Here is a 144,179-nt window from a genome sequence, read left to right as displayed (position 1 = left end):
TTATGTTTGGGACAGAATCAACAGAAGTTTCAGAACCCATTTCAAGAAAGATCAAGAAGCACAATCTTGGAGTTTGTAATGCAGAAAAATCACTACAAATTCTTGAGAAATCTGTAATGCAGAGAAGAAAAATCACTACAAATTCTTGAGGAATCTGTAATGCAGAGAACAAAGTGTAATGAAAAGAGAAGAAAGAAGGTGGATCGAATCCCAGAAGAGAAAAGTGCGGAATTTCTAATCTGATACCATGATAAGAACTCGATCAAGTGAGGGAGGAACTTGAAAAACAGAGAAAAAGAAGAGAATACGAAATTTTATTAATGAAAAGAAGTACATTACAAGTCTGATATGGTACTCTATTTATAGCAAAATAACAGATTTAACTAACTATATTGTATTGACTATTTTAGCCTTTTCTACTTTGGATTTTAACTCCATATTATCAATATGTGATGCAATACTCCAACAGTTACAAATACAGAAGCAACACAAATTTCCAGATTGGTGGTATCTTTAACGTACAGCGCAAGTCCATCCTTCCTATTCTCCATAAAACTTAATCATATTGGTTCCTTGATTTGCAGGCCAAAGAGAGAGGAACAACGAAGATCATGTGTTATTCAAATCGACTTTTATTGCTCGGCATCGTTCTCTTCCATTTTGTTACTCCCACGGCTCAGTGGTACTGTTATGAAACTGGTAACTACACTAGCAACAGTACCTACAGGGAAAACCTCGTTGGCCTTCATGTCTTCCAACACGAAGATCGATTACGGATTTTATAATTTCACCGCCGGAGAAAATGCCGACAAAGTGAACGCGATTGCATTTTGTAGAGGAGACGTTACGCTGGATGTGTGTCGTAGTTGTATAAATTCGACAAGTCAATATCTCTTACAGTCTTGCCCCAACCAGAAGGAGGCAATCAACTGGCCCGATAAATGTTCTGTACGATACTCAAACAGATCTATATTTGGCGTTATGGAAACGCAGCCTATGTTTGTTTTTATAACGTACGAAACGCATCCGACATAGATGGGTTCAAAAATGTGCTAAGACCCCTGCTAGATAGGCTAAGAAAAAGCGCCGCACTTGGAAATTCTACTCGCAAGTTCGCTCTGGGAAGTGAGGCAACCCCAGACTTCCAAAACAATCTATGCGCTTTTGGAGTGTACTCCTGATTGGAACTCGCTGGACTGCACCAGCTGCCTGGAGCAGTTGGTTGGATATATGTCATATTGTTGTAATGGCCTAAAGGTGGGAGGAAAATTCGTAACACCCAGTTGTGATTTAAGGTACGAGATATACAGTTTCTATAACCCTACAGCTGAGTCACCACCTCCGTCGCCTCCGCCACCTCCTATAGCGCAGCCAGTTCCACCCCCCCTCCCCCAAACCACCACAACTGCTTCCACCCACACATGGTACGTACGTATGGTAAGCGACCTTTTAGTTCTGTTTTGGTTCTACAAGGTATATAAATCCTACTGTGCCAACGTTTTATCATTTATGGACCGTAAAAGGGATTTTGAGAGAAGAATATTACATCTAAATTAGAATTTCGATAGGCGATTAGACAATCTTTCTTGTAATAGTAGGTGTATATATATATATATCTTTAACTACCATATTCACCTCCCGAAATGAGCTGTCTTTATGCAACACTGTATTTCTTGTCTAAATGAACCTTATTCCACAAAGAGAGAGAGGCATATTTCTGGGTGACGTCCATGCACTCGCAAACGAATGGTCCCCTGAGCGGTGCCGTCTCGGCGTCTACCCAGCTGAAATGTTGAAACAACCATTCAAGTCTGTACCCTCTAAATGCGTTAGGAAATAAATCCCTGAAGTGATCTCTTATAAAGTGCCTCTGGTATGCAGAGATGTCGTGTGGTCCATATATATATTTTTAGAATATATATAAAATCATATAATTCATCGCTTTTGCAAGTCTCAAATGAAAAAATCTCTTTTTTAAGGGTAATTAGTCTTTTTTTTTTTTTTTAGCAATGCTATGTACCGTCTCTATTTGGGGACTGCAATGTAAATCTAGATAATTTTATTTTTAAAATTACAAAAATATTTCTCATAAAATGATATTTTTTCTCATTTAATAAATGACCTACACAAATGGGAACTGCAAATAATTATATATATATATATATATATATAGGATTTGCACGAAACATGAACACCTTAAACCTATATTTAACATTATTATTTAAAGTAAGTGAAAAAGCTGTGGTTCTGCCAATCACTACACCTAAAGGGGGGTGAATAGGTGTAATCTAATTTTGATAATCTTTTCAAAATTAGTCAAACATACAGTTATTAAAAAAAATCAAATAACACAAATAATCAACACAGTGATTTTGATCATGAAATAAAAACTCATTTGAAGAACATCTTCAAAATCTAAAACCACTCCAAGTGTAATACACAACCTCAAATCCACTATAGAAACTTTAGTTCATTGCAACCAATTTAGAGACACTCACAAAACTTTTGTGGTAGCTAAACTTGGCTTGCAACACTATGAGTGACCCACTCGATCTCTACATGGATGTAATGTGGGAACTTCGACCTTTCAATAGCTTCCCACGAGAACCTCTCGATCTCTACATCAACAGCAGCTCCAAACTCTTCCTGCCAATGAACACGTCCACTTCAATGGACTGATATAAAGTTTGATCTTGAGTGTGGTGTGGTGGAGATGTGTTTATCCAAGAGAGAATCAACCATGTGGGGTTGAGGTTGATCTAAAAAGCTCTTGGAAGCACTTAGGGTTTTTGCTCTGATTCTCCACACCAAAGAACACAAGTGAGCTGTTCTATTTATAGTCCTAAGTGAGAGGGGCGCTCAAAACCCTAAATTTTAAGTTGTCTTGAATATTGGCTCAAGCGAGTGTCGAGCGAGAGTCGAGCGCATGCTGTCCTTCAGAAGTCGCTCGAGCGCCACATCGAGCAACCCACTCTAGATGGGTCTCGCTCGAGCTCCACGTCGAGCACCAGTTGAGTGACCCACTTTGGATGGGTGTTGCTCGCCCACGTCGAGCGCCAGTCAAGCAACCCACTTTGGATGGATCTCGCTTAAGCAATATTCGAGCAAACTCTGTTTTGAGCTCTGCTTGACCCATGTTGAGCACACTTCAATCATTTTCATGTTACACTGCTTCAACACTTGTTACAACATTATTTTACACAGATTTTTACAAGAATATGCAAATCAACTTTCCCTCAACAATAAGTATTCAACACATTGAATTAATAAATTAAATCAGACTTTGATCAAAAAGTGAGAAAATTGTTAAAATATTAATTAAATAATTAAGCTTCTTTTCCCACCAACTCAATTATTAATTACATTTATTTAATTTCAATTAAAACCATCAATAATAATACGAAGTACTTAGAGAAATGAAATGCAAGAATCCATAGTTGTTTTTGGTCCTCAACTACTTGCATTGGTAGTTTAAAAATTAGCTAGGGTGGTGTCAAAACTATGAAGGGTGAATACCCTCTCTCGTCTATAGTCAGATCGTGCAAATCGCTAATATCTTTTAGTCGAATTTGGGAAAAGAAAAAAACTAACTCGATCATACAATTTTATTTATACCTAACATCAGATATCTGATTCAAAATCAGTCTCTTTTAAATGAATTTTTAGTTTCATTTTGATAAAAGCATAACTCTGGTGTCTACAGGGAAGGAAAGTAATTCATCAAGAACTGCAATAGCTATAGGAAAATAGCAAATTGCATTACCTTTATTCTCGCGATGCATGAATCTAATTCAGATGTATAACATGTTCTTACGTCAAGGCGTGGATGAAATTAGTAGTGCCGATTCCTTGCAATTTGACATCGGGACAATTAAAATTGCAACGGACAACTTTTCTGATACAAACGAGCTTGGAAAAGGTGGATTTGGTATTGTTTACAAGGTAATGAGACCCAATCGAGTCGTAAATTATGTCATTTTACTTGTCGTAATTAGTTAAATCTAATATCATGAATGTTGAGGTTATATATATGATAGATTTTGGTATATTCATATCTTTCAGGGTGAGCTTCCAAATAGACAAGAAATAGCTGTGGAGCGGTTGTCCAAGACTTCTCAACAAGGAGATCTAGAATTTAAGGATGAGGTCAAGTTAGTGGCTACTCTTCAACATAGGAATTTGGTAAGGCTCCTAGGATTTTGTTTGGAAGGAAAGGAAAGACTTCTAATTTATGAGTTTGTACCTAATGCAAGCGTTGAAAAGTTCATATTTGGTATGTTTGTCGTTCCTCTCAAATCCCAAATTCTATTTATAGTAATTACATCTTAATGGAATTGTCCTATCTTCCACATATATTGCTTCAACATGATCACAGTACATTTGCATGAAGATGCAGATCCAAACAAGAGTGCACTATTGAATTGGGAAATGCGTCACAAACTTATAGAAGGCATCGCTCGAGGTCTTCTTTACCTCCATGAAGATTCGCGACTTCGTATTATTCACCGTGATCTACAGGCTAGCAACATCTTGTTAGATGCAAATATGAATCCAAAGATTTTAGATTTCGGCATGGCAAGATTATTTGTATCAGATCAAACCCAAGGCAAAACGAGCAGAATTGTGGGGACCTAGTAAGTATATCCACATAATCTATAGCTAGTAACTAAGATGTAGCATGCTATATACAAGTAGAGCCTACAGTTTGTGCGAAAGAAACAAACAACATGGGAGGTCTTTTATACCATCTTCAATAAAGAAGATGCAATTAAGTTCATAAAAAAGTACAAGTACCAAGAGCTATGACGTCATTCAAATCAAACTAATATTTCTCATAATTTTCACCTGCAGCGGATACATGCCTCCAGAATATGTAATGTGCAGACAATTTTCAGTAAAATCTGATGTGTTTAGTTTTGGCGTGTTAGTTCTGGAGATAGTGAGTGGTAAAAATATTAACTCTAGTTTTGAGGGAGAGAATGAAGCTGGCGGCCTTCTAAGTTATGTAAGTGCAAAATTTTTCTCTTTTTTATATGCATTTCCTTTTTATCTCAAAGTCCGACAAGATGGTTAAGTCCTATGATGTTGAAAAAATAAATGAATGTTCTGCTTATTGTGGTGTCTCCCAATGTAACCATCATGCAGGTATGGAAAAATTGGAGGGAGGGGACAACCTCAAATACTGTAGATGCCACATTAAAGGCCAGGTCAACAAGTCAAACAATGAGATGCATCCACATTGGATTATTATGTGTTCAAGAAAATGTGGCTGTCAGACCAACCATGGCTACAGTCGTCCTCATGTTTAATAGCCACTCTATTACTCTACCAGTACCCTCAAGACCTGCATTTCTTATGCACAACACTAGATCAGATGTGTCGTCCCAATCAAAGAACGGTGTTGGGGTAACAACACCAAATAGGCGTGGAAGTTGCATTGTCCAAGCCTCAATAAATGAAGCTTCAATATCTGAGCTAGATGGTCGCTAACTTTAATGGAAGCTAGTGGGAATGCAATTCTACAGGTTCAAGATTCCCATCCCCCACCCCCTGTTTTTCAATTTCTTAAGCAACATCTCTATAAATGAAGATGGTGCATTGGTGTGTAGTTAGGCAGCAAAAATATATATGGTGTCATTTTCTTCATCCCAAATGTTTAGACGTGATTAAACTTTAAAGTTTCCCTGCATTAAATGTTGTGATTAATTCTCTCCCCCGATCAAGGAAGGTCATTTTTTTCCCTTATTTTTTGTTTGTCTAATTTTTGTGATAATTTTCTTAATTTTCTTTTTCTAGTAAATTTTTTAATTAAGAAATTTGTTAGTTTTTCTTAAAATTCCATATAAAGCATGTCAAATTACACATTTCGAATGATTATTGGAGCTGACAAGACGTTTCTAGTGGTTTATTGACATTAATGTAACGACAAATAGAATAATTTTGATAAATGGTGAAAAATTCAGAGATTAGAAGGTTCAAATTTTAGAGTGAAGAGACATACAATATGGACATTACATACTTGTGAGGGTATTTAAATTAGATTTTTTATATTAATTTAATTAGATTTTTTATATTAATTTACCATTTTTTGACATCAAAGCACGCTATATATTTTTGCTTGCTTCGTGCTTCAAACAGACATACAGTGGGTGCTTTTGACGCCGAGCAGAATTACATTAATTTGTTAATCATGACATTACGCGTGTTGTGCTAGCTAGTGCATATATACTCCAAGACCATCTTTTAATCTAATTTACAGACTCGAGATTTCAGCATCCTGGACTTCAGTGCTTGAATTCTTTTAAGACTCTGAATTTTAAGTATCATGAATTTTCAAAATTACAGAGAAGCAACGCCAGTACATCCTTCCTATTCTCCTTAAAAACTACGGGAATCACATATATATATGAGTTTAAACTGTTCCTTCATTGGAATCTTTCAATTTGTAGACTAGAGATGGGAACAACCAATATGTGTTGGAAAATACTTTTCTTCTCCGTACCTGTTGCTACCACGGCTTAGCATTGTTATCAAACTTTAACTACGCCAGCAACATGAGTACTTTTATTGAGCCATCCACGTTGGATTCCAAATCACAAATTAAATGGCAAACATCCAACGCAGCAACAACTGATCTAGAACCTTTAGGAATTAATTAGGAAGCTTGGTGTGTGCACTCTGGCATTTGTTGTAACCGTTTGGCGGAGGAATATAATGTGCTGTGCATATTGCATTGTATTTTTGGCAGTGCACACTAACTGTCTGTAAATATGCTTAGGAAAGATTCCTCTTGTATCTCTATAAATTGAGCCCCGTACATCTCTGTTTTATTATCAAATGAAATACAACAATACTTGTTTTCTCTCATACTCTGTCAACTTTCAGGGCGAACCTCGTTGGCCTTCTGTCCTCCATGTATTCAAATTCCAACACAGAGGTCGATAACGGGTTTTACAATTTCCTGAAAATATCAACAAAGTCAACGCGATTTCCCTTTCATGTAGAGAGGAAACATTCTGCAGGAGTCATATCATAAATATATCAATTCAACAATCCAGACTTGTTAAAAGTCTTGTCTCAATCTGAAGGAGGCTCTTAATTCGTGTTTTGTAGCCACCAACTACGACGATATTGCGAAGGAGGAAGAGTGGTGGTTGGGTGTGGCCGTGTCATTTCCGATGTCAAATTAAATTATATCCAGACGAAGCAGGGGAAGAAGGAAGTAAAGAATCTATGGGGAGAGTGATCGGCGGGTGAGTAAACTGTTTTGTCTTGGCCCCCTTTCCCCCATTTCATAGGGGTCCTTGTCCACTCGGACTGCCACACTACCAGATTCAATGTGGCAGCCTCTTGTCGACAACAGGATCTTTTGTCGTGATTCCCCACTTGCATTCTATGCCAGCACCCAGTTGTGATTTAAGATTCAAGATAGCCCTTTTCTACGACCTTGACACTGAGGAATCATGGCAACCGCCGCTAGTGCTGCCAGCATCTCTCAGGGCCAGCTCAATGGTGAGGCCATTGCCTAGGCCCACCTAGCTAAAGCCTCCAAAATTAAAAATAAAGTATTTTTTTAATTTTTTAAAAAATAAAAAATAAAAATCATTTTATTAAATAAAATTTCAAATAAATTTTATATTTTTCAAAGTGTGCAAGTCTCATAATACTAAATTTAATATTTAATACAATGAATTATTTATATTTAAATAATATTTTTAGATCTTGCTAAATTGAGGTACAAAATTTACATTGAGATCTTATTTTAAATTGTTGTATTAAATATGAACTCAAAAAAAATTATTTAAAGATTTTAAATAAAATTTCATTTTATTGAAAATTTTAAAAATATTCCATATAATAATTTATATTTTATTATATTATAATTACAAATGACTAATTTAAATTTTGTCTTAGACTTCAATTTATATTGAGCTGCGCCACTCCCCCCCCCCAACCACTGCCGCTTCCCTCTACTGAAGGTATGCTTCTTGATGCTTCATGCCCCGGAAGTTCAAGATCTCTTATTGGTCTGTTTTTTTTTTAAACAACTTATTCTTTATGCCAACAAATATTATAAACTGTTTATGAATATACACATCAACAAGCGTAAATGTATAATAATTAAAGATGGTCAAGAAATTTCTTTCATTAACAGAAAACAATAATTAAAGACACTCACCTTCTCAAAACCATCTACATCTTTACTATCTAGGGCTGTGCAAAAAAACCACAGATCCGATCCATCCGAATGGCCCGACCCGACTTGGCTGCTAAATACGATTTAAACTAATGTTCAGGTCGAACCCGTGAAATGCCGATTTCAACCCTCCCAATCCGCCTAAAGTCATCTTCTCATTTCTACGAGGAAGAGATCAAAGATGGCGGCCTCCTTCGTGTCTGCAGAGACGGACAGGTATAGCAACATGTTTTCGCACAAAGAAGCGTGGGTGTAGACCATTCTCTTCGTCATCACCATCGCCTCCCATCCCCATTCTCTGAAACCTCACCTTTTCAAGTGAAGCTCAGAGCTAGCATGGACATGAAGACGAAGAGACAATTACTCCTGTTAGGCGCTCCTGTTATGCAAGAAAATCAAATGGCAGATGGGTATCCTCGTCATCAGTGTGTTCATCAACTGTAATTGAGAATCAAACAAAGAAAAAATCTCTCTCTGCCTCCATGGTTTCTTCTCCTTCTTCTTCAATATCGTCTTCATCTGCCCATGGCGGCATGGCTCTCATAAAGTGTTTCTTGTCTGTAAGCATTTATCTATCTATCTAATTCTTCCATATTTTGAAGCTGAATACGAAATTGGGTCTGATTCTTTCTCATTTCTTTAGGGCTCGGATTCTGGTTTCTTGGGGTTTCCCTTTTCACTAACGAGAGTAGAAGACAGTGGCGGCCATAACGACCGTAGACGTCACTGCAATGGTTAGTCCAACATTGGAAGCCACTTCTGGCACTGCTACCTTCAATGAACACGATCCACCTGCTAGTAACAGAGTTGCCACCAGAGGAGAGAAACAACATCTGATGGGCATTTTGGGGGAAATGTCCGGTTGACCCGATCCGAAATGGTCAGTGTCGGATGATTGTTTCTTGTTGATGGGTGGGATCGGATCGGGCCCAAACCCAGCTCGGATTGATCGGGTTGCAACCCTATTACTATCTATTCATTCTCTCTGTTGAACCTAAGATTTCAAGTTTTGTATAATTATATATCTACACATGGATTTTGATGATAACAAATGAATTCAAAGAATAAAAGAGTCTCAATCTCAAGTTGTCTACGCAATGGAGTCAAGCACATCAAGGAAACAAGCATGAGCAAGAAGGGAACAAGTTCACATTAAAGTCATAGAGTAATGTTGTAAATCTCTTAAAAATTTGAAATTAAGATTAAGGCTCAAAATTAATATTTTATCATAAAGCATTAAAATACATTTTTCATATGTGCATGAATATTTTGAAAATTAAATTTGAAAATTTTGAAAGATGATTGATTGTCATCTTTCACATGTGCATACCTTGATTAAAGGGTTAAATTTTGAAAATATTAAAGATGATTGATTGTCATCTTTCACATATGCATGTTTTATTTGAATATTTTCAAAAGTGATTGATGCTTTTTTTGACATATGCAAAAAGTAAAAGATTAGGTTTGAATTTTTTGAAAAGTAAAGTGCGCTCCTTTTGTCATATGCAAAAAGTAAAAAATTAGGTTTGAATTTTTTGAAAAGTAAAGTGTGCTCATTTTCTCATATGCCAAAAGTAAAAGATTAGGTTTGAAATTTTTGAAAAATGAATGATGTTGTCTTTGACAATTGAAAAAGAAGAACCTTTTATTTGAATTTTTTGAAAAAGTGAATGATGTTATTTTTGACATGTGAATCTTTTTAAATTTGAATATGAAGTCTCATATGCCTATAAATAGATCATTTGAGAGCTTCACATTTACAACACCAAGAGCATATAACATTCATTCAAAACTTTCATTCTCTCTTCTCTAAGCATTGAGTCTTAATTCTTGTTCATTTTGAGAGATATAGTTTGCGCTGTATTGTTCTTATTTCACTCATTGAGGAGTGTTTTCTGATAACCTACCCACTGTCAGCTCTTGTATCAGTAAAAGAGTGTGTATAACCCTTGTGCGTGTAAAAAGTGTTCTACACAGGAAATAGTTGAATCACCACGTGTAAGGTGATTGCAAGTGTAGAGGGTGTTCTACACGGATCCTTTGTAGCGGTGTTGTTCAAAGGTATAATAGGTTTATATCTCCACCTAAAGGAGGTTGAATAGTGAATTTGGGAATCCTCAAGGGGTAGCTTGAGGCGAGGACGTAGGCAGTGGGGCCGAACCTCATTAACATACTGAGTTTGCTTCTCTCTTACCCTTACTCTTTATATTTATTGCTATTTTTTTATTTTGTTTATATTTTATATTGTATATTTGATTTATAATTATTATTTTTTTAATACAACTCAATTCACCCCCCCTTTTGTATTAGTCATCTGGGCAACAATTGGTATCAGAGCTAAGAGTTCTATTATAAGATTAACTATCTTTTGAGTTAAGATCTTATGGCTAACATTGCAGCTTCATTTGGTGAAGGTCAATCTAGCAGTCGGGCTCGACTCTTTTGTGGAGATAATTACTCATTCTGGAAAGTTAGAATGAGAATAGTCATTCAGGCTCAAGGTCGAAAAATCTGGAAATGCATTGTAAATGGACCTTATATTCCAACAAAAGTGGTTGATGTTGTAAAGGTCAAAAAGGAAGAAGAAGAGTTTGATCGTGAAGACGATAGACTTTATACTTTGAATTTAACTGCTATGAATTTATTATTTAATGCTCTCAATGGAAATGAGTTTAATAGAATAATGACTTTTGCTATGGCAAAAGAAATTTGAGATAACTTGAAAGTTACTTATGAAGGAACTTCGCAAGTCAAGGAATCAAAAATTTATATTCTTACTCATGAATATGAAATGTTTAAGATGAATGATGATGAATCTATTTGTAGTATGCACACTCGTTTTACTAACATCATAAACAGCTTGACAGCTCTTGGCAAAATTTATTCCAAAGTGGGGATAATAAGAAAAATTCTCAACTCTCTACCAAAACGCTGGGAATCAAAACTGACAGCGATTCTTGAAGCTAGAGACCTCAAGAAGCTCGAAGTGAATGAACTCATCGGATCACTTATCACCCATGAGTACATATTGAGAAGAGGAGAAGAAGAAGGAAAGTCAAAGAAGAGCTTGGCACTTAAAGCTGTTCCTCATGAAAGTGAAAGTGATGAAGATGAGGAAAATGAAGACAAAGATGAAGAAGTTGCGATGATAACAAGAAGAATTCAGAGGTTCTTAAAGAAAAATAAAACTCCTCCAAGGAAATCCTTCAAAAAGTTTTCCAAGAAAGATTCAGGTAAAAATGATACTTTAATTTGTTATAAATGCAATAAGCCTGGTCATATCAAGCCAGATTATCCTTTGCTAAAGAAAGATTGAAACAAGGGCAAGAAAGCAATGAAAGCTACATGGGATGACGATTCAAGTAGCTCAGATAGTGAAGCAAGCAATGGAAAATCAGCAAATCTTTGTCTTATGGCTAAATATGACATTGAGGTAACAAATCTTGATAATATTGAAGATCTTTCATATGAAGAATTGTAAAATATTTTAGAAGAGGTATATGAGGAATTTGAAAAATTGGGTATCAAGTATACTGTTTTGAAAAAGAAAAATTCTTCTTTAACAAACAAAATTGATATTTTAAAAAAAGAAAGTATCATTTTGAAAGATGAAAATCTTGAATTAAATAAGAAGAAAACCAATTTAAAAAATATTGCTGAAAATTTACGAATAGAAAAAGAAATTTTGAAAAACTTCTTGGTAGTCAAAGATGTGTTTTTGACAAGGCAGGCTTGGGATATATGCCAAAAAAAAATACAAACCTTATAAAAATTTATTTAATAATCCTTCTACATCAAAGACCAATATTCAAAATTCTTTTCATAAAAATAATTTTGTCAAAAAAAGATATTATAATCATTCAAGTTCTTCATATATGTCACATGTTATTTGCAATTTCTGTAATAGAAATGGTCATAATTATCATATTTGTCCTATTAGAAGAAATCATACAATGACTATTAGGGCTATATGGGTACCTAAAATTCTTGTTTCTTCTAATACTAATAAATAAAGGACCCAAAGAACTTGGGTACCAAGAAAAATCATTTATAGGTATGCATGAAGTCATCCACAAGCAAAAACAAATGGTTTTTAGATAGTGGATGTTTAAGACAGATGACAGGAGACAAGACTAAATTCTTTGATCTTAGATCTAAAGAAGAAGGATATGTGACATTTGGAGACAACTCGAAAGGGAAGATCGTGGGAATAGGTAAAATTGGTAATGAATCTTCTCTTATAATTGAAGATGTTCTACTCGTTGAAGGTCTAAAATATAATTTTTTGAGCATAAGTCAATTATGTGATAAAGGATTTACAATTACTTTCAAAATGGATAAGTGCATTATTTTAAATGATCATGATTGTAATATTTGTTTTATTACTTTTAGAAGCAATAATGTTTATACAATCAATTTTGAAGAAATTACCTCACAAGATACTATTTGCTTTTCAGTTCAAAATGAAACTAGTTGGCTATGGCATAGAAGATTAGGTTATGCCAACATGGAACTTATTTCCAAACTTTCAAAAAATGATCTTGTAAGAGGTTTACCAAAAACAAATTTTCTTAAAGACAAAATTTGTGATGCATGCCAATTTGGTAAACAAACAAAAACTTCTTTTAAAACTAAGAAACATATTTCCACTACTAGACCATTACAACTGATACACATGGATATTTTTGGACCAAATAGAGTTGCAAGTCTAGGAGGAAAATATTATGCATTTGTTATTGTTGATGATTTCTCTAGATATACTTGAGTCATCTTTCTTGCTCATAAAGATGAGGCACATAATGCCTTTACCAAATTATGTAAGAGAATTCAAATGAAAAGGGCTATACTATTTCAAGTATCCGAAGTGATAAGGGAAAAGAGTTTGTTAATAAAAATATTGAAACATTTTGTGATGAAAATGGTTTTGTACATAATTTTTCTGCTCCTCGAACTCCTCAACAAAATGGGGTAGTAAAGAGGAAAAATAGATCTCTTCAAGAGATGGCAAGAACAATGTTCGATGAGAACAACTTGCCTAGTTATTTTTGAGCCAAAGCGGTAAGTACTGCATGTTATGTTATAAATAGAGTTATGCTAAAGTCTAAATTAGATAAAACCCCCTATGAGCTTTGGAATGAGAAAACGCCCAACATTAGTTACTTTCATGTATTTGGATGCAAATGTTTTATTTTGAATGACAGGAATAATTTAGGCAAGTTTGATGCAAAATTTGATGAAGGTATCTTTCTCGGGTATTCTACTAATAGTAAAGCTTATAGAGTATTCAATAAAAAGACTTTGACTGTACAAGAATCTATGCATATAGTATTTGATGAATCTAATTCTCCACTCTCCAAGAAATCTATTGATGAAGAAACAAGAGGTATAAATAACACGGAAAGTCTCAATCTCAACAAAGAGAACACAATAGAGGAAGTTCAACATGGAGCCATCAGGAAAGATCATCAAAATTTAATACAAGATGCAACCAAACAATGAAAATTTGTGAAAGATCATCCAGTGGAACAAATTTTGGGAGAACCTTCACGAGGTGTAAGTACTCGATCATCTTTTAGAAATATTTGCAATCATATTGCTTTTCTATCTCAGATTGAACCCAAAAATATTGATGAAGCACTTCTTGATAAATCTTGGATTCTGGTTATGCAATAAGAGTTGAATCAATTTGAAAGAAATGATGTTTGGACACTTATTCCTAGATCCAAAAATCATACTATTATTAGAACAAAATTGGTTTTTAGAAACAAGAAAGATGAGTCCGGAATCATTACTAGAAATAAAACTCGACTTGTAGCCCAATGTTTTAATCAAGAAGAATGAATCGATTATGATGAGACATATGCACCAGTCGCAAGATTAGAAGCTATTCGAATGCTACTTGCATATGCTTGTTATAAAGATTTCAAACTTTTTCAAATGGATGTTAAAAGTGCTTTCTTAAATGATTTTATAAATGAAGAGGTATATGTTGAGCAACCTCCAGGTTTTGAAAATCATATTTCCCCAAATCATGTTTTCAAACTCACAAAAGCACTATATGGACTCAAACAAGCTCCTAGAGCTTGGTACGAGAGACTCAGTGGTTTCTTGATTGAAAAAAGTTTTTCAAGAGGAAAAATCGACACAACTCTTTTCATTAAATATGAAAATGATGATATTCTTTTGATTCAGATTTATGTTGATGATATAATATTGGGTGCTACTAATGAAAATATGTGTCAAGTTTTTGCTAAAACTATACAAGAATAATTTGAGATGAGTATAATGGGAGAACTTACTTTCTTTCTCGGATTGCAAATTAAGCAAGTAAAAAAGTGAAACATTCATCAATCAATCAAAATATATATAAAGTAACAGATTTTGCCTTCCGAATTTTTCGAAAGTCTGTTTTTAGGCGATTTGTGGGCGATTGGTTAGGCGATTTTTTTTAGGGTGTGCATGGCAGCCGCCGAGGGCCCCCAGGCCGCTCTGGTGGTTGCTTCCCAGAAAAGAACCTTTGCAGATTTGTTGCTTGATTCTCCACAACCTATTCCAGAGGTGGTGGTTCCTTTTCGTGGTCCGAAAATTGTAGATGGTGAAGTTTGTATTTTATTTTCAAAGGAAGAAATTGAGAACTCGGTGCTCCCTTTCAGATTCTCGATTGTTCTTAAGTTTCTGAGACAAAGGCCTTCGCTTGACTCTATTAGAGTATTTATCCGCTCTAGATGGGGTCTATCTAAACAGTCGGTTGTTTCGTCGATGCTGAAGCCTCGAAATGTTTTTATCAGAATGTCATCTGAGGAAGATTTTATCAAAGCCTTGACGAGGGAGGCGACAGATATTGATGGTGCAATTTATCATGTTTTTCATTGGACTACCGAATTTCAGGAAGACAAAGAACCTGTAAAAGTTCCTGTCTGGATCTCATTGCCAGGACTTCCACCGAATTATTATCAGGACTCTTATTTGCGTAACATCACCGCTCCGATTGGACAGTACCTGAAACGAGATAATCCTACAAAATGTGCAACTCCGACTGAAGGGGCTCGAATTTGTGTTGAAATGGATGTATCCAAATAGCCATTAGCGGCAATCTGGATTGGTATTCCACGACAACCAAACAGTTTTCTACAGGAAATCATTTATGAGACGCTACCCGCATACTGCATGAAATGCCATATGCAAGGCCATAATGCTAAGACTTGTAAGTGGAGTGATCAAAAGAAGAAGAAGGCTGGTGATCATAAAAATGATGGTGGGAAGGCAGAAAAAGAGTGGGTACGTAAATCTCAGGTAAAAAACTCAGAAGAAAAGGAGACAATTCAGGAGCAGAGTATTGTGATTTTTCAAAAGGGAGAAACTAGCCGATCGGCGGAAACTATGGTGATTGCCGAGGAATCCAAAGAATTGAAAAAAATTCAGGTTGATGAAGTTAATGGGTTTACTGAGGGAGTGGAAGTTATTGATGGAGTTGAGCTCCAAGTCATGGAAAATAAGAAGACTGATGAACAGGCTGTGCAGAACATAAACGCTGATGATCAGCCCATGCAAACAGAAAAATCAGATGAGGATCCAAAATTAAATAACACAATTTCCACCATCAGGGAAGAGGTTGAAGCTGTTCAAAATCCTGCCTTGGTTTCGGAGGTCTTCCTTGGGGAAGTAAATTTGGAAAAGCTTGATATGATTATTGGGGAATGCAATGAGGAGATCCGATCGGACTTGAATGTTGTGAATGAATTCGTGCCAAATTCTTCTCTTGAAAGAGAAGAAGGAGAAATTCAAATTTGCTCTGAGTCGGAAATAGAGGAATCCTTACAACATTTGGCAAGAGGAAAGGGATGTCTTTCAGAATCAGATTTGCATGTAGAGACAGAGATTAACAGGAAAAAGGCAGTTAAAATAAGGGGATCCTCTAGGGTGAAAAGCAAACCCTCAAGACTTGATTTATGATGAATTCTTATTTATATTGGAATATAAGGGGTCTAGGTACGTCGAGAAATAGGTTAAAGAAATTGATTGGGAAGTTGAAGCCGAAAGTTCTTATGCTTGCAGAGCCTATGAGTTCAAATAATAAAATTCAGGTTTGGCGAAATCGTCTTAAGTTTGATGATTGTATTTCTAATGAGGTTGTTGGTGGAAAATTGTGGTTGATGTCGACACAAGAAACCAATCTCGTAGTGCAGGATATGGGAGATCAATTTATTACGGTTAGTATGGTGGATAATCTGAAAACAATTTACGTTACTTTGGTATCTGCTAAATGCAATTATCAAGAACGTCGAAGGTTATGGAGTGCTTTAGAAGACACTAATACGAATAACTTGCCCTGGATTGTTGTTGGAGATTTTAATATCATTAGATATGATTATGAACGACGTGGGTGCAGACCTCGAAATGCTATGGCCATGGAAGAATTTAATCATACTATCGATATTTGTGGGATTATGGAAATGCCATTTAGTGGGCCTTCTCTGTCGTGGTGTAATGGCCATTCTAATTACACACGTAGTTGGGCTCGTCTAGATCACATCTTCTTTAATGCTTCGGGTTGTAATCAGTTTCATGAAGCTCATGTCAAATATCTTCCTCGAACATCATCCGATCATGCTCCTATGTTATTCTCTTTGGTTGGCAAGGAGGAACCTTATGGGTTTCCCTCTTTTAAATTTCAGCAAATGTGGACTACTCACGAGCATTTTTTTGATTGTGTCTCAAAGGTTCGGGAAAGAGAAGTGTTGGGTTCACCCTTATCCAGACTTGTTGTGAAACTTAAATCTTTAAAATCTACTCTTTTTTATTTGGAATAAGCAAATTTTTGGGAGGACAGAAGCCAATATTGCGAGATTGGAGTTGCGCATTGAGGAAATTGAAAAAAATCTTCAGCGGAATTATTCTGCGGATGAGGAACATGATCTCTTTGTTTCTCAATTGGAGCTTAAAACTTGGATGGATAGAGAGGAACAAAGGTTGTCGCAACATGCAAAGCAACATTGGCTACCAAAAGGTGAAGCTAATGCTGGGTTCTTCAGAGTAGTTAGTAGGAGGAATTATAGGCAAGTAAGGGAGATGAAAATGCAAGATGGATCCTTTATTACCACTCCAGAACAGGTGCATAATGGAGCTGTGTCCCACTTTCAAAAATTTTTGGAGAATAGGCCGAGAGGTGTATTGCCGAATTTGGATGGTTTGGTTCAAAAGCTAGTGTCTGACAGTAATAATGAAGAGTTATGCCAACTGCCTTCAGAACAGGAAGTGAAAGATGCTATTTTCTCCATTCCAATAGATAGCAGTCCGGGTCCAGATGGGTTTGGTTCGGGCTTTTATCGGTCATGTTGGCATATTATCTCCAAGGAGGTTGTTGAAACGGTGGTTGATTTTTTCAGTGGTGCTATCCTTCCTAGATTTTATTCGGCCTCTTTCCTTGTGCTAATTCCGAAAGTTTCGAGCCCTGATAGCTTTGATAAATTCCGACCTATTAGCTTATGCTCGGTTTTTTATAAGGTTTGTTCTAAGATTTTGGTTAATCGTATGACTCCAATTTTAGCCAAAATTATTTCGCCAGAGCAAGGAGCCTTTATTCAGGGCCGTAGTATTTTTGAAAATATTAGTTTGACTCAAGAAATGATGCATGCTTTAAACAAGACTTCTCGGGGGGGGGGGGGGGGTAATGTTGTGATGAAGATTGATATGGCTAAAGCATATGATAGTATTGACTGGGATTTTCTGTTACATGTGTTATGCTCCCTGGGTTTCTCAGATCCAGTTTGCAATATTATTCGACAATGTATTTCTTCACCGTGGTACTCAGTGGTAATGAATGGAGTTCCTAAAGGCTTCTTTAAGGGTGGTAGAGGGTTGAGACAGGGTGATCCACTATCTCCTTATTTATTTATTCTTGTGGAGGAAATCCTTTCTAGGATGTTAAAGCAACAGGTTGAGTCAGGGAAAATTGCTCCTTTTTATCACCCAAGGGGGGCTCCTATTATATCTCACCTTCTTTATGCAGATGATATAGTTATTTTTGCTAACGGTGGAAAAACCTCGATTAAGAATATCACTAAGATTCTTAAGGTTTATGGAGAATGGTCGGGTCAAGAGGTAAATAAAAGCAAATCTTCGATCCTTTTTTCAAAACAAATGTCTTTATCTCGGCGTAGAATGATTTTGAGAATTACCGGATTTACTGAAGGAGGATTTCCGTTTAATTATTTGGGTGTTCCCATTGTTTCGGGAAGACTTTTGGTGGCACACTTTGAAGGCTTGATTAAAAAAGTAAGAGATCACATAGAGGGTTGGAAGGCCCAATTACTCTCAAATGGCTCTCGGCTATTGCTTTTAAAGCATGTTTTGCAAAGCATTCCTATCCATAGCCTTTCTATTTTACATATTCCGAAAGTAGTATTGGATAAATTGAAGAGACTAATGTGTACTTTCTTTTGGGGTGTTAGAGATGGCAAGCCTAAAAAAAATGGAGGGCTTGGGATGAGCTGTGTAAACCAGTTTCAGAGGGTGGTATTGGGCTCAGAAATTTGCTTGAGGTGCAGAGATCACTTCATATGAAATTAGTTTGGAATTTGCTTCAAGGAAAATCAGTTTGGTCGAAATTTTTGGTTGCTAAATATGTCGGTAATAATCATATCTCCTGTGTGGATTCATCTAAAGGATCGAAATTATGGAAGATGCTTTTGGATAACATGGCTGCTGTAAAAAAATTTTCCAAATGGAGGGTGAAAGAAGGTAACATTTCCTTTTGGCATGACAAATGGTTAGCTGATGGTCCTCTTAGTGAACAACATGAAGTTCGGGAATTTCCGAATCTTTCTATTGCAGAGTGTAAACTTGGAAATGGATGGAATGTGGAACTGTTTGACCGATTAGTTGGCATGGAAAAGTCGGAACAAATCTTAGAAGAATTGGGTAGAGTGAAGCAGGGGAAGGACACTCTTATTTGGTTACCGAATGCCCATGGGAATTTTTCCACTCATTCTGCATGGGAATGTATCAGGTCTAGAGGCCCAAAAGTGCCTTGGCATAAATGGTTGTGGCATCCTGTAATCCCAAAAAAAATGTCTCTAATAATGTGGAAGGCACATAATAATTGTTTGTCGGTGGATGATCGGGTTCATAGAGCAGGGGTTCCGTTGGTTTCTAAATGTGATTGCTGTGACAATGGGGGATATGAGGATCAGAGTCATGTACTAGCACTTGGGACTTTTGCCGAGCGGGTATGGAGCAAATGTTGCCTTACTCTTGCTATACCTCAATTGGATGGCCGGAACTGGAAAGACAAAGTAGAAATATGTTTTAGACGTGCTAAATTTTCAACTCAACCAGGTCAATTAATTGGTCTTCTTCCTAGCATAATCACATGGAAGCTATGGACTCGACGGTGCTTGGCTAGAATGGAAGGAAAACATGAGTCGTTAATTTCGGTGTGGAATTCGATTAAATATTGACTGGGTTTGTTTGGGGAAAATCTGAAGGCTTCTTCCAGCTTATCTAAGCGAGATGAGGAGATATTGTTTATGTTTGATATACCTGTTAAGCAAAAACATATATCTTATTTGCCTTTGAAATGGGTGAAACCGAAGGAAGGTTGGCACAAGCTAAACGTGGATGGCTGTTCGTTGGGGAACCCAGGTTCATCGGGTGCAAGAGGTGCTATTAGAGATTGTAAAGGGAAGTTAATTTCAGGTTTTGCAATAGCTACTGGAAATAAATCAAATAATGTTGCTGAATTTTTGAGCTTGGTTCAGGGCATGAGGATTGTGAGATTTTTGGGCATTCAAAATATAGACATTGAGATGGACTCTAAGATTGTGATTGAGTGGATGAAGAAAAAAAGATGTGGGCTTTGGTATTTAGAAGATTATTGGGAAGAGTTGATGCAGCTATGTGAAGGCTTGAATTATAGAGTCGGGCATGTCTATAGGCAGTGTAACTCGTTGGCTAATGGTTTTGCAAGGTTGGGAGCTTCTGGAATGAATCAGACTTGGAATGAAAGCTCTGCCTTACCTGCAGGAATTAGAGGAATTCTTCGCTTGGATAATAGTGGCTTGCCGAGTTTGCGCAAAATGGCTTGCGTTGTGAGTAGCTTCAAGAGGATTTAATTCTTCTCATGGAAGCTTGGTGACGGAACTTTTCGTATAGATGGGACGGTGGTTTTTTTTTTGTCTTTTATGTATTTAATTTATTGATTGGGTCTGGTTATTCTTTGTATTGATCTTGGGGTTGAAGTGGTGTTTTATTTCTTGGACGCTTGGGCTTTAGTTGTCTTCTCTTCATTTATTTGTAAGTCCTAAGTGTCAGGTTGTAGTTTCGGTTTTTCCTCCACCATAAGTGAGGTTTTTTTAAATAAATTTGGGGAAGAGTCACTCTTGAACATGTGACTCTGACTCTTTCTTAAAAAAAAAAAAAATCAAAATATATTAAGGAATTATTGAAAAAGTTTGGGATGGAAGGTGCTAAGGAAATTGGAACACCAATGAGTCCATCAATTAAACTTGATAAGATGAATCTGGTAAGCCAGTTGATTCAAAGATATATCGAGGTATGATTGGTAGTTATTATATTTAACAGTCAGTAGACCAGATATTATGTTTAGTGAGTGCTTGTGTGCACGCTTTCAATCATCTCCAAAAGAATCACATTTAATTGCAATTAAGCACATTTTTAGATATCTTAGTGGTACAATTAACCTAGGATTATGGTACCCTAAGCACACACATCTTTCGATCTAATCAACTACACAGATGCAGATTATGCTGGCTGTAAAATAGATCGAAAAAGCACTAGTGGAGCATGCCATTTCTTAGGTCATGCACTAGTTTCCTGGTTTAGTAAAAAATAAAATTCTGTTGCACTATCTACTGCTGAGGCAAAATATGTTGCTGCAGGTAGTTGTTGTGCTCAAGTTCTCTACATGAAGCAACAACTCGAAGATTTTAAACTCATGTATAATCACATTCCAATTAAATGTGATAATACAAGTGCTATAAATCTTTCAAAGAACCCAATACAACATTCTAGAACTAAGCATATTGAAATAAGATATCGTTTTCTTCGAGATCATGTGCAAAAAGGCGATATAGTACTAGAATTCACAAACACACACGATCAGTTAGCAGATATTTTCACAAAACCTTTACCAGAAGATAGATTATGTATGATCAGAAGAGAAATAGGTATGATGCATGCTATGAATATCTCTTAAAAGATAGACCAGGGTCAATAAAAATAGAGATAGATTTTTTAAATACTTTTACATAAACTTGAGATTCTTAGCCTCATGTTTGAGACGCTCATTCTCTTCATACAATATCATGTCATTCTTATTCATCTGAACCAACAAGCGGAATGAAGAATCTAATAAAGATTTCAACTGTTTATTCTTCTGCCGAATGATTCCTTCCCTTGTGTGAGACTCTTGAACAATTCGTTGAAGTACAACAATTTGTTCTTTGAGCTTTTCAACTTCATGATTTTTGGCTTGTAGCCGTTGGGAAAAAGCAACAATAGAGGAAGAGTAGCGAGTCCCAAGACTCACCAAGTCATAGATAGCATCAGAATTTGAGTTATTAGCCAAATTATTATTTTCTTGCTGCAACATGGCACCAATGGTAGCTGCAAAAGGGACAGGAGGTTGAGGTGCAGAATGCCTCATGGATGGATCTAAAGAAATGTTAGAAGAATGAGCCATTGAGAAAAGAATAGAAGGCTTAAAACGAGAATGTTAAAGGAATGCAGATGAGTTATAGAGATGAGAAAAAAACTTGATGCGGATTAGATGAACTTTAAAATTGATTTTATAGAGATAGCATAAAGAACTAGACGAGCTATCATCCAAGTCAAAGAGCAATGTGATTTTTTTTCCCGATCGGTGAAAATGACATTTTTTAGAAACTCGGAGCCTTCAATCTCGTTTGTCAACAACATCAGGCGATTTTTTCAAATCTCCAGCTACACTTGTCGGGTCACGGACAGATCCATTTTTTTTTCAACTATCTACAGTGTCTACTAACGCATCGTTTTCTTCTGTCCATTTACTTGTTGCGGATCCTTTTTAATGATGCCAAAAGGGGGAGAAGTGTTAGACTAGAATATTAACATTGTTTGAATTGCTAAATTTGTTATATATGCTTGGAATTATATTCATACTTTTGCTTGAAAAACTAACGCACATTCTCAAGGGGAGCTTAAGTATTAATACAGGCTTCAGGTTCTATCAAGTATTTGTCATCATCAAAAAGGGGGAGATTGTTGAACCCAAGGTTTCAAGTTTTATGTAATTATATATCTATACATGAATTTTGATGATAACAAATGAATTCAAAGAATAAAGGAGTCTCAAACTCAAGTTGTCTACACAATGGAGTCAAGCACATCAAGGAAACAAGCATGAGCAAGAAGGGAACAAATTCACATTAAAGTCATAGAGTAATGTTGTAAATCTCTTAAAAATTTGAAATTAAGATTAAGGTTCAAAATTAATATTTTATCATAAAGCATTAAAATACATTTTCCACATGTGCATGAATATTTTGAAAATTAAATTTGAAAATTTTGAAAGATGATTGATTGTCATATTTCATATGTGCATACCTTGATTAAAGGGTTGAATTTTGAAAATATTAAAGATGATTGATTGTCATCTTTCACATGTGCATGTTTTATTTGAATATTTTTAAAAGTGATTGATGCTTTTTTTGACATATGCAAAAAGTAAAAGATTAGGTTTGAATTTTTTGGAAAGTAAAGTGTGCTCCTTTTGTCATATGCAAAAAGTAAAAGATTAGGTTTGAATTTTTTGAAAAGTAAAGTGTGCTCATTTTTTCATATGCCAAAAGTAAAAGATTAGGTTTGAAGTTTTTGAAAAATGAATGATGTTGTCTTTGACAATTGAAAAAGAAGAACCTTTTATTTGAATTTTTTGAAAAAGTGAATGATGTTGTTCATTTTGAGAGATATAGTTTGCGCTGTATTGTTCTTATTTCACTCATTGAGGAGTGTTTTCTGATAACCTACCCACTATCAGCTATTGTATCAGTAAAAGGGTGTGTATAATCCTTGTACGTGTAGAAAGTGTTCTACACAGGAAATAGTTAAATTACCACGTGTAAGGTGATTGCAAGTGTAGAGGGTGTTTTACACGAATCCTTTGTAGCGGTGTTGTTCAAATGTGTAATAGGTTTCTATCTCCACCTGAAGGAGGTTGAATAGTGAATTTGGGAATCCTCAAAGGGTAGCTTGAGGGGAGGACGTAGGCAGTGGGGCCGAACCTCGTTAACATACTGAGTTTGCTTCTCTCTTACCCTTACTTTTTATATTTATTGTTATTTCTTATTTTGTTTATATTTTATATTGTATATTTGATTTATAATTGTTATTTTTTTAATATAACTCAATTCACCCCCCTCTTGTGTTAGTCATCTGGGCAACACTCTCTTTAATTTAAATAATATTTTGTTATTCTCTCTTCACTATTTTTTTAACTATAATTAAAAAAAAAAAAAACACCGTTGTTCAACAGCATCCAACCATTCTCGACAACCTGCACAACAAGGATTCAATTCCTTGGGATGCACTTTTGTTGTCTAGAAAGAAGTAAACAAATAATGTTATTATGTTTCATACAAAGAGAATATACACGTAAAAAATTAACAACACGGGGAAAGTGGTTCTGATGAAATATTGTGGAACAAACATATGGAAAAATCATAGGGCTAGCTACAACGGAGAAGTCAAAATAGGACCCAACTATTGCAAAACCAAATCTATTGCCCCCACTATGGCAAGCCAGATGTGAAGTGACTTTTTGACAAAGTTCACACATTTTTTACATGAAAAAATCTATGCAGAAGCAACTAATTGGCTGCATTCAAAACTGTTGTGCAAATTGTTTTGTGGACATAAATATTGGCAGCTTGTGTGGTTAAACATGGCTAGATTGTGTATGTACTGTTTGTGGCCAATTGTGTATACCATCCATGTATATAAATGTTGTGGATTGTGTCCAGATGTATGTGTGTGGATGGTTTTGTATCCAGTTGTGCATGAATTGGGTGTATTTTGGGTTGTAGAGACAAAAAACATTGGAGATCATGTATAGATTTTGATTCAAAATCAGGAATTTTAGGTACTTGTTGTAATGTTTACCATGTGTATTTGATTCAAAATTAGGACCTACGAGTACTTGTTGTAATGCTTACCATGTGTAGTTGGTGACAGGCCAGGTAGCTCATGTGAACCAATAAATGTCATTTGACCAAAAAGTAGAACTTATCCCGAGGATTTTATATATATATATATATATATATAATTTAAACTATGCTTTTATTCAAAATTGGCCAAGACAGAGATGAATCAGCAACTCTACTGAACCAATGAAAATCACAACGCACTTGTGGTTTTAACTTATAAGTACTGGATTCTAGCACCTACGATTATTGCTCATGAAAAAAAAATTAAATTCATGTAATTTGTAGGATATAATATAGTCTCAAAGGTCAAATTCTATTCAACCACATCTGTAGAAGTAATCCAAAACATGTACAAGAAAAATTACACCCAAGGGCAGGGCAGACTGCACCACCCAGATTATAAGCCCCCAATTCCAACGTTGAATATTGGCTCAAACTAAACAATACCCGAAAAAACGTCCGGGAAAAAAGCTACCAAATTGAGCTTATATTGTATACATAATTGACTTCTTATTCACAAGCATCAAAAGAGATTCACGGGAAAAGGTCTTTTTGTGAGCCTAGGCTTCTTGCTTTAGGACTCGGAGCTGTGCTAGGAAAGCAGCACAAAGATCCTTTGGAGATCAAGCAGATACTTCTCCTCTCGAGTTTTGTAGAATCTGAAAGAAACAACTGTGAAGTTCGACGTCAAAGGCCTAGGTGGATTCCATCTTCCTCTTTCCCTATCACACTAGAACTAAGAATGCCAATGAGAGTACCAGTCATTGGAAAAAGTATTTGCTTAATGTAAATTGTAATAAAGCATGTCATTGGAAAAAGTAGCGAAGAAGGAGAATATAGCAATAGATTTTGAATGAGCAAGAAAAGGTTGCTTGAAAAATAAAGAATGAGTAGGTTGACACTAGATTCATAGCCCACGAAATCTCTTTCATTAGAATCCTTATAATGAAGGAAAAAACCAAAAATATTCCAAAGAAAGTAGAGGAGACGAGCTTACGATAAAAAGTATAGGTATGAACTCTGTTTCACATTTTTTTTTTTGTTAACAGTGAACTATATTTGCTAAAACATTTCCCCACCATTCATGCAATACACACATAACCATTCATAACCATGCAATAAGGATGACTCACAACTGCACCCATTAAGGAAAGACTAAACTTGCTTACCATCTATACAGACAGACTACTGGTACATGCCAAAAGTAGCCGCCTTTGCCTTCTACTTTTTCCTTCATTCAAAGTTTTTTTAATAGATGTATTTGGTTTTATTTCCTTCATACAAAGTTAAAGGAACCAAAAATAGAAATATGATCAAATCTCATCCATATTATGAATTTAAAGTACACAACTAAATCTACATAGTATTTACTTGGTGGTAAAATGATGTAAAGTGCTTAGCAAGTAGAATTGCAAAGTCCTCCATTGAAATTTGTTCTGAGCATTCCTCTGCTTTCACATATACCTGTATTGCAACTAAGCTAAATTTTTACATGAATGCATGGCTGATGGCAGTAAAATTTCTGGAAATTATAATAGAGAGCATAATGTGATAGATAATGAAAATATAGTTTTCTTTCCTTACCATCTCACTAGCTAATGACAATATTACTGATAAAAAATATGTGATGAGAATGATAAATCATCAAGCTAAATAGATTTCACTTCAAATCGCTTTCACCATTTTCCCATTTTCAAGGGTGCATATCTTGTGCTCCAAACTTTAATACCTAGCTCTGAGTACCACTTTATATTTAAGAACCACATTCATTGATGGACCAGGATTAATTATTAGTGTTTCGGCTACTTCATAGTCTATACCATCAAGTATGTGTATCAATTACCATTACCTGACTGTTCATCCATCCTTCAAATACAAAGATATACCCCATACATAGGATTTGAAGAGATTAAATAGGTTTATTAAACAGCGACGGCACTTCTAACCAGATTTTGTGCAGAGTACTAAGTTCATTTGTGTGAAGTGTTTTGATTTTGGACTCGGACAACATTAACATCTCATTACTTCACAGTTCACACACTCATAAGCAAGTAATCTAAAGTGAGCATACTAGCCCCTAGAGGTGCTAAAAAGCAACGAAGATCAAAATTACTGGATTATAATCATTTCTCACCAAAAAAAGAAAAAACGAACATATTCAGTGAACTGAGCCTAGCACAACTACTTCACCCAGTTTCTCCGTGATCAAACAAGGCTAGAACATCAAAGACTTCTTTTTTACTTCGGCAAGAAACGAATGTCATGTCAGCACAAAGTGAATAGAAACGAAATATAATATCTTCACATATTTGAGGAAATATGATTTTCAAACTTTCTTTTCAGATAACAAGTAGAACAAGAAAGACAAAATGAAATTAAAATTCCTATTTTCTCTTCCTTCTCCTTAGTTCTCTAGACAACCACACAGAACCTGGCAATAAAAAATCCAATGAGTAAGAAAGTGATAGAAGAAGAAAAAAAAAAGTTACGGTGTTCTTTATGGTGTCAGTGGCGACGATGTCGTAGTTGTCATCTAGTAAATAGGCGGGGAGGCAATTGGAGAGGAGGCTGATGCTGACGTTCCACTCCACGAAGAAATAGCAGCCTTCTTTGTTTCTCCAAACCCTACCCACCCTCACTCAATCCTTCCCATGCCTGTGCTCGAACTTGAAATTCTCTATTTCCCTCGCCATACTTGACCTTGCTTGGATTCACCGAGAGCAAAAGGCGTCGAGGATACCAGTCAGCAGCGCAAGCGAACGTGCGACTTAGCAGCTTCGCTTCGCTCTCTCTCTCTCTCTCCCTCTCTCCCTCCCTCCCTCCCTCCCTCCCCTCTACTACCCCGACCCACAACAACTCACGGCACAACAACGGTTCGCCACAAATAAGTTATCCTCGATTCCTTCAACTACCTCCTTAACAGAATGGGTGGCGATGGGCAAAGGCAGGCGACGAGTCGAGGGTGCGAGCGGTGGCGCTGGTGGAAGGAGGGCGACACAGGTGCTAGGTGACGAGTGGTTCCTGTGAACTCTTCCCTCTAGTTCGAAATGGTCTGTGGGGAAAACATGATGGTTGGTGATGGGCAGAGGCAGGCCGACAAGTCGCCTGTGCTAGGCGACTATAGGGACAGCGACCCTCGAGGGTGCTGGGCGACGAGAGGGAGGGAGGAGGACGCAAGAGCAGGATGGGTTCAGAAATGGGCTCTCTGACCTCTGTCTCTGTGTTCAAAATTTCAAATTGTAATTTGAAAAAAAAAAAACAATAAACAAAAAAGGCACTACGTATGTGTAATGTGTGAATTGCTACGGTAGCTGCTATCCAGAAGAGCTCATTTAAAATTTAGAATTTTACGTTACATATTAATCTGCATATCAAGATTTATTTTTTTATATTTAAAATTTAAATTAATACTATTTTTAATAAAATTTATTTTTTGACTAATAACATTAGATTGATATATATATATATATTAGTGCGTCTTTATACTTGCAACTATATTTTTCTTAAAATTTATACCTAACATTACTTTTAATTATTCGTCTTCTTATTAGATATTGGTGCTTTGAGGTTGAAATATTACAATTTACTGTACGTGTAGTGCTAGATATTGAGTGATTTAATTGGATCGCAAAGTCCCAGACTTCCGAACAATCTATTCACTTGTGCAGTGTACTCCTGATTTGAACTCGCTGGACTGCAACAACTGCCTGCTGCGGTTATCTGAATATACTTCATCTTGTTGTAATGCTCAAAAGGTGGGAGGAGTATTCGTAACACCAAGTTGTTATTTAAGGTATGCGAAATACGGTTTAATTTCTATGATCCTGCAGCTGAGTCACCACCTCCGTCGCCTCCGCCACCACCTATAGCGCAGCCAGTTTCTCCCCCACCACTACAATTGCTTCCACCCACACAAGGTACGCATCGTAAGCGACCTTTTCGTTCTCTCTTTTTTATTTTTTATTTTTTATTTTTTTGAGGGATTTTCGTTGTATAACGTATATAAATCCTACTGTGCCAACTTTTTATCTTTTACGGACCGTAAAGGGATTGAGTGAAGAATATTACGTACATATAAATTGGAATTTCGACAGGCCATTAGACAATTATTTTTGAAAGAATGGCTCTGGTTGATTATTTAAGATCGATCCGGGAGATTAGGTACATCATAAATCTACATTAATCTAAAAATGAATTACAAAGAACATAATCCAGATTAGGTACATCATAAATCTACATGAATCTTTCTGCACCACTGTATATATATATATATTTCTTAAATTAACTTTGTTCGACGAAGAGAGAGGCATTCTGGGTGTTCCATCATCTATGCACTCGCAAGTCGCAAAATTCGAGGATGGTTGCAGTTATCTTCCTTTCGTAATTTCAAGTATTTGTAAATAGTAATTAAAAAATAATAATAAAATATTAAATAATAATTAAAAAAATTATAAAATTATAAATAATAATGACATATTTTGATATTATTCTCAGTAGTCCAACTTCTGGAAGTCCATCATGAAGAAAATGAATGGTCCCTGGTCGGTGCCGTCAATCGGGCCAGCTGAACTTTTGAAACTACCTTTCAAGTCTGTACCCAACGCGTTATTCAGTCTGGTCCATGTTTGGTTCACTTTCCGTGCCTCTATTTTTAGAATATATAATTATATAATTCAGTTCGTCGCCTTCAAATGATATTATTCCTATAAGTTGATTTTAAAATTTATTTCTAACTCCACATTTCATTAGTCTAAAATTAAAGAATTATTTCTATAAATTTTTAATTTGCAAGTCTCATGCAAATCTTGTTAAAAATAATAAAATTCTGAACAAAAAACCTATTTTTTATACTAAGTCTTTATTTTAAAAGGGGCACATCTTAAATCTATATCTCACATTACTCTTTAAATTAAGTATAATGCGTTGAATTAATAAATTAATTAAATAATTTATTTTCTTCTTTGCCAACAACTCCGGCTTTAGGACTTTTATAATATAATATATTCAGGACTAGGTGAGTTGTCTGTTAATACTTGAATATAATAAATATATTTCCTATATATTTTTCTTTTGAAGTGACATTTATTTGAGTTGATGTTTATTACTGTCAAATTTACAATTAGTTACTGCATGTTAATTTAAATTGATATTTTTAAAATTTTGAGATAAAATATAAAGTGTTTGAATAGAAAAAATTGTGATACTGATGAAATGAAACTATCTTATACGTACTTGGTATCCAACCCGGGTCAGCTATACATCCGACACTGTTTTGCCTAACATCTCACATTTTTTGTTTTTTTATTTTTCAACTTTATGTCATACTCCACCATCACCTTCAACCTCGATCTCTCTCCCCTCAAATCTCTCTCTCCAACCCCTCTCTCTCTCTTTGGCCTTTCTCTCCCCCCAAACTCTTCTCGGCCTCTCTCTCTCCTCAAGCTCTCCTCGACCTCTCTCTCCGACCTCTCTTTCCTCTCTCCAAGTTTTGTTTTATAACATGTTAAAGGGAAGAAAAGAAAAAATAATAATAAATAAAACCCCCCACGTCAAGAGCGGGTGTGGGATCAACAACAGTTGCTTATCCATGGAGTTTTTCTATTTATTTTCAGTGAAAACCAACAATAATAATATATACAAAGTGCATAAGAAATGAAATGCAAGAACATATAGTTGTTTTTGGTCCCCAACTACATGCATGTTAATCAACAATTTGGTATAGTTTAAAGATTAGCTAGGGTATATATAAAGTGTCGAAACTATGCAAGGTGAATACCCTCTCATCTATATTTTACAAAGAAATCTTATGTGATGCACGCGATGGATAGTCGAATCGTGACAATCGCTAACATCTAATTTGAGAGGAGAAAAGAAAAAGATTGACTCGATCGATCATGCAATTTATTAATTATTTGTACCTAATATCAGATATCTAATTCAAAATCAATCTCTTTTAAACGAATTTATAGTTTCTGAACTTGTCATTATGTTTTAACTTTCTCCGTCTCGACTGGACATAATGCCAGGTCCAAAATTCAGCCTCCAAAAGTTTTGATAAAAGCAGAATTCTAGTGTTTGCAGGGAAGGAAAATAACTCATCAAGAACTACAGTTGTTATAGTGGTGTCGGTTGTTGTTTCTGTTGTACTAATCATCTGCATGTGTTTCTGCCTCTTCTATTTAAGGGTCAAGAAGCCAATGGACAAACTTGAAAGTAAGTTAAGAACTGGTTTATTTTACATTGTTGCTATCATTTCTTTACGTAGCTAGCTAGGAAAATATAGATATCTAGACAAGACCTTGCTGCTTGTGCATGCTTGTGACATGATGCATCTCTTCTCTAAGTACTAAGCAATAGTACTAATGGCCATAAAACTAATTTAAGTTACTACTTTTGAAGGATTTATCTTTGCTTGTATCTTTCTACATAAAACATTGGCTTTAATTTGGGGACTATATTGTATAAAACAAAATTTGCTACCATCAGTTAGACATCAACCCGTTCTAGAAATCAAGGCCAGTACATCAGCAAGTCAAATAATGATCAGCATCACATGATTAAATTATGTAGAACCCGTTGTTGCTTTTTTTGCAAAGAAAATAGCAAATTGCATTACCTTTATTCTCGCGATTCTCTAATCTAATTCAGATGTATAACTTGTTCTTACGTGAAGGTGTGGATGAAATTAGTACTGCTGATTCCTTGCAATTTGACATCGGGACAATTAAAGTTGCTACGGACAACTTTCCTACTGCAAACGAGCTTGGAAAAGGTGGATTTGGTATTGTTTACAAGGTAATGAGACCCAATCGAGCCATAATTTATGTCATTTTACCTGTCATAATTAGTTAAATCTAATATATATATCATGAATGTTGAGGTTATGTATGCTAGATTTTGGTATATTCATATCTTTCAGGGTGAGCTTCAAAATGGACAAGAAATAGCTGTGAAGAGGTTGTCCAAGGCTTCTCAACAAGGAGATCTAGAATTTAAGAATGAGGTCAAGTTAGTGGCTACACTTCAACACAGGAATTTGGTAAGACTCCTAGGATTCTGTGTGGAAGGAAAGGAAAGATTTCTAGTCTATGAGTTTGTACCTAATGCAAGCCTTGAAAAGTTCATATTTGGTATGTTTGCCATTCCTTTCAAATCCCAAATTCTATTTATAGTAATTACATGTTAATGGAATTGTCCTGTCTTCCATGTATATTGCTTCAACATGTTCATACTACATGATTTGCATGAATATGCAGATCCAAACAAGAGTGCACTATTGAACTGGGAAACACGCCACAAAATTATAGAAGGCATCGCTCGAGGACTTCTTTACCTTCATGAAGATTCGCAACGTCGTATTATTCATCGTGATCTCAAGGCTAGCAACATTTTGTTAGATGCAGATATGAATGCAAAGATTTCAGATTTCGGCACGGCAAGATTATTTGTACCAGATCAAACTCAAGGCAGCACGAGCCGAATTGTGGGGACCTAGTAAGTATATCCACATAATCTATAGCTAATAACTAGGATATAGCATGCTAAATACAAGTAACAGCTACAGTTTGTGCCAAAGAAACAAACAACATGGAGGTCCTTTATACCATCTCCAATAAATAAGATGGATTAATGAACTTTATTAAAAACTACATGTACCAAAAGCTATGACATCATTCAAATCAAACTAATATTTCTAATAATGTTCAACTACAGCGGATACATGCCTCTAGAATATGTAATGCGCAGACAATTTTTAGTAAAATCTGATGTGTTTAGTTTTGGCATGTTAGTTCTGGAGATAGTGAGCGGTAAAAAAAATAACTCTAGTTTTCAGGGAGAGAATGAAGCTAGCGACCTTCTAAGTTTTGTATGTACAAATATTTTCTTTTTTATATGCATTTCCTTTTTATCTCAAAGTCCGACCTAATAGAAAGTCATATGATGTTGAAAAAATAAATGAATGTTCTACTTATTGTGGTGTCTCTCAATGTAACCATCCTGTAGGTATGGAAAAATTGGAGGCAGGGGACAACCTCAAATCTTGTAGATGCCACATTAAAGGCCAGGTCAACAACTCAAATAATGAGATGCATCCACATTGGATTATTATGTGTTCAAGAAAGTGTGGCTGACAGACCAACCATGGCTACAATCGTCCTCATGTTTAATAGCCACTCTGTTACTTTACCAGTGCCCACAAGACCTGCATTTCTTATGCATAGCACCAGATCGGATGTGTCGTCCCAATCGGAAAATGGTGTTGGTGTAACAAGATCAGATAGACATCGAAGTAGCTTTGTCCATGCCTCAAGAAATGAAGCTTCAATATCTGAGCTAGATGGCCTATAACTTTTGATGGAATCTAGTGCAGCATTTTGTTTGAAATGCAATTCTACTAGTTCAAGATTCCCATCTCCCACACCCTGTTTTTTTATTAAGCAACTTCTCTACAAATGAAGATGGTCATGTATACTTAAGTAGCAAATGAAGATGGCAAGATGGATTCGGTTCAGATGGTTTGGCATGCTATCAAGTTATGGATTCGTAGAATCATGCAATTGGATCTAAAGTCCTTGAGACTTCCTAGACAGGATGTTGTTATTCTAAATAGGATGGATATTCTAATGTTAGTTCCTAAAGCGAAGAAGGTTTCAGTGGTTAAGTGGAGTCCTCCCTCAAATAATTAGGTGGAGCTTAATATAGATGGCAGCAGCTTGGGTAATCCTAGGCTTGCTGGTGTTGGGGTATCATTCATGATATTGGTGGTCAAATGTGTGCGGCTTATTTTGTTTTTTTAGGCCAAGATTCTAACAACTTTGCTAAATTGAGGGGTTTGATGGAAGGGGTTAGAAGGTGCTGTCAACTTGGTTTTTATCATGTGGATATTGAAACTGATGATCAAATCCTTGTTAATTGGATTAGAAAGGGTGATTTTAATATTTAGTATCTCGAGGATTATTTGGATGAGCTGAAAAGTTGTCTAGATCAAATGGAGTATAGAGTGAGCCATATTTTTCATGAGGGAAATGCGGTTGTAGATTTTCTTGCCAAACAGGGTACGGAGGGTTTAACTACGAATTGGTTGGGTGACCGGGCCCCTTTGATCAGTAAATTAAGTGGTCTTCTTCACACGGACAAATTGGTCTTCCTTATTTGAGGATTTCCTCATGAGGTATGTTTTAATTTGCAGTTGGTTAATCCTTTTTTTATTATATGCATGTGCTGTTATTCTTTCTTGCAGGTTGTCACTTTGGTTTTATTTCTTGCAATCTTTTTGGCAAATTGTACTATGGTCGGGTATCTAAGAAGTTTTGAGTCTTGGGTTTTGGTTCTTTCTGAATATTTGTAATTCCCAAGTTTTGGATTGTAACTACGGTTTTTCTCCACTATAAGTGAAGATTATTAATATAATTAAAATATCGTCCTCTTTGCCAAAAAAAAAAAATGTTTAGACATGATTAAACTTTAAATAATTAAGTAGATGTTGTGGGGGATGAATGAGTAACAATTGATCACACGCGTTGTTAATAAAACTTTTTTTTTTCCTTTTTTGTTTGAAATCTAATTTTTGCAATTTTTATTTTAATTTTCTTTTCTAGTAAATTTGTTAATTAAAAAATCTATTATTGTTTTCAAATTTTCATATAAGGATGTCAAAATAACACTTCTCGAATCATTATTGGTGCTGAGAGGACGTTTCAAGTGGTTTATTGATGTGAATGCAACCATAAATGGAATAATTTGATAAATTGTGAAATATTCAAAGATTAGAATGTTCAAATTTTAGAGTCAAGAGACCGATATATCTACAAAATTAAAATTCGATTTTGACTAATTACTCAAAATTTAAACTCTACATTATATTATTATTATTATTTTTAAACTATTTTTTAATACAATTTTTAATTTATTAAAATACTTTTTAATTTTCATTTTCATAATCTCTAGCAATTATTTTTATTTTCACAATCTATATCATTACTATCATTTTCACAATCCAATAATTTATAAACAAATTTATAATTAATTACAATGTAGTACCAGACATTGCATTAATGCAAAATTTTCCATCAATCAAACTTCAACGGATGCTGTAATGTAGTTGGGAAGACCAAAGAAATGACACAAATACTTGTTGAAACGTACCAACGGAAGAAGAAAGGAGAACGTGATGGACGGATTTGTCAGAAATAATAAAAAATACATATGACTTTGCTACAACTCAAAAGTCATATATGATTGTGGGATAGATTTGAATCACATTAACTAAATTATGACTTCCACATTTGAACAATGCACAACTACAAGGACTAGTACAACTACAAGGAGTACTCCATTACAAGCAACCCTTTCAATTTCTTGGTTAAGATGACCATCTTGTTTGTAGCGAAAAAGTATGGATACTTTTAAGATTCCGACCTGTACCAGATTTGTGATATTGATTTATCATTTTTGGACAACAAAGCACACTGCATATTTTTGCTTGCTTCGTGCTTCAAAGAGACATACAGTGGGCTTTTGATGCTGTACAGAACTATCTTTGTTAATCAGGACATAACTCATGTATGGAAAAATGATATTATGTTTTTTGAGTTTGTCTCTTTAATTTAACTTCTTATGTATTTAATTTTATTTTTTATTTCTTTTATTTAATGGTTAAGAAAGCGATTATTAATATATTAATTTTTTTATATTTTTAAAATGTTTAAACATGTTTAAAAATTATTTAAAATTAAAAATTAAAAAAAAAAGAGAAAATTACAATTTACTGTAGGAAAAAGCTTGTCTGCCGCCCCACTTGTACTGTTACAGTATACCACTGGGCAAAATTGTTTTTACTTAATGATTAAAAAAATAATTTTAATTATATTGGTATATATTTTATTTTAAATATTTAAATAAATTAAAAAATATGAAAAAAAACAACATGCGGTCAAACTAGGGGTGGCAATATGTTATACGACCCCGTTAACCCAACACGAACACGATACGATAATAGCGGGTTAGAGTTGAATCTTAATGGGTTCGGGTTAAAACGGGTTGACCCGTTAAGACATGATTGCTTAACGGGTTGATAACGAGTCAACCCGTTTTGACACGTTATAACCCGTTATGACACGTTAAGAAAGTTAAATTTACAATTATACCATTCTACCTAAAAGTAAAATTGTTAGAATTTTAATTTTGATATTTTTATTGTTTGGATTGTAATTTTAAACTTATAGTTAATTTTATAATTGTTATAGATATTGTGATTTTAACATTTATATAAAATTATGCTAAATTTAATCAAGTCAAACGAGTTAATTTCGGGCATATTCAACCAATTTTACATAAACAGTTTGAAACAGGTCGTATTGTGTCATACTAACCTATTTCATAATACTCAATAATGGGTCAAAACGGGTTGACACGACACGACACGTTATGTTAATGGGTCGTGTTAGGGTTTGAGATTTTGACACGATAAGCTTAATGGGTCGGGTTATGATTTACCTATATAGTATAATATACATACTTTGATACGACACGAACACGACCCGTTAACACGATTTGACACTCCTAGGTCAAACTGAGTAGCATCGATCTTTACGGTAACGACACACCAAATAGACAAAAACTTTAGACAAAATAGCATGATAGCCCTACCTAACAGGCTGATTAAAAGCACGCGTGTTGTGAAAGTCATGTGGAGACCAACGCCATCTTTCAAAGTCCTTGATTTCGGTGCTTGAAATCTTAAGAATAGGGATAGGTTTGGATGGACTCTCACTCATCTATTTCATCTCATTCCGTAATTATAATTTTTACAATTTTTTACATAAAATATAATAAGTAATTCAAAATTTTTAAATGTCAAAGACTCAAAATCATAATCATATTAAAAATTTCTAATTATATTTTATTTAATTTTTAACTTTTAACTTTTATTTCAATTCATCCCAATTCAACTTATTATTCATAACTAACTTGGGAATTTTCAATATCCTGAATTTTGAGAATTACAGAGAAGCAGCGCCAGTCCATCCTTCCTATTCTCCACCGAAATCATATAGAGAAATTCTATAGGCAACTGGCCTGTGACCTCATTGCGACCTCTTGGCTAATGTGACAACCAAATTATTTAAAAAATAAAAAAATAAAAGACAAAAACAAAATGAAAGTAAAGGGAAATGAAATGGGTCAGCTTCATCTTCGCCTGAGCTGTCTTCTCCCAAGCTTCATCTTCTCCTCGTCTTCTACCGAGCTTCGTCTTCTCTCGAGCTTCATCTTCTCCCAGGCATCAAGATTAATCAGTCAACTAAGAGCATGACATATTTGCTGCTGGGTACTGCCCTGCTACATGTCATAGTTTACACTTGAACATGACTACAGATAATCAAAACAATTAAATAGCAAGTGTGACGCCCCCAACTCCCACGAATGGACACGTGGAAATTGAAGTATCACAAGTGGTATCAGAGCGGTTTGACTCTGGGTAAAACTACATGTCCCGTAGGTGCAGTACCAGAAAATTTTAAAGGCTTGATTTGAAATTATTTTATTTTATTTGAATTGTTTTTATTTAATTTGATTCGATTTGAAATTATTTTATTAAATTTGATTTTGATTTACGTAAATTGATTTTAATTTATTTGTTTATTTTATGGTGTGTTATTTTATTTTGTTGGTTTTATTTTATTTTATCTTAAATTGTTGTATTTTAATTTATTTCATTATATCATATTTTAATTGTTTTGAGTTTTAAGTGGGGTTAAGGATTACGCTATGGCAGGAAGATAGTAAGACCAAGAAGGCCAACTGATGAACCTAAGGGTGAATTGCTAAGAGACGATGGGAATTACGCCGTGGCAAGTGCGTTAAATCGAATGACGGAGTTCCTTAGACAGAATTTTCGTCCACCACAAGGAGAATAGAATAGGGTGGTGCAAGTTGGATGCACCTATGAGCACTTTTTAGCACATAGCTAGAACCCCGACTTTCACTGGTGAAGAAGATCCACTTCGGGCTGGAAAGTGGATTAAAGATTTGGAGAGGACGTTTGAAGTTTGTGGATGCACTGAGGCTCAACAAGTATTGTATGTGAGTTACTTGCTGCAAGGTGACGTGACTGATTAGTGGGAGACCAAGAGGGGACTTTTAGTGATGGAGTTGGGATCTTTTGCTGTTGTGTCCTGACAGCGTTTCAAGAAGGAATTTAATGACTATTTCTTTCTCGCTTCTGTGAGACGACAAAAGGCACGAGAATATAGTAGCCTGGTCCAAGGAAATATGACTGTTGAACAATATGCCCGGAGATTTATGGAGCTCAGGCGATTTGCTACTCACCTCATTGCCACGGAAGAGATGTAGGCTAGTTGATTTGGCCACCCTTGCAAAGCGAGAGAATAGTTTGAGAGTAGGCTCCCCTCCAGGTCAGAAGAGGCTGAATGTTGATGGTGAAGGAAGCAATTCTGGGTCACCACAAAAGTTTATACAGAGGGCAGGAATCCAATCACTGGCAGTCTCCGGTGTGCGTATGGGAGGCCGAGTTTCAGTTTGTGGCAGATGTAATAGAGCTCACGGAGGCAAGTGTCGTCTGGGTAGGAACCGATATTTTGAATGCGGTCAGATAGGGCACTTTGCTAGTGAGTGCCCTAGTTGAGTTTAAGGAAGTTATGGAGCTCGTCGTGGTGGTAGAACTCACCAGAGGCAATTAGTTCAGACTCGAGTGTACACAGTGACTCTTGGTAATGTTGGCGGCAAGGTTTCAGAGACTCAGGATGCTGGAGTTATGGCAGGTATGGGTCTAACCTAATCTTGTGTAATGAACACCTTGTGTGGTTTATTCTCGTGTTTTGGAAAAGTTGTGCAAGTTGTACCCATATCTATTGGGTATTGTTGGTCATGTGATTTCCTTAAGCATGTTCTGGGTTGTATATTGTAACTGCCTTAGCGTTATTATTTGACCTTGCAAATTTCGAGGACGAAATTTATTTTTAGGAGGGGGATGTGATATCCTGTTTTTACGTGTATTTTTATTGAATGAGTATTTTAATTTAATTAAAATATTGGTTCTTTTGTTTTAAATTTATTGAATTTTGGTTGGATTTATTTAGTTGTGAAATTTATTTTGAGTTACTTTCTTAATATTAATTATTGTTTTGTGTTTAAATTGCTCTTTAATTTAATTTAGTTTATTTTTGGATTTTAAATGTTGTTGTTAGTTTTTACCAATTATTTATTTTCTTTTAGCTAGATATTGTGTTTAAATTATTTTATTCAATTTATTGCTTTTAAAATTGTTTTCGTTGGATTAATTTCTGGACCCTAGAGGTGAGGACTGGACCTCATTTTTTCTTCATCTTTTCTTTTTCTCCTTTTCTTTTTTCTTATTCCTCTTTCTTTTTTTTCCCTCTTTCTCACCGTAATGTGCACCACCCCCATCATCCTCTTCCCCACCTGCCGGCGCACCTCCCCACCAAATCTCAGCCCCAACCGAGCCATCGTTAAGCTACATGCGCCCCACCAAGCCGCAGCCCAAAATCCTCCCCACGCCGCCGTCGCACTACCTCCAGCCACCACTTCTTCACCACTTCGTCGCCAACCCTTTGCTGACCTAACCCACCCATTTCCAGCTCTGATCCGTCGCTAGAGCAACCACCACGAGCTCAACTCCGTTTGGACCATTTTTTCACTTCCACCGCCGTTTTTGCCGCCACCCACGGCCAACCACCACTTCCACTAGCTTCACTAACACTTTTAAGTCATTCCCTACTAATCACAAGTCATGGTTTGTTCTCATTCAAAAGTGGGTATTTTATGACCCACGGCCACAATGTATTTTATATTGTTATGTTGCCTTTCTGCCACTTTTTGTAGCTTCTTGATCCTTCGATAAATATTTTATAGCGCTATAAGTATTTTCCAAACTTTCTTTAAGATTTAAATATATTTTTGCATTAACAATAATTGTGATTTGGTCGATTGTGCCGGACTGAATCCGAAGAGTCAGCAGTCGGTTGGATTGGAGGACGAAGTTGTGTATATAATTATTTGATGTTGATTGATGTTGGAAATTGTTGTTGTTGGTCATTTTTGGTATCTTGTCATAAGCATTGCATAGTGCATGCATGTTCATGTTTAAAAAGGAAAACTGAGTTTTTGTATAATTGCATGCATGTTCATGTGTTGGAACTTGAAAACTAAGTTTCTAAGCAAGAAATGATTTTGGGTATATTTGAATGCTTGGATTAGCTGGTTTGAGTCTGAGGTACTGTAGGGATGGTGGTAGAGTCCCGCGTGCGATTCTTGCCTACGGTGCATGCGTAGGGATGGTAGTAGAGTCCTGCCTACAGTGCTCTGATGGTTAGTTATTGGGCCATTTTCTGGGAAAATGGCAAGACTTGGATATGTGGGCCATTTTTTGGGAAAATGGCGGTTGTATTATTGGATTGGGTTTTTGGGCCAAAATGAGATTTTGACGTGCGTTGGAAAAATGATTATTTTTTAGAAATGATGATTTTCAGGACATATGCATATGACATCATGTTCATACATTTGGTTATTGCATGAATGTATTTTTATCTTGAGGTTTGTTTGGTTTGTTACTTACTTGCGATACCGTCTTTGGTACCGTAGATTTTGATGTAGAGGATGAGGAGACGGCTTCACTAGAGGAGTGATCGGTGATCACTCTTGGATTGTGATTTATTCCTTGTTTTGTTTATTGTTTTTGATTTGTATTATATGTATGCTGGTTGATTGTAATATTTTTGGTATACTTGTTTTAAGCGAGTTTGTATTTAAACAAAGTTTTGGTATTTAGTTGAAAGACTTTTATTACCTACAACGTTGTTTTGTTGTACACGTGTTGCATGTACACACACTTGGCGATAGAATGTGTGACCCGTGTTGTCATCATCCTGACGTCTCGATTTCCACGTGTCCATACGTGAGAGTTGGGGGTGTCACAGAAAGACCTAGCTAATTGGATGTCTGGACTTCCAACTTCCATAACCAAAGCTACCACCAGAATTAGAAATGAGAAAATTAACACAACCACCACCAACATGAAAACTGAAAGAAACCCACATCAATCAAGTAGCAAAGGCAGTATCAGATAAAGTTTTTGTGATCTTTAAAGATCCAAAGGAGAGAGAATTGCATCGGATATATGAAAAAAGCGAGAAGTGCCCGAAGTTTCATAGGTGAAGAGAGGGAAACCGAAGAGAAGGAAATGAGAAAATTCTAAAATATCTTGTATTACTGAAATGAGAGTACACGAAATATAAAGTAAATGTAACTAAGGTACACTTGAGGTAACTGTGCACGTGAGTACATGTGGACATGTAAAGTAAAAAATAACATTATACAATAACTGGTAATAGTCCCCCTCAAGTTGGAATGTGTAAATTAAGCACACCTAGCTTGCTAAGAAGAGTATGAAATCTATCAGAAGCTAAAGGTTTAGTGAAGAAATTTGCCAATAAATGTTCAGAAGAAACATGAAGAGTTACAACAACACTATGTTGAACCATATCTCTAACTAAATGACAATCTATTTTAATATGCTTAGTTCTTTTTATGGAAAACTGAATTAGCAGCAATATGAATGGTTGCCTAACTATCATAATATAGAACAGATGGAGAAGTAAATGAGATGCCAAAATTAGCAGAGGGAGAGATAAGCCATTTGATTTTACAACAAATAGAAGCCATAGATCGATACTCAACTTTAGTAGATGATTTAGAAACAGTAACTTGCTTCTTGGACTTCCATGAAATTAAAGAATCTCCAAGAAAAAGACAAAAATCAGTAACTGATCTTCTAGAATCAAGGCAAGTGGCCCAATCAGAGTCACAAAATCCTCTAAGCTATAAGGAAGAGCTGCTGGGGAAGAACAATTCATGGTGTGCAGTAGCTTTGATGTATCTAACCACTTTAACAGCTGCATCATAGTGTGACTGTCAAGGCTGATCCAAAAATTGACTCAAAGTAGTAATAGAAAAAGATAAGTCAGGTCAAGTAAGTGTCAACTAAAGAAGATGGCCAATTAATCTTCTGTAAAAGGCAGGATCAGTAAGTAAAGGACCTCCAAATTCTGTTCTAGAGAGTTTTAAGTTTTTATCCATTGGACAACTAGTAGGTTTAGCAGCTAATAAACCAGAGTCAGAACCAATTTCAAGAGCATATTTTCTTTGAGAAAGAGATATACCCTTAGCAGATCTAGCAACTTCTGGCCCCAAAAAACACCTCAAAGCATCAAGATCTTTCAGTTTAAAATGGAGATATAAGAAAGCCTTAAGATCAGCAACAATTTGTGAATGATTTGCGACAATAACAATACCATCCACATATACCAACAGTGTTACAAAAGAATCACCAGAACATTTAGTAAATAAAGAATAATCAAACTTTGACTGAATAAATCCATAAGCAACCAGAGTTGAAGAGAATTTAGAAAACCATTGACGCGAGGCTTGTTTTAAGCCATATAAAGACTTGAGCAGCTTACAAACTCGAGGATCTCCAGGTTTAGCAAAACTAGGAGGAAGTTTCATGTATAACTCCTCATCCAAATTTCCATGAAGATATGCATTGTTGACACCTAATAGATGCAACTCCCAAGTGCGTAAGCAACTAAGGCAAGAAAGCAATTAACAGTGGTCAGTTTTGCAACAGGAGCAAAAATATCAAAGTAATTAATTCCCTCTCATTGAGGATACCCTTTTGCAACCAACCAAGCCTTATACCTTTATAGAGTGCCATCAAATTTCAAGTTGCACTTATAAACCCATTTACAGCCAATAGGCTGCTTGCCAAGAGGTAAATCAATTAGGATCTAAGTTTTATTAGCTTCAAGAGCATTAATTTCAATTACCATTGCATCCCTCCAGTGATGATATGTGATGGCTTGATGAAAGGATTTGGGTTCATATAGGAAATCAATAGAGGAATAGAGATGCTTTTAGGAAGAAGAAAATTTGGAATATGACAAATATGAATAAATAGGACAAAGGGTACCTGCAGCTGAAGAACCATCAAGCAAGATTTCATTGGTGGAGATGGGAAGTTTACATACTTTATTCCTGAAAAACCACACTTCCATTACATGAGTTTGCACTGTCAATCATAGGAATGTAAATTACAAATTACAAAGTATTTACCAATAAAACATTCATAAATGTTCGGCATTCCAAGGGTGTGGCAGCTCATTCCCCCGGAAGTCTCGAAGCTAGCAAGAGAAAGACGGTTGTCAGTGATGACCACGTAGGGGCCTTCCCACTGAGGGTCGAGCTTCCCCTCGTCTCAGGTAGTGGTTCTAGTCTGCTTCAACATGAGGTACCCAACCTTGAACGTACCCAGGCTAACTCTCTTGTTGAAGCATCGCTCTGCCCTTCTTTTATTGACGACTGTTCTTACCTTTACTTTAAGCCTGACTTCTTCTAGCAGATCAATATATATACATAGAAATTATATTCCGAAATAACATATTAAAAATATACATAGGGAGAAACTCAAAAATTAAAAATCCAAAGCTAAATAGAATTGAATAAAGTGTAGAGTGTGCGCATTTGACATACACATTTATTAGACACCCTAACATTATCTTAATGTTATATAGAACAAAATATCAAAAACTTGGATGTAATAGAATGCTGAAGTTTGCACGAAAGGAAAAAAAATGCATAAATGTTAATGAGAACAAATAAAAAGCAAGAGGCATGAATCATGATTGCATTGCTTTAAGGCTAATAAGCCTTTAGCCTTTTGGGGGGATTTTGAGAGATTTAGGATAGTAATCATGTAATTTGTGTTGGGGCAGGGGCCGGGGGGGGGGGGGGGGGGGGGGGGGGGGGGAGAGAGAGAGAGAGAGAGAGAAAGGGGGTAGTTGACCATACAAATACCAATTTGACTCTATTGTTGAGTTGATTTACACAAAAACCATTGATTTCAGTTTATCTCTCTGTTCCTTTCCATTTTGACCGGAATATCAAAATTTAGCCTAAATGGACCAAAACTGGTTGGAATGGCCGAAATTTGATCCGGTATAGAACAATGACCTACCCCAAGCTTGTCACTGTTCCGGTACAAAAAATTCCAACCATTCTGGCCGGAATGGAACGAATTTCAAAACTTTGGTTGTACCCTATAGCTGGGGATCCCAACTTCGCCTAGCATCATTGCCTTATGGCCGTAAGTGAGGGTAACATTGGCATCCTCACCGTGACCCGATATGCCCACAAAATTGCGGGGAGCTCCTCCACCGAAGCACCCTTGTTGTCATTAAGCCTCTCTTGAGTATCCTCATTAGAGCCTTGTTGGTCGCTTCCACCTGCACATTGGACTAGGGGTGCCTTGGAGACGAGTAGTGGAATTTGATTCCTAAGTCCCAACACCAGTCTCGATAGTGATCAGAGTTGAATTGTCTCCCGTTGTATGAGATGATGCTGTGAGGGATGCCAAACCTACAGACTACGGTCTTCCATAGAAAACATGTGATGTTGCTCGTCCTGGTTGTTACCATTGCTTTGACCTCTACCCACTTGGTGAAATAGTCTACTGCGACCACCAGGAACTTCACTCCCCCTTTGCCTGAGGGGAGGAGGCCTACCAAGTCGACTTCCCACTGGGTGAAGGGTGATGGATATCAATTCTTCCAACGAGCGATGGGGCACTCTGGAGTATCCTTGGCACTTTTTGCACTTTCACACATACTCCTCAGCATCCTTAAGGGCACATAGCTAGTAGTACCCCTCCTGCATTATTTTTCTTGCCAGCATCTTTCCTCCGAAGTGGTCACCCCAAATTCCCTCATGTATCTCTACTAACACGTATTGGGCCTTTTCGAACGAGATCCACCTCAGGAGGGGTGTGGAACTCCCCCTCCAATACAGCATGCAATAAGAAATGGTCGCATCGGATTCAATTGGTCTACGTTAGAAACACGGATCAAGGACTATTTATCCAGGTTTCGGGCCGATATCCTATATATCCGGACTAGAAATCGAGTTCCCAATTTGGTCCGGAAGGATTAATCAGGATTATGAGCTGGGCTCGTACCGGGTGAATTCGGGTTTCAAAAACCCGGAAATCCAGTACCGAGTTGTATCTGGTTTTTATTTTTATTTTTATTTTTAATTAAAATCCATACTAACCTGATACTCGAAATCGTCAAATTCCAGCCATCCACGGCCCTCCGTTAATGGAAAACAGGAATTCCTAGCCTTCCGTTGATGGCAGAGACTTGCTCGAGAACGCAGAGATCTTGAGCTTGGGAGATGAGCTCTTCGACAGCTGATTCGTCGGTGTCCAATAGGTAGGAGAAATCGGCCATTCGAAAGGGCAGACAATTTAGGAAGAAGCTCTCACCCACTTGAGTGGAATGAAGTGCGGATTCATCTTTTAGGGAAGTGAAGAAGTTGCGCGGATGTAGGTCTTAACGGCTAAATTGGAATTATTATTCCACGCTCATGCTCTCAGGTTTGAAATTTTCAACGGGTTGGGACCTAAAACATTAATGGCTGATGACAGATGTTAAGAACGTCATGGGAACGGTTGGACGCCACAGTATGTTTTAATTCTTGGCACCTAAGTCGTTTTATTCCTCGCTTTCTGGTGCTCAGCCCACTGTCATTTTCAAGACAGAACAGTATTCACAGCTCGCAGATTCTCCAAGCAAGAGCTTGCCGATGAGGCACTCTACTACGGGATCGAGTCGCACCTCAGGTCTGCCTCTAGCTGCCATCCATCTGCGTTCACTGCCGCCTCCGTTCAAGTGAGGTTGTTTCTCTGCCATTGCAACTGAGAAAATTATCGAAGGAGAAGAATAAGGGCAGCGTTTAGACGACAGACGAGAGAGGCAAAAATAAAGAAGAAAGCGATGAACGAGAGAGATGCAAAATGTTTCTTTTTAAATGGAAATAAACTTGTACCCGAATCGGATAGATCCGAGTTTTACAACCCAGATTACGATCTGGGCCAGAATCCTGTTTTTTAGATTTCATCTGGCTGGATGAACACTGCTATACGGATGTACATAGGCTCATCCCACTGCTTGGAATTTTTAACATCGTGCACTTCGGGGCTTCAAATACTACGTCAATGGTCATGCAGAAATAGGTACGGTACACTTTTCTCATTCGATATCATCTTTCTCTAATCAAAGTTAGATTGAAAAAATAATCAGTGGAGGGACCATTCCAACCGGAGGGCCCTGGTGCATATAAAAAAGCACATAATATATTAAACACCAAGAAGCCCTGAGTATGGGCCCACTATGAGCCTTAAAGTCATGAAGGGATAGTCAAGAGAAATTCAAAAAGAGACATACATGGCACCACCTTTAACAGAATGATAAAAAAGTAAGAAGTGATAGGATTATTCAAAATCCTAAGCCTTGATCTGTTCCGATAAATCCTGGATGAGATATGTACAGCAAACAAGCCTATATATATATACAAGTAATCTTTGAGATCCGAGAATAGAATCTCTTAACTAACTTTAGCATCAGAGTGTTTGCAGGAGGAGCCCCATCGAGTTTCACCAAAGAAGAAGGACTGAGCTGTGAAAGATTGGAAGTGAGACACGTCCCGAACATTTGGCGTTGTCTGTGGGATCTTTGTGGTTCAGCTTGGTTCTCACATGCCAATTGTAACACGCTCAATAGCAAGCCGAACGATGGACGCCGGACCATCATTTGTGGAAGCGCGGCTAGTAGTAGCAGAGGAGAAGTTGAAACAAGCTCTGCAGGCCATGGGAGTTCTGCAAAAAGAAAACAACGACTTGAGACGAAAGAACGCCAATTCTCATAATGACGATGTGCCTGCCCATAGCGAGCAAGGTGAGCAAGAAGCATATTGCAGGGTCGAAAAGGATGCTGAATGCGAAGTGAAAGAAAGGATGCATGATGAGTTAAAAGAGTTAGCAGGAAAATATGAAGAGATGGCGAAGAAGATGGGCGGTTCTTCCTCGGTGGAAAGTCTGCTCCACCAAACAGACCTACCGTACAGTGCACGTATTATGGCTGTACCACTCCCGCCAAAGTTTAAAGTTTTCCAAATAGATATGTATGATGGGTCAAAGGATTCGGTAGGTCATCTGGAAAACTTTAAAGCTCACATCACGCTTCACGGTTTCCAAGGGGAGATTGCATGCCGGGCTTTCTCTTTGACCTTGAAAGGGACCGCTCGATGATGGCTTGGGACCATTAGACCAAGGTCGATAGATAGCTTTGAGGAATTGGCAAAGCAGTTCTTGACTTAGTTCATGCCTAGCCGGAGACGTCGGCGCCCAGCCGCCTACCTGTTAAAGGTTAAGCAAAGGGAAGATGAGAATTTAAAGGCCTACTTGGCCCGTTTCAACAAAGAGCGCTTAACAACGAATGACCAAGATGGGAAGATCACTCTGGCCACCCTCTTAGGAGGGGTATGGCCACGCAGTCCTTTCATGGCAGAGTTGGCCCGGAGGACTCCCTCCACCCTCAGGGAGTTCATGGACAGGGCGGATGATTTTGTCAATGCTGAAGATACTCTACAGGTTTTGGTGGACCCTTGTAAAGAAGATACTCAGGTCAAGCGGAGAAACAATCGGGTTGATAAGAAGGGTAATCCCAGTAGGCGAGAAAGAGCAAGGGAAGGACGATCAGATCACAACCTCAAATTGGTACACAACAATCTGGGCGTACAGGAAGGAGAGAGAAAAAAGGAAAGCCAACGCCCTACCAAAACAGGCAGTCGGTATTGCAAGTACCATCAGACGAGCTCGCATTGGACGGAGGACTGCACGACCATGAGAAAGAGAGTCGTTGAGTTAGCAGGAACTGGCGAATTGGAGCGATCAAAGCCTAAAAGGCGTCAGGAGACTAGGTAAGAAGCAAGGCGAAATTTCAGTCCAGAAAAGAGGCGCCATGTTAATAATCGCCCAGACAGGAGGGCGAGGTCGCCCCCAAGAGGTGATTAGAATAGGGCACTCATAGGGGAAATAAAGACCATAGCGGGAGGTTTCGCTGGGGGTGGTATTTCCACATCCAGCCGAAAGGCGTATGCACGGAAGGCAAGATATGAAGAGGTGTTCATGGCGGATAGGACACACAAGCAACCAAAGCTTAGCAATGAGAAAATGGTGATATCCTTCGAAGAGGCAGATAGGGAAGGAATTATATACCCGTATGATGATGCTCTAGTGATAATCCTCGTGATAGCCAATTATACAACTAGGTGGGTACTAGTAGACAATGGGAGCTCGAATGATATACTGTTCTGGGAGGCGTTTGTCAAAATGGGGATAGATGTTGGGAGACTGAGGCTCTTCCCTACAGGGGATACTATCCAGCCCGTAGGGGTGATCACGCTCCTAGTAACTGCAGGCACAGGGGCGCAGACAGTAACCACGATGACTGACTTCTTAGTAGTAAAAGCTCATTCCTCCTACAATGCCATATTGGGCAGACCAACACTCAACCATTTGAGGGCAGTAACATCCACCTACCACCTCAAGATGAAGTTCCCAATAGATGGCGGCGTGGGAGAGGCGAGAGGCAAGCAAGCCCTTGCTCAAGAATGTTATGTTCAGGAATTAAAGAAAGTCAAGAAGGAAGTCTGCACTGTCGCAGGACAGGATGGGCCTTATCGCCCCTGCCCCCACCTGTAGCGATAACTTACGAGAGAGATATAGAAGTCAGGGATGACCGGCTTTAGCAACATGCAGAAGTCAACGAACCTCTAGAGCTCGTGGCATTATACGCTGACCGCCCCGGGACCACTACCCTATCGGGACGCAAGTCCCACCCATAGATAGAGAAGCCCTGATACAGTTGTTGATAGAACACAAGGATGTCTTCGCATGGAGCCATGAAGAAATGCTTGGTATAGACAACGACATCATTGAGCATTGCTTAGGCGTAGACCCAACGCACAAGGGAGTGAGACAGAAGAGGAGATCGTTCAGCGCAGAGAAGTACGCCGCCATTAATGAAGAAGTTGAGAGGTTGCTCACGGCCGGCTTCATCAAAGAAGCCAACTACCTGGAGTGGTTATCCAACGTCGTCATGGTAAAAAAGGCGAATAGGAAGTGGAGAATGTGCGTAGACTTCACAGATTTAAACAAAACTTGTCCAAAAGATAGCTTCCCTTTACCACGCATCGACGTTATTGTAGATGCAACGGTGGGACATCATATGTTGAGCTTCATGGACGCATATTCGGGTTACAACCAGATACGAATGAATGCGGTGGACGAAGAAAAGACATATTTTATCACAGACCGAGGACCGTATTGCTACCAGGTCATACCCTTTGGACTGAAGAATGTAGGGGTGACTTACCAAAGGCTGGTAAACCGGATGTTCAGGGAACAGATTGGAAAATCTATGGAGGTTTACGTGGATGACCTACTAGTAAAAAGCAAAGAGCTCGCTCAACACCTTGTAGATTTACGAACGGCTTTTGGAGTCTTACGCCGTTACAAAATGAGGTTGAACCCATCTAAATGTGCTTTCGGGGTCCAGTCGAGGAAATTTCTGGGCTTCATCGTGTCTGAAAGAGGAATTGAAGTCTCTCCAGATAAGATAGAGGCCATAACCAATATGAAGCTGCTATAGAATCTGAATGAGAGTCAACGGCTGGCGGGGAGAGTGGCCGCCCTGGGAAGGTTCATAGCCAGGTTAACAGACAAGTGCCTCCCTTTTTTCAAGTGTTGCGGAAAGTACATCATTGGAATGAGTAGTGCAGTGAAGCATTCTAAAGATTAAAACAGTATCTAGCCAGTCCGCCCCTTTTAAAACGACCAGAGAAGGGAGACGTACTCTATGTGTATCTAGCAGTCTCCCCGCACGCTATATCCCCCGTCCTCATAAAGGAAGAAGGAGCCGTGTAACATCCAGTGTATTATGTGAGTCGAGCACTCAGAGGGGTAGAGGCAAGATACTCTCAAATTGAGTTGTTGGCATTTGCCTTGGTAGTGGCAGCTAGGAAACTCCGTCCTTATTTCCAGGCCCACGCAATGAAAGTACTGACAGAGGGTCCATTGGCAAAAATACTGAGGAAGCCAGATTGTATAGAGAGGCTGATAGGCTGGTCAATCGAGCTGAGTGAGTTCGATATAGAATACGAGCCAAGGAAAGCCATTGAAGGGCAAACGATGGCAGATTTTGTAGCAGAATTCTCAGATTTTCCCCTGGAGGAGGTAATAGCACCGTCAAGAAAGCCCTGGGTATTGTTTATACATGGGTCGTCCTGCCGAATAGGTGGAGGCCAGGGGATACATTTACTGAGCCCTGACGGTCGGGAGCGGTATTACATGGTCACACTAGCATTCAAAGTAACCAACAATGAAGTTGAGTATGAAGCGTTGATAGCGGGTTTGTCTGTGGCCACCTTGATAGGGGCAATCGAAGTAGACACCAGGTCAGATTCACAAGTAGTAGTAAATCAAGTTTTGGGCCTGTACATTGCAAAGGGTGAAAAGTTGAAGAAATATCTTGCACGAGTTCGGGAAATACGCGATCTCTTCTCATACTTTGCTATAACTCAGATTCCAAGTGCGGACAACGAGGTCACAAACCGATTGGCACGAGCAGCATCAGGAGGGGAGGAGGTACCCCTACCATGGCCAGTCGAGAGTAGGGTCGTCGAGGTCCCTGCTGTGGGCCTCGAAGTAGGAGTTCTGGGGTCAAGTACCCCAGACTGGGCGAGTAGTATAGTGGAGTACTTGGATGGAGGAAAATTGCCGGAAGCAAGAGAAGATGCAAGAAAGGTAAAGAAAAGGACGGACAGGTTCCTACTCATCGATGAGATCCTTTATAAAAGAGGCTTCTCCGTTCCGTTACTGATATGCATCTCCGTACAAGAAGTACAGTATCTCCTGGCTGAGATACACGAAGGGATATGTGGAAACCACAGTGGGGGAAGAACCTTGGCTAGGAAAGCGGTCCGGGCAGGATATTACTGGCCTAATGCTCTAAGGGATGTGCGGGAGTTCGCCAAGAGGTGTGCAAAATGCCAGACATACGCACCTATACCTCATGCCCATCCGGAGGAACTAGCATTAGTAACAACGCCATGGCCATTCGCCCAGTGGGGGGTAGATCTGGTGGGACCATTCCTGCCAGGAAAATGTGGTATTAAATTCATGATAGCCGTCGTCGACTATTTTACAAAATGGGCGGAAGTAGAGCCGTTAGCAACAATCATAGGCAGAGCCATGACAAAATTCTTGTGGAAGAATGTCGTCTGCAGGTTTGGGATTCTCCAGAGTATTATAACCGATAATGGGCACCAGTTCGACTCAAATCACTACAGAGAATGGTGTGCGGAGTTAAGGATCAAGGTAAAGTACTTTTCCCGGGCCACCCCCAAGCAAATGGTCAAGCTAAGGCAACGAACAAGGCATTACTCTCAATCCTCAAGAAAAAGGTCGTGGAGAAGAAAGGAGATTGGGCAGACGAGCTGCTAGGGGTACTCTGGGCATATAGAACTACAGCAAAAACTCCAACAGGGGAATTTCCGTTTACGCTAGCATACGGATGCGAGGCAGTTACAGCAGTAGAAGTAGGGCTGCCAACCTACAGAATGAGCCATTTCTCGGGTACCTGGAATAACAAAAAGATAGAAGAATACCTCGACTTACTCGAAGAAGAAAGAGAGATAGCCGAGGCTCGAATGCTGTAAGAAAAGAGAAAAGCTGTGCAATACTTCAACAAAAGAGTAAGGCCCAGGAGCTTCAAAGTGGGCGACCTGGTTTTGAAGAAAAGTGGGGTAACTACCCAAGGCGAGGGAAAAATGGGACCCCGATGGGAAGGTCCTTATCTAGTAGTAGCCAACAACTGGCCTGGATTGTACAGATTGAAAGACAGCAAGGGCAAGGAACTACCGCACCCATGGAACGCAGAACATTTGAAGAAATTTTATCAATAATTCTTGTAGTACTTATTGATTTAAACATTCCTTATCTTTATTTTTGTCTAAATGCTTGCGACATTGCTATTTATGAATATATTCCGTTTTGTTCATTAAAAGTTTTGTACAGAGAAAAAGCGTTACCAGGAGAAAGCATGAAAAAAGGGCAAGAAAAATCGAGGACCGCTCAACCCTAAACACCAAAGACAAGCCTTAGCAGCTTGTGGTGCCATGAAAAAAGGGCGCGTAGGTCCTCAGGCCACACCAACCCCAAAACACCTAATACAAGCCATAGTAGCTTGTGGTGCCATGAAAAAAGGGCGAGAAAGGTCGGGGACCGCTAGACCCTAAACACCAAAAACAAGCCTTAGCAGCTTGTGGTGTCATGAAAAAAGGGCGCGTAGGTCCTCAGACCACGTCGACCCTAAACACTAAAGACAAGCCTTAGTAGCTTGTGGTGCCATGAAAAAAGGGCGAGAAAGGTCAGGGACCACTCGACCCTAAACACCAAAGACAAGCCTTAGCAGCTTGTGCTGTCATAAAAAAATGGCGCGTACGTCCTCAGATTGCGCCAACCCTAAACACCAAAGACAAGCTTTAACAGCTTGTGGTGCCATGAAAAGAGGATGAGAAAGGTCAGGGACCGCTCAACCCTAAACACCAAAGACAAGCTCCAGCAGCTTGTGGTGCCATAAAAAATAGGGGGTGCGTAGGTCCTCAGACCATGCCGACCCTAAACACCAAAAACAAGTCTTAGTAGCTTGTGGTGTCACGAAAAAAGGGTGCGTAGGCCCTCAGACCACGCCGACCCCAAAGCACCAAGGGAAAGCCTCAATAACTTGCGATACCATGGAAAAGACAAGAATTGAAAAATCGCAATGGCCAAAATGTTCAATAGAGAAAACCAAAGTCCAATGTTACAAGTGTGTAAAATATACCAAGAAACAATATTATTATCCACAGTCAAATAAAAAAAAATGGGCTTAACAAAAAAGTGGGAGGGGCATTCAAGGGGCATCTTCAGGCGGGAAGGCTCGAGGCACGTTTGCAAAAATATCGGGCATCTGTTTCCGCCCAAACTCATCAACCATGCAGAGAGAAGCTTCCTCAGGGTAGAATAACTCCAAGTCGACAATGCTGAGATTAGTGGCAGGATCATTCGTGAGACAGTCCCTCAGCCTCAAAATGTCGCGGCCATACCCAAAAGCAAAGGCATCATCCCTTGTAGCAGGGACGTGGGCCAACTGGGCACGAAGCCAAGCGACCTCCTCCCGAGCAGCAGTCAACTCTCCCTCCTTCTCAAACAGACTCCGCTGGCTGGCTCCAAGGGCCAAGTTTGCCTCCTGAAGCCTCTCCTCAGACTCCTCGGGGGACCTACAGCTGTCTTGAGAATGGACCAGGTCTCCACGAAGAGAGGAGAGTGCTTCATCACGAGCGGCAAGCTCAGAGTTCAAAAGAGAGCTCTCAGCCTTAAGGCTCTCCTGAGCCTCTGAAAGTTGCATCCTGGCTAAGTCCCTCTTCGAAAGAAGGATGGACGAGGCGAAGTCGACTTTGGCCTTGGCTTCGTTTGCTAGGCGGACTGCATCACGTAGTGCAAGGAGTTCAGCCTCGCGTATCTCCAGATCACCTTGCAAAGAATGGGAGTAACCCTCAGATTGCTCCAGTAGGATCTTCAGCTCCTCCCTATCCTCGGCCAAAGTTGTCAATTCAACTCTGTCAGCCCACCATCTCTCAGAGGCACGTTTGGCTACATAACACAGCTGGCGACACACCCTGACCTCCTACTCAAGACGAGAACGGTCAGCAACAATCCATGCCACCAAGTCGTTGATTCCCTACGAAAAGAAAAACAGGCAACCAACATAAAGAAAGGCAAAGATACGAAATATGTATATACAAGAAAGGACAAAAAGAGTAATACCTCAGAAAGCCAATTTTCCAAACGGTTAGCCATCTGGGCAGTGGCCTCTGCCTAGGAGTGGGCAGCTATTGAAGAACCACCACCACTAGTATCCCCCCTCACGATCTCCCCGGGGGCTGGAAAGTTTTCTCCCTCTGGCCTCACGGACGAAGCCATCATCCTCTCAAATAAATTAACCAAACGCAAAAGGGGCAGAGGAGATGGTGGTTGAGCCAAGTCAGCGTCATGAAGGTGGGCATTTTCCTTGAAATGCGCCCACTCCTCCTCCAGGATGGAGTCAGTATCCCCTCCAAAAGAGGAGGCATGAGTAGGAGGAATGAAAAGTCCAAGCCCGCTGCCGATGGGCGAAGGGGTTTTTTCCCCAGAGAAGGTGTTTGGTAAGCTCTCTGGAGAAGTTGGGCTTAAACCGACCTCGCCACCCGTCTCAGCTGGGCGTGGAGGGACATCCCTTGTGGCACTTTCCGCCCCATCCACAGGTAAGGCGCCTAGTGTTTTCCTATGGCCGCCTGTGGGCAAAACAATGGCCGCCTCTGTAGGGGCAGCAATAGTAGAAGAGGGCGAGCAAACTCCCACCAAAGTGATGGAGTCAAGATTGAGGGCCGCCACCACTTTTGCACCCAGCTCGAACTGACTCGCCCGCCCTGCCAACATAGGGAACTCAAACGTGAGGGCAGGCGTTGGGGTGGGCTATTGTGTCCTAGACACGGCCTGGAGAGAGGAGGCCAGGCCAAAAAGGGCCAGGTCGGCCAAGCTCTCCACATCCCTCAGGCTGCGAGAACGTGGTGGCGACGGGGATGGCAAAGGCAAGGAGGGTTTAGTGATACTGGGCAGGGTAGAATCCTGGCTGTAGCTCTCCTCCGATGATACTACAAGGACCTCCAGTTGGGACAACGGAGGCCCAGTGGCGGCTGGCTGTGAAAGTTCCTGAGAAGGAGTGCCCTCCTGCGGCACCAAGTCTTGGACGCCCCCTGAAGGCGCCGGAATCTCTTGTTGAACAGAAGAAGGTGGAGAGGGATCTCCAGAGTGAGCTTTCTTCTAGCGGCTGCCTAGTTCGTTCTTTTTTTTGGTCCTCTTCTCTCTCTTCTCGGTGGCCACCTCCTTTTCTCCATCATTCTTCTTTTTGCTTTTTTTTTTCTCCTCTTCTCGGCGGCCTCTTCCTCCTCCCCCTCTTCCGAACGTTTCTTCCGCTTAGAGGACTCAGACCTCGAGTTTTCTTGTTGGGCTTCGGCAGGGGGGAGTAATGGTGTTAGTAATCATGAAATCGCGTCCTTGAACAAAAGACCAGTTGGGAGACTTCAAGAACCGATCAATGTGGGCGGTGGTCAGCAAGTTGTCAGTCCAGAGCGCCTCTAGATTAGCTTTGGCCCAAGAATCAACTGACGCGATTCGAGCCAGTTCATGACGCGATATTAGCGGCATCTTAAGCCATAAATTCTTCTCATCAGGAAGAGGGCACCAAATCGTTCTAATTGGGAAGTGAGGGAAAACTTCTTCGATGCCAGGGTATTCCCAACCTTGGCCAGAGACATAAAAGAACCTGGTGGTCCATGCCTTGGCATTGGAGTGGCGAGTCTCGAACCGGGCCAACGTTTGCCCATCATCTTTCCTACGGAAGTTGAGAACGTTGCCTTTGGAAGCTTCCCTCAGGTTATAGAACGCCAAAAATTCCATGGCGGTCAGATCAGGATAAGGGTCCCCAAGAGGTTCCAAAGCCATACGAAACACAATGCAGCCGCAGAGATATGTCCTTAGCGCGTAAGGGTGTAATTGAGAGGGAGCAATATTAAGAAGGTCCAAAAGGTCGCAAACAGGGTGGCAGAAGGGGAGCCTTAACCCGTTCTACAAAAGAGAAACAGTGATAGCCACTCTAGGGGCGAAGCCCTCGCTATCACAAAGTTTGTGTTCAGGGAGGCTTAAGACAACAATCTTAGGAATACGAAAGTCTTCCCGAATCTTGGAAAATGTATCTCTCGAAAACCTGAACGCCATCGGTGCCCAGCGAAGATTGTGCCCTCAGGGATCGCAAAGGGGCTTTTAGAAACCTCGCCTTCAACGTAAGAAGCCATTGAAATCGTTAGGAAAAGAATAGCAAGAAAAGAGCAAGATGAGCAAAGAGCAAAGATAGGAATGAAGAGGCAGAGAGCGTAACAGGGGAAGGAACGAGAGGCAAGGGAAAAATGAAGTTTTGAAGGGTAGTGAAATGCAAAAGGCCAAACGGAAAGAAAGAGTAACTCTGCAAGAAGACTAACCGGCGCAAGTAAACTGTTTGTCTTCTCTGTCACAATAGCGAAAAATGATATCAAATCTACAGTTCTTCATAACCAAATCTTCATAGGGGGAGGAAAGAACATAAAACGGCCAAAGGGCGTAACGAGCCAGAAAACACAAAAAGGCCATGGGTTGTTTGGGCCCATGACCATGTCTACATATTTTCCAAGTACCCAAGCCCATGTAATCACACCCAGCACTGTCACAACAACAAGATTGGTCGAAAAGAAATTTCATCCACCAGAAGGCGAATAGAATTGGCAGAGTAACTGGAGGGACCATTCCAATCGGAGCGCCCTGGAGCATATAAAAAAGGCCCATAATGGCCCAATATGGGCCTAAAAGTCACAAAGGGATAGTCAAGAGAAATTCAAAAAGAGACATACATGGCACCACCTTTAACGGAAGGATAAAAACAACAAGAAGTGATAGGATTATTCAAAATCCTAAGCCTTGATCTGTTCCGATAAATCCTGGATGAGATATGTACAACAAACGAACCTATATATATACAGGTAATCTTTGAGATCCGGGGATAGAATCTCTTAACTGACTTTAGCATCGGAGTATTTGCAGGAGGAGCCCCCCTCGAGTTTCACCAAAGAAGAAGGACTGAGCTGTGGAAGATTGAAAGTGAGACACGTCCCGAACAATCAGATATACGAGATGATCAGTAGATAAAAAGTGAAAGGGATTGTCTTTGGTTTCAGAGATCAGGATCGGAGGAGAAAATATTTTATGTTACTGAGAGCACCAGTAGTACTCATATTGGTATTTTTAACGTACAGCGCGAGTCCATCCTTCATGTTCTCCATAAAACTTAATCATATTGGTTCCTTGATTTGCAGGCCAAAAGATAGAGGAACAACGTAGATCGTGTGTTATTCAAATCGACTTCTATTGCTCGGCATCGTTGTCTTCCATTTTGTTACTCCCACGGCTCAGTGGTACTGTTATGAAACTGGTAACTACACCAGCAACAGTACCTACAGGGCAAACCTCGTTGGCCTCCTGACCTCCATGTCTTTGAACACGAAGATTGATTACGGATTTTATAATTTCACTGCCGGAGAAAATGCTGACAAAGTGAATGCGATTGCATTTTGTAGAGGAGACGTTACGCCAGATGTGTGTCGTAGTTGTATCAATTCGACAAGTCAATATCTCTTAAGAGTCTTGACCCAACCAGAAGGAGGCAATCAATTGGCCCGATAAATGTTTTGTACGATACTCAAACAGATCTATATTTGGCGTTATGGAAATGCAGCCAACGTTTGCTTTTTATAACGCAAATGTACAAAACGCATCCGACATAGAAGGGTTCAACATCGTCCTAAGACGCCTGTTAGATAGGCTAATAAAAAGAGCAGCACTTGGAAATTCTACTCGCAAGTTCGCTCTAGGAAGCAAGGATGCCCCAGACTTCCAAACAATCTATGCACTTTCGGAGTGTACTCCTGATTTGGCCTCGATGGACTGCAACAACTGCCTGCAGGGGTTGGTTGGATCTATTTCACAATGTTGTAATGGAAAGCAGGGAGCAAAAATCGTAACACCCAGTTGTAATTTAAAGTATGATACATTCAGTTTCTATGACCCTGCAGCCGAGTCACCACCTCGGTCGCCTCTGCCACCGCATATAACGCAGCAAGTTCTCCCCCCACCACTACAACTGCTTCCACCCACACAAGGTACGTATGATGGTCAACGACCTTTTCATTCTGTTTTGGTTCTACAAAGTATATAAATCCTACTGTGCCAACGTTTTATCATTTATGGACCGTAAAGGGATTTTGAGAGAAGAATATTATATATAAATTAGAATTTCGATAGGCGATTAGCCAATTTTTTCTTCTAATTAATCATGGGTATATATCTTTAACTTTACCATATTCATCTCCTGAAATGAGCTGTCTTTAATCTTTATCCACAAAGAGAGAAAGGCATTCTAAGTGTTCCATGCACTCGCAAAATTCGAGGAAGGTCGCACTCTTCCTTGAAGTTCTTAGTGGGAGGTCCAAAGAAAACGAATGGTCCACTGGGCGGTGCCGTCTCCCCAGCTGAAATTTTGAAACTAACTTCCAAAACGAATGATAGGCGTACTACTCATTTAGTATTTTTACCGTCTATGAAATTTTTATTTTTTTTAAAGTATTTTTTTAACATTCTTAATTATTAAAAAAAATTAAAAAAATATATACAATTTTACTAATGTTCATTTCCTTAACCATTAAGTAAAAAAAATGAAATTAAAAAAATAAAAAGAATAGTAGAAAAGTGATAAGAGGATAATAAACCTATTATTTTTCAAAAATTTAATCCCTAAATTGCCTCTGGCATGCATGCCATCTGGTCCACGTTTATTTCCGTATCTATATTTTTAGAATATAAAATTATATAGTTCAGTTCATTTCTTTTTATTAATTTATCCTTTCAAATGATATTAACGTATAAATTAATTTTAAAATTAATTTTTAACTCCTCAAATCCACATCTCATCATCCGAATAAAATGAAAAAATTATATATATAAATTTTTAATTTACAAGTCTCATGTAAGCCCTTTAAAAAAGGGTAAAATTCAAATGAAAAAAATCTCTTTTTAATGGTAAGTCTTTTTTTTTAATATATATAGAATTTACATAAAATTTATACATTTTAAAACTATATTTAACATTATTATTTAAAGTAAGTATTCAACCCATTGAGTTAATAAATTAAATAAGAGTTTGATCAAAAAGTGAGAAAAGTGTTAAAATATTAATTAAATAATTAAGCTTCTTTTACTACAACAAATATGGCTTTTAGTGACAGATTATAAATAGTGACGGTTTCCAAACTGTGACTAAAACGTATTTACTGTGACGGTTTGTGAGAACTGTCACTAAATGTTGGGCAAGAATTTCAAAACGTTCGGACGTTTCACATAATACGTTCGCACGTCACAGTAACGTTTAATGTTATGTATATTTACGTGCGAACGCAAAAAAATTAGAGCGAAAGTTCGAACGTTTTAACTAATTACGTGCGAACGTGAATATATTAGCGCCAATGTTCGAACGTTAATGTGATAAAGTTCGAACGTTATATGTTAAATTACATAAATTAACCATAATATATATTTTTTTAATAGTAAGGTTGAGTAATGTTATATTAAAAAAAATTAAGAGTAGAAATTAAGCTACACAATACATACATTAAATATTTGTGTCCATTACATATGTCGAAAATAAAAAACGTTCGAATGATAAATTTTTACAAATCACTTTCAGAATTGCTGGTTTACAAAAGATCGAAACTCCTCAGTCAATGTCTCAACCTTATTGTTTAGCACATCTACATGATGTGCAAGATGTGCGACAGCCTGATCTATATGTGCAATCTGTCTATCGATCTGTCGATCTATATGCGCCTTCATATCTGTCATCATTGTATCAACCCAAGCAGGTCGCACATCCCCAGCAGATGTAACTCCTGGCTGCTGACTAGTACTCGCCGACGGGCGAGCAACATCGGCCCCAAACTCAGTCGGGGGAACAAGATCTGGCGTAGGACCAAACTGACGCCAAGCTGAGCCTCTCCCCTGTCCAATGCTCCGGCGGTGTGTGGTTATGTCGATAGGGCTCATCTGGTTTATCACCATCTCCTCCACCTGGAGTGGCACTCCCCGAGCTAGTAATAAGCGGCTGATATTATCCGTGGTAACAATGCTGGCCTCGTAACGGATCCGCTCAAATATAACAAGGGGCAAGTCAATGGGTTCACCACGTGCCAAGCCAATCAGGAACTGTGCACGAGCCCGACTGAATGTGCTCTTATGTGCCACCGGGTCTACATTTGTTGCAACAAAAATGTGCAACATGCGAAAGAAAGGCAGCAGCTGATTCTAGCTGAAGGAGTTTGGCCTATCGAGCTTTGTGCGGTCCGTACTAGTGAGGATGTAGAAATCCTGGTCCCGCTCATCGTCACCAACCTCAGCAGCAATAGGATTGCCCTCGGGTCGATCTTCTTCATGACTGGGCATAAACTCAACAGGGCCCGAAGATGAAGCAGAAGCGGCTGGATCTGCCTCGAATATGCCCGGGGAAAATGCAGCTACTATGTCACCAGCCTGAGCAGCTGTTGACTCAGGTAGTATACGCGGAATCTGGAGTAAGTTGGCGAGAACATCTGCCGAGAACTGAAATTGTACATCGCGTACACTGAGAGTATGGGATGATGCATCGTTAGGCATGGTGGCCATCCCAATGTAAAACTCTCGAACCATTGTGGAGTAAATCTTTCCCCTCAATGTGCATATGGGGCCCCAGCCTCTGGTGACGAAGACGTCTCTCAGCGTCTTCTGCTCCCAGCTGAGCTCATCAAACTCATTAATGAGGATTTCTCGTTCCCCCATAACAGTTCGTGCCCCCAGCCGAGCAATGTTCGGATTGCCTCCATCCCTCCCTCGCTTCCTTGTCGTCATATACTGAGCCATATCCTGAAAATTAAAAAAAATATATAAGTTATAACATTTAAAAAAAATGATTATAATTACAGATACATACGTATTATGACATATATGGATTATACAGAAAATTAAAATATCATCCTTATAAATTTTGCCAGTAAAACTTTTAAATAATTTCACTTTTTCAATATATAAAATAATAATACTTAAAAGAAACAATATAAAAATATTTTAATAGGAAACGTTCGAATGTTATTGAAAGTACGTTCGCACGTTAAAATAGGTGCGAATTTACAAAGATGATACGTTTGGACGTTCTTATCGAACGTTTCATTCAAACGTTCGATAAAAACGTGCGAATGAGTTCATTACGTCTGAACGTATTATCTAAACGTTCGGACGTAATGAATTTGAACCGTCATACGTTCGGACGTTCTTACTAGCTGAAGAAGACCAACGGTTTACGTTCGAATGTTTTATCCAACGTTCTGTTAAAGCGTTGGATAAAAACGTTCGCACGTAAAAATAATACGTTCGCACGTGTTAAAATATAACGTGCGAACGTAAAGAATACCAAAGGTCACACGTTCGGACGTTGTGTCGTGACGTCCGAACGTTACGACACGGAATCGCTGAGTCGACTCAGCCATTACCGAAGCATGTTTCAAAGCCACAAACAACCAAAATATGCATTTATATATAGTGGGGAATGTTTCTACGGTCCTATTTTATCAATTTACTGCGAATGGTGGCCGGAAATGCAAGTTTTATAACCGGCCTACGGTGGGTTTCAAATTTTTGAAACCCACCGATTAAAAGCAAGGAAATAGAAGAGGGAGAGGGCACATTACCTTTTAGTGACGGTTGCGGTGGCGGATGGCGACGGTTGCAGCAGCGTGCGTGGCAGAGAGGAAGAGAGAGTTTGAGTTTTATAACCGGTTTCGTGCAAGTTATGGCCTGGAAACTGTCGTGCCTGGCCTTATATACAGTTAACGTTCGAACGTTAATTAATTAACGTTCGGACGTTAACTGCACATGCGAACGTTATGTAGATTACGTTCGGACTTAAAATCATACGTGCGAACGTATAACTTGTACGTTCGGACGTTGTGTTAACATGCGAACGTATAACGTATATGTTTGGATGTCAATCAAAACGTCCGAATGTTTTGGTTATAACATTCGAACATTTTTACACTATATATTAAATTATATATATTATATAATATATCATATTATTATAATATATATTATATTACCTATATATTACTATATAATATGATATATTATATAATATATATAATATAATATATAATGTATAATATTATATACGTATAATATACATATATTATATAGTATATAGTGTTAATAGTGTATATAGCGTATACTATATACTGTTATACATGTATATAGTGTATACTATATACTATATAGTGTTATACTATATACTATATAGTGTTATACTATATAGTATATAGTATATTACACTATATACTATATAGTGTATACTATATAGTGTTATTTAGTATGTAGTGTTAATACGTATATAGTGTTATATACGTATTATTGAAACCTATATTATATAGTATATAGTATTATAGTATACTATATTATATATGTATATTATATACGTATTATATACTATATATAGATATAATATATATACGTATGTTATTATATATTATATTATATATACTATATATTATATTATATCTAGTGTATACCTATATAATATTATTGTATATATTATTGTAATAATATTAATATATATTTAATACTATTTAATATGTTAATATATATAGTATATATTTTATAGTAGTATTATATATTTATTTATATATCCAATACTATAGTTAATATACTATAGTATCTATATCATAACTATAGTATGTACTATATAGTAATATATAGTATATAATATATATAGTATATACACATAAAGTATATGTATAGTATACTATATATTACACTATATTTGTAGTATATATACTATATTATATACAAGTAGTATATATAACATAGTACTAGTACTATATTATATCTATAATATATTTACTATATAATATATTATACTATATTATATAGTTATTATATATAGATAACATACTATATAATACTTATACTATATTATAGACTATAATATAGATAATATATTATATAATACTTATACTATATTATCTAATAACTATATTACTTTAATATAGTTATTAGATATACTATATTAAATTATATTATACTAGGATAATATACAATTTTTCCTATATAATATATTATAATATACTTGTTATAACTATAATATATAATATACTTATTATATTATAGTTATAATATAATATATATTTTATATTATTAGTTAATATAAAGTTATAATATATATATAGTACGTTCTTATATAATACTTATGTTATATATATTATAATTGGTTCAAATTATATATTAATTAATATTGTATAATTTATAATTTAATATATAAGCATATTATGAGGAATATACTAAATTCTAATATCTAAATAATAATATTTACGTTCAAACCTTCATGCGAAACGTTTGGACGTTATAATAAATTCGGAGGGAAATTTCCCGCTTGAACCAAATTTGCACAGTACGTTCTAACGTACTATATAGACGTTCGAATGTTACTGACGAATACATAGGATGGACAACTATACGTTCGAACGTACTGTATAATTACTGGGCAGGATTATTTTACGTTCGAACGTTAATGCTTAAACGTTTGCACGTAAAATGAAACAATGAACGTCCGAACGTTAATCGCATAACAAGCAGAAAATAAAACTTTCACGCATGGGAAAGCAGATTTCTGCTTTCCTCCGTGCGTGTTAGAGTGAGAGACAGAGAGAGTTTTAGAGAGAGGGAGCTGGGAAGTGGAAAGATTTGGAGAGACAAAGAGAGTTTTAGAGAGAGGAAGAGAAGAAGTGGAGGGTTATAGTGAGAGAGAGTTTGCAAAGGTATAGTTTTAAGCATTAAGGTAAATAATATTTCTCATTTTTTATTTGTAATTTACATGATAATTATCAATGTTTTATTTCATATATATGTAACTAACTAGTATTGTGTATTTTTTGAAGGATCATTTGTTGTGAATTGTTGAGAAGTTGTGATTTTTGAAGAAGAATTTATTTAAAGCACAAGGTATATATACTAAACTCTATTGTTACATTTTATTGTGGATTTAATTTGTGATATAGATTGTGTTGTTTGGATGAAATAAAAAGAAAAATTATTGTTATTGAATATGTTTATTCTTAATGTGATAATGTTTTAGTATAGTGTATGTTTTTGAATAATAATTATTTGTTAGTTTATGTGTCTATTTTAGTAATTTGTTGTGATAAAAGAATATATATAACAATTTATTTAATAAATAAATAGTGTGATTATTTGTGTAAAAATAAAAATTTTGGTATATAATTTATAATAACGATAATTATAAATTATAATATTACAATTAAAACTATTATCTATATAATTAGTTAAATAACTAATATAATAAATTGTGAAATATTACTAAGTGTCAATTATAAGGCATAACTATATAGTATATATAAAAATTCGTATTACTAAAATTATAATATAAATAAGTATTATAAAATAGTAATTCCTAAAAATCTAATAGCTCAATAATCCTAAATATTTTATCTTATAATTATTAGTATAGTGTTATTAGTATTAATTCATAATAATAATTATCATGTAATGTATAGTATTAAAAAAGGATTAATATTAAATAGATAAGTAATTATAATAATAATTACTTATTTAATAATAAAAATTATTATAATAATTATAATAATTTTGGCAATAATAGTAATAATTATATAATAACTGATAACAATTAAGTGTTATCAATATATAGTATAACTAGTAATTATAATCTAATTTACTATATATTATATTAAATACGAAATAAATAAGTAAAAATTGTTATTTTATACTATATAATAACAAATAAAATATAAGTGTTATCAGTAACTTATAATAGTAATTATAGATATTTTATAGTAGTGTTATATATTATATAGCTGATAAATGACATATAATTTGTTATTAGGAATTATATAAGTCTACAAATAATTTCTAAGTGTTATCAATCATTAATAATATAAATATTATTAGTACATCGGGATAATTCAAATCATGTGCGCTAATTTATTTGTAAACTTTTTTGTTAGATATTGTATAACATTGCATAAATAACCTTAGACCCGTTTGGGAATTAGTGTACATTTAGGTGTACATTAATTCCTGAATTGTCCAGTGTGGACAGTTTGAGATTATATTATCTGTATTGCACATAAACGTTATTCCTACTTTGAACGTTTAGTATGAAGTTTCGGTGTCTTCCTCATTTGTTCTTCGGGTATACTGTTCTTAGGGTCATAATCCCTATATGTGAACATGTATACTTGGAGAACTATGGGGAAGTACTGCTGAAATTTTTACTAACGTTCAAAGTAGTAGAGTAACGGGACTTGTGCAATATGGAGAATATAATCTCGAATGGGATAGGACCAACTACCTTGAGAAAGAGTACTTTGAACATGATGTATCATGACATGCATGTGTATTTAACTTTTCCATATATTACTAAAAAATTAGATGTTTTTAGAAATGGATAAAAGTTGGATGCGTCTAGATAGACTTGGAAAAGATTACATACCCTATGCGCGTGGAGTAAGGGCCTTCATTGATTTTGCAAAGGCCTCTGCTGATAGTCGTAGTTACATTAAGTGTCCATGTCGAGGTTGTAAAAATTTGTGTGCGATAGGATTGGATGAAGCTGAAAGTCATATATTTGTGAACAGTATGGATTTGGGGTATACTCGATGGGTACTGCATGGTGAGCCGTATGCTGAATCAGCGGATGACTTATTCAGTCAGTGGGAAAATTTGCGACACGTGAATGATAATTATGAGCGAGATGAGATGGAGGAGATGTTGAGTGACATTGGAGCTGGGATGTTTATGGATGAGGTTGACGACAATGGCTCAAGTGGGCGACGGAATGATTCAGATAATTTTCCAGAAATGTGGGAAGATGCAAAGCGTGAGCTTTATCTAGGTTGTACAAAACATTCTAAAATGTCGTTTATTGTGCGGTTGCTTCACATAAAATCATTGTGTGGAATGTCAACCAAAGCAATTAACATGGTATTAGACTTATTTAACGAAGTGCTTCCCGAAGGATCTGCATTGTCGAAGAACTTTTATGAAGCGAAACAGTTGAGAAAGGGATTAGGGTTTGAGTATAAGTCCATATATGCGTGCAAGAATGATTGTGTTTTATTTTGGAATGAGAATGAGAAGAAACAAGCATGTCCTGTATGCGGAGAGTCGAGGTGGAAGGATAAGAAAAGCGTGCCGGTTAAAATATTGCGATATTTCCCATTGAAACCCCGGTTGCAAAGATTATACATGTGTAAGAAAATAGCTCACGATATGAAGTGGCACAAAGAGAAAAGAGTTCAAAATGATGGATTTATGAGGCACCTTGCTGACTCACTTGCATGACAATCTTTCGATAATCAGTATCCAGAGTTTGGGATAGAAACAAGGAACGTGCGTCTCGGACTCACAACTGATGGATTCAACCCTTTTGGAAATATGAGTACAAGTTATAGCACTTGGTCTGTAGTGTTGATTCTGTACAATCTTCCACCATGGAGGTGCATGAAGGCACCCAACTTTTTGTTAACTTTGCTTATCCCCGGCCCGAGATCACCTGGGAATGACATTGACGTATATTTGCAGCCGTTGATTGAAGAGTTGAAAGAGTTATGGGAAGCAGGCGTCAGAACTTATGATGCATCCACATCAACAACTTTTCAGATGCATGCTGCGGTAATGTGGACGATAAATGACTTTCTGGCATATGGGAATCTTTCTGGCTGGAGTACTAAAGGAAAGTTAGCGTGTCCGACGTGTAATAAAGAAACTACTAGTGAGTGGTTAAAATATTCTCAAAAGTTATGTTTCATGGGTCATCGACGTTATCTACCAACAAATCATGCATGGAGAACAGAATCTGCTAAGTTTGATGGACGCGTAGAAGATAGAATTACGCCAAATGAGTTGTCTGGGGAAGAGATCCTGGAATAATTGGTACATGTGGCAGCGAACAATTTTGGCAAAGGTCGGGGAAAGAACAAGAGAAAACGAGGCGTAGCAGAATTGAATTGGACAAAGCATAGTATTTTTTTTGAGTTGCCGTATTGGTCATCCTGCATGTTGCGACATAGTTTGGATGTAATGCATATTGAGAAGAATATTTATGATAATATACTGGGTACATTGATGAGCATCAATAAAAAGACGAAAGATACGATTAAGACAAGGAAAGATCTTGAGAGAATGGGAATTAAACATAATTTGCATTTACGAGTGGATGGTGAGAGGGTGGTCATGCCGCATGCATGTTTTACAATGACAAGGGAGGAGAGGATGGACTTCTGCAAATGGTTGCAAGGTGTGAAGTTGCCAGATGGTTATGCTTCAAATATCAGTAGGAACGAGTGCAGATTACGATAATAGTGGAGATGAAGATGACACTCCAAATGTAGAGGCCTACCAGGAAGATGGAGGAGGGGGTATTAACTTATTTGTTGACCTCGGTACACTCGAGTTGCTCCCCTTATGTAGAGATGACATCCCACTCATCCATCTCGACCCGTCTTCATTAAATTATCACTCAATTGAAGAAAGTGAGAAAAGTAAAGAAGAAGAGTCAGAAGAAGAAGACGAACAAGAATCTAGGGGGGAAGTGGATAAGGATGACGAACAAGAGCTTGATGATGACGACAAAGATGTTATACAGAGAGATTCTGAAACAAACATGGAAAATACATCCAAAGATGAAGACTAAAAGTACTAAAAAGTTTATTCATATACAGCCATTATAGAATTTTATAATAAAGATAAATTTATTCTAATAATATTTTTTTGTTATATATAATCATTTCCAAGTATACCGCCAAAAAGACAAAGGAGAAATGTGCCTCCTCCACCGAGTCCAAGTCCTGAATCCATTGAGGACTCCCCACCTGAGGAGTCCGTTCCCAAAGATGAAGTTAACATTACAGAGAACGATGCACAATCGACACCTACCGGTAAGGAATGTTTACGTTAATACTATATATAATCAAGATGTTTGTTTCAATAAATAATATATATAACCTTCAAAATTATACTATCATCTATTAGTTGATGAACAATTGGCTCGTCGCGGTCGTGGCTATACACGCGGCATCTCACTTGAGAAAAATCGAAGGCATGGTAAACTGAAAATCATAATTCCTGATAATTCCACTGGAGGAGTGAATGATAGTGCAGCAACGCTTTCCTCCTATATTGGCACAGTAATTCGAGCTTACACTCCATTTTATGTGCGCTCCTGGAGAGATGTGCCGAATGAGATTAAGGAACACATTCGGAGTCGTGTGCTTGTGAGTTTACTTATTATATCATTTTTTTCACCTACATTAGTTTATCATATTTTTAACGTAATTAATTTATAATTAGGATGAATTTGACCTCGACTTTGGTCGTAGCGAGGATTTGAGAACTGTGAATGAGTTAATGGCTACACTATTCTGACGTCACAAGGGACGATGTCGCGACCATTTCAAGAAATTTGAGACGTTTGAAGAGGCTGCACAGTCCCCTTTCCAGCAGATGAAATTAGACGACTGGATAAAGTGTTGTGATCTTTTTGCCTCTCCAGAATATCAGGTATTCTAGATTTATTTTTTATAATTATTTACATTTATATTTGTTGTTTATATTACATGTATGTACATATATTACAATTAACGGTGAGAATTATTTTTGTAGCACTTAAGTTCTACAAAAGCAAATAATAGATCTATTCTGACTATTCACCATCGTGCTGGTTCAAGATCATTCCATCGTCTTGCTGAAAAAATGGTAATTAATAAACGCAATAATTCATATTTTTTCTTATTATTCTTTTATAGAAGTACTAATACTGCCTTTTTCAAATTGCTAATGTCGTTTTCTTAGAAACGTGATGATCCTGAAAACTTTTCCCTCATTCATGTCTATGCTGCTGCTCACACTAATGAGCATAGTGAGTGAATGGATCCTGTAGCTGCAATTAATTATGTAAGCGGTATTCCTTTTGTTAAATAAATTATGTAACATGTGATTAAATTATTTTTTATTTGTATTTCTTTTAATATGTTACTTATTGTGTGTTTTGATCTTTCAAACTGCAGGGAAAAATGATGGAGATGCAGTCAGCTTCTGGGGATTCCTCTCCTAGTGACTTGGACATTTTTTCACAGGTGCTTGGGCCCAACTCTAGTATGGCAAGAGGTTTGGGACGATCTTTCAAGCATTCCGGTTCATCTTCCTTAACCTCATCGACATCACAAATTAATAATCTTACCAAAGATTTAGAAGCTGCACGACGCGAGAATGAGTATATGAGGTCTAGACAACAAGAGTTGGAGTCCCTCTTAGAGCGACAGTCTCATTTAGAGACACGTTTGCAGGACCAACAAAGTGACCAGGAGGAAAGAATCCGTAGTGAGGTCCAAGAGCAAGTGCAGCGGGAGATGATGCTGCAAATGGAGCGTGTTATGTCATTGCAACAGAATCGTGCTGGGCGAGGAAAGAAAAAGAAATGAATTTTATTTCTGTATTACGTTTTTAACATCTAATTTGAAAACAGTTTCAAACAATATTGGTTGTGAAATATGTACTGTAATATGAAACAATTGATTTGTTTATTAAGTGGATGAGTTTAGCATTTCTGATATATACGTTCGAATGTAAATAAAATATGTTTCAACAGTATTACACGTTCGAAAATACGTTCGAACGTAACCATACAAAATAGTAACAAAACGTTCGAACGTTTAAACCCATGTTAAAAAACGTTCGAATGTAAAAAAAGTTTAACGTTACAAAACTCCGAACGTACACTTTACGTTTGAACTCTACTCTCTTAACATTCGAATTAACATCCGAACGTTATGATACAAACGTTCGGACATTATTTCCTTTTCGTTGGATTCGTGATTCGAACGTAACGTTCGCACATATAAACGTTCGAACGTTTACATTATACGTCCGAACTATAATCAACAAACCTTACCTTTTCTTGGTCGGATGTCAGCTCGTCTTTTTTACGTTCGAACATATAATTTTAAGTTCGAACGTATAATTTTAAGTTCGAACGTTATATTCTGTGACAGATTCTAACCGTCACAGAAAATAATATGTTTGAACATTATTTCAAACGGCACATCCCCAACCGTCACTAAAAATATTTTTAGTGACGCTTGTACAGTAAACTATCACCAAATGTAATCCGTGATACACATTACGTGACAGTGGTGGTGACGGTCAGAAACCGTCACCAAATATATTTCGTGACGTTTTTTCCATTTCTTGTGACAGTTTCATCTGTCACTAAAACCTATTTTTGTTGTAGTGTTTTTTCACCAACTCAAGCTTTTTGGACATTTATCATATATGATTATTTATATGGGACTTTCATATTATATATCTTTCCTTATCTTTCTCCCCTGTATTATACTATTATTAGTGGCATTTATTTATTTTCATTGAAAACCAACAATAACACTACAAGAGTCGCAGGTGTCCCACTGTCCCAGCTTTGACCGTTGTGCCCGCTAGCTCATTTTGAATTTTATATTTTTTAGTTTAATTTTATATTTTTTTAATATATTTAAAAAAAATTAAATAAAAAAATATACCAATACATTAAAAAAAACTTCTTTAATCATTTAATAAAAAATAAAAAAAATACAAAATTTGGTGAGCAATATAGGAGCGGTGCATTAGGTGGGGCAAAGTAATTTTATTAAAAAAAAAACATTTTTTGGGACCCATCATCGGCAGCCAACTCTGGGTGAATCCATAGTTGTTGTAGTTTAAAAATTAGCTAGGGTGGTGTCGAAACCATGCAGGGTGAATAGTAAATACCCTGTTCTTGTCTATATATAGTCGGATCATACGTGCAAATCGCTAATATATTTAAGTCGAATTTGGTAAAAGAAAAAGACTGGCTCGATCATAAAATTTTATTTATACCTAACATCAGATATCTAATTCAAAATCAGTCTCTTTTAAATGAATTTTTAGTTTCATTTTGATAAAAGCAGAACTCTGGTGTCTGCAGGGAAGGTAAGTAATTTATCAAGAACTACAATTGCTATAGTGGTGTCGATTGTTGTTTCTGCTATATTAATCTTCTGCATGTCATGTTTCTACCTCTTCTATTTAAGAGTGAAGAAGCCAAGGGAGAAACTTGAAAGTAAGTTTAGTATTTGTTTATTTTAAATTGTTGCTATCATTACTGTAGCCAAGAAAATATAGATATCTAGACGCCTTGTTGTATGTCTTTGACGTGATGCATCTCTTCTATAAGTACTAAGCAATATTGATTAAACTAATTTTGGGGACTGCTTTTAAGGATTTATCTTTGCTTGCATCTTTCTACATAAAACATTGGCTTTACTTTGGGGACCGTATTATATAAAACAAAATCTGCTACCATCAGTCAGCATTCAATTTGTTCTAGAAATCAAGACCAGTACTTCAGCAACTCAAATAATGATCAGATGCATCACATTAAATTATGTAGAGCCTGTTGTTGCTTTGTATGAAGAAAATAGCAAGTTGCGTTACCTTTATTCTTGCGATGCATTAGTCTAATGCAGATGTATAACCTGTTCTTACGTGATGGCATCGATGAAATTAGTAGTGTCGATTCCTTGCAATTTGACATTGGGACAATTAAAGTTGCTACGGACAACTTTTCCGCCGCAAACGAGATTGGAAAAGGTGGACTTGGTATTGTTTACAAGGTAATGAGACCCAATCGAGTTGTAATTTATGTCATTTTACTCATTATAATTAGTTAAATCTAATATCATGAATGTTGAGATTATATATGCTAGATTTTGGTATATTCATATCTTTCAGGGTGAGCTTCCAAATGAACAAGAAATAGATGTGAAGAGGTTGTCCAAGGCTTCTCAACAAGGAGATCTAGAATTTAAGAATGAGGTTGAGTTAGTGGCTACGCTTCAACATAGGAATTTGGTAAGGCTCCTAGGATTCTGTTTGGAAGGAAAGGAAAGACTTCTAGTCTATGAGTTTGTACATAATGCAAGCCTTGAAAAGTTCATATTTGGTATGTTTGCCATTCCTCTCAAATCCCAAATTCTATTCATAGTAATTACATCTTAGTGGAATTGTCCTGTCTTCCACGTATGTTGCTTCAGCATGTTCACAATACATGATTTGCATGAATATGTAGATCCAAACAAGAGTGCACTAATGAATTGGGAATTGCGTCACAAAATTATTGAAGGCATCGCTCGAGGACTTCTTTACCTTCACGAAGATTCGCGACTTCGTATTATTCATCGTGATCTCAAGGCTAGCAACATTTTGTTAGATGCAAATATGAATCGAAAGATTTCAGATTTTGGGACAGCAAGATTATTTGTACTAGATCAAACTCAAGGCAATGTGAGCAAAATTGTGGGGACCTTGTAAGTATATCCACATAATCTATAGCAAATAAGGATATAGCATGCTAAATACAAGCAACACCTACAGTTTGTGCCATAGAAACAAACAACAAGGAGGTCCTTAAAACCATCTCAAATAAATAAGATGAAGTTAAGTTCATAAAAAAGTAAAAGTACCGAAAGCTATGATGTCATTCAAATCAAACAAATATTTTTGGTAATTTTCACCTGTAGTGGATACATGCCTCCAGAATATGTAATGCATGGCCAATTTTCAATAAAATCTGATATGTTTAGTTTTGGCATGTTAGTTCTGGAGATAGTGAGTGGTACAAAAATCAACTCTAGTTTTGAGGGAGAGAATGAAGCTGTCGGCCTTCTAAGTTATGTAAGTGCAAATATTTTCTTTCTTAGATGCATTTCCTTTTTATCTCAAAGTCCGACAGGATAGAATTCGTATGATGTTGAAAAAATAAATGAATGTTCTGCTTATTGAGGTGTCTCCCAATGTAACCATCCTGTAGGCATGGAAAAAATGGAGGAAGGGAAAACCTCAAATCTTGTAGATGCCAAATTAAAGGCTAGGTCAACAACTTAAATAATGAGATGCATCCACATTGGATTATTATGTGTTCAAGAAAGTGTGGCTGACAGACCAACCATGGCTACAGTCGTCCTTATGTTTAATAGCCACTCTGTTACTCTACCAGTGTCCAAAAGACCTACATTTCTTATGCACAGCACCAGATCATCAGATGTGTCGTCCCAGTTGGAGAACGATGTTGGTGTAAGGAGACCAGATAGGCGTCGAAGTAGCACTATCCAAGCCTCAATAAATGAAGTTTCAATATCTGAGCTAGAAGGCCGATAACTTTTCGTGGAAGCTAGTGCAGCAATTTGATTGAAATGCAATTCTACTGGTTCATGATTCCCATCCCTGATCCCCTGTTTTTTTATTAAGCAACTTCTCTATAAATGAAGATGGTCATGTATATTTAAGTAGCAAAGATATATATTATGTCATTTTGTGCATCCCAAATGTTTAGACGTGATTAACCTTTAAATAATTAAGTAAATCAAGTTGTGGGGGATGAATGAGTAACAATTGATCACAGGCGTTGTTAATAAAATCTATTTTTTTTCATTTTTTATTTCCAGTTTCTTTTAGTAAGAGTTATTTGATTTCTAACGATTCCTTTTTAATAAAAGATTTAAATTATTACAATTTTACAAATGGTAATATTTTCAAAATCTATCATTTTCTATCGATGATCAAGTCACTTACCTATGATAAAAATGTAGCGATAACGATAACAAAAATATAAATAACAATAGAAAAAAAAAAGTACTTTTTAAGAAAAGACAGGTTCAAAACAACGATTATCATATTTGCAGGTAAAAAAAAAAAAGTTTAAAAGAAGCAAAGAAGAAACAAAAAGAGTAATTAAAAAATAATAAAGTAAGGCCTGATTTAGTTACACGGATGAAATTATCACATCTCATTTAACCATTATAATTTTTTCAAATTTCTATGCAAAATATAATAAACAATTCAACTTTTTTAAATTCTAAAATAAAAATAAAAATAATAAATTATATTTTAACAATATTTTATTTAATTTTTAATTTTTATCTCATCACATCTATATAACCAAACGAATAATGAAGTTTAACTTGCTACAGCAGCTTGCCTAAATTTCAGAAGCTACTATATCAAAATAAACTTTCTTTCTAAATACAAAGCCGGATGCAGTAAGGACGTTTTAACAAGTTTTACTTAGTTATTTTTGTTCAGTTGAGGAATCTCAACTCATCTTAAATTAATGATTGTTGGGATTTATTATTTTTTAACTTTTCCTAAATAGTTAGATTTATCTCAACCTACTTCATACATATACATATATATTTCAACCTATTTACATTTAAATACATCTCAAATAGACTCATAAACAATACTAATCACAAATCAATTTAGATCATCTCAGAACATTTCAGTCTCCAAACGTAACTCCAATGCTACTATTTGGCTGCCCAGCGTGTATCATTGGGTGTGCTTCTGCTGCAAATGCTGCAAAATTCCATTTTTTTCAATTATTTTTTAAATATCTTTAACCATTTTTTAAAAAGAATCACAAATTTATTATTAGTCACTCACTTAACTATTAAGTAAAAAATAAAAATAAATATATTAACGGTCAAAATGAGGATGAAAATACGTTGGGACAAGTTAGCCTTGTCCTTTCTTTTAAAATTGGCTAGCCGGATGCGAATGATCTGAAGTAACTTTATGCTTCCATCTGTTTTGAACACCTCAACTTTGCCCCCACGCATTGTCAGATTCCAGAATTTTGATTACGTTAATGCAAATTCCAAAATTCAACACTTTGACAAAAGCAGGGCTTTGGTGCTTGCAGGAAACGCAAGAAACTCAACTAGAATTGCAATTCTTATAGTCATGCCGATTGTCGCTTCCTTTGTTCTAATATGCATCCGCATCTTTTATAGAAGAGTGAGGGAAATCAAGGGAGCGACTTCAAAGTACGTTAAGAGGTATCATTCTACACAAAAGTATGGCATAATTTGGGGATTGTCAACTATCAAACAATTCTAGAAATTAAAATAGCTATATAATTGTACGTAAGATGAGTGTTCGATCTGCCTGACCAGTGACGTCTGCTAAAACAAAATGAACAATGCACTAATCAAATTAAAACTTATTGCTTGATCTTTAGATGGACCCGTATATGAAATTGATAGTGCTGAAGAAAAGCTAAAATTCGAGTATGGGACAATTGAAGTTGCTACAGAGAACTTTTCTGCTCAAAACAAGCTTGGAGAAGGAGGATTTGGTGCAGTTTATAAGGTAATGAAAGATAATTGCGTGCAAGATAAGGTTATACATATTATATACAATATTTTGATAGATAAGTTCATATTTGGTATGGTTGCACTTCTGCTTAAATTTTGAATTCTAGTCATAGTAATTTCCTTTCGATTGGAATGTCTTGTCCTTCAATATATGGCTTTAGCAAAAGCATCAGCTTGCATGAATATGCAGATCCAATCAAACGTGCACAATTGAATTGGGAAGTGCGTGACAACATTATACAAGGCATTGCTGGAGGACTTCTTTACCTTCATCAAGATTCCCGCCTTCGTATTATTCATCGTGATCTCAAAGCTAGCAACATTTTATTAGATGCAGACATGAACCCCAAGATTTCAGATTTTGGGACGGCAAGATTATTTGAAGCAGATCAAAGTCAAGCCAATACACACAAAATTGTGGGGACCTAGTAAGTATATCCACATACGCTATAGCTAATAACTAGAATATAGCATGCCATATACCCTAATGATTACTAATACTTTGGTCCTCCCATGCAGTGGATACATGCCTCCGGAATATACAATACGCAGACACTTTTCAGTAAAATCTGATGTGTTTAGTTTTGGTGTGTTATTTCTGGAGATAGTGAGGGGTAAAAAAATTAATTCAATAATTTCTAATGGAGATAATGAAGGCAGTCTTCTAAGTTATGTAAGTACTAAAATCTCTGTGCACATTTCGATCATTTCTGTGTCAAAGTGTGATCACTAGTAATTCACATAATAAATACAAAATAAATTAATTTTACAGGCATGGAAAAATTGGAGGTAAGGGACAATTTCAAATCTTGCAGATCCCACGATAAGGAACAGTTGTTTAGAAACTCAAATAATGAGATGCATCCACATTGGGTTATTATGTGTTCAGGATAACTTGGCTGACAGACCGAACATGTCTTCAGTTGTTCTCATGCTCAATAGCCAGTCTACCACTTTACCAGTACCCACAAGACCGGCCTTTCTTATGTACAGGAACAATGATAGATCAGATAAAGTACATGGAAGTAACTCTGCCCAACCCTCGATAAATAAGGCTTCAATTTCTGAGCCAAATCCTCGGTAGCATCAGATGGAAATGCCCCTTAATTTAAACCTTTGTGTTTCGAAATGAAATGTTACCTACTCAATATGAAAAATGATAGACTAACTACTGATTTACCATTTGTTTACAACTATATATTAAAATAGTATATATTTTGAAATTTTAGTTTAACTTTTATTTTGATTTGATGGATTTAAATATTAAAAAAATATTATATTATTAAGAATTGTAGATGGATGGTAATTCGGTTGTAAGGGTATCACTTCTCGTTCAATATGCCCTTTCCCCCTTTTTCTTTTTTGTCTCTCTCTCTTTTTTAATTTATTTGAATGGTAAATCTGCAATAACACATTGGTTCATTTCCTTCGTTACAACTGTTTAGACGTAATTGTTTTCCTTGTTGTACAGGTGTTTAATTCCTTTTGCAATTCTTTTATTAGTATATTGGGTCTGAAAGTGATTCCAAATCATTGCAATCCCTATAATTTGAATAAGGGGGATGCTACTTATCATCCCACGCCACAAATTTTATATATTTTAATATTTTTTATTTTTTATTTTATTTTTGTTAAGCTAATTGAGTTGTTCTTTTTGTCATTCATATATCATATATTTATTATAGGAAAAATGAAAATACAAATTGAAATAGATATAATATGTGATATGTGGGAATGATAAGTAGACTTATCAAAGTTTGAACAATTAATTAATCCCCACGCGCGAACACCGGTACCTAACTTGCCACAACGACTTCTATACTCCTAAATTTTCTAACTTACCTCTTTAGACAATGAAAAACCCTCTCTAAATTTGTGGAGAACTTTGCGGGGGTAATTGTGATAGATATCAAAAGGGAGACATACACACATGGAGGTCACTTGGTTGACTTTTCACCATTGTTGGAGTACCAGATGGGTTGATTCGAATTATTATCCATTTTATAACCTGCTTGGCAGATTGCCCGAGCTATCATTTGTCCATTAATATTATCATGCATAGAGACATGCATTTTTAATCCAGATTACACACATTATTCGAGAGTTAATTAGTTGTGACAAACTTTCTTGTATATATGTATTTGATCAAAATAATGTAAAATACAATAAGCTGGTTGATGCAACTTATGACTAGCTGTAGGTTGTAGCTGACCTTGGTAGCCACCCACAAGCAGCATCGAACACATTAAATTAAGGACATCCTTTGCGACTTCTCTTTGATTTATTAGTGTCGATTGAACGCATGTATAGAAAAAATATTATTCCTCATCTTAAAGTATTTCATTTTCCATTTGCACATATTGATGATTGGTATAAAAAAAATTAGTTAAACTCCGCCACGATATGATGTGACTAAGGATAACATCATCAACAATTATATATATGCAGTTGTCATTTGTCACTCAACATTTGTTATACATATTCGTATCCGAGTCTATGTTTTAGTCCAGCCATCTAATTGACTTATCAACTCTTTAATATTTTTCCTTCTCAATTCAGGATAATGTTAAAAAAAAAAAAAAATTGCATCCAATTTTACATATAAATACAAAAACAAAAGGAATATATGTGATGCAAGACAATAACAAAGAAAGTCAAATTTTTGAAATTGTTAACCCGATCACACTAACAAATTATTTGGGTCATCATACCAATAAAATAACAAGAGAAGTCACATCTAGATATGCAGATCCTCTACTATCTTCAACCTGTGCAGCTCCTCTACCACCGTAGACATGTCCCAAAACAAAGCTTTGCATCAACCGAATTCCACCCAATCCACACCACCAAAATCTCCCTCTACCCGCATCGAATGGCTCATCTCCTCCACCACTCAGATTATCATTTTCTCTTCCCTCTCTCTCTCTCTCTCTCTCTCTCTCCCTCCTCCGCTACACTTGGTGAGATCCGGCCTCAAATTGACCAATCATTCCCCGCTCCTTAGCCATACCATCTAGACCAAGATCAACATAGTAGAATATGGGCTGCATCAAACTAGTAAGGATAGAACCCATATCATTTTGAACAATTACTCAAATGCCAATCTTGTCATGTTCATTTTTTATTGCGACATCCCAGTTAACTTTGACCCAATTGGATTGAGGAGCTTTCCAATGAAGTGCAGTAGTCTGATTATGAAATCTGGTCACTGTCTATTGTTGCAGTTCAATTTGAAAATTCTTAAAAGTTTTTGTTGAGGAAAAATGAGCGTGTTGGCATATTCTTGTGAAAACCTGTGTAAAATAGTGTTGTAACTAGTGTTGTTGCGGAAGGCTTGAAGTGGGCTTGAAGTGTGCTCATTATTGGTCAAAAGAAGCGACTTCGCTCGACCCTCGCTCGACAGAGCGCTCGAGCGAACTCAGGCAGATTCAACCGCTCGACCATCGCTCGACATACGGCTCGAGCGAACTCAGGCAGATTCAACCGCTCGACCCTCGCTCGACACTGAGCTCGAGCGAACCCAGGCAGAGTGTGTCGCTCGACCCTCACTCGACACTGAGCTCGAGCGAACTCAGGCAGAGTCGACCGCTCGATACTCGCTCGACATGGCGCTCGAGCGAACTCAGGCAGATTTCGGCGCTCGACCTTCGCTCGACACTTCGCTCGAGCCAATGTTCCAGATCACTTACAATGTAGGGTTTTGGACGCCTCATTTGATGGGAACTATAAATAGAACATGTTAGCTTCTGTTCTATGTGTGGAGAATCAGAGCAAAAACCCTAAGGGCCTCCAAGAACTTCTTAGAGCAACCTCTCCCCCATTTGGTTGATCCTTTCTTGGATAAACACGTCTCCACCACAACATACACAAAATCAACTCTTACTTGAGTCCATTGAAGTGGACATTTTTGTTGGCCGGAAGAGTCCGGAGCTGCCGTTGATGCAGAGATCGAGAAGTTCTCGTGGGAAGCTATAGGAAGGTCGGAGTTCCGACACTACATGCGTGTAGAGATCGAGTGGGTCACTCGTGGTGTTGCAAGCCAAGTTTAGCTACTACAAAGGTTTTGTGAGTGTCTCTAAATTGGTTGTAACAAACTAAAGTTTCTATAGTGGATTTGAGGTGGTGTCTTACACCCGGAGTGGTTTTAGATTTTGAAGATGTTTTTCAAATGAGTTTCCACTCCGTGAACAAAATCATGTGTTGATTATTTGTGTTATTTGATTTATTTATTAACTGCTTGTTTGATTAATTTTCAAAAGGCCATAAAAATTAGATTACACCTATTCACCCCCCCTCTAGGTGTAGTGTTGTGTAGAACCACTGCTTTTTCAGTTTTAACAACTTGCCCATAAAACATGGTTGGTGCTTGAAAAGAGCAATCACGTATGAGAGGATTCCTTCTAAACCATATAAATCTTGATAAAATAGTAAAAAACACCAAATCTTGGCTTGACAGTGTATCTAACAGGCTTAAATATACTAAAATAATCATCTGCCATATTTATTTATTTGAAGATGAGACACCAGGCTAAATCTTATGGACATGTACATCAACAAGGGATGTGTGGTTGCTAGGTTCAAGAGCAATCCAAAAGGCTTGAAGAAGAAATAAAATAAAAAAAGGAAGTCACGTGACTTTGAGTAGTAGATGGGTTGGAATGGGTCATTATCCAAAAAATTAAGTCAATTGGAATGAAGTTAGGTAAAAAGGGTAGTGAAGGGAAACAAAACGCAGTTGAAATCTCGTTCTGCCCAAAACACATCCAAAACATCGCGTGTTCATTAATCTATGTGTTGGTGACGGTGACGTTGGGTCGTGCAAATGGTGCTTGCATTTAGACTTTTTCTCTAGAAGTAAATGCATGGAGATGTCGTGGTACCATTCCCCAACTCTGTCGAAAAATTGTAGTTCAACGCATAAAGTGCTTGTCCTTTTCTGGATGCGGTTGTAGTTGGGAATAGGAGTTCTCCTAATACTTTATAAGGTATTTTTGTCTTATTTTCATCTTATTATATAAAATATTATATTTTTATCATCTTTAAATTATTTCTATTTTTTTAAAAAAACTTAAGATTAAAAGTTGATGGCTAATACCATTAATATATCATTAGTTGGAAGGGTAATGACAAATGATGAACGTGTATGATCAGAGAATTGGAATTTTCCACATCTAATTGCCCGCAGTGCTTATGTTGCAACTACAGAAGCAACACAAATAACAACAGCGACAATTATATATATGCAATTGTCATTTGTCGCTCAACATTTGTTATACATATTCGTATCCGAGCCTATCCATCTAATTGACTAATGAACTCTTTAATATTTTTCCTTCCCAATTCAGGATAATGTTAGAAAAACAAAATTGCCCCAATTTTATATATAAATAGAAAAACAAAATGAATACATGTGATGCAAGACAATAATAAAGAAAGGGACATTGTTGAAATTGTTAACCTGATGTCACTAACAAATTATTTGAGTCATCTTACAAATAAAATAACAAGAGAAGTCACATCTGGATATTAAAAAATAAAATAAATTTAATTTATTTTCTTTAGGCCAGAAATTCCGAGCACTGCTCTTCCATAACTCCAAAATGAACATGTGTTACAAGTCATGTGGTCAAGAGGACGCATAAAAAGGCTTCTCTACCTATTATAATTAAAAAAGAAAAAGAAAAAAAGAAGAAGACCTAAACAAGCATGACGTAACCTTATTCAAATAATTGGGAGGATAAAGTGGGTAAGAAGAAGAAAGATAACGAGATTCTTCTCCTAAACAAGAAGCATGCACTCAGAGAACCGACATACAATTTTCGCTCCAGGGAAACTCTTGCGATAGCCAACTCTCTTGATAGTGAGATGAGTTCATACCTTCTTTACTTCCTTTTCCTTACCACCCTGTTTTAACCCACCCCATCCATCCTTTTTCTTTCACAACTACAATCTTAATGGATATGGACAACCTGATCAATCAAACTGAAGCTCTATCTTGGGAGGATCTTTGTTTCTCACCTGAACAAGAACCTGCAAGTGAAGATAAAGATTTAGCTCTCATTGGAAGAATAGTCGCTACTAGACCTCTAAACAAGATTGCTCTTCATGCATCTTTTAAGGCAGTCTGGAATTTTGTGGGTAAGTTCCATATTGAAGATTTAGATGCAAATCTTTTCCTTTTCACATTCCAAAAGGCTAGTGATATTCAAAGGATTATGAACCAGATGCCGTGAAATTTTAAAGGACACCTTCTTATTCTCAAGAGCTGCCCTGAAGGTTCGTCTTGGCAAGATATTAGCCTTTGTACTTCAACTTTTTTTGTCCAAATTCATGGTCTTATTAGAAAACATATGACAAAAAATTTGGCCTAAAAAATTGGTAGGGCCCTTGGGAATTATATTGGAGTTGATGTGGACCCTCTATTTGGTTTGGCTAGCCAGAAATTTCTACATATTAAAGTGGAGATAGACATCAACAAACCCCTGAAACAAGGAATATGGGAACCTAGAGATTCCAGTGCAAATAGGGTTTCTTTTAAATATGAGCGTCTTTCAGACTTCTGTTATGCATGTGGTAGAATCAGTCACTCTCATATCTTCTGCACTTTTCTAAACATCATCCTAGAGCCCCTGCCATATGGGCCCTGGTTGCGTGCGGATTCTACTATGGTTAAACCGGTCCAAGCTCAGAGTAGTTATTCAAATGTTTCTAGACTAGCATTAGTCAACTTTACGAAAAAGGAAGATCTTGGCAATTCTCTACAAAATTTAGAGCCTGAAGGAAGTAAAGTTTTTGGTGCTCCCTTTTCACTGGATAAAGGGAAAGAGGCTGCAATCCCATTTTCAGAAAAATCCTCCGCCATTGAAAGTTTATTCTCAGGCAATATATGTGAAAATCCATGGCTTCTCAATCAAGCCAATCACTCAACAAATCCGGATGCAAAGTTTGCAAAGAAATACCCAACCAAAGTTTGGTCTCCTCAAGAACTTATCTCTTTTGACGCACTTGAAAATAGTCCAAACTTTCATAAAGATGGGAAATCTAGAAAAGGGAAACTTGAAGATCTTCTTAATGCTCACACAAGCACAGAAACTGAAGTTCAAACAAGCACCGACATTGGGCTTTATGTTAACCAGCAGATGAATCTGGATTTTCAGCTAGCATCGGCGTGCTCACGGGAACTTTTCTTTGCAGGTGCAGAACATAGCAGGCAACCATTCAATCCGATGGCTGATTTTTCTCCAGGTACTGTAGCATACAGTAAAATTGTTGCTTTAAATTCCTCACCCACTTTCGGCTGCAGCAACATTAATATGGGCATTAAATCTCCACCTGCCTTCCAACAAGTCAGTAGTCAAATCTCAAAGAAGGAAAATCATGATATTTACGGCAACCAATGGGATAAGACTCAACAGTAGCAGCAGCAAATATCTCCTTCCTCAGTATTAAACTCGGATTCGTGGCCTTATCGGTGGACCCAATTACAAGCAGCGGGTTTGGGTTTAAGCCCCTCTTGAACCTGACCAAAAGAAGCTCCGCTTCAAAGCCCAAAATATATGCCACCTGAAGGAAAAAATCAATCCGAGAAAAAGCCTATCATCTCAGCTCCAAGGAATGAATCAAGTCAGACCTCACTATCTCAGAAGCGAGAAAGCAAATGGAAAACAGGCCCACCTTTCAATGCCCTCAATCCCACGCTGCAAAAACCAAAAGCAATCATTTTCACTCCATCTATTAATTATTAGCCAGTTCAACTCTTTCCAGAAAGTCAAACCTTAAATTCTCCACCAGGATTTCCTCCAAAGAAAATGGGACCAACCATCAGAAGTAAGACCATTTTCATAGAAGGTCAACCAGCACATGAAGAAGAATCTCATCCATCAAGGAGCATAGTCACTATAGTTCCTCTTTCAGAAACTGAATCCCAGGCGAAAAGAATGATCCCAGAGACTGAAGATATACAAACCCCAAAACAAAAATTTCAAAAAATTTCTGATGGTAAAGGAATAGCAAGAAGCAGCGCTGCAAGCTGCAATGAAGAGAAAGAAGCAACTTTTATGCTCTTATCAATCAATAAATTAGCAATGGGGAAAGCAAAAAAATCAAAAGGAACAGCAAGGGCAACTCCGTACAATAGATCCACTCACAACACATCTTCAACTGAGATATCACCAAAAGCTGACGAGGCGGGCTCAACCATGCCTCCAACACCTCCATTAAGACACTGATATGGAATTGCAGGAGTTTATCCTACCCTAAAGCAATCAGAAATATAAGGGCGTATATATCTAAATATAATCCTGATATAATATTTTTGTCGGAAACTATGGTGTCTAGTGAAAACACCATTACTATTGTAAATAGGCTAGGTTTCCAACTTTTTGTTAATGTCCCCGCCTTAGGAAAAAATGGAGGCCTTTTGTTACTATGGCGACCCGGGTTGGATATCGAACCGGTGCATGTTAATACAAATGCTATTTCTATTTTGGTCTACTCTGATCCTCCTAATCATCATTGGCTGTCTACTTTTGTTTATACTCCAGCTCAATGGCAAAACAAGACAAAATTCTGGACTCATCTGGAAACTACACATCAATCTTTCCCTGGCCCTTGGCTCTGTATTGGTGATTTCAATGATTTACTCAGTCAAACGGATAAAGTGGGGGGACGACTAGTTACATCTACTTCCATTGGAGGATTAAAAAGGTTAATGGATTCTCATGGCTTAATCGACATAGGCTTTTCGGGACCAACTTTCACATGGACCAATAATCGTCAAGGACAAGCAATGATTAGAGAAAGGTTAGATCGCGAAATAGCAAATACACGGTAGAGGATGTTATTCCCAGATGCCACCATTCAACATCTAGTATCTTCAACCTCAGATTACAAGCCTCTATTGCTCAACACAATGAAGATAAGGAAAAATGCTTCTCAGTTTAAATTTGAAGAATTCAGGACTCGAGAACCTCTCAGCAATATAATCATTCAAGAGGTATGGAGCCAACAATTCAATGGAAATCCCGCTTTCATATTGTGTAGCAAGCTCAAGGAAACAAAAAAAGCACTCAAACTCTAGAATAAAAATCATTTTGGGAGAATTCAGTCAAATATTCAGCAAATTGAGATAGAGATTAGTCAACTACAAAGCAACACATCAGACCAAATGACTTTATAGAGAGAAAATTACCTACTCCATCAACTTCAAGATCAACAAAAGAACGAAGAAATTCTTTGGCGGCAAAAGTCGAGAATCAACTGGCTCACAACAGAAGACTTAAATACAAAATTCTATCACCAGTCAACAACAATACACTGACGAAGGAATGGGATCGACTCTGTCAAGCTAAATCCAGGTATTTGGACTATGGACCAAAATGTGATAGAATCTACTTTTATTGATTATTTCAAAACCATATACACGTCCATGGAACCAACTTTCCCAGAAAATCTCAGGAATATATTCCATAACCATATTTCTAGGGAGGAAAACAATCTATTAACTATAGTGCCCCAGGAACTTGAGATTTTTGGAGCTCTCAAACAAATCCCAAACCGCAAAGCTCCAGGTCCGAATGGAATGACTTGCCTTTTTTATAAACATTACTGGTATATTATCAAGAGAGATGTAATTGCCACAGTGCAAAATTTCTTTAGGAGTGGAAAACTCCTGAAACAAATAAACCATACCCACATCGCTCTCATACCAAAAAATGCCAACCCTAGTTTCCCATAGCATTACCGTCCTATCAGCTTGACAAATGTCATTTATAAAATCATCACAAAGATTCTAGCAAATCGATTAAAGAAAACTCTTCTGAGCATCATCTCTCCCTTTCAACCAGCATTTGTGCCAACAAGAAACATAAAAGAAAACTCCATCATTGCCCATGAAATGTTTCACCATCTAAATAATCATAAGGGGAAGAAGGGTCAGATGGCCATAAAGATAGACATGGAAAAAGCTTTCAATTTCATAGAATGGAACTTCCTATTCACAGTTATGAAAGTATTGGGTTTCAACTCTACATGGATCAACCTCATCAAGGAATGTATTACAATAGTCTCGTTCTCTATTCTCATAAATGGATCCCTAAGAGGTTTTTTCAAAGCCCAACGAGGTCTGAGACAAGGTAACCCCATCTCACCTTTCTTTTTTATTATATGCACGGAAGTCCTTTCAAGGCTATTGGCAAGATCGGAAAATACCAGATTTTTGGAAAGGATAAAAATCAGTAGAGAAAGCCCCCTATCTCTCACATTCTTTTTGCAAATGATCTAATAATCTTTGGGCAAGCAAAAGAAAAATAAACAAAGGCTATCAAAAATGCCTTAGCCAAATATCAAGACCGGTCAGGCCAACGAATCAACCAGAGTAAATTCTCACTCTACATAACTCAAAATACCAGCACTGCAGCAAGGAGGAACATATTGGAGAATTTGCCATACAAAGAATCTACATCAAAGATGACATACTTGGGAATTCATACAACGTTCAACCGATCCAAAAAAGAAGACTACAAAGAGATGTTGGAGAAAATAAACAAAAGATTAGAAGGTTGGAAATCAAAGTTGCTATCTCAAGCAGGTAGATCTATGCTCATTAGAACAGTAGCTAGCACCATACATACTTATCAAATGTCAACTCACATGCTTCCAAAGTCTATCTATAAGTCCTTAAATATAAGTTTCAAAAAATTTTGGTGGGGAACTACAAAAGATCAAACGCGCAAGCTATGCTTAAAATCTTGAAAGTCAATTTGTCAACCAAAAAAAGAAGGGGGACTGGGACTACGAAAGATGGAGAGCATGAATGTTGCGTTATTAGCAAAGACAGGCTGGGAAATGAGTCAACCAAATGTGGGTATATGGCACAAGCTCCTTACAAAGAAATATTTGAAATCAACCACCTTCACAAATGTTGCTTCAAAGAATACTGACTCGAGTCTATGGAAAGGAATACTGAAAACAAGACCACTGCTGGAAAAATGTATGTGTTTTAATATCACAAATGGTTCATCAGTGAAAGTCTGGTTTGACTTGTGGATCCCATCTATGAAAAATTTCAAACCTCTCCCTTTAAACCCTCAAATTGATCTTTCGCAAGGCTTAAAGGTTTCAGACCTGATCAATCAGATAAATAGATTATGGGATCTTCAAAAATTACAATTATTTTTCCAACCCACCAGTGTCTTAGAAATTCAAAAAATCCCTTTATCCAGAACAACATAAAGACTAGATCGCTTCATTTGGACAAAAACTCAAAATGGTAGATTTTCTATCAAATCAGCCCATCATATTGCCTCCAACATGACAAGCTCCATCAATACAGTCATCCCGAATATCAGCTGGAAAAAGATATGGAAGTTCAAAATCCATGATCGCCATAAATTTCTATTGTGGAAAATCCTATGGAATATTCTACCAACCAGAGAAAGATTAAAACGGTTCATCTCCAGTATTCCCTCAACAAATTGTCATTTTTGTGATGGTAGCGAAGAAACTCTTCTTCATCTCTTCATAGAATGTCCCCTCTCTAGAATCTTGTGGAGTCAGAGTAATTGGCCTTTAAACCTTGCTCCTTGACTATCAATTCTATGCAAGATTGGTTCCTTTTCATCTTAAACCCAAAACAAAAACTGGGTCTCAATTTCCAAGATGAACAACCATTCAGAATATTTGCAATCTTGATTATGGATTTCATATGGAGACTCTGGAATGACTTAGTTCACAACAACAAAAGCCTCTATCCATAAATAGCTTCGCAACAACTAAACCACTCATATCAAGAAAATCTACATGCTTGGAAAGAATAACATAATTCTTCAGTTCAGAAGTCATGGCAGAAACCTCTCCAAAACCAAATTTGTATATCTTTTGATGCAGTTGTCAGAAATAATTTCTTCGTAGTCTCAACAGTAAGCAGGAACACACAAGGAGAGCCTATAGAAATATGGACAGAGGAGAATCTCACCACGACTTCAATAATAGCTGAATCTTTGGCAACAAGACTAGCACTCCAAATGGCGGAACATATCAACCACCAAAAAATTCTTATGGTAGGGGACTCGCAGTTAGTCATTTCCTCTATCTATAAGGATGTAGCCATCTGGCAAATAGAGCCAATCTTGAAAGACATAGCAAACTCTCTAAAAACTCACAAAGATTGGAGTTTTAAAAAAATCGATACATCTCAAAATCGATTTGCGCATTCAGTGGCGTAATGGGCAGCTACAAACTTGAAGTTTGGTAATATTCTTCTAGTTTGTATTTCAACTTGTATTTTGTATATTGATAGTATGACATACTCTCCTTATGGTTTGTAATTTCTTTTCCTATATATATAAATACAAGTTTGCTTAGAAAAAAAAAAAAAAAATGAAGAAGAAGAAGAAGCAAGATAACATGACAAAATAAGCTGGTGGCTTAGCAATATTATAGGCCGTTTCCATTTGTCTGTGATGAGAGTTTCAACACGTCTAATTAGGTTGACCTGCTGACAGCTAGCACACATGCTATTCAAATTGTTGATGATGTACGAAAGTCTTCAACCCTTTCATTAAAGAAAACGCGTTTGGTCCAAGCTAATACACTGAAATGCATTGACCAGTAAAATAAGTTTTGTGTAGTTTAAATGATATAAAATAAAATAAAATGAGGTGATATATTTTAAATAATAATAAATAAAATATTATTATAAAAAAATTTTAATATTAATTTTATATTAAAATTTAAAAAAATTATTTAATATATTTTATATAAAAATTTAAAAAAATTATAATAAAATGAAATGATGTAAAATGATACGAGAATTTTTAATTTTTGATAACCAGATAAAAGAAAATTAATTGTCAAATCATCTACCTTCCTGAATCGTAGCTTCCCATCGACTACTTCCGTCACAATCAACCTGCTTATTTTTTTAAAAAAGAAATTGATTATCATTCCAAGGCATGGGAAAACGTACCATTTAGTCCGTAGTCCTGCTTTCTTCTCCATTTTAATATATAGGCAAAAGGATTTATAGTTTATAACAATTTCTATGATAGAAAACAGAGTCTGCTGAATGATTCAACCTCTAATAAAGTAAGGATTTATTCATCAAATCCTTACTTTAATTTTTGATAACCAAACAAAAGGAAATTAATCATCAAATCATCCACCTTCCTGAATCGTAGCTTCCCATCGACTACTTCCGTCACAATCAACCTGCTTATTTTTTTGAAAAAGAAATTGATTATCATTCCAAGGCATGGGAAAACGTACCCTTTAGTCAGTAGTCGTACTTTCTTCTCCATTTTAATATATAGGCAAAAGGATTTATAGTTTATAACAGTTTCTATGGTAGAAAACAGAGTCAAAAAAAATAAGCTGATTATCATTCAAGGCATGGGAAGACGTACCCTCTAGTCAGTAGTCCTACTTTCTTCTCCATTTTAATATATAGGCAATAGGCTTTATAGTTTATAACAATTTCTATAGTCAAAAACAGAGTCCATTGAATTATTCAACCTCTAATAAAGCAAGGCACCAACACAAACATAAATTCAGCCAACTAGTTCTCCGTTCTTCATAATTGCCTTCCCAGTCTTCAACGCATAAACTAACCTTGCCATTTTGGGTAACATGGCAATTTCCTCAAGATGGCTGTTCCTCCTCTCTGCCATTGTCATACTAACTGCACAAGCCGTCGCACAGACAAAACCGCTATACCAATTCTGTATAAACAACAAGGGCAACTACACCTCCAACAGTACCTATGACAAAAATCTGAATCACATCCTCTCTTCCCTCTCCTCCGGCGCCAGAATTAACTACGGGTTCTTTAATTCCTCTTATGGCAACAACTCTGACGAAGTACACGCAATCGGACTTTGTAGAGGGGATTCTAACTCGGATGACTGCCGCAGTTGCCTCAACAACGCTGCGTCTGTTCTCAAACAGAACTGTCCCGTTCAGAAGGAGGCAATTTTATGGTACGACCACTGCATGTTTCGCTACTCAAATCGCTCTATTTTTGGCCGCATGGAAACTAGTCCTAGAGTCTATATGTGGAACCAGTATAACGTATCAGCCAATTATTTGGATCAGTTCAATAATGTTCTAAGGACCTTGCTGGAAGGCTTAAGAGATGAAGCTGCAGCTGGGGGTTCTCTTCGAAAGTACGCAGTAAATAACACAATCGGACCCCAATTCATGACGCTATATGCAATTGTGCAGTGCACGCCTGATTTATCTGCGATAGGATGCTACAACTGCTTAACCGGGGCTTTCGGTGATATCCCAAAATGTTGTAGTGGGAAGCAAGGAGGTAGAGTGATTAGACCCAGCTGTAATTTCAGGTTTGAGGTCGGACAATTCTACAACTCTACAGCCGAGCCGTTGCCGCCGACCTCGTCACCAGTTTCTCCTCCTCCTCCATCTTCAAACAATACCAACAGTACTCCGAGTGCAGGTACTCACGATATCATTATCAATCACAACATAACAATGAAAAGAAATATATATCGTATTGTTTATTGGTTTTCCATTTTAGCAATCAGTTTCTTTCGTCGCCAAAAAAAAAAAAATCAGTTTCTTTCGTCTTTGTTTCCTCGATTCGTTTGACAAAAATCTTGGTCCATCTGTCGATTGCAATTATGTACAAAACAAAAATCTAAAATGTAGACAATCGAAAAGAAAAAGCAAAACACAAAAGTTGCAAGAGAAAAAAAGAAATCAACCGTGGATGAGGGCGCGTGCTACGGCATCGCGAATCTACCCTTTCTTTCTGATCAGATATTGAGGTAAACACCGATTCAGAGTGTGCGATCTTCGGTTCTTTACAGTGATTAATCATTTTTTAATCATATATATTTTTTAATAAATCTATTAATGACGTTCCATCGAAATTGATATTTGTGAATATGATTTTTCAATTATAACGCTAGTGTGCCACCTGGACGGTACCGTTTAAGTATACCGTTCGGTGAAAGAGAAATTTATTTTTTTATTTAATAATTATAAGTGATTTTAAGTATATTAATATATATATATATTTTTTAAATATTTAAATATATTAAAAAATATAAAAATAAATAAAGAGCTGGACGGCATATCGCGGTAAGAGATGGCAGCACAGTAGCCCAATCCATTTTTCTATGGAAAAGACCTTCAATGAATGGCCAAAAGCTTCATCCTTCTATTCTCACAAAAAGACAAGCCGGTTGTTGGCGAATTCAAAAACGTCGGTTTTCCTTTTTGATGTTTTTTCTTTGTTTGGGTAGAAAAGAAAATTTGACAGAATATTAATTTATAAAAATAACATTATTTTATTAAAATATATGCATTTTTAAATATGAGTATAAAAAAAATTATACGTTCGTTACTGAAAATGAATGATCTGATTGTGATTGACATGGTGCCTTTGTTTATGTTGCAAGTTTTAAAGTAGTTTAGTAAATTTGAGGACGAACAAGTTTATGATTTGCAGGAAGCAAGAGCAACACATCTCGGACCGTCATCATTATAGTTGTGCCAACTGTTGCTTTTGTGGTACTAATCATCTCCGTCTGCGTTTATTTAAGAGTGAGAAGGCCAAGGGAGAAAGTCGAAAGTAAGTAGCATGACAGTTTGTTATTTTATTCTTCAAAACAGGCTTTGTCTGTGATTAGTCAATGGATACTATAGTCCATATACGCATCATGTGCTTCCATTTGCAGTAGTTGTTATTTTATTTAATCAATTCGAATTGGTACTGCATGTTCATCTATATAGGCGAATATTTGAAATTTTGTTGCTCCTCTTAAAGACTGAACTCAATTGATTTGTTAAATGTTGGCATGTTCCTCATGTACTGAAGGTCATTATGTGGATGAAATTAGAAGCGTTGAATCATTGCTGTTTGATTTTGGCACTATTAGCCTTGCGACAGATAACTTTTCTGAAGCAAATAAGCTCGGACAAGGTGGTTTTGGTGCTGTTTACAAGGTAATTACTTATAATCTTCTAAGGAGGAGTATCAATAATTAGTTAAATTAAGTTAATTATTCATATTTCTAACGGTTCTGTTCATTTCACTCTTTTATATTATCAGGGTAAACTCTCTGATGGACAGGTTATAGCTGTGAAAAGACTATCAAAAAATTCTGGACAAGGAGATTTAGAATTTAAGAATGAGGTCTTATTAGTTGCCAAACTTCAACACCGTAATTTGGTTAGGCTTCTAGGCTTCTGCTTGGAAAGAAAGGAAAGGCTTTTAGTATATGAGTTCGTGGAAAATACAAGCCTTGATCACTTCCTTTTCGGTATATTTGCACTTCTAATTTCATATGATGTTTTATGTATGCATACTATTATTTTGGGGCCACAAGTTTTGTTGAAATTTGTTCCCCCATGTTTTATTTAATTGCTTGAAGCATTTAGAAATTTCTAATTTTCTTGAATATGTAGATCCAACCAAACGTGGACATTTGGATTGGGAAAGACGGTATAAAATCATAGGAGGCATTGCTCGAGGGATTCTATATCTCCATGAAGATTCTCGACTTCGTATTATCCATCGCGATCTTAAAGCCAGCAATATCCTTCTAGATGCATATATGAATCCAAAAATTTCAGACTTTGGCATGGCAAGATTGTTTGTATTAGATGAAACGCAAGGGAACACAAGCAGAATTGTGGGGACCTAGTAAGTATCATGATTGAGGAGAGCTAATTTTTACATTTGTGTCATAGAATTAAGGTTAACATGCTAACTAAGGCTTATTCAGTTTCCAAAATCAAGATAAAGCTGAGAGGTTAGATTATAATTATGGATATATCTATTGTTATTCAAACAAAACTAATAAGTCCTTAATGATGTCAATGTGCAGTGGATATATGGCTCCAGAGTATGCAATGCATGGACAATTTTCAATGAAGTCCGATGCCTATAGTTTTGGTGTGTTAGTATTGGAGATATTGAGCGGACAAAAGAACATTTCCTTCCGAATTGGAGAGAATGTGGAGCATCTCCTAAGCTATGTAAGAATCATTCTTTGTGCATTTTCCTTAATTTTCCAGTAATTGCTATAACATTTGCCTTTGCACAAAAACAAAATACATAAATAGAAGATTCTTTCTCTCTGATATTTTATGTCTGTTTGTATTATATCTACAGGCATGGAGAAATTGGAGGGAGAACGCAGCTTTAAATATTGTAGATCCGACAATGAAGCCTAGCTCAACAAGTGAAGTAATGAGATGCATCCACATCGGATTACTATGTGTTCAAGAAAATGTAGCTGATAGACCAACCATGGCATCAGTCGTTGTCATGCTCAATAGCTACTCCACCACTCTTCCAGTGCCTTCACAACCAGCATTTTTTATGCACACTAACATGGAATCTGGATGGAAGCATAGCGTAGGGACTACAGATAAGTCAGAAGAGAGATCCAAAGGGAGCTCTATCCAGGCCTCACAAAATGAGGTTTCAATTACTGAGCTCTATCCTCGCTAGTGCTTCATACACATATTATGATGGTCCATGATTCGTGTGGTTTGTGGTTATTTGAGTTCAACTTCGTATCTAGAACTTGTGGGTTAGGTTCATTTTCTATGTTTGTTTTGTTTTTCTATTTTTTGTGGAATGAAACTCAATAAGGATTATGCTTTTATTTTATTTTATTTTATTTTTTTGTTTTTAGAGTCAAGGCAACAATCACATCTGTAACATTACTCTTAATTCAATAATGGTATGCTCAGGAACTAAACAAATAATATTGTTGGTATGTGAGATAAAATCATAGCTAAATCTCATCTTATTGCAGAATCTCACGTGTAGGGTGGGTTCAAGGTAATCAAGGAAGTGCACTGCTTCTTGTTGTGTAGCCCTTTAAACCTCGAGCAAAGCAAAAACTACATTGCCTTGTTCAAAGCTTTAACATCATTAGACATCGAGTAAACCAAGAACTATATTGTCTTTGTCATATATATGTATGAATAAAGATGTGTAATTACTTCCATCAAACACTAGCGAGGATATAGATCAGTAACTGAAACCTCGTTTCTTGAAATTTGGAAGAACTGATTAGGAGACATGTCTGATATATATTTTTTTTCTTTAAACAAGGACAGAACCTCCATTTTATTCAATAAATCCTCACTTTAGACAGAGGAAAACCATGATAACAGGGCCCATACTAAGACCACACAAGAAGTACCCATACTAAGATAAAGGACCCCAAACAACAAAATACAAGGATGACAATGGACACGACTATTACTAACGGATGCGTAAATAGGGGAGGTTGAGTTTATCCATTCGGATGAGACTTTGGAGTTTCCTCGATAATTGCATAAGATTATTCCATACATGGTTTTTCCCTTGCGTGCCAATTTTCGCCATGTAATCGGCTGAGGCGTTTCCTTCTTGGAAGATATGTTGAATCGAGTGATCACCTTCTCTAAAAATTTTCAAGACTTATGACTCACTTAAAAATGAGTAGCATAAATGCTATCTTAAGTGCAGAAGGATCTCGTGTAATAATTTAGAATAAAATTCCCAGATCATCTCCTAGGAAAAAGTTGTTTAAATCTAAACTCGTATAAAATAGTAAAAAGTTTTACAAACAAAAATAGTGGTATATACAATGAATAGAAGAGTACAATGAAAATAAAAAGGCACAAGTCATAGACTATATTCATATTTTTAGATTTTTTTGAGTGTCGAAATGAAACGTAAAAGAATAACAAATTGAAATTAACAATTAAAGATTCAACTACGTTAAACACTTTTAATTAATCTGAAAATTAAATAATAAAACTGAATTTATTTAAGTCCTAATTAACTTTTAATCAATCTAAAATGTAATTGTAATGTATATTTAATGGAAACTCAAAGAAACATAAAAAATAAGTAACATAAAATAAAATAAATAGCAAATAAAATGTCCTAACTTTTAAAATAAAAATATCAAGAATACACTATAAATTTCAAATTAAAATTAAATAAAAAGTAAAGAATAAAAAGAGTAAGCCAAATGGATAAAGATAAAGATTGAAAATAATGAAAATGGCTCATGTGTAACAATAATTAGGGCATTGGCAAACCAATGCCAAGTCTAAAATTTAGCTAGAATTCTATCTTTTGACTAGTATATCAATCTTTAGCTAAAGAGCTCCACATTGAACTAGTCATTTAAAATTTATATAATAATATTATATTATATATTTTAATAGATCCTTGCGGAAGGAAGTTTTTCTCACACCAAACCATAGTCATTCATTTATTGAGAAAACTAGCCGTCCATGGTCCAAAATCCATTGGCTCTCAACAAAATATATAATATATATTATATTAATAAGCACTTGCAGGTGGTGTCCCTTTCTCTTTCTTAAACTCTAGCTTTTAGATAGAGGCGATCTTCGAGTTTCATCCATGGCTTCAAAGCAGATCTGGGTTGGAGCTCAAAGATCTCCAGATGAAAGATCCTCCTCCTAACTCTTGCAGTACTGGTATTTTTTTTTCAGAAAAATTCTCTATTATTTTTCCTTTATTTTCACCGTTTTGTTGGTTTGTTTGGTTGTTTTTATTTTATTTTATTTTTTAGTTTTTGGTTTTCTTCCATTTTCATGGTCACCAGTTTCTTTCCAGGCTTGATCTGTGGCTTGATTTGTGATGTTTCTAGTTTTTGAAGATCTGGGTTATGATCCGTGATGGTGTTTGGGGATGAAGAAAGAAAAAATACCAGAGAAAGAGAGACGGGCTATTAGACGAAAAATGATAAAATAGTCTTTTGATCCCTCTACAGGAGCTCGCCAACAATGGCCAGGAAACTAATTTACTGTAATACAAAGTTAAAATAGCGTGAATTTAGCTAGTCTGATGTGGAAGTTTTTTTTGATAATATAGTCAAATTATAGACTTGCATTGGCATTTGGCTAATCCATTGCCAAGTACTCTTAGATCTCTCAAAAAATTCTTCAAGAGTACCACTGCAGCGTAAGTGAGTGTGGAAGAGTAAATATATATGCGGCACTGAATGAATTCGGCTTAACCAAAAAAAAGTGTGCGGCACTGAAACGAATAAAAATGCCCAAGAGAGAAAATTATTTTGCGTGCGGCGCTCTAGGTCCCAGGAGAATAAATGTATCCGTGCAGGTCAAAAGTTCCAATAGAATAATTGTTGCCGCAGGTCAATGTCTCTCCACAAACTATTACGAGCAACGTGTGAAAAGACCAAAAAGCTATAAAGTAATTCTCTTTTTAAAACCCAAAAAGGGGTCCTGTGCGTTAAAGACCCATGTCAAAGTCCCCATGCCAAAAATCCATTTTAATCAAAAATCATTCCATGGGTGCGCCTTGTGCTTCCAAATGAAATATGTGCTGTCGTGGCCTTCTTGAAGTTCATGCATATAAAGATAAATAAAATAAAATATATAAAATATATATATTATGCATATAAAGAAAAATTATTCAATTAAATTATAAATTTTAAAATTAAACATAAATCATGTTATTAATCAATTTAAATTACAACTCAGATTTATTTATCTTAACATTTCTTTTTCATATAAAATCAATAATAATGTAATAAAATAAAGAAAATATATTAGTTCTAAATGTATAAGATATGTAATATTTCAACTTAATCAACTTCATCCCAATAGTCTTCAAGATACCACACTCCGCATTTAGCACCGCAAATCCACTTAAACCACCAGCAGTGAGTCGGTTTCAACCTCCACCCCATCAATCCTCTGTTCTTGACAGATCTTTAGTCAATATAGGATAGCCCTTAATTCAACCGCGTTATTATTACCAACGTAAAAGTCTATGGAGAAAGCAAAAATTAAATTACCGTTGGCATCTTGAAGGAGACCTCCTGCGCCTAAAGCACCACTAGGACTATTGCTCCCATCCGTATTGAGCTTATATCTCCCTTGCTGAGGCTTTATCCACCTGACCACTTGTGCACATTTTGACCTCATTGGTATTACATCAATGTTCAGACCCTTCAACATTTCTTTATCACCACGTACATGCTTTTGAAACCTTGAGGAGTCCTTCATCAACCTAGCCATCCAAAGTCTAACCGCCTGCCACACTTCTTCTATTGAATCCGTATTTTCTCCCATACGTGCCCTACATCTCCTCAACCACAGTCTCCATGTAACAATGGAGGGAGGTACACCCCTGCTTACTCCCATTTGAGATGACCGAGATGCACGCCTAAACCATAGTAACATATTTTCCTTCCATGTTATTTCCTCTAGAAAAGGAATTCCCAAGTGCTGAGTGCATCTCCTCCATATTTGTTAAGCAAAGTCACCAGTATAGAGCACGTGATTAATGTCCTCATATCCACCTGCACGGCAACAGTTACATTTTGATACCATCGGGATCCATATCCTTCTCAATCTATCATCCACACTAACGCTATTGTTCCACGCTTTCCATACCATAATCGAGTTTTTTTTTTTTTTTTTTTTTTTGTAGAAATTCAAGCCAAACCCACGCCGACCATGGAGTTTCCGGGGACTTCACTCGCAGGCACTCCCAAGCATTTCGAACCGTAAACATGCTATCTTTGGATAGAGTCCATATGAGCAAATTGCACCCCTCTTAAGGATTTCCCAAGACTTCGAGCATCTCCTCCATTTTTTCCTCCCCCATCAGATGCTCTATAAGTTGCACATCCCATATATTGTCTGTTCTACATTCACAAATCTTGAGCCTAGAGGACTGTTATTTCTAAAGCATCGACTGGGGTCCATCTCCCATCCAAGAGTCCAACCATAACTTTATGCCACCCCCACGCACTTTCTAGCGTGATTGCTCCAGAACATAAGGTACTTGCTTCATCACCATTCTCCAAAAACGGGTGCCTTTTGTGTTTTCTAGAAGCATTAGATGATTTTCCCTCACATATTTCCCCCGAAAGAAACGAGCCCATAGAGAGTCATCGTTAAGAATATTCTAGGCAAACTTCATGTGTAAAGATTTTTGCTTCTCTTCTATGTCCTAGAGTCCTAATGCCCCCTCGGAAACCGGCTTACAAATTTTATTCCTAGCATACCATTTATTTTTTGGTGTACCATCCATTTGACCCCAAAAAAAGGTGCTAAGTATGCGATTAATGGTGATAAGTACTGACTTAGGCACCTGTAAAATCGAGAGAAGATAGATTGGCATACTCGATAAAACATGCTTTAGAAGAATAAGTTTACCTCCTTTCGAAAGTAATCTCATCTCCCAGCCACTGACTTTTTCCCGGATCTTTTGTATTAATTCTTCCAAGTGCCGACCATTTACCTTGCTGTCTATTATGTTCACCCCTAAGTATTTAAACGGGAAATTACCTTCTCCAAAGCCTGTAAGACCAAGGACTTCTCTTCTTCTAGCTGATGTGATATGCTTGGAGAAAATAATGGTCGACTTCTCCTTATTCACTTGCTACCTAGACCACTTTTCATACAATCCCAGAACTTTAACCAATGCTTTGATAGATCTCTTAGCTCCATTGGTGAAAATTACCATGTCATTTGCATATAACAAATGCGAAATGGAAGGCGTACCTCTTAGCTTGAGAAAAACCTCCAATAGTTCCATTGTCATGTATAGATTGGGCCATTTCTTGGGTCAAGCTGATGTTTTCAAAGACACCCCTCTTGGGGATGAAAGCCCCTTGTTCCGAGGATATCACTCTCAGCAATCGGTGTTTGAACCTTGCTACAATTATTTTTTAACATACTTTGTAAATCACGAAACATAGGCTTATGGGCCTAAATTTATCAAATCTGGTAGGCTGCTGTATTTTGGGGATCAAGGCAACATAAGACGCTGTGTAAAATCGTGGAAGTTGTTTTTCTTCAAAAAAGTCTTTTACAGTGCCCACCACGTCACCTTGTATAAATTCCTAGCAATTTCTATAAAATCCCAAGCCAAATCCGTTTGGTCCCAGGCTACTTTCCACTGGAATACTGAAGAGAGCCAACCAAATTTCTTCTACTGAAGGACACTTAGTGATTTCTTTATTCTCCTCTTCCGTAATAACTTTGTTAATAAATGGGCTCAAATATAGTAACCCCCCTCATATCTATGGCTCAATAATTCTTGGAAGTATTGGACAGCTCCCTCATGGACCACTTCAGGTGACTCAAAAGAAGTTCCATCATCTTTGAGCATTTGATTAACTTGATTTTGCTGCATTCTCTTCCAAACCGAGTGGAAAAATCGGGTGTTATTATCACCTTCTCTTAGCCATTTAACTTTGGCCTTCTGCACAAGCATAGACTCCTATATGTGTTTCCATGTTTCCAACTCAATTTTAGAGATTAATAGATCCTGTTCCACCGCTTCCTCATATTCCTCCTGTAGGTGAGCATCTAATGCTTCAATTCTTTGCTCTAGCTCTCGGATCACTATTTCCACAGCCAAAATTTTCTTTGTTCCATGTTTTGAGAACCTATTTCATGAGCTCCAGTTTAAAGGCCAAATTCTCCAAGCCTTTGCCAATCCCTTCCTCCTCCCAACACTTTTTGGCTAATGGAAAAAAAATTTTGTGCTTTACCCACATTTGTTGGAATGGAAACGAAGATGGCCGGTACCTTTGGAAGTTCTGGACGCAAGAGACAATCATTGGTGAATGATTCGAGGTATTACGCCCCAAGTAAGTCAACAGCGTTTAAGGGAGCAAGTCTAAGAGCTTTGTATTAATAAATCCTCTATCTAGCCGAGCCCATCTCCTTGCTAACCCTTCTTGCATGTTGCACCAAGTTAGCCTTTTTCCTTGGGAGTTGATTTCGAATAACCCGCACCCATTGATCCAATTGTTAAATTCCACCATTGCTATCATAGGACGAGGAGCAACCCCCTTCGTTCGTCATTAGTTCTTATAATATTGAAGTCCCCTAGAATCATCTAAGGTAAATTCATATGCGCCTCCTCTTCCAAGTCCCCCCATAGTTACATTTAGCATAGATAAATGTTATTAAGATCTATGTGCTTGACTCGGTCTCAAAAGTGTTCTTCCAAGTGGAGAAGTGTCAAGTTGTATTAAGGATAAGTTCAGGATCGTATTCCACATGGAAAAAAGGTTATCAAAATATTTGTGACATTTTTGTTGGAAAAGATGTATCGACTATGAGAGATGAAAATAAATGTGAATCTATATTTCTAAAGTTATCAAGAACCAAGAGATTTAAGGAAAATGTGTAGAAGTTGAATTAAACTTGTAAGAAGCAACAAAACAAACATTTGGGATGCAATTTTCACCCATTTCTAATTTGAACTTGGATTTACCTCTAATTTCATCCTCTCAACCATTTTCTCATTTCAAGAGATTATGATCGGTTAATTAAACAATAAGAACACTTTTCAATATAATCAAAGTACTTGATAGATTTTATAATAAGTGTAAAAGTGAAAGAAAGTTATCAAAATCTTGTTACAAATTCAAGCATCAATTGTGCCTTTATGTCTATGACTGATCAAGTTCAAGAACATAGAATTTTAATCCTTCCGATAGGCAAAATGAAATATAATCTATCAAGTTAATAATTCAAAATTCCATAACTTTGAAGAAAATCCAATCCAAAACAGTCATAAGTTACTTATTAAATTTCAAGCTAAAAATCTAGCCTATTATTTTCAAATGGATAATCTCTCTAAATATTTGTGAGTCTATTAAAAACTGAAGTAAAATAAATAAGAGAAAAATAAACTGTCGAAATAACAAATATGCAGAGAAATAAGCAAACCAGCCGACGCAGAGAATTAAATCTACAGAAATAAATATGGCCCAAGTGTGAAAGACGGAAACCAAATAATCCAAATGAAAAGAAGCCGTCTCCCCCAGGTCTGGAACGAAAAGCACTAAGAACAAAACTAAGCAAAATGTGGAAAAAAAAAAAAAAAAAAAAAATGAAAAGCGCAGAGAGAGCTTCACCGACTCAACTAAACGAAAGGTACAAAAAACAGCAAAGGAAGAAAAGGTAAAAGCCGCTCCTCCTTAGGTCTGGAACCTGCAAGACGTGAATACTCAAAACAAGAAAAAAAAAAAAAAAAGGATTTAAAGCGGGAGAGAGAGAGTGTTTCCCTCTGTATGCCACGCCATTTTTACACCCAATAAAACCCAGCCAAATAAAATAGATTCAAAGCCCACCGACCCAAGTAAAGTAAAACTAAAAAACATGAAAATAAAATGCCGAAATGAGATTCTTCACAAATTCCCAATAGCCCCCTCCTTTCCATTTCGATCTGCTGGGCATTGTTGAGGTGTGCGTTTCCAGCTCGTGTTGCTCTGCGTGCCCCTCTTGTCTAGTCCCTGCATCTTACTCTACCACCAATTTATTGGTACATAATTAGATATTTCTAAGAATACCCCTTACCTATTGAGTGAAATATTTGTATTAACATCAAGAAGGGTAAACTTGAGATATTAAAACTGATGTGGCTTATCAGCTGTAATATAAATCCCTTTAAGTGCATAAACATCAAAATTTTGTCAATAAATCAAGTATTAAAAATCACTGTATAATTAAGTACTTAATTTACTTTTGATTAAACAATTTATTTAATTTAGCAGCCTAATCATATAGTTTTCGACACTTTATTAGTGCTCCCCTCCAACATTTTGACCGTAATAAAGTGATCGCTCATGTGCACAACACTCACGTTTACACTTTTATCCCACAACAACCAAAGTTTCCCAGCCTGTACTTGATTAGACCACCCATTATCCAACCATAGAAATTTCATAAGGTTTCCCATCTTCCTCTCATCCATGAATGTCTCTGCTAGCGCTACAACTTTAGGATTAAATTTTTTAACTAGCTTCTTCAACCTTCCCCTTGATGTGCCCAAGCCCCTGATATTCCAATATATTATTGAGTTTGTCATAAATTAAGCTTTGAAGGACGGGTAATGACCCGCTTAGTACTTCTAGTTGTGCTTAAACTAACTTTCCCATCTCTGTTCTTTACTCCACTGTTTCCTTCCTCAGACAAGTAGTCCTTTGCTTTCCCTACTATGACATTTAATCCACCCTTTTCATGGTCAGACAAAGATTGATGCCCTTCTATTGTTTCACCCACTTGTTTCTCTTGTCCCCAGTCATCCACAGGTACATCTTCAATTAATACAACATCCTCCTCCCTATGCACATTACCAAAAATCTAAGCTATCTAGCACAATTTCCTGTGAGTCCATCAAACCATCTCCCTTGTCAACATGAGAGTTCATGCTATCCAGCCCTTGTTCTTGCCTAGCTCGGACATGACCACCCTGCTCGTCATTTTTTCCTTCTGCATGTAGCGTATCGCTATCACCCTTCCCACCTTGTCTTTCCTGCTCTACCCACTGCCCTTCTTCTTGCTCTGTCAACCTAGCATTCTCCTTTCCAGCCCAAACAAGTCCTTCCAATACTTCCACCATACCAGACTCTGTTCCATGTTTTTCCTCCATGTCAATGTTCCCTCCTGCAGCATTTGGTTCCCTTCTTACTTCACAGTACTCCTTAGCAACCTTCTGTTTTCCCTTTTTTTTTTCAAACTCTATTCTATTCTTACATCTCCTACAAGTCTATTTGTTATGGCCCTGCATTTTGCAGGACAAGCAAAATGCCGACGTCTTAAACTTCACCTCTTGTTTAAAACTAGACCCCCGCGCACCAATCCAAAAATAGTCCAAGTGCTGTCAGAAGGCATCCATTTCCAGGCAAACTTGTGCGCCATCCGCTCTTGTCGCACAATGAGTTGAGTTATCAGACTGAATAAAGTTTCTGAGTGATGCTGTTAAGATCCTGAGAATAGAATCATGATAAAAATTTGGTAGTAAACCTGGAATCATTACCCAGTTCGGGACTATTGGAGATTCCTAATCTTCAGTATAACCCGACGCCCAATGGAAAACTCTGTAAGGAACTCCATTTATCTCACTTGCCTCACGAGAGAAGGCCTTATTAAAGTCCTCCTCCGATGTAAGATGTACAAATGCATTTCTATTCTTGCTCATAGAGGAAACAACCACAGTACCCCCTAACCCCCATCTATTATGAATGAACATTCTTATTGCATCAAGAGTTGACCTCTGCCTAAGGAATTTCAGGACCAGAGAATACCTGAAGGGAGCCGCCGAAACTACCATTTCTTCCTTAGAAAACATAAAGCATACCTGCCCGTCAATGATTTTGGAGGGCCTCATCGGAAGGTTTACCTCCGACAAAGGCTGTGGGACAACCAAGACCAAATCAGCGAAAGTCCTGGCTTTTGTTGCTGGCATGGAGCTTCCAAGCTGGGACATGGCTATGGCCATGACGGTGTGAGGTCCCTCGAAAGAGGAGACCTAAAAATCTCTCTTTTGTCTTTTCCTCTGTCTTTTGCTCTCCATACAATTGCATGAACACTTCAGCCAGTTGTTGTTGGGCAACAAGACCAATTTGTTGGCGATATGGGCCTCAAATTCTTAGTCGGGAAAGAAGTTTGCAACGGAGGAAGAGGAGCTTAACAGTTCATAGACATTGTACAACCTGGTGCAATGCACCCTAGATTTGACTGTGTCTGATTGCTATAGTTGTTTACAAAGAGCCATTCTTCCAATATGCTACGGTGGAAATCAAGGTGGAAGGGCTCTGCTACCGAGTTGTAACCTCATATATGAATTCTATCCATTTTACAACATCACGGCAACTGCTTCACCTACACTTCCTCGTCTTGCCCCAGGTACTTCCATTCTCAAATGGCATCGTTAATAAGTTGTAAAACATTGGTTGCTTTCCCAGACATGCTTTTCTAACATTTTTTTTAACTCTTTTTTAAGGAAACGCTAAATATTGAGTAATTCTACTCTTAAGCCTTTTGAACTGCTAGGTACAGTCTTGAATCAGGGCTTATGTGCGGACGAAATGACTTAAAGGTCCCTAAGCTCAAATGATTAGATCTTGCTTTCTTCCTTCCCTCTAGTGCACCTTCCCTCCCTCTAGCGATTCGCCTCATTCGGCCTGAAGAAGTTCTCAACTTATTATTCCATCTTTACTTTCAGGCTTCAATTGAGTTTTCTACGTTGCGGAGAAGATCCAATTTTTTCAATAGTGTACATTGAAGGTAGAGTTGAGCTTTCTTGTGTTTCGCAGCTCATCCAATACAATAGAGATCCTTCATAAGTGAACAACAATTCAAGTAAACTTTAAAAGATACAACTATTTCAAGGAAACAATAAATTGGTAGTTCAGAAAAGATGGAGTCATTACTTTGCAAGATAGAATATTTATTTTCTTTCCTCATACCGAACTCACAAGATCAAAGCCGACTTAGCAAACAAACTGTCTAATAAATGAACAACCAATTGCAAGAAAACTGCGTCAAAACCTCATCATCCGAATATACCATCCAAACCACCAACCCCTTCAAACTAAGTGAAAAATTGTTCAACCCATCAATAAAAAAAAATAAAAAAATAAAATCGTCACCAAACAACAAAATACTAAGTCCAGAAAGCCAAAAAGCAAACGTTTTCCAACAAATAACAAAAGAATGAAATTGAAATGAACGATTACCATTAATACTCATGTTAGAGACTTTGGTTTCCAAAGAGTCCAAGTGGCAGCAAACTGAGGCCCCCTGGCTCTTTACTCGGGCTACCAAAAACCTACCCAAGATTAAGAACCCAGTCGTATCACTGCGGGGTCTTGTGACAAAAGTCCCCAGGAAAAGAGTCCAAGAAGCCATAGCTGGAAATCAAAAAGAGAAATTTTCATCTTCTTCTTTTGTCTTTGCACTAACTAGCATTGAGTGAAATAAGTTTCTATGGAAGGAAACTAAAATTGCACAAGACAACACATTGGAGAGAGAGAGAGAGAGAGAGAGAGAGAGAGAGAGAGAGAGAGAGAGAGAGAGAGACCTAATTTGTGCAGGAGAATTTGGAGAGGGGGGGGGGGGGGGGGGGAGGGAGAGGGACTGAGATAGGGGATGTATTTGGGATGAAACAACTCGTTTCATTTAGATAAAACGAGCTGTTTCATTAATTCGTGCATACCCAGGCCTCGAAATGGAACTGCGTCTATAATTTTTCTTTCATTACCAACACCACACACGGGTGAGGTGGCTTTCTTTAATTATTTTTAAAACGAGCCGTATTCCCCCCCCCCCCCCCCAAAAAAAATCTCGAATCATCCCACCAGAATATCCATTCAAATTTTTTCCCCTCCCCCACCTCCGATCTCCCTCCTCCGCTCAGGCACAGATCGTAGTGTTCAGGTCAGGACACCATGAACTTGCAAGTGCCGCCGACGACTACGACGTTCTCTCTCTCTCATTGTACATCGCTATGTTATTTTTACACTTAATTTACAGTTCTCCTCTTTCGTAGCCCTCACTCCCATCTCTCACCCTCAAGGCTGCACTTCCTTTCCTCCCTCTCCTCACTTCTGTAGCCCTCTTACCCACACTTCTCTCTCACTTCCCTCCTGTAGCCCTCTCTCTCTAACCCCAATTTGTGACTCGAAGACATCTACAACGAGTAATGCGTCTAGATTTTGCTCAACAAAGCCACTATCTTATCATTTCCTCCCACATTCACTTTAGAGAAATGCTATACATCATCCTACACCACACACTTTATATATTAAAATATTATTTTTTATTTTTTTATTTTTTATTTCATTTTATTCTTATTAAACTAATTAAATTATTCTATTTATCATCCACACACTACATATTTATTATAGAAAAAATGAAAAAATAAAATAAAATAAGTGTGGTGTATGAAGTGTGAGGATGACAAGAAGAATTTTCCTTCACTTTATGCCTATTTATTCTCTCTCTCTCTCTCTCTCTCTCTCTCTCTCTCTCTCTCTCTCTCTCTCTCTCTCTCTCTCTCTCTCTCTCTCCAAGTCTAGAAAGAGAAGGAGCTATGGAGAGACACGGTGGAATTGGTTCTATAGGACAAATAGAACCCAGATTAGAACACGCTTTTGCATCTGAAAGGCGATTAGGAAGCGACTATTCAAATTGCCTTATGTATTGTACTGAGACAGAGACGATAGTGTAAGATAGAGGTTCTTAGGACAAACAAAGCCAACATCCGAGGACCCTTTTGTCTCAATTTGATAGTTTTTTTTTTTTTAGGAAAGGGATATTATGGTGGATATTTTCTCAAGATTATCTGTCAGCAGGGCAGGACATCGTCGAACTCAAAGCGCCCTTGTAAGAATACATCTCTCTCCTTAAAAATGATTAGTTTCCTCTTCTTTATTTGCATTCTTGTAATTTGGTCTTTTTTTTTTTTTTTTTCTGGCCGGGCCTAAAAGATTTTCGATGCTAGACTTGTTTATGAACCCAGGGACTTGTAGCTTTTGAAATGTAATTACTACATAATTGTTTGTGCCCAACTTTTGAAATGATTTACTTCATTTTTTATTTTCAATTTTGGAAAATCCTGTTCAGCTATAATGAAGTATCTGTTGGTTTGTTTTGTAATGTTGGACCAAGGTGTAAACATCTCACTTTGTATTTAAAAGCAATTATTCGAGTGTGCTTTCATGTTGGATAAAGGTAATATTGCTGAGGAAGAAATGGGTATTATATAAATCTAAGGTATTATATAAATCTAAGGCTCTATATGTTTCAAACTAGAGAGATTTTCATAAATCGATGATTCATTCATGCATTCATTATATCCGTCAAATACATAGTCCGAACCATCCATTTACGATTAACAAAAACAGATACATCTATATTCCAAACCAATCACAAACTATTACTATCAATAACACCCAGTACATACATAATAATATACATGCACATTTATTCTGGAGGATTCGCTTTCTAATTTTCTCCTCTTGCTTGTGAAGAGCATTCTCTCTCTCAATTAGTTTATCTTTAATTTTTTGAACTTCATACTTGCATAATAATAAATCATCCTCCTTTTTTCGAACTGCATTCTCTCTTGAAACTTGCAAGCATTCAAAAGTACACAATAAATGCTTTTCAAAATTGAAACCTGCAAGCATTCAAATATGCATCAAATTAAGTACACAATAGCACAAAGTCATATATACACCAGAAAATGTTTCTGGCAACAAGAGGCAGTCCTAATAAATCTAGCTACAAAAATATTTAATTGAATAGAAGAGAAGCTGTGTAGTACTAAAGATTATATAAAGTTACCCTAAATGATCACTGAACTCTTTTCTTGGAGAAAGCTGAACTTGTAGGCTATCAATTACTTACTACTTTCGATGTATCCCTTATAAATTAAAGAACTATTTTTGTGATAATTCTACAGCAAGGACAGCTCAAAATGATGTTTACAAATCTCAAAATTATTGATGCTAACTTCATGAAATGCATGCGGCTCCTTGCCAACTTCCAAATTCCAACATAAACTAATGTTCACATTTTTTTTTTGGTCTCCAAGTGATCTAATAGGCCAAACAATGAGGAGCTAACTACTACTTAATAATAATAATAATAATAATAAATTACTACTTGATCTTAAACGTTGACTCATTTAATTTTTTACTTCGACGTTTACTTTGTTTGGAGTAATGCAATGGCTTTTTTACTTTGTTCACTTGCATTTAGGATTCAAACACCTACTTTTTAATGCTTTTTCATGGCATTCAGACATTAGTTGACCACAAAAGAGGATGATATAACAATCCAAAATAATCTCTTCTTCCCATTATCTTCAGTTTCTTTTATTTTTCATCACAGTGGGATTTCAAAACAAAACATAGACATGGACACAGTCACACAATGTGAAACATGCACTAATGGGCACAAAAATGGACACACACACAATGTCCATTTAGCTTAGCAATTCCTTCAAATAGTTGACTGGCACAACCAAAAAAATAGAAACATTTGACCAACGATTTAGAGAGAAAATTTTCCATACAAAAATACTAAACACAATAGAAAACGCAACTGTGATGGGGAATCAAAAGGAAGGGTGGGGCTGAAAACTTACCGTGGATGCAGATCAGGGATCCAGTACTTTCCTCCAGCTCACTATCGACTCACAGATCGAGGACGCAAGCACAGATCTTTGAGTACTACAAAGAAAAAAAAATCAAATCCTTCTATCTCAAACATCAACATTTTAATCCACCTCACTACATTGCAGAGAAAAAAAAAATCAAATCCTTCTATGTAAAGCTACGATTTTGTATATGAGGAAAACCCAAACAATTAAAATCTGCCATGTTCACGATAACATCCCATTTCATTGACGACGTGCGATTGCGATTGAGGAATACATCCCATTCCACACGTACGTGAGATTGCGAATAGGACCCAAAAAAATCCCGTTTCGCAAATATCCCATGAGAGAGAGAGAGAGAGAGAGAGAGAGAGAGAGAGAGAGAGAGAGAGAAATGGAGAGAGAGAGAGAGAGAGTCTCGGAGTCGCTGGTGGCTGAACTCTACGGTGAAGGTGGGCGGAGAAGGGAGAACGTAGGCGGAGGAGGGGAAAAATTTTGAATGGGTATTCTATGCCGTACGCGATTTGGGATCTGTTTTGGGGGGAGGGGGGGTCAGGTAAAACACCGTGCTGTTCAAAACGCACGTTTTGGAAAAAATAAATCAGATAAATCCAGCCCATCTGGTGTGTGGTGTTGGAGTAGGGGTGGCAATATATTACACGACCTGTTAACCCAACATAAACACGACACGATAATAGCAGGTTAGGGTTTAGTCTTAATGTGGTTGGGTCAAAACGGGTTGACCCGTTAAGATACAATTGCTTGACTGGTTGATAGCGGGTAAACCCGTTATGACACGTTATAACCCGTTATGACACATTAAGAAAGTTAAAGTTACAATTATACCCTTATACTTAAAAGTAAATTTGTTAGAATTTCAACTTCAATATTTTTATTGTTTAAATTGTAACTTTAGACTTGTAGTTAACTTTATAATTTTTATAAATATTGTGATTTTAAAATTTATATAAAATTATGCTAAATTTAATCAGGTCAAACTGGTTAATTTCAGGCATATTCAACCAGTTTACATAAACAGTTTAAAACAGATCGTATTGTATCGTGTTAACCTATTTTGTAATATTTATTAATTGGTCAAAACGGGTTGACACGACACGACCCGTTATATTAATGAGTCGTGTTAGAATTTGAGATTTTGACACCATAAGCTTAACAGGTCGGGTTAGGATTGAGCTATATAGTATAATATACATACTTTGACACGACACGAACATGACCCGTTAACACAATTTGACACCCCTATGTTGGAGTAGAGTTATTCCTAAATAATTATTCCCAATTATTTCTAGAAAAGACGTGTCAACTGTTGAGAATTACAGAGACTAGACAATCCTGGAGACCCACAATCACGTGTATCTGTATGACCCTAAAGTCGACGATGGGTCTCGGGGTGGAGATCAATTATTTTTTATACGATGTCTTGTCGCTTTATAAAATGAATGGTGTTAGGGAATTAAGAATTTGAGAAAAAATTAAAAACAATTAATTTTATTGAATGATGCCAAGTTTAGTTGTCAAATGTGATCCAGAAGCATTTTCATAGATGCAATAACTAGTACAGGACATGTATTTTAGTTGTCAAATACACGGAAAATGTATGGGATGTGCGTAAAAAAATTGCACATCCTGCCCATTCCTGGTGTATTTCTCCCCGTGCACAAATAATTTCCCAGATAGAAATCACATCAAATTGTTTCTGAAGACTCAGGAGATCTGGTTCTTCCACCCCACAGTCACTGCCACTCCCACTTGCTCTGATGTATTAAAAGTTTGTGCTAAACCTCTTTCCACTAACCTCATATGTTATGGTCCCGGCATGTAGCTTTTATGGTTGGGCAGCCTCTGATTTGTAGTATGTCTTCTATATCAATATACTTTGATGTTACTTATGTTGTAAAGGAGTAGTTTTCACCCTGAGCTATCTCAATCTGTAATATGTCAATGATGCATGCTGTTGTCGCAGGAGGAAGCAAAATGTCGTCTCTCACAATTCTTGCCATTGTCATCCCAATTGCTGTTGCCGTGGTTCTCTTCTTGGTGGGCTTTTGCTTCTCTCGGAGGAGAGCAATGAAGAAATACAATATGGTGTCCGAAGAAAACGGTCAAAAATAAATGTTTCTCAATCATGGAATCTATTTAAGCTCTGTCTCTGTTGTCTAAAGAACGTTGGACTGTAGTGGGAAATGAAATTAAAACCATAGAGTCCTTGCAATTTGACTGGGATACTATTGAAGCTGCCACAAACAAGTTCTCAGATGATAACAAGACAGGTGAAGGGGGATTTGGCGTGGTTTACAAGGTACATGTTCAATTTATACTAAAGTTCAGTTAGATTTATATGATCTCAGTAGTAAAACTGTTTATACCTTAGTTCAAATGTATTTTCAGGGTACCCTTTTTAATGGACGACAAATCGCTGTGAAGAGACTATCTAAAAGCTCTGGGCAGGGTGCCGTCGAGTTTAAGAATGAGATTTTAGTGGTAGCCAAACTTCAACATAGAAATCTGGTTAGACTATTGGGATTTTGCTTGGAAGGAGAAGACAAGTTACTCGTTTATGAATATGTGACCACAAAAGCCTTGATTACTTTCTATTCGGTTTGGCCCATCTGAACTTAATGTCTAGTTCTTTTTTCCCCCTTAAAAGGGCTACCTCTGGTTTTATGTCCAAAGAGAATGGAGGTACTTAGAAATACTCAAGGAATGGAATTAATAAATTAAATAAGAGTTTGATCAAAAAGTGAGAAAGGTGTTAAAATATTAATTAAATAATTATTGTTTTTGGAGCTCAACTACATGCATATTAATCAACAATTTGCTGTAGTTTGAAAATTAGCTAGGGTGGTGTCGAATTTGGAAAAAGAAATAGACTGACTTGATCATACAATTTCATTTATACCTATATCTAATTCAAAATAGTCTCTTTTAAACGAATTTTTAATTTCATTTTTATATAGAATTTGCACGAAAGTTGTACTCCTTAAACCTATAGTTAACATTATTATTTAAAGCAAACTTTCAACTCATTGAATTAATAAATTAAATAAGAGTTTGATCAAAAAGTGAGAAAAGTGTTAAAATGTTAATTAAACAATTAAACTTCTTTCTTTTCCCACCAACACAAGCATTTAGGACATTTATCATATATGATTACTATATATGGGACTTGGATATCATATATAAGTTTCCTTATCTTACTGGAGTGTATTATTAGTGACATTTATTTATTTTCAGTGAAAACCAATAATAATAATGCAAACTACTTAAGAAATGAAATGCAAGAATCCATAGTTTTTTTAATTTGGTCCTCAATTACTTGCATATATATATATATATATATATATTAATCAACAATTTGGTGTAGTTTAAAAATTAGCTAGGGTGGTGTTTATAGTCAGATCGTGCAAATCGCTAATATCTTTTGTTGAATTTGGAAAAATAAAAAGAAAAATTCTACTCGGGGACTGCTCGCACACGACCAGAAACTAGTCAGTTTATTAAAAGTCTATACGTTGTCGTTTTATTCAAACACTGAAAGACTTTTTCAGTTCTTCCATCCCCTTCCTCAGCAAGGCAAACCATACTTCAGATCTCCTTATCTTCTTCAAATTATCGCCGCCTTCAAATCTTCTGCTCCTCTTCCTCTTCGTGCTTACAAACCAGATGCTTCCATTTCTTATAAATCACTGCCAGTACTCAATTTTAAGTTGTATAGAAACCACAAAAGACATGATTCTTTTCTGTGATAATTCATTTTCTAGAAAAAAAAAACACAAAAATAAAACCAAATTCATATTTCTGTTTAGCAAAATAAATGGAGAGACCTAATTAATTTAAGGCAAAATTAGCTCAGATTATCTTAGCAGAAAAAAAGTCTGTACGAAACCAAACTTCTTAGATCTCAGCATTATAACGACTCCTTTTACGCACAAATAGATTCCTTTCGTGCTCGGCGGCTACCATGGTGGAGGGGAATAGAGAGTCAATGCCAGAAGACAGTGGAGGAGGATGCCGGCGATGTTGATGAGAGAAAAAGACTACCACTCCTTGGACTTCTTTGTAAAGGCGGAGAGAAATATTTTTCAGATTTCCGTTCAGATGGAGACTTCATTCTTGGTTTTAGTTTCAGAAAAAAGGGCAGTATGGTCATTATGTAGAAAGGCACGTGCACATACACGAGACCTGCAAGGGGAGTCCCCGTTTATGACTGTAAAGCAGCACCCTTCTTCAAATTGTTGACTTGGTCGCAGCACGCTTGCTATTCAAATTGTTGCTGTCCGAAAGTCTGCGTCCCTTTCATAAAAGAAAACGCGTTTGGTCCCCAGTTAATATAGTTTCAAATGCTTTAACAGGGAAAAATCGAAGGATCTTGGATCGTAGTTTCTCATCAACTACTTTTATCTCAATCAACCAGTTGCTTATTTATTTAAAAAAGAAATTGATTATCATTCAAGACATGGGAAAACGTCCCCCTTATAACATCCTCATCCGGTTTCTAATCCACATCCTTATAATTTAACTCAAAATCACATTATCTCAAATTTATCTCTAAATTTTATTCATCTTCTAAAAACTTCCTACATCTTATTCCCCATCCATATCTCTATTCTATTAAATAATATTTATCTATTCTTTTTTTATTACTTTTTTTTCTCTCTCTTCCATTTACAATCTTAACTACTAACTCTTTTGTCTTATTATCTTTTTTTCAAATATCACTTTCTACTAAATATTTATATGATTTTGACTATCCAATACAGTATTCTTATTAAAATCGAAATTCGTATTATAAAAATAGTAATTTTTTATTTTTAGTTAGTGCATTTTCTAACGTGATGGGTCATTTTTTTTTTATTTAGTACTCTTTATCAGTTTCGCTAATGGGGATCCGTAGTCACGTATTGATGATAAAATTTTTTGTCATTTTTTTAATGGTAATATTTTTTGTCATTTTTCCAACGGTAACATTTTTTGGCTTTTATCCAACGGTAACTTTTTTTGTCTTATCTCAAACGGTAACATTTGTTGTCTTATATGTAACAGTAACTTTTTCTTCTATAAATATGCATATTGCTAGCATTCATATTCTCACAAACCACAAAGCTCATTTCATCTATAGAACCGAAATTCTATTGTATCCTCTGATCTCCCACTCGTTTTATCAAATGGCTCGTACTTTCTTTCGCAAATTGTTGACATACGTATCCTCTGAAGATGATAGCGATGTTCTTAATGAGGAGGCCGATGGACAGTCATCGAGGCATTGTAGCAATCGCCAACGTCGTAAGTTTATTCGACGTGATCATACTCAGGGGCACGAGCGCCTATTTCGCGATTATTTTGCAGAAAATCTAGTATATCCCTCGAATCTATTTCGAAGGAGATTTCGGATGAGCCATCCCCTATTTCTCTGTATTTTAAATGAGGTAGAGTCTTACGAGCCGTACTTTGTCCAGAGAAGAAATAATGCCGGAAGACTCGGTTTATCTCTTATGCAAAAGATAACTGCAGCACTTAGAATGCTGGCGTATGAGGATGTTCGATGATACGGAACATATGAAGGAAAAATCATCACAAGAAAATCACAGAAACCAAACATTAATTTATGGAAAATTAGCACAGAAATTTCTGCAGCAACCGAACATACGAAGGAAAATCATCAAAGGAAAATCGCAGCAACCAAACATTAGAGGAAGGAAAATTAGCACAGAAATCTCAAGGAGATTTTCACAGCAACCGAACAGAGGAAGGAAAATCATCACAGAAAATCATGTCATTTTTCGGGGTTCCCAAACAGTATATGAAGGAAAAAGGGCAGAAACTCCCTACAAAATTTTCGCAGCAACCAAACGGACGCCGATAGGGAAATCAAAATAGAAAACCCCAACATTTTCATAGCAACCAAACAAAAGCCAATAGGAAAATCAAAACAACAAAATCCCCAACATTTTCGTAGCAACCAAACAGTTTACTCAAGAAAGTAGACACACGAAAAGCATCTATAAACATATTCACAACAATTACACATTAGTGAGAAAATTAAAGGAATACGGATCTCATTTTCGTAACAACCAAACAACGGCTCTAAAATGAGAATGTGAACAGATTTCTCAGTAGCCAAGCAGCAGAAAAAAATTATATCCAATATTAAAAACAGATCCCAAATGCATTCCAAGAATAATCGGATTCACACATACCAAATAATTAAAGGAAGAGGCTTCGCACAAAGAGAGGAAGAGTTACGTACGTTCAGCGGGAGAGGCGATGGACAAGGGCACCAATCGTCGAGAGCAAAGCACGTGGGACAGAGAAACAAAAACAGATTTGGGGATGTACAGTCGGTCTCCAAAGATGGGGATTTTCTGTACACCCCGTAAAGAGGAACCACATTATAGGGAACAGAGAGAGATAAGGGTTTGGAGATGTACAGTCGGTCTCCAAAGGTGAGGGTTTTATCAAAAATCCTATCATTTTTATCAAATTATAGGAAAAATCAGGAGATGCAGAACCGAATGGGGATACTCTTAGTCAATACTCCTACTTTGTTCTCCATTTTAATATAATATATAGGTGTTAATGAAAACCTTCTTTTCGTTCCCCAACTTTCATTTTTCTTGTCTTTAATTTACCAGGACATGACTATTTTAAAACAGAGAGAGATTCAAGGGGATAAGCATATGCTGAAGGTGAAATGCATATTCTTGTGTTTCTTTGAAAAGAAAAGAAAAAAATCTATTTATTATTACTTTTTTATTATCATACTATCAACATTTTTTGATTTAATATTATATAATAGATTAATAAGTAAAATATAATAAATACTCTGATCATAAAGGATTGATGATAAAATATAAAAAGAGTAGCGTAACGCAAGTTTAAATTACTCTTCGAACTAAGACTACAGTACTCCGTCATTTTTTTATTGTTTTTTTTTTTTTGACTAGGTGGTCATTTGACTAATTTCTTTTAGAAATCAGATAATGCTTCCTTTTTTTTTTTTTTTTTTCCTTCTATAGGCAATAGGCTTTATAGTTTATAACAATTTCTATAGTCAAAAACAGAGTCCGTTGATAAATTCAGCCAAATAGTTCTCTATTCTTCATAATTGCCTTCCCAGTCTTCAAGGCATAAACTAACCTTGCCATTTTGTGTAACATGGCAATTTTCGCAACGACTTCTATACTCCTAAATTTTCTAACTTACCTCTTTAGACAATGAAAAACCCTCTCTAAATTTGTGGAGAACTTTGCGGGGGTAATTGTGATGGATATCAAAAGGGAGACAAACACACATGGAGGTCACTTGGTTGACTTTTCACCATTGTTGGAGTACCAGATGGATCGATTCGAATTATTATCCATTTTATAACCTGCTTGGCAGATTGCCCGAGCTATTGTTTGTCCATTAATATTATCATGCATAGAGACATATGCATTTTTAATCCAGATTACACACATTATTCGAGAGTTAATTAGTTGTAATAAACTTTCTTGTACATCCGTATTTGATTAAAATAATGTAAAATACAATAAGCTGGTTGATGCAACTTATGATGAGCTGTAGGCTGTAGCTGACCTTGGCAACCACCCACAAGCAGCATCGAACGCATTAAATTAAGGACATCCTTTGCGACTTCTCTTTGATTTATCAGTGTCGATTGAACGCGTGTATAGAAAAAATATTATTCTTCATCTTAAAGTATTTCATTTTTCATTTGCACATACTGATGATTGGTATAAAAAAAAAATTAGTTAAACTCCGCCACGATAATGATGTGACTCAGGATCGCTAATGTAGAGGAAATTGTGGAGCTCAATAACAAACCAAACCGTAGCTGTCAACTGGAGGAAAATGAGGAGGAGAATTAGGAGAACAACCGATCCATCTTCTGGTATTCTCTAAATTTTTGAAAAGATATTCTATTGATTAGTTTTATCTAGTAATGATCTTCTTGATGTTATTTAAATTTTGTAATATCTAGAAGATAGCTATTCTGTTGTACTAATACTCTATAAAGAGGTATCCGTGTATGATGTTTTATCTCATTGGAAAAATATCAGTTCAGAACTGGAACAATTCCATCATCCTCTGTTCGTATTCCTCTCTACTTCTATCACTCAAGTTATTTTACATGGTATCATTTTGAGCCACAAAAAGACTAGCATCTCATCATGTCTTCCTCTCCTTCTTCATCCACTACTATTACCCCACTCTCCAATATTGTTTCAATCAAATTGAATGCTGAAAGTTATGCCATCTGGAAGGCCCAATTAGTGCCTTATTTCCGTGGCCAGGATTTGTATGGATTCCTTGATGGTACTTCCAAAATTCCTCCCCAAACTATTACTTCTCTGCAACCTTATACGAATACAACCACTCAAACTCCAAATCCTGCGCATTCTCAATGGGTATGATAGGACAATCGCATTTTAAGCATTCTCTTGTCTTCCATGACTGAGGGTGTCTTAGCCCAGGTCGTTTCTCATGCCACCTCTCATGAGGTTTGGCGTGCTCTTGAAACAAATTTCTCTTCGCAGTCCAGAGCTCGTACCATCCAGGTTCGGACTCAACTTGCCAATGCCAAGAAAGGCAGTCAATCTGCCAGCGATTATTTTCTATACATCAAAAAATTAGCTGATGAACTTGCTATGGCTGGTCAACCTCTCAAGTGTGACGACGTCATTTCTTATGTTCTTGCTAGCCTTGGGCACGAATATGACAACTTCGTGTCCTCCGTCTATGCTCGTACTGACCATGTCACACTTGAAGAGGTATATTCTCTGCTCATTGTTACTGAATCTCGTCTCAACCGTCATCATCTTTCTACTCCTACACCACTTGCTAAAGCAAATGTTGTTCAGAGACAATCACCACACTTCATTAATAGGGGGTGATGTAACTCTCGTGGTAGAGGCCGTTATAATAATTCTCGAGGAGGGGTACTTCCTCCTATAATCACAATGACACAAATAATTCTTCTCCAGTTGTATGTCAAGTTTGTGGAAAACCTGGTCACTCCGCTCGCAAGTGCTACCTGTTGTGGCACAGGCCTATCCGAAAATCACACAAAATAAATTTTTAAAGTGGTTCAGCAAATTGCCTACATCCACTGGAGCCTCTTTTATAGAATTTGTACGAGATTTACAAATCACTCTACAAATTTCTATCTCTCTCTCACGTCCCTCTTTCTCTCTATTTTTCTTCTTACCCCCTGCCTATTCTGAAGATCAGAACTCTCCTATTTATAGGAGAAGTTCTCTTGCTGATCAGTTTCGATGCAGCAGTTTGCTGCTGAAATCATGGGATCGGTGCCTAATAGAAACAAAAGCACCGTTCGGTGCAGCAGGCAAATTTCAGCATGTGGGGGAGGCGCCTAATACGCCAAGAGTTTCACACTGCAGGTGGCCTTTTTCAACAATCACCCCCTCCACCCAAGTGTGCCATACTAGGCTGCTTGCAAATTGATTCATTTTTCAAATGAATGCACCTCTTTCTTTGACATGAGAGACTTCTGCTACCGAATATGCTCCAATGCACCCTAGAGTGCTCAGCAGTGTACAATATTGATAAAGTCCAAACAGTGTTGGAACTTGATTCCTGTGACGACCTTCGTCAACATATCTGCTGGATTATCTTCAGTGCCAATCTTCTGAAGTTTGATGTCATCTTCTTCCAATATCTCACGTACGAAGTGAAAACGGACATCTATATGCTTTGTTCGAGAGTGGTATACTTGATTCTTGGCCAAATGGATTGCACTTTGACTGTCACAGTAAACGGTAACCTCTTGCTGCTCAAAGCCAAATCTGTTACCAGTCCCTGTAACCAAATGGCTTCTTTCACGGCTTCTGTTACAGCCATGTATTCAGCCTCAGTTGATGATAGTGCATTTGTCGACTGCAACGTTGATCGCCAACTAACTGGTCCTCCAGCCATAGTGAACACATATCCAGTTGTCGATCGGCGTTTGTCAAGATCACCTGCATAGTCTGAGTCAACATATCCAGTTACTAGACTATCTTCACTCTTCTCGAACTTCAAACCAATATCTACGGTCCCCGCAATATACCGTAGAATCCACTTAGCTGCATGCCAATGAACCTTTCCAGGATTATGCATATAGCGACTAACTAAGCTAACGGCCTGGGAGATATCAAGTCGTGTACACACCATGGCATACATTAAGCTTCCAACAACACTTGCATATGGGACATTCTTCATGTAGTCCCGCTCTTCATCGGTTTTAGGAGACTGCAATGCACTGAGCTTGAAATATGAGGCCATAGGAGTACTCACTGGCTTCGTCTTCGAGTCGATGTTAAAGCGTTGCAATATTCTCTTCAGATACTGCTTCTGAGTAAGGTGAACTGTACCTTTCACCCTATCTCTGCTGATCTCCATCCCCAGTATTCTTCGTGCTTCTCCCAGATCTTTCATTTCAAACTCATTACTTAATTGAGTTTTTAAGCGATCTATCTCCCTCTTGCTTTTACATGCAATTAACATATCATCTACATATAAAAGCAAATAAATGAAAGATCCATCTGCAAGTTTTCTGAAATATACACAATGATCGTATTGGCAACGAGTGTATTTCAGATCCATCATGAAGCGGTCAAACCGCTTATACCATTGCCGAGGTGACTGCTTCAAGCCATAGAGAGACTTCTTCAGACTGCATACCCAATTTTCTTTGCCAGCTTCTTTGAATCCTTCTGGTTGAGACAGATAAATCTCCTCTTCCAGATCACCATGTAAGAAAGCTGTCTTTACATCAAGCTGTGCTAACTCAAGGTCATATTGTGCAACCAAAGCTAGCAATATCCGAATGGATGAATGCTTCACAACCGGAGAGAATACTTCACTGTAGTCAATTCCCTCTGTCTGAGCGTAGCCCTTGGCTACCAACCTAGCTTTGTATCGCACTCCATTTTTAGCAGCTTGATCATCTTTCTGATTGAAGATCCACTTACAGCCAATTACCTTCTTTCCTTTTGGAAGCGGCACAAGCTCCCAAGTCTGGTTCTGGTGAAGAGAATGCATCTCTTCATTCATCGCCTTTGTCCATTCAACTTGTTCACTGGACTGTACAGCTTCTCTGTAAGTGGTTGGGATCTCACCCCCTTCAGCTGGTAATGCATATGTCACATAGTCTGCATAACGTGTTGGTATACGTTTCTCTCGTCTCGGTCTGTTGGTTGCTATTGATTCGGGTTGACATGGAGGTACTGTGACTGGATTATCAGTCTCATCTTGTCCATGCTTCTTTGAAGTAATAAACTCCACATTCTGCGAATCATCTGATGTTTCGCCATTACTGCTGCCTTCACTGGAATCTTTATGCTTATGTGACTTAAGCATCTCAGATTCGTTGAATGTTACATCTCTACTGATGATCACCTTTTTGGACTCTATACACCAGAGTCTGTACCCTTTTACACCAGTACTAAAGCCCAAGAATTTTGCTTTCTTGGCTCTAGGATCAAGCTTACTTTCTTTTGCATGATAGTAAGCAGGACATCCGAAAATGTGTAAAAAGTCATAATCAGTAGCAGGTTTACCTCTCCACATTTCAATGGGTGTCTTCCCATTATTGGCAGCTACAGGTAGTCGGTTGATGAGGTGGCAGGCATATGTCACAGCTTCAGCCCAAAATTGTTTACTCAATCCAGCATTCAACAACATACATCGCACTTTCTCTAATAAAGTACGATTCATTCGTTCTGCCACACCGTTCTGCTGCGGTGTACCTCGTACCGTGAAGTGTCTGACAATTCCCTCTCTCCGGCATACTTCCATGAAGGGGTCTGAAGTGTACTCACCTCCATTATCAGATCTGAGCCGCTTAATCTTCCTGCTGGTCTGAGTCTCAACCATTTTCTTCCAATCAAGGAAGATCTTCAGCACTTCATCTTTATTCTTCATCGTATACACCCATACACGACGAGAATAATCATCAACAAAAGTTACAAACCAATGTTTACCTCCCAAAGATGCATTTTGGGTAAGTCCCCAAACATCGGAGTGCACATAGTCAAGTATTCCTTGTGTATTGTGTATTGCGGTTCCAAACTTAATCCGCCTCTGCTTCCCCAATACACAGTGCTCACAGAAAGATAGTTTACCAGTCTTGGCACCTTTGAGTAAGCCTTGCTTCACCAGTGTCTGCAAAGCTTTTTCTCCTGCGTGTCCCATACGCATATGCCAAAGACTGGTGGTGTCATCATCAGTCTCATCTAGCTTCTCACAGCCTGTGGAAGCTCTTCCAGCAACAGTACTTCCTTGCAAGAAGTACAAGTTTCCTCGCCTTAAGCCCTTCATTGCCACCTGAACTCCCATTAGTACTTTGAGAGTTCCGTCTTCAATGACGATTCTGAATCCCTTCGAATCCAGAGATCCCAGTGAGATGAGATTCTTCCGCAAGTCCGGAACGTACCGAACTTCTGTCAGAGTCTTGACGCTGCCATCGTGCAGCTTTAACCGAATGCTACCTATTCCTTGAGTCTTACAGGCACTGTCATTGCCCATAAGTACTGCTCCACCCTCGATCTTTGTGAAGTCAGTAAACCAGTCCCGATTGGGACACATATGATAGGTACATCCGGAATCCATAATCCATTCATCGGAATGACAAATGGATGATGAGCTTATCAAGGAAAAATCCGAATCATCATCTCTATCCACGACATTGGCTGTGGTGGGTTGATTCTGCTGTTGTCCCTTCCGGTTGGGACAATCCTTCTTCCAGTGTCCTTTGTTGTGACAAAAGGAACACTCGTCTCTGGCGAGTTTTCTGCCGACTGATGAACCACGTGATGTGGCCCGGGTTTTCGAATGAAAACCTTTTCTCCTTCCGGGATACCTTGACTTTGGTCTCCTTCTTGCTATTAAAGCTTCACTTGATGTATCTTGATGTACCTGTTTATCCTTTTTTCGGTACTCATTGCTAATTAAAGAACTAGATACATCATCAAAACTAATACTTTCCTTCCCATACAATAGAGTAGTAATTAGATGCTCATATGTATCGGGCAAGGAATTTAACAAAAGTAAAGCTTTATCTTCATCTTCAATTTCAACATCTAAATTTAACAAATCAGCAAGAATTTGGTTGTAACTATTCAGATGTTCAGACATAGAAATACCTTCACGAAATTGGAATCTGAAGAGCTTCTTCTTCAAGTGCAAACGGCTCTCAATGCTCTTCTTCATGAACTTATCCTCCAATTTCTGCCAAAGTACCTTAGCATTTGTCTCTCTCATGACAAAATACTTTTGTTCTTTGGTAAGGCATAATCGGATTGTACTACAAGCTTGAGTATTAAGCTTCTTCCAATCCTGATCAGTCATATCATCTGGCTTTCCTCCCAATGCAATATCCAACTCTTGTTGGATCAACACATCCATGACTTCACACTGCCACATGCCGAAGTTGCTTGTTCCATCGAACTTTTCAACTTCAAACTTGGCATTTGACACAGTAGACCGACGCCCGGAGCTACTGGCATTATCAGAACTCCTATCTCTTCCAGATCTTTCCATTTGAATTTAGAAATTTTAGACTCAAAATTTCAAAATTCTAACCGTACGGATGAGTCCGGAACGATCCAAATAGTAGGAAAGCACTATTTGATTGTTGAAATCGGACTCCGAATGGCTTAGATCAAGCCGAAATTAGATCTGAAAAACGGACGGTTCTGATCTGTCTGGCGCGTGGGATGCACGCGCTGCACAGTGCGCGTGGGGGCGAGCAGGCGCGTGTGACACACGCGCTACAACACTGTGTGCGCGTGGGAGCGCGTTGGCGCGTGTATTTCACGCCCTGAAACACTGTAGTCACGCGTGGGGCGCGTGAGAGCGTGTCTGACACGCGTCTTTCTCCTCTGGAGCGCGTGGGGCGCGTGGAGTGCAGCAGATGCACGCGCCGATCTTCTAGGGGCGCGTGTGGGCTCTTCCGACCTCCGTTTTCGATTCCGTTTGCGGCAACGGATTCGTCTCAACGCGAGGAACACCCTGGAGTTGTCAAAAATTTATTTTGACCAACTTGAATTTTCGGACAGCTTGAACCAGAGCTCTTGATGAATTTTTACTGTAGAAATGAATAGTACCACACTAAGTCAGTTCCCAGGAAAGATTGGAGGGTCACAATGGACACACTTAAAATTTCCAATCTCCTAGACAGAACCTCCTTAGACTGTACGTATCCACACTACCACACCAAAAATCCACCTCACAAAAAAAACCTAGTGGCTCTGATACCAATTGTTGTGGCACAGGCCTATCCGAAAATCACACAAAATAAATTTTTAAAGTGGTTCAGCAAATTGCCTACATCCACTGGAGCCTCTTTTATAGAATTTGTACGAGATTTACAAATCACTCTACAAATTTCTATCTCTCTCTCACGTCCCTCTTTCTCTCTATTTTTCTTCTTACCCCCTGCCTATTCTGAAGATCAGAACTCTCCTATTTATAGGAGAAGTTCTCTTGCTGATCAGTTTCGATGCAGCAGTTTGCTGCTGAAATCATGGGATCGGTGCCTAATAGAAACAAAAGCACCGTTCGGTGCAGCAGGCAAATTTCAGCATGTGGGGGAGGCGCCTAATACGCCAAGAGTTTCACACTGCAGGTGGCCTTTTTCAACAATCGTTTTGATCTCACCTATCAGGATCCTCCTCGATCTCAGAATAAACAAGCCTTGGTTGCAGCTAGTAATAGCGGCTGGGAGAATGACTGGCATGCGGACACAGGTGCCACTCACCATATCACACATGATATGGCCAATCTGAACCTACAAAGTGATGACTATGATGGTACAGACCAACTTCAGGTTGGCAATGGTCAAGGTTTGCGTATCTCTAAAACTGGAAAATCAACTCTTAATACATCCTCTCATTCCTTTGTTTTAAATCAAGTCCTCTTGGTCCCTCAAATTCAGAAAAATTTACTTTCAGTTCAAAAATTCTGTATTGATAATAATGTCTATTTCGAGTTTCATGACAAATATTTTCTTGTGAAGGATTACTCGGCGAACGTCCTTCATCACGGCCAAGTCAGTAATGGTTTATACCATTTTTCCAAAACCAACGTTCATCCTCAAGCCCTTTCAAGTATTCGTGTTTGCTTTGATCAGTGGCATTGTCGACTTGGCCATGTTGCTCCTCAAGTTGTTCAACGTGTTATGTCCTTCCATAAGCTTCCAGTTGATAAAATAAAGAGGCACGTTGTGTGCTCCGATTGCCAATTAGCCAAGAGCCATGCTTTACCATTTAGCAATTCTACTTATATTTCTCATGCTCCCTTAGACCTAATTTTTACAGATGTATGGGGTCCGGCTTCTGTAGCCTCAACTACAGGTGCTCAGTACTATGTTAGCTTTCTAGATAATTTTTCAAAATATTTATGGTTCTTTCCAATTAAATTAAAGTCTGATGTTGAGGGTGTTTTTCTTCAATTTCAATGTTATGTGGAAAAACATTTTGAACGTAAAATAAAGGCCATACAATCTAATTGGAGCGATGAGTATCGTAGGCTACATAATTATTTTCAAAAAAATGGAATTTCACACTTATCAACAAATGGGCTCCATTGAACGAAGACATAGACAAATTGTGGAGATAGGACTTAGTATGTTATCACATTCGAATTTACCTCTAAATTACTGGGAAGATGCCTTTTATACTACAACTTATTTAATTAATCGACTACCCACACCCACTCTCCACAATTTGTCTCCTTATCAAAAGGTCTATAAACAAGTCCCTGATTTTTCTTTCTTACGAGTCTTCGACTGTGCATGTTGGCCTAATCTTAGACCATATAACAAACATAAATTGGATTTCCAAAGCAAATCATGTATTTTCATTGGCTATTGTGCTAATCACCATGGGTACAAGTGTCTTGACTTATCAACTGGTCGCGTTTATATCTCTCATCATGCCGTCTTTGATGAACATTTGTTTCCTTATCAGAAAATTTCATCACCCTCACCATCTATAACGTCATCTTCTAACACACATGTAAACTTGCCTTTAAATCTCAAAATACCATCTCCTGCCAGTCTTACTGATATGCAATCTGCAACCTCACCACTTGAAAATAATCTTGCTGTGCCTCAGTATCTCACTCTGTAGGAACCGATGAAGAAGCACCTGTCAAGCCTGCTGATTCTACCTCCCAACCAGTTATCATTGCTGCTGCTCCATCTCTCTCTTCACGCATACCAGAAGCTGTACCTCAGCAAACTTCAGATCCTACTACTCCACAACAAAACACCAGCACGCATACCATGGTAACCAGATCAAAAAGCAATATTTTCAAGCCAAAATCCACCTCTGATGACTTTGTGAGGTACCCACTTCCGAAAGCGCTACTTAGCTCTCTTGAATTTGCTTGTGTAGAACCATCATGTTATAGTGATGCAGTAAAATCACCACAGTAGCGTGCAGCCATGAATACTGAGTTTTATGCCCTTTTACGCAATGGCACATGGTCATTGGTTGCACCACCTCCAAAAGCCAACATTGTCGACTGATGTTGGATATATAAAATTAAAAGGCTTGCCAATGGTACCATAGAGCGCTACAAGGCAAGATTGGTTGCCAAAAGTTTTCATCAGCAAGAAGGTGTTGATTTTAATGAAACCTTTAGCCCTATTGTCAAGCATGCTACAATTCGTATTGTCTTGTCCATGGCTGTCTCTTTTAACTGGCAGGTTAAGCAAATTGATGTCCAAAATGCTTTTTTGCATGAAAAATTGGAAGAAGAAGTATATATGGCACAACCCCAGGGTTACGTTCATCCACAATATCCTCATCATCTTTACAGGTTGCATAAGTCATTATATGGCCTAAAACAAGCTCCAAGAGCTTGGTTCTCTCATCTAACTGATAAATTTCGAGAACTAGGATTTCATTCAAGCAAGGCCGACACTTCTCTATTTAGTTGGCGCAAGCATGCTACTCTGGTCGTGATTCTTATTTACGTTGATGATATTATCATCACCAGAAATTCCAGCCATGCCATACAACATGTAATTCGGTCCTTACATTCTGACTTTGCAGTTAAAGAACTCGGTGATCTTAGCTATTTTTTGGGGGTAGAAGTTTTGCACTCAAGAGAAGGTATGTATTTAACTCAACGTAAGTATGTGGCGGATCTTCTAAAATGCACTCAAATGGCAGAAGCCAAGCCGTGCACAAGTCCCATGTCAACTAGGTGTCAACTTTCTGCAACTGAGGGTGCTAAATTTTCAGATCCTCATCTCTATAGACAAGTTGTTGGAAGCCTACAATATTTAGCTTTCACAAAACCTAATCTTGATTTTTCAGTACACAAAGTAAGTAAATTTATGCATAACCCGTTGGAACCACATTGGCAGGTTGTGAAAAGGATTTTACGTTATCTAAAACATACCATATCAACGGGTTTGTTCCTCAGCAAGTCATCTAATTTTGCAGTTTAAGCATTTTCAGATTCCGATTGGGCGGTTGATCGAGATGATCGTCGGTCGGTAGGTGCATATTGCATTTTTATGGGCAACAATCTTATTTCCTAGAGGTGCAAGCAACAATTCACAGTTGCCCGTAGTAGTGCCGAAGCTGAATATAAGTCCCTTGCCAACACAGCTTCAAAACTACAATGGCTGCAATCGGTTTTATATGAAATTGGCCTTAAAATTCCAACACCACCTGTGTTGTGGTGTGATAATATTGGAGCCACATACTTGGCTGTAATCCTCTATTTCATGCCCGTACAAATCACATTGAGATTGATTTCCATTATGTACATGATCAGGTTCAAAGAAAGCAGTTTATTGTTTAGTTTATATCAAGTAAAGATCAACTTGCTGATTCATTAACAAAGCCGGTGTCTCCTCGCAAGTTTCAAACCATATTGGCCAATCTGAATGTTCGAACACTACCCTTCAGATTGAGGGGGCGTGTAGAGGAAATTGTGGAGCTCAATAACAAACCAAACCGTAGCTGTCAACTGGAGGAAAATAAGGAGGAGAATTAGGAGGACAACCGATCCATCTTCTGCTATTCTCTAAATTTTTTAAAAAATATTTTGTTGATTAGTTTTATCTAGTAATGATCTTCTTCTTGTTATTTAAATTTTGTAATATCTAGAAGATAGCTATTTTGTTGTACTAATACTCTATAAAGAGGTATCCGTGTATGATGTTTTATCTCATTGGAAAAATATCAGTTCAAGAACTGGAACAATTCCATCATCCTCTGTTTCGTATTCCTCTCTACTTCTATCACTCAAGTTATTTTACAAATAACAACATCGAGAATTATATATATATGCAATTGTCATTTGTCGCTCAACATTTGTTATACATATTCGTAGCCGAGTCTATGTTTTAGTCCAGCCATCTCATTGACTAATCAACTCTTTAATATTTTTCCTTCTCAATTTAGGATAATGTTAAAAAAAAAAAAAAAAAAAAAAAAAAAAAATTGCCCCCAATTTTACATATAAATACAAAAACAAAAGGAATATATGTGATGCAAGACAATAATAAAGTGAAACTTTTGAAATTGTTAACCCGATCACACTAACAAATTATTTGGGTCATCATACCAATAAAATAACAAGAGAAGTCACATTTGGATATGCAGATCCTCCACTATCTTCGACCTATGCAGCTCCTCTACCACCGTAGACATGTCCCAAAACAAAGCTTTGCAGCAACCGAATTCCACCCAATCCGCACCACCAAAATCTCCCTCTACCTGCATCGAGTGGCTCATCTCCTCCACCACTCTCAGATCCTCATTTTCTCTTTCCTCTCTCCCTCCCTCCTCTGTCACACTTGGTGAGATTTGGCCTCAAATTTGGCCAATCATTCCCTACTCCTTAGCCATACTGTCTAGACCAAGATCAACATAGAAGAATATGGGCTGCATCAAACTAGCAAGGATAGAACCCATATCATCTCGAACAATTAGTCCAATGCCAATCTTGTCATGTTTATTTCTGATTGCCACATTCCAGTTAATTTTGATCCAATTGGGTTGAAGAGCTTTGCAATAAAGTGCAGTAGGCTGATTATGAAATCTCGTCACTGTCTATTGTTGCAGTTCAGTTTGAAAATTCTTCAAAGTTTTAACAACTTGCCTATAAACCATGGCTAGTGCTTGGAAAGAGCAATTATGTATAGTATTCCTTCTAAACCATATAAATCTTGCTGAAATAGTAAAAAACACTAAATCTTGGCTTGACAGCGTATCTAACAGGCTCAAATATACTAAAAAAGTCATCTGCCATATTTATTTATTTGAAGATGAGAGTCGAGACACCAGGCTAAATCTTATGGACATGTACTTCAGCAAGGGAGGTGTGGTTGCTAGGTTCAAGAGCAATCCAAAAGGCTTGAAGAAGAAATAAAATAAAAAAGGAAGTCACGTGACTTTGAGTAGTAAATGAGTAGGAATGGGTCATTAGCTATTGAAATGAAGTTCGGTTAAAAGAAAAAAGATAGGATTACTACTATTATACTATTTATTTATTACTCTTTTTGTATTTGATTTTTTTTTAATTTTTTATTTTACTTAATAATTAAGGAAGTGACTATTAATAAAATTATATTTATTTTTAATTTTTTTTAATGGTTAAAGATATTAAAAAAATACTTAAAAATAATAAAAAAAAATTTAATACCTTATAAATAGTAAATAAATAATAATAGAGTAGTAAACCTATAAGTTAAAAGGAAAAATCTAGTTGTAAGCACGATTGTGCACTAATCTACGCACTAATTTAATGTGATTGGTCAAAAAATAAATTTAATTAAAAACAGTAATTTAAATTTTAAGTATGAAAAAATCAGTATTATTATGCAGATTAGTACGCAATTTTATTTATATATAGTAAAACTCAAGTTAAAAATGGTAATGGAGGGAAACAAAACGCAGTTGAAATCTCGTTCCGCCCCAAACACGTCCGCCCAAGACACGTCCAAAACGCCCCAAAACACGTCCAAAACGTCGCTTGTTCATTAATCTATCGACGTTGGGTCTCATCAACGACTTCTGTCTCAATCAACCAGCTGCTTATTTATTTAAAGAAAAATGATATATACAACCGCCTGATGTAACCGGTGTGCAACCGGCTATCCACGTGGTGTTTTTTATTAATTTTTTTATTTCCTTTTTCTCTCCCTCTCATTTCTTTCCCATCTCTATCCTTCGAAATTTCATTTCTCCCTCCCTCCATCTCCGTCGAACCTCTCCCTCTCCCTCTACAATTTATTTTTTCCTCCCTCTTCTTCTCCCCAGATCTGAAATAGGAATTAACGGCGAGAATCCCAAATAGAGTTATTCATCTTTGCAGCTTCGTCTTTGTGACATTGTCGTGATCTCTTTAAACTTCCTTCACTGAGTACAACACAGAAGAGAGAGAGAGAGAGAGAGAGAGAGAGAGAGAGAGCATAGACAAATTATGCGGCAATGTGTTTACGTTGCATAATTTCTGTGCTTATTATGTTCATTGAACTTATGGTGCAGGAAAAAACAATAAAAACAATACAAATTATTTAATTCCTATGAATATCTACAATTTTACAAAAACGAGGCCAGAATGATCTTTTTTTAGTAACTTTATTCCGAAGTCCTAGTTGGGATAAACCTTAGAGTAGCTTAGTATCTGTTCAGTATGATAAGATTTCATAGATTTTTGTTTACTGTTGAGTTCGTTGATCTGCGTTCTTGCTGAAAAACCCTCCTTGATGATCCAGATTATTCTTTTGGAAGAATAGGCCATCTGGGTTTTGCTTTTAGAAGTGACCAGTAATCTGGCTTTTGCTCAAAACTTAGTTGGCCAATTTGGGTTCTGTTGGGGACGAGCTTTATGAGCTGAGAATGGAGATTGCAGGGCCTTTGGGGTTTGGTGGGTAAAGTTTGGTGATTTCTTCAATTTCAAGTTTTGAAACATGGATTTGGCGTAGGATTGGAAATTGATCACTACCTTCTACGCCCAGTGCCCATCCACTAGACCCTGCTACCTCTGCAACTTCATCTCCTCTGACAAAGTCCCCTCCTCCTATTGTTTCGACGTCTCCTCCTCAGTCCCAGAGTCAACCTCACCACCCTCTCCTTCTAGAACTTCACCCCCATGGACACCTACAATAATAGCATTTCTTCCTCTCTAGTTTGATCCGCCTACATCACCATCATGTCCATCACCCACTCTGAATTACATATTTAATTTAGTAGGAAAACAAGGATAGGGAGAGGATGGAGATAGAGGGAGGGAGCGAGGGGGGAGGGGGACGGAGGGAGAGGCCAAATAGTTAGGAGGATGATGGATAATCATGAAAGCATGAAAAGACCACAACTTAAAACTTTTGGGGTAATGCTACTCGCCCCGCTCAATAATCCCGCTAAGTTATCCCGCTTGACATGGACAAGCCAACTCATCTATCAAACTTGACTTTTTGTTTTTTTTTTTTTTCTTTCTTTACCGCAGCACGAGACCACTTTATTATTTGCTTTTTCCGTTACTTACTTTTCCGTTACTTTTCCTTTACATGCTTTTTCCGTTAGTTGCTTTTACATTAGTTGGTTTTTTTTTTCTTTTTAATTTTTTCTCCTTCCTTTTACTTGCTTTTCCCCCATCCCTCTGCCCCCATTCGACTTACCATTTTCTCACTCTGAATGAATGACCCCCAACAAAGACCCCTAACACAGACCGCTCTATCAGACCGCTCTATCAGACCGCTCCATTAGACCCCTTCACCGTCCTCCTCCAAGCCACCGACAGAGTGACCCTCCATCATCCTCCTCCGACTGAACCGGTAAGCTTACACCTTCATGTGTAATAATTTATTTTTTATTACCTGCAGAGTATGCATAAACCTTCTTGCAAAATGTAGTTGTAATTTACTGGTTAGAGTTGCAAAATATAGTTTGCCAAGAAAAAATATTCATCACTCATACCATTGTTTGGAAATGAATTTATTTTAGTTATTGGATACCAAAAGAACTGATGAACTGTGTATATATTAGTTTAAAATATACTTTATTTCAGTTTAAAATTTGATGAACCGTATATATACTTTAACTTAGTTAAAAACTGATGAAGTTATTTTAGTTTGAAAACTTCATATTAAAGCTTTTATAAAAACTTTAACCATCTTAGAACTTTAAATATTATTGAAGTTATTTCAGTTTAAAAACTATCTTTGAATCAACTTAAAATGATAAAACTATCTTTGACAAAACTCTAACCAGTAAATTTCAGTTTAAAAACTATCTTTGATGTCGACTTGTTTGGATATCCATTGCCAATTGTATCTTTTGAATTTCAGTTTTTAAACGGTTGATTCTCTTCTCACCATATGGTAGTATTTCCGGATCATACTAACAAAAGTATCTGCAAGAATGCCCAGTCTGCAAAATAAACCAACACATTATCAAAGAAGGATTACCGTTAATTTCTTAGCAAACAAGAGGCGCAAAAGAAAGAATTTTTTTTTTTTTTTTCAGTATAAACATGAATGAAATATATATATATATATATATATATATATATGTATATGTATATGTTAGTGCAGAAATTTGTTAGTGCAGAAAGTTAGTGCAGAAACATATCTATATATGTTGTTAGTGCAGAAACATATATATATAAATTTGTTAGTGCAGAAAGTTAGTGCAGAAACATATATATATATGTTATTAGTGCAGAAACATATATATAGAAATTTGTTGGTGCAGAAAGTTAAAATTTGTTAGTGCAGAAAGTTAGTGCAGAAACATATATATATATATATATATATATATGTTGTTAGTGCAGAAACATATATATAGAAATTTGTTAGTGCAGGAAGTTAGTGTAGAAATATATATATGTTGTCATGTATTTTCTGAAGCACGTAGTATATAGAAAAATTACATGACCTTAAAGTTAGTGCAGAAAAGTGCAGAAACGTATATATATGTTGTTAGTGCAGAAAGGTGCATATATATGTTAGTGCAGAAATTTGTTAGTGCAGAAAGTTAATGCAGAAACATATATAGATCAACATGAATATATATGTTTAGATCAAGTACATAAATATGAATATATGTTTAGTGTAGAAATCAAGTACATAAATATATATGTTTAGATCAACATGCTTTGTGAAAAATTAAGTGGCCAATGGCACGTAGTAAGTGTAGGGTTCATCCATTGTGGCATTCTATCGAGCACTTGGTGCTCTTCAAATATATATTGTTTAACGGTGACCCAATTCAAATACAAATTTTAAATAATTTACAAGATCATTTACAAGACCCATCTCACATACAAATTTCATCCATCGCACAAAATCCATTTACAAGACCAATCCCAAATACAAATTTCAACCATCACACAATGATCTCAAGTTCTATTTATCAAAAGCAGAAGAAATCAACTATCACCTGAATGAGAAGCCCACCATGCTATAATAAAAAATGGTAGCCCCACCGTTCGGATTCTGCAATGGTACCCAATGTCAGGGGTTTTTCAAGAAAATGCTAGCTCCACTGGAAGGATATAAAATACAGAGGTCGGGAATGGGTTTGGGTGCAGTGGGCACTGATTTGAAAGGAAATGAAATGGGAGTGGGAAAATGGTTTCAGTCGAATTGTTGGGGGAGGGGGGGGGCCGAATGGGGTAGAGGCGATTTTGGGGGGGGGGGGGGAGGGGGGGAAGCCGGGAATGAGAAAAAGAAAAAAAAAGTAATAGAAAGGGAAAAGTAAGTAACAGAAAAGAAAAAAAAAAGTAATAGAAAGGGAAAAGTAAGTAACGGAAAAGTAAGTAACGGAAAAGCAAAAAATGAAGGGTCTCGTGTTGCGGTAAAGAAAAAAAAAACAAAAAGTCAAGTTTGACAGACAAGTTGGCTTATCCATGTCAAGCGGGATATCTCAGCGGGATTATCAAGCGGGGCGAGTAGCATTTTCCAAACTTTTGATCCATGATGGCAAGCCATAGGATTGCTTTTGAGAGATGCTGACGTGCCAGTTGTATCACGGTTTCGCAAGGCCGGTTGTATCTAGCAGGATTGGTTCCCCAACTTTCATTTTCTTGTCTTTAATTTGCCAGGACATTAGCCATTTAAAATGGGAAAAAAATTACACAACCTTCAATTATTCATATAATCTTCACACATTATATTCTTTTAATTTTTATTATTTTTTTCTTTTATCAAATATTTAATGTATAGATAATAAATAAAAAATTCAATTAATTTAAAAAAATAAATTAAAAGAATTAAGTATTAAAATATTTAAAAATTTTAAAAAATATAATGCATAGGGGTTGAAAAGGTTGAGCATTACTTTTTAGACAGAGAGATCCAAGGGTATAAGCCTGAAGGTGAAATGCATATTCTATACTACTTATTGAATTATCTATATCTCAAAGTAAGTGTACTTTTTAACTATGAAATAGAAAATTCATTTGCAATGGATTAACTATTAGTAAATTTTATAACGTTTAGCTACAATATTTGTAAAAAGAATATCAAATTTAATCTGTACTTTACATAAAGTAAATTATTATTTTATTATTTATTTACAACTCTGCCTCTCTCCTCTTTCAAGACAACTCTCACCGTTTTTTTTCCTCAAATTCTTTTTTCCATTTTCCCATGATAAAATTAAATAAATTAATAATTAAAAAATTAAATATTTTTAATTATTAATTACTCATTATTATATAATGAATAAATAGATAATTCAATATAAAAATTTGATGTGAATAGTTAAAGTTAAATTTATCTCATATTATTTTATTATTATATAATTAAAAAATAGTTATATTATAATATAGAGACTTATATAAATAAAATAATTTAAATTTAAATTTATTTTATATTCATAAAAAAAATATCATTTATATATATATAATCTATTAACAATGCTATAAGGTCAAAAACAGAGTCCGTTGAATTATTCAACTGCTAATAAAGTAGGCACCAACGCAAACATAAATTCAGCCAACTAGGTCTCTGTTCTTCGGAATTGCCTTCCCAGTCTTCAAGGCATAAACTGACCTTGCCATTCTGTGGACATGGCAATTTCCTCAAGATGGCTGTTCCTCCTCTCCGCCATTGTCATACTAACTGCACAAGCCGTCGCCCAATTCTGTTTAAACGACAAGGGCAACTACACCTCCAACAGTACCTATGACAAAAATCTGAAACACATTGTCTCCTCCCTCTCCTCCGGCGCCAGAGTTAACTACGGATTCTTTAATTCCTCTTATGGCAACAACTCGGACGAAGTACACGCAATCGGACTTTGTAGAGGGGATTCTAACTCGGATGACTGCCGCAGTTGCCTCAACAACGCTGCGTCTGTTCTTAAACAGAACTGTTCCGTTCAGAAGGAGGCAATTTTAGGGGACGACTACTGCATGTTTCGCTAGTCAAATCGCTCTATTTTTGGCCTCTTAGAAACTAGTCCTCGTATCTATATGTGGAACGTGAATAACGTATCGGCCAATTATTTGGATCAGTTCAATAATGTTCTAAGGACCTTGTTGGAAGGCTTAAGAGATGAAGCTGCAGCAGGTGGTTCTCTTCGTAAGTACGCAGTAAATAAAACAACCGCACCCCAATTCATGACGCTATATGCACTTGTGCAGTGCACGCCTGATTTATCCCGGGAACAATGCGGCAACTGCTTAACTGGGGTTTTCGGAGATATCCCACAATGGTTTAGTGGGAAGCAAGGAGGTATATTGATTACACCCAGCTGTAATTTCAGGTTTGAGATCGGACAATTCTATAACTCTACAGCCGAAGCGTTGCCGCCGTCGATCTCGTCTCCAATACCACCACCAGTTTCTCCTCCTCCTCCATCTCCAAACAATACCAACAGTACTCCGAGTGCAGGTACTCACGCCATCATTATCACAACATAACAATTAAAAGAAATATATATCGTATTGTTTATTGGTTTTCCATTTTAGCAATCAGTTTCTGTCGTCTTTGTTTCCTCGATTCGTCTGACAAAAATCTTGGTCCGTCTGTCGATTGCAATTATTGTTCAAAACAAAAAAATCTAAAAAGTAGACAAACGAAAAGAAGTTGCAAGAGAAAAAAAGAAACCAATCGTGGACGAGGGCGCGTGCTACGGCATCGCGAGTCTACTCTCTTTCTTTCTGATCAGATAGTGAGCGATTCAGATTTCAGAGTGCGCGATCTTCGATTGTTTATTGTTGTTAATCATTTTCTAATCATATATAGTTTTTAATAAATCTTTTGACGTTCCATCGAAATTGATAGATGTGAATATGTCATGTTTTTCTTTCCTTTTCGAGGTTTTTTTTTTGTTTGGGTAGAAAAGAAAATTTGACAGAATAGCATTATTTTATTAAATTATATTCATCTTAAAATATGAATATAAAAAAAGATCAGGTTACTATGCTGCTCAGCATTTATCATATATATTTCTCTTTTTAATTTTTCTTTTCACATTTTTAATATATTTAAATATTTTTTAAAAATAAAAAAATATACTAATACATTTAAAAGCACTAAGTTAAAAAAAAAAAAATTGACTAGTGGTCAACTAGGGCGGTCAAACAAACATGGCCACATAGAAGCATTTTTTTTTTCTTAGTGATTCAGAAAAAATTGTTGAATGTTATTGTGAATTTTTAATTTTTTTAAATATTTAAAAATATTAAAAAATAATGTGAAAAAAAAATTATAAACCTAGCGGGAGCCCCCAGCAGTGGCTCTAGCATCCTCCTAAAAAAATTATATGTTCGTTAATAAACATTTTCAAGAATGATCCAATTGTGATTGACATGGCTTTGTCTATGTTGCAAGTTTTAAAATAGCTTAGTACATTTGAGGACAAACAGGTTTATGATTTGCAGGAAGCAAGAGCAACACATCTCGGACTGTCATCATTATAGTTGTGCCAACCGTTGCTTTTGTAGTACTAATCATCTCCATCTGTGTTTATTTATTGTAGGGCTTTGCTACATACAGTCGGCAAATGCAGTCGGCGTGCAGTCGGCTGTACGGAATGAATAAAAAAAAATTTTATATTCAGGGAGACCTACATGAATAAAAAAATGTTATAAAAATAATTTTTTTTTTCATGTAGGTCCCGTATTAATTCACTTTTTTACAGCCGACTGCACGCTGACTACATCTGCCGACTGCAAAAAGTATTTCTCTTATTTAAGACTGAGGAGGCCAAGGGAGAAAGTCGAAAGTAAGTACGCATGATTCAATTTTGTTATTTTATTCTTCAAATCTTAGGCTTTGTCTGTGATTTGTCAATGGATACTATAGTCCATATATGCATCATGTGCTTCCATTTGCGGTAGTTGTTATTTAATATAAACAATTTGAATTGGTACTGTTCATCTATGTAGGCGAATATTTGAATTTTTTTTGTTCCTCTTAAAGAATGAAGTCAATTGATTTGTTAAATGTTGGCATGTTTCTCATGTACTGAAGGTCATCATGTGGATGAAATTAGTCGAATCATTGTTGTTTGATTTTGGCACTATTAGCCTTGCGATAGATAACTTTTCTGAAGCAAATAAGCTCGGACAAGGTGGTTTTGGTACTGTTTACAAGGTAATTACTACAGAGGGGTACCAATAATTAGTTAAATTAAGTTAATTATCCATTTTCTAACGGTTCTATTCTTTTCACTCTTGTATATTATCATAGTAGACTCTCCGATGGACAGGTTATAGCTGTGAAAAGACTATCAAGAGATTCTGGGCAAGGAGATTCAGAATTTAAGAATGAGGTCATGTTGGTTGCCAAACTTCAACACCGTAATTTGGTTAGGCTCCTAGGCTTCTGCTTGGAAAGAAATGAAAGGCTTTTAGTATACGAGTTCGTGGAAAATACAAGCCTTGATCACTTCCTTTTCGGTATGCTTGCACTTCTAATTTTGTATGATGTTGTATGTATGCATACTATTATTTTGGGGCCACAAGTTTTGTTGAAATTTGTTCTTCCATGTTTTACTTAATTGCATGAAGCATTTACTAATTTCTAATTTTCTTGGATATGTAGATCCAACCAAACATGGACATTTGGATTGGGAAAGACGGTATAAAATCATAGGAGGCGTTGCTCGAGGGATTCTATATCTCCATGAAGATTCTCGACTTCGTATTATTCATCGTGATCGTAAAGCTAGCAATATCCTTCTAGATGCATATATGAATCCAAAAATTTCAGACTTTGGCATGGCAAGATTGTTTGTATTAGATGAAACGCAAGGGAACACAAGCAGAATTGTGGGGACCTAATAAGTACCATAATTGAGAAAAGCTAATATGTACGCTTGCATCATTGTAACAAGGTTAACATGTTAACTAAGGCTTATTCCATTTACAAAATCGAGATAAAGTAGACGATAAAAATGGAGATATCTATTGTTATTGAAACAAAACTTTTAATTCCTTAATGATGTCAATGTGCAGTGGATATATGGCTCCAGAGTATGCAATACATGGACAATTTTCAATGAAGTCCGATGTCTATAGTTTTGGTGTGTTAGTATTGGAGATATTGAGTGGACAAAAGAACATTTGCTTCCGAATTGGGGAGAATGTGGAGCATCTCCTAAGCTATGTAAGAATCATTCTTCGTACATTTTCCTTAATTTTCCAGTAATTGCTGTAACATTTGTCTTTGCACAAAAAACAAAATAAATAAATAAAATATTCTTTTCTCTAATCTTGTTCGTCTGTTTGTATTATATCTTACATGCATGGAGAAATTGGAGGGAGAACGCAGCTTTAAATATTGTAGATCCGACAATGAAGCCTGGCTCAACAAATGAAGTAATGAGATGCATCCACATTGGATTACTATGCGTTTAAGAAAATGTAGCCGACAGACCAACCATGGCATCAGTCGTCGTCATGCTCAATAGCTACTCCACCACTCTTCCAGTGCCTTCACAACCTGCATTTTTTATGCACACTAACATGGAATCTGAGATGTCATTTGGATGGCAGCATAGCATAGGGATTACAGATCAGTCAGATGGGAGATCCAAAGGGAGCTCTATCTTGGCCTCACAAAATGAGGTTTCAATTACTGAGTTCTATCCTCGCTAGTGCTTCATGCACATATTATGGTGGTCCATGATTCGTGTGATTTGTGGTTATTTGAGTTAGGGCTGTAAATCTGGACCCGGATCCGGATATCTGGGACCATCCGGATCTATTTTTTAAAAAGAGGGCATGTATCCGCCCAGATTAATCCTGTCCAAATCTGGGCGAATATCCTGATTTGGACCCAGATACCAAGATTTGAGTTCAAACTTCATATGTAAAACTTGGGTTAGGTTCGTTTTCTTATTTGTTTTGTTTTCCTATTTTTTGTGAAATAAAACTCCATAAGGGTTGTGGTTTTATTTTGTTTCTTGTTTTTATAGTCAAGGAACTAAACAAATAATATTGTTGGTATGTGAGATAAAATCATAGCTAAATTTCATCTTATTGCAGAATCTCATAAGGTGGGTTCAAAGTAAGGAGGTGCACTGTTTCTTGTTGTGTAGCCCTTTAGACCTCAAGCAAAGCAAAAACTACATTGCCTTGTTCAAAGCTTTAAACATCAGACATCAAGTAAATCAAGAACTATATTGTCTTTGTCATATATATGTCTGAATAAAGACGTGTAATTACTGCCATCAAACATTAGCGATGATATAGATCAGTAACTGAAACCTTGTTTCTTGAAGTTTGGAAGAACTGATTAGGAGACATGTCTGATTCAATATTGCTATACATATATAAAAAATGCAGGTCGTGAGGGACCTGGCAGAGTGTTAGAGCTATTATTGAGCATCACAACGACCGTAGCCATCGTTGGTCTGTCTGCTGCATTTTCTTGAACCTTCATGTAGTAAAATTATGTCAAAGTTAACAGACACCTTTTGAATTAACGATCCTATATAATTAGCCAAATATATTTTGCAACTTGCAATGTTTTGCTAACTATTAAGGCCCCATTTGGATTCAGAATTGATTTCAACTCATCTAATCTAACCATTACAACTTTTTCAAATTCCTACCCAAAATATAATAAACAATTCAACTTTTTCAAATTCTAAAATAATAATAATATTAAAAAATAATATTTTAATAATATTTTATTCAACTTTTATATCAACTCATCTCATCTAATCTCAACTCACTATCCAAATCTTAGGTTAGAATAAAAAATCAAACATTTATTAGTAATTCCCAAACTAGTAAACGATTATGCATTCTCAGTTTTGTTTGGGTGTTTGTTTCTAGTGAGAAGATTGTGTAGATGAAATACCAAATGAACTAGTAAATTACATTTTAAAAAAAGAGAAATGATAGAGCCGCAGAAAAGTTGTACATATATTTTGTACTTATTTTTTAAAATTTTTTAAATTTATTTTTTACTTAATAATTAATGAAGTATTTTTAATACTTTTGTATTTTTTTATTTTTAAAAATTTTTAAAAAATAGTTGAAAAGAAAGAAGAAAGAAAATATAAAAAAATAAATTACACTATTCAGTACTCATTCCATACCAAATTTTATGTGGGAGTAGCAGTACTCTTTAAAAAAAAAACACAAACAAACAAACAATGCAGCTAAAAGAAATACCTTATATATCAATGTTTGAAGTGAGCTGCATTGATAGCTTCAAATTCACATGAGATTCTTCATTTTTTTTTTCGCAGATTCTTCATACACACATGCAGCTATAGAGTTCAAAATTAACAAATGTTTGGTTGCATGTACGCCGATTTGTTTGGTTCAGTTGCAATTCAATCATCATTTCAGGCCCATGCATCTCCCCATCCCCAACTTGGTAGCTAAGAAGGAGCAAATAAGCACAGAGTATAGAAGATTGTACCTTGACTCCTATTGAAAATGATACTAGTGACCACAGCAAGTGTTTGATGAAAGGTCTAGAGAGAACAGTTTTGTATTTCCGTGTAAAAACTCATCTATTTCTACTGATTGTATTTCACTACAGTGTACAAGTATTTATAGAGTAATTTCAGCCAAGTGTTACAATGAGATTCAGCCACGTCATTGTTCTGTTGGAGGTGTATTTTCCTTTTTGAATATTCTTCCAGCTGGTGAGTACAAAGCAGAGCATTATGCAGTGGACAACAGCTGTTTTCTTGTGTGCATATTAGAGGTGCTTGAGCCATGGTTTTTTGTCTTAACATCCCCCCGCAATTCAAGCAGCTCTTGAGTGAGAGTGAGGCTTGATCGGAGTTGTGAGAAACGAACTAAAGACAAGGATTTAGTGAAAATGTAAGCGAGTTGATCTTTACTTGAAATGAATGAGAATTGAAGTGTTTTGGCAGCCACCCTCTCTCAGAAAAAATGATAATCAAGCTCTACATGCTTAGTGTGAGCATGTAACGAGCATGTAACACATGGTTTAGATAAAGATAAGTGGCTTTAGATTGTCACACCATAGTGTGGGTGCTTCAACTAGAAAAATCCCAAGTTTTTGTAAGAAAGATTGAAGCCATAAGACTTCACAAGTAGCATTTGCCACAGCTTTATACTTGGCTTCAGTGGAAGATCGAGCTATAGTGGGCTGTTTCTTAGACCCCCAAGAGATCAAGTGAGCCCCAAGATAGATGCAAAACCCCCTAGTAGATTTACTGTCATCAGGGCACCCGGCCCAATCAGCATCAGAGAAGGTACACAACTTAATGGGTGAAGTTGTGTGAGTTTATGCAGAAATGTAGACCAAGATGTTTAGTGAAGTTGAGATATCGAAGAGTGCGTTTGACTGCTTGCCAGTGAGGCAGCCACGAATAATGCATGAATTGACATACTTTGTTGACAGCAAATGCAATATCTGGCCGGGTGAAGGTCAAATATTGAAGACTACCTATGATACTACGATAAATGTGAGGATCCTCAAATGTTGGTCCTTCCAAGTTGATCAATTTTTCAGAGGCCGAAAGTGGGGTTGACACAGATTTAGATCGATGCATGTTGGTTTTAAGGAGAAGGTTAGACACATATTTAGATTAAGAAAGAAAAATACCAGAGTTAGTATGTGAAACTTCTATGCCCAAAAATTAATGTAAGGATCCAAGATCCTTTACTAGAAAGTAAGCACGTAGAGCATTAATAAACTAAGTTATTAAAGCTGGATTTGAACCCCTAACAACAATATCATCAACATATATCGCACATAAACACAATCAGAATTATTTCTAAAAATAAACAGTGAACTATTAGACTTAGATCCAGTGAAACTGAAATGAAGTAGTCGATCTGTGAGCTTAGAAAACCAAGCCCGAGGGGCTTGTTTCAAGCCATAGATCAACTTCTTCAACTTATAGACATTTTGAGGGAGATCCGGTTGACCAACCTCGGAGGTTGCTGCATGTATACGTCATCTTCAAGGTCACCATGTAAGAATGCGTTCTGAATGTCCAGTTGGTGTAGATGCCATTTGTGAGTGACTGCAGGAGAAATGATAAGACGAATGGTGACTAGTTTTACAACCGGACTGAAAGTTTCACCGTAATCAAGTCCAAGCTATTGGTGAAATCCCTTGGCCACAAGGCAAGCCTTGTGGCGTTCAAGGGAGCCATCAGCCCGTCTCTTGGATTTTAGGACCCATTTTGATCCTAAAATATTGAGAGAATGAGAGAAGGGGACAAGGTCCCATGTTCGGTTTTGGAGAAGAGTAGCAAATTCATCATTCATTGCTGCTCTCCATTCCAAAAACCGAGAAGCTTCAATGAAGTTTGAAGGTTCTTTTGGGATGGCAATGGAGGACGAGGTGAGAGAAAGAGAAGGTTTAGATGGCCACAATATGGTACCATCGGTTCAGATGAGAGGGCAAATAGTTTGTGTTTTGGCTCTTGTGATCAGAGGGTGATGAGAGATAGAGGCACTGATTGATGAAGAGGAAGGAAGGGATGGAGGCACCGATGGGTTGATGGGGCTAGGGTTTGAAGATTGGGAAGAAGGTAAGTCTGGCGGCTGCCTATTAGGGTTGGAGATTTCAGAAGGGAGGATATTAGGTTGAGGTGTATGGTGGACCGGGTTGGATAGAGGCTTAGATGGGCTTAGGGCTGTGTGACCGAGTTGGGTTGTTTGAGGGAAATGGTCGGAACACATGTGGGTGACTGAGTTGGACTTAGGGGCTGAGTTGCGGATGGGCTTAAATGTTGAGTTGGTGTGACTGATATGGGAAGAGAGTCTGGCAGGTTTAAGGAGGTGGATTGGGCCAAATTGGGTTGAGATGCACTTGGGCTAGGAAAGGGTGTACTAGAAATTAGACAGGAGTCTGAATGGGCTTGAGAGAGAAAGGGGTGATGTGTTTCATCAAGGACAACATCTCAGGAGATATAAGTGTGACCCGTAGGCAAATGAAGACACCGATATCCTTTATGGTTTGGGCTATAGCCCATAAAAACACAGAGTTGTGAACAGAAGTCCATTTTATGGGGATTGAATGGTCAAAAATTGGGCCAACAAGCCACACCAAACACACGTAAAGATTTGTAATTTGGAATTTTTTTGAATAAAATTTCAAAAGGTGACTTGTCACCAAGAATAGATGTGGGCATTCAGTTTATTAAATACACAGAAGTTTGAAAAGCCTCAGACCAGTGTTTATGTGGAACCGAGGCATAAGCAAGTAATGAGAGCCTAGTTTCTACTATATGTCTATGACGCTGTTTAACAGTGCCATTTTTGGCATGTGAATAAGGGTAAGTAAGACGATGAGAAATGCCATAAGAGGTGAGAATCTGAGTAAGAGGATGAAATTTACCACCCCAATCAGATTGCACTGAAATGACATTGGTGGAAAAAGTATTTAAAACATAGTGTAAGAAAGCAACAAATATAATGGAAACATTGGACTTTGTTTGAAGAGGAAATAACCAAATAAATTTGAAAAAGTAAAAATGACATCCGTTTGAGGAGAGCATAGGTGCAGGTCCCCAAATGTCTGAAAAAAGAAGTTCAAAAGGTTTATGAGACCTAGAGAGAGATGACATATGTGGTAAAGCATGAGCTTTAACTTGTGAACAAGCTGAACAGATGGACATAACTGTCTTATTTGCTACAAGAAGTTGAAAATGCCGAAGAGTCAAAGCTGTGATCCGGGAGGATGGGTGACCAAGGAGGGCATGCCAATGTTGAGTAGAAGTACATTCACCAAGAAAAGCACAAGGAGTTGGTTGTGATGAAGGAGCAATGTTGGGCACATGAAGAACATAGAGCCCATTCTTAACTAGTCCTTGAAGCAGCACCTCTTTGGTTTGTAAATCATTCACAAGAAAACAAGAGGAATAAAACTCAAAATATACAGGATTATCAACACAAAATTGACGAACAGAGACCAAATTTTTTGTAATTGAAGTAACATGCAGAAGTTGAGTAAGAAGATATTTGCCAGAATGAGTGGTAAAGTGTGCCAAGGCAGTGTGTTGTATAGGTAGAGTGGTGCAATCTCTAATGCTAACTTGCTCAAGGCCCTGATAAGGCATTAAATCTAAGTTGAGGTTTGCAAAATTTGATGTGAACTAATTCGTAGTAGCCATATCGGGAAACCAATAATTTGAAGGGCATCCAAGAGATGGTAGAAAAGTAAAATTGGCTATTAAAGAGGGAGGTGGGGGGGGCTTGGTAAGATTGATTTAGACGATGGTAGCAAGGGACAACCGTATGGCCCACTTTGTGACAAATTTGACACATGGGTTTAGTAGAGTCAGGACGAGGAAAGAGACCTGGTTGAGTAGACTGGACCAAAAGAGGCCCAAGACCTCTACCACGTCTTCCCTATGAAAAGAAGGATTTCTGCCTCATTAAGGTGAACTAGGGGCTCGAGATGTGGCATTTGTAGAAATAAGACAGAGAGCAAGCAAGGATTGATTCTGATGAACCAAACGAGCTTCATGGTTTAGGAGGTAGCCAAAGATCTAGTGGGTAGTAAGAGGTCGAGCTGAGTGGTGATTGAGGAGATGACAGATTCATATTAGTCCCCAATCCGGCTAGAAGGTAAACACTAATTGTGCTTAGGATAGAGGTTCTCCAACGATACTAAGAAGCTGAGAGAGATTGGGCTTTACAGTAGTAATCGGTGATCGATTTAGAACCCTTCTTCAAGGTAGCTAGTGAGAAATGGGTTTGAAGGATGTGAGCTGAGGATTGGGCAACATAAATGTTTTCAAGTGCCAATCATATTTCATGGGATGTGCGACACTGAAGAACCTGGGAAAGAACCATAGGAGAGAGAGAGAGAGAGAGAGAGAGAGCTGGTGAGGGCAGAGACAATTAACTGGTCTTGAAGCACCCATCGACGATATTCAGGGTTCACAGAGCCATTAATGGTTGCGGGAGGGAGGGGGGGAAGTACCATCGACATAGGATTCAAGTTGATGTCCTACTAAGAGAGGTACCATCTAAGCTTTCCAAATGGGATAGTTATCACCAGAAAACTTGATAGTAATAGAATGGTTGGCTACCGTGACAATGGTAGTATTGGGAGAGGTGATATTAGAGACACTTGAGTTAGGGGTGGGAGTGTCTGTGTTGGGTTTTGGAGACGCCATGGAAGACGATCAAGAACCAAGGAAAAGAAGAAAGAAAAAAAGGAAGGAAAAGGATGAAGGCGTTGGCCTTTAACGGGCTCTCTGATACCATATTGAAAATGATACTAGTGACCACAGCAAGTGTTTGATAAAAGGTCTAGAGAGAACAGTTTTGTATTTCCGTGTAAAGGCTCATCTATTTCTATTGATTGTATTTCACTACAGTGTACAAGTATGCTTGGCATATTGAAAACTTGAGTGTGTGGGAAGGGTTTATTCCCAATTGCACGTGTTAAGTGTAACACGTACCGAGGTCCAATGTCAAGTTGTTTTAAAAAAAAAAAAATAGATTTATATTTGCAAAAAACCTATTTGAGTTTTCAAATATTTTTTTTAAGTAGACTATAGGCCTAAAATCTCTGTTTTGGTGGATTATGATCTTTTTCTTTGGATTTGATATTTTGGTTAAAAATCTTTTTATGGGCCGAGATCATTTTTGAACAAGTTAGATTTTTTTTTTTTTTTTAATTTAAGTCGAGATCCAAAATTTAGGGAAGAACCCTTTTATAAATTTCCTACACCATCCAAACCATGGGTCCAAATATTTGAAACTAACCGATCACCCAAAGGCCCAAACCTTACACCAAAACCCAATCCAATGAGAACCAACTTCCAGACTCCACACCATGCACGTCTCTCACTTCCCTTTTGTTCTCATCTAGGGTTTTCAATCACCTCTATAAATACCCACATTTTGTCTACTGTGAAAAGAGATTGTCGCAGCGTTGAGTATCTTTTTCAGCGAAACTCTTTCACACCATAAGCCTCACTTTCGGAACGTCCTAAATCAATTTGGAGTTTGGTAATATTTTGGTTATACCTTTGTAATAATTATTATGGGGATACTGATGAATTTAGAAGGTAATGATATTTTAGGGTTAAGAGAATTTTAGGTTTTTTAGGAATTAAAATAGGCATTCCAGGTGTAAACACAAGGTATCGGTTCAATTGGAGATTTATTCAAGTTACATGAATTTTCTATAGGTGATGATTGATATTGGTTTGGCACTCTTGTGATGAATTTTAGAGAAGCTAAGAAGTATAGACAAGCGGGATTCCTATGTTAGACTTTGCATAAAAATAAAATGAACTGAGGTTGATTTATGAAAATATGCATTTTATGTTATGAAAAGCATTATGAAAACAATCTCAGTTATTTGTTCGACATCATTCATGAACTCCGATGAAAGAGAAAGCATTTTTGTCATGACTGGTGTATACATGAACTTATTTTTCTGACATTTTTGAACTGTGCAAAAGAGAGCAAATATGAAATTTTATCCATAAATTATATTGTTGTGATCTAATTCTATTATGTTCCAAAAATGTTCTATACTCTGATATGATATGATGTGATTGCTGAAAAAATTTGGCATGATATTCTGAATCTGGATATGGCTTGTATATGGTGATCTGTTTCACCTACCACAGGTGCTAATAGTGGCTTTTGTTTGGGTTGGTACCAACTATTCTGTTTCTGGTATACGGACTTTGGAAACAAAGTAGTTTTTCTGGTTATCTTTTCTGTTTGCACACTCAAAGCTTCGAGAATAAATAAGGAAAAGATTCACATTCTGTTTCTGATTTGTTAGCTATCGGGTTTGCACAACCCTACCATGGGGGTTAAACATGGCCTCTGATGTGATATGATATTCTAGTATGATAGTGGTCAGTTATGCTACACCAAAAGAATTTTGAATAAGAATATTTTTTAACTTTCGCTATGACATTTTTGATAATAGGTTCTGATTTTGAATTTTTGACCATATAAATATTTTGTTCTTTATTATGAATTTTGTAAATGCTTATGTTTATACAGTAGTATATGTTTTCTGCTTACTGAGTTGTTGATAACTCACCCCCTTATATCCACAAAATTTTTTAGATGATTTTGGACTAGTTCACCTAAGAATCAGGATTATAGAGTATGGGTGGGATAATTATTTAAGTATAGTGGATTACTCATAGAAGATTTTTTAGGATTGACAGATTTTATTAAGAGATTTTGTAGTATTCTGACGACTTTATATTTTGGAGTCTGTAAATATGTTCATGAAATATGAATTTTAAGTTATAAGAAGTAACTCTCCAACCCCTGTGGGACCGGGGCGTTACATTAAGTCTGTTGTTTGGGTAGACAAACATGGGTTGTAATATTTTCTGAAGTTTATTCTTCTTATCCCAAAGAGAAAAAAAAAACGAGGTCTAGAAATTTTGAAACGATTCTTTTATGGAGAAATATTAATTAGCGAGAATGATAAGTCTAAAAAAATACAGAATGA

At 37.0% G+C, this 144,179-nt stretch overlaps 11 protein-coding genes, 3 long non-coding RNA genes and 3 pseudogenes across 18 annotated transcripts in view; 15 read left to right on the top strand and 2 right to left on the bottom strand.

Annotated features, from left to right (window-relative positions):
- Positions 1-482: 482 nt before the first annotated feature.
- On the top strand, positions 483-1,557 carry LOC122276748 (annotated as a pseudogene).
- A 2,184-nt stretch (positions 1,558-3,741) lies between these two features.
- Positions 3,742-5,682, top strand: LOC122275236 (cysteine-rich receptor-like protein kinase 29). Of its 3 annotated transcripts, none has more exons than XM_043084220.1 (4): positions 3,742-4,182; positions 4,397-4,634; positions 4,852-5,005; positions 5,146-5,682. In XM_043084220.1, exons 2-4 carry the CDS (start codon positions 4,429-4,431, stop codon positions 5,488-5,490), a joined length of 705 nt encoding a protein of 234 aa, XP_042940154.1. In that variant the 5' UTR covers positions 3,742-4,182; positions 4,397-4,428; the 3' UTR covers positions 5,491-5,682. The 3 variants fall into 3 exon arrangements, with proteins under 3 accessions (XP_042940154.1, XP_042940152.1, XP_042940151.1); XM_043084218.1 differs by having other exon boundaries at positions 3,742-4,273; XM_043084217.1 differs by lacking the exon at positions 3,742-4,182 and having other exon boundaries at positions 4,280-4,634.
- Positions 3,781-4,329, top strand: LOC122276747 (putative receptor-like protein kinase At4g00960). Its single transcript, XM_043086658.1, has 2 exons — positions 3,781-3,942; positions 4,063-4,329. The coding sequence occupies exons 1-2, from the start codon at positions 3,781-3,783 to the stop codon at positions 4,327-4,329; spliced, it is 429 nt and encodes a 142-aa protein (XP_042942592.1).
- An 8,974-nt stretch (positions 5,683-14,656) lies between the features above and the next one.
- LOC122276746 lies at positions 14,657-15,277 on the top strand. The gene has a single exon (XM_043086657.1). The coding sequence runs from the start codon at positions 14,657-14,659 to the stop codon at positions 15,275-15,277; it is 621 nt and encodes a 206-aa protein (XP_042942591.1).
- A 9,416-nt stretch (positions 15,278-24,693) lies between these two features.
- On the bottom strand, positions 24,694-27,665 carry LOC122275237. The gene is made up of 2 exons (XR_006228507.1): positions 26,889-27,665; positions 24,694-25,863 (listed from the first exon to the last, which is right to left on the bottom strand). It is a non-coding gene; the product is annotated as an uncharacterized LOC122275237 (long non-coding RNA).
- A 2,819-nt stretch (positions 27,666-30,484) lies between these two features.
- Positions 30,485-32,811, top strand: LOC122275233 (cysteine-rich receptor-like protein kinase 29). The gene is made up of 6 exons (XM_043084215.1): positions 30,485-30,612; positions 31,073-31,194; positions 31,319-31,529; positions 31,656-31,893; positions 32,113-32,266; positions 32,404-32,811. The coding sequence occupies exons 1-6, from the start codon at positions 30,558-30,560 to the stop codon at positions 32,746-32,748; spliced, it is 1,125 nt and encodes a 374-aa protein (XP_042940149.1). The 5' UTR covers positions 30,485-30,557; the 3' UTR covers positions 32,749-32,811.
- Positions 32,812-46,651: 13,840 nt separating this feature from the next.
- LOC122276745 lies at positions 46,652-48,034 on the top strand. Its single transcript, XM_043086656.1, has 2 exons — positions 46,652-47,250; positions 47,416-48,034. The coding sequence occupies exons 1-2, from the start codon at positions 46,652-46,654 to the stop codon at positions 48,032-48,034; spliced, it is 1,218 nt and encodes a 405-aa protein (XP_042942590.1).
- Positions 48,035-49,384: 1,350 nt separating this feature from the next.
- Positions 49,385-51,051, top strand: LOC122276744. Its single transcript, XM_043086655.1, has 2 exons — positions 49,385-50,501; positions 50,663-51,051. The coding sequence occupies exons 1-2, from the start codon at positions 49,385-49,387 to the stop codon at positions 51,049-51,051; spliced, it is 1,506 nt and encodes a 501-aa protein (XP_042942589.1).
- Positions 51,052-55,400: 4,349 nt separating this feature from the next.
- Positions 55,401-72,337, top strand: LOC122276743 (annotated as a pseudogene).
- A 1,912-nt stretch (positions 72,338-74,249) lies between these two features.
- LOC122276742 (putative cysteine-rich receptor-like protein kinase 35) lies at positions 74,250-75,418 on the top strand. The gene is made up of 5 exons (XM_043086654.1): positions 74,250-74,329; positions 74,442-74,762; positions 74,854-74,948; positions 75,107-75,123; positions 75,224-75,418. The coding sequence occupies exons 1-5, from the start codon at positions 74,250-74,252 to the stop codon at positions 75,416-75,418; spliced, it is 708 nt and encodes a 235-aa protein (XP_042942588.1).
- Positions 75,419-87,718: 12,300 nt separating this feature from the next.
- On the top strand, positions 87,719-92,002 carry LOC122276348 (putative receptor-like protein kinase At4g00960). Its single transcript, XM_043085994.1, has 7 exons — positions 87,719-88,789; positions 89,807-89,929; positions 90,176-90,303; positions 90,410-90,620; positions 90,766-91,003; positions 91,188-91,338; positions 91,475-92,002. The coding sequence occupies exons 1-7, from the start codon at positions 87,961-87,963 to the stop codon at positions 91,814-91,816; spliced, it is 2,022 nt and encodes a 673-aa protein (XP_042941928.1). The 5' UTR covers positions 87,719-87,960; the 3' UTR covers positions 91,817-92,002.
- A 1,432-nt stretch (positions 92,003-93,434) lies between these two features.
- Positions 93,435-94,270, top strand: LOC122276352. Of its 2 annotated transcripts, none has more exons than XR_006228834.1 (2): positions 93,435-93,813; positions 93,987-94,270. It is a non-coding gene; the product is annotated as an uncharacterized LOC122276352 (long non-coding RNA). The 2 variants fall into 2 exon arrangements; XR_006228835.1 differs by having other exon boundaries at positions 93,953-94,270.
- A 13,799-nt stretch (positions 94,271-108,069) lies between these two features.
- Positions 108,070-108,980, top strand: LOC122276350 (cysteine-rich receptor-like protein kinase 10). The gene is made up of 3 exons (XM_043085997.1): positions 108,070-108,404; positions 108,481-108,602; positions 108,692-108,980. Exons 1-3 carry the CDS (start codon positions 108,239-108,241, stop codon positions 108,914-108,916), a joined length of 513 nt encoding a protein of 170 aa, XP_042941931.1. The 5' UTR covers positions 108,070-108,238; the 3' UTR covers positions 108,917-108,980.
- A 2,488-nt stretch (positions 108,981-111,468) lies between these two features.
- On the top strand, positions 111,469-111,849 carry LOC122276741. The gene has a single exon (XM_043086652.1). It carries the CDS (start codon positions 111,469-111,471, stop codon positions 111,847-111,849), a length of 381 nt encoding a protein of 126 aa, XP_042942586.1.
- A 9,105-nt stretch (positions 111,850-120,954) lies between these two features.
- LOC122276353 lies at positions 120,955-121,757 on the top strand. The gene is made up of 2 exons (XR_006228836.1): positions 120,955-121,149; positions 121,323-121,757. It is a non-coding gene; the product is annotated as an uncharacterized LOC122276353 (long non-coding RNA).
- A 9,535-nt stretch (positions 121,758-131,292) lies between these two features.
- LOC122276351 lies at positions 131,293-134,602 on the top strand (annotated as a pseudogene).
- Positions 134,603-144,142: 9,540 nt separating this feature from the next.
- The window catches only part of LOC122276349 (putative receptor-like protein kinase At4g00960), a 3,790-nt gene continuing 3,753 nt past the window's right edge, over positions 144,143-144,179 (bottom strand). For both annotated transcript variants that reach the window (XM_043085996.1, XM_043085995.1), the window contains exon 7: positions 144,143-144,179. This exon is cut by the window's right edge and continues 476 nt beyond it. The gene's annotated coding sequence lies outside the window, so the exon portion shown is untranslated.

This window comes from Carya illinoinensis, chromosome 9 (genome assembly GCF_018687715.1).
Source record: "Carya illinoinensis cultivar Pawnee chromosome 9, C.illinoinensisPawnee_v1, whole genome shotgun sequence".
NCBI classification, from domain to species: Eukaryota; Viridiplantae; Streptophyta; class Magnoliopsida; order Fagales; family Juglandaceae; genus Carya; species Carya illinoinensis.
The sequence above is the reverse complement of the archived record's forward strand: the minus strand, read 5'-3'. Positions and strand labels throughout refer to the sequence as shown.

Bases quoted from the DNA above. Each gene is read 5' to 3' on its own strand.
- LOC122276747 (XM_043086658.1), top strand. From the start codon at position 3,781: ATGAATCTAATTCAGATGTATAACATGTTCTTACGTCAAGGCGTGGAT. The intron at 3,943-4,062 runs GTAATGAGACCC...CATATCTTTCAG, and splicing joins GATTTGGTATTGTTTACAAG to GGTGAGCTTCCAAATAGACA.
- LOC122275236 (XM_043084217.1), top strand. From the start codon at position 4,366: ATGATCACAGTACATTTGCATGAAGATGCAGATCCAAACAAGAGTGCA. The intron at 4,635-4,851 runs GTAAGTATATCC...TTTCACCTGCAG, and splicing joins AGCAGAATTGTGGGGACCTA to CGGATACATGCCTCCAGAAT. The intron at 5,006-5,145 runs GTAAGTGCAAAA...ACCATCATGCAG, and splicing joins CTGGCGGCCTTCTAAGTTAT to GTATGGAAAAATTGGAGGGA.
- LOC122276746 (XM_043086657.1), top strand. From the start codon at position 14,657: ATGGCAGCCGCCGAGGGCCCCCAGGCCGCTCTGGTGGTTGCTTCCCAG.
- LOC122275233 (XM_043084215.1), top strand. From the start codon at position 30,558: ATGTGTTTCTGCCTCTTCTATTTAAGGGTCAAGAAGCCAATGGACAAA. The intron at 31,530-31,655 runs GTATGTTTGCCA...ATGAATATGCAG, and splicing joins CCTTGAAAAGTTCATATTTG to ATCCAAACAAGAGTGCACTA. The intron at 31,894-32,112 runs GTAAGTATATCC...GTTCAACTACAG, and splicing joins AGCCGAATTGTGGGGACCTA to CGGATACATGCCTCTAGAAT.
- LOC122276745 (XM_043086656.1), top strand. From the start codon at position 46,652: ATGCCTAGCCGGAGACGTCGGCGCCCAGCCGCCTACCTGTTAAAGGTT. The intron at 47,251-47,415 runs GTAAGAAGCAAG...TTCCACATCCAG, and splicing joins AAAAGGCGTCAGGAGACTAG to CCGAAAGGCGTATGCACGGA.
- LOC122276744 (XM_043086655.1), top strand. From the start codon at position 49,385: ATGAAAGTACTGACAGAGGGTCCATTGGCAAAAATACTGAGGAAGCCA. The intron at 50,502-50,662 runs GTATTAAATTCA...AATGGGCACCAG, and splicing joins ATTCCTGCCAGGAAAATGTG to TTCGACTCAAATCACTACAG.
- LOC122276742 (XM_043086654.1), top strand. From the start codon at position 74,250: ATGGGACAATTGAAGTTGCTACAGAGAACTTTTCTGCTCAAAACAAGC. The intron at 74,330-74,441 runs GTAATGAAAGAT...TTTGAATTCTAG, and splicing joins GATTTGGTGCAGTTTATAAG to TCATAGTAATTTCCTTTCGA. The intron at 74,763-74,853 runs GTAAGTATATCC...CCTCCCATGCAG, and splicing joins CACAAAATTGTGGGGACCTA to TGGATACATGCCTCCGGAAT.
- LOC122276348 (XM_043085994.1), top strand. From the start codon at position 87,961: ATGGCAATTTCCTCAAGATGGCTGTTCCTCCTCTCTGCCATTGTCATA. The intron at 89,930-90,175 runs GTAAGTAGCATG...CATGTACTGAAG, and splicing joins GCCAAGGGAGAAAGTCGAAA to GTCATTATGTGGATGAAATT. The intron at 90,304-90,409 runs GTAATTACTTAT...TTATATTATCAG, and splicing joins GTTTTGGTGCTGTTTACAAG to GGTAAACTCTCTGATGGACA.
- LOC122276350 (XM_043085997.1), top strand. From the start codon at position 108,239: ATGTCAATGATGCATGCTGTTGTCGCAGGAGGAAGCAAAATGTCGTCT. The intron at 108,405-108,480 runs GTCAAAAATAAA...GTTGGACTGTAG, and splicing joins TATGGTGTCCGAAGAAAACG to TGGGAAATGAAATTAAAACC. The intron at 108,603-108,691 runs GTACATGTTCAA...ATGTATTTTCAG, and splicing joins GATTTGGCGTGGTTTACAAG to GGTACCCTTTTTAATGGACG.
- LOC122276741 (XM_043086652.1), top strand. From the start codon at position 111,469: ATGGCTCGTACTTTCTTTCGCAAATTGTTGACATACGTATCCTCTGAA.